Raw genomic sequence first — 144,179 nt, forward strand, 5'->3', positions numbered from 1 at the left:
AACCTCTGAACGGCTGCGATGTCTCATGGCAGCACTCAGAGCTCTGTCAGAGGCCATTTAACCAGATTTGAAGAATAATTCAGAGGAAGAGCAGCATATGGAGCCAAACAAAAGCTTATTGCAGTCACATATGCTCGATTTTGAAACTTGTATGTCTAAAGTGAATTTGGTGCAACTCTTTTTAAAGATGAATTCATTGTTTATTTTAGACTCTTACCTCATCCAGAGTGGTTTAATGGAACGCAGGGAGGCAATGATGCTTGAATTCCCTGATTTACCACATCACAGGCAGTTAAAAAGTAAGGAGTGCTGTGGTTACAGCCAGCAGATCCCAGACAGACAACCTCATACAGAGGAAGGCGTCACACAGCTTCAGCCAACACAATCGCACACTTTCACCATTTAAATATGATTGATGGTATAAAATCAAATCAGTTCAAGGAATTGTCTATTTTATAACAAAGACGCAATTGTCCTATGTTTATGATGCAACCATGGCGGCAGGTACAGGCGACTGCAGAGCTCATCTACATGTTAGTTGAATAATATCATTACAGATTTACATGATACTATTCACATGGGCTGTTATGGAACATGCAGTATACTAAAAAGGCACCAGGTGAAGAATTTCTTTTAACCAATCACTCAATTCATCACTTAAGGTCTGACAGATATATTGAATACTTTTCTTACCCCGATAAACCTCTGCAAAGTTATTAACAGTTGAGCTTTTGTAAATTTGTACCCGAGTTAACGTTTGCTCGAATATTTGCTCCCTGCATGGTGCGGCACATTTGCATCAGCGCCCTCTACTGTCATAAATGTGCATCCCGTCAGCTCGGAGCGTTTGGCATGCGAGTACGCCCTTGCGGTTGTGGGCGGAGAACTCTGCTCATCAAGGTATTGCTCAACAGCGTGAAACATTTCCTTTGAAATACAACAAAATAACAGCAAACCCAGCAAAAAAAACCAGTTTGTACCCGTTGTACCGCACAGACTTGATGTAAAAACACGGGCGCGCCACTTCGCTCTGCTCCGACGTTGATGTAATGATGTTTAAGAGCGGCTCTACCTTTTAAGAGATATATGACCTGTTGTTCCCACAGTTCATCATTCTTCCCCCGGCTGCTGAGTGTTTGGAGGGCAGGTGCTCCCTCAACATCGTTTAGACATGCTAATTACAGAGCACACCAGCAATTATGCAGGCTTTTTTTTTGTTTTTTTTTTCCCACACCTGGTAGAGCCGTCAAGAGCTCTCTGCATCAACGACGGCGCTCTGGCATGGCATATATTAATATATGTTTAAGTTGGCACCGCGCCCGGTGTTTTGCAAGACAGGCACTAAATAGGAGGAGAATGACAGTTTTCAAGGATCCAATCTGGGAACTGGACGGCTGAATGGTCTCGTTTTACCCGTTAAGCATTAAGCAACGACTGGGGGGAGGATACGGAGGAGCTTTTGCTGCTGAGGTTCTATTTCATGTTTCAGCTTTTATTGGGCTTTGTCAAAAAATAAGCGCGTGGAAAGTAAAGCGCGGCGCGGAGTGACAGGAGTGCTTCTTCAGTACGTCAAATGTTCTCTTCTTACTGTTCTATCCAGGAGTGCTGTGTTGGACTCAATTATGATGGACAGAGAGTTGGTTTTTAAGGCGGTGATCAACCGTTTTATTTGACCGTTTCTGTCCCTTGCTGATCTACGAAGACGTGTGCTACTAATGAGGAAGACAACATCATGCTCAGGGCTAGTGTTCACACTGACTCGCATTAACTCTATACTAACATAATTAACGTAATCTATAACAGATGTTGTGTGATGCTAATTATGTTGATATTCAAAAAGACGTGCAAATTAACGCATTCATTAACTTGATTAAGGGGATCGTTAGCACAACTGGTTACATGTAATACATCCTGATGCTCGCGGTGACATGTCGGGGCTGTGACTCGTGGATAGCGAGTTATAGTATTGTTTACCTTGAAAATGCATAGTTGCAGTATGGAAGGATATAAATAAGGATTTTATAAACGGGCCGTCCTGCAAGATGGACAGAGATTTAGTGAAGATTTGCATTCAGATCAGGTTCTGCGTGAGCCAACTCTCCTGATTGGCCAGACAACAAATCCGGCCCGGCCCTTCTCTAATCTTCGGCCATATTCAGTCATTTGTATTGAATCTGAAATGCTGCTGCCGTGTTGTTTCACTCTCTCTATCCCCTTGAAATGACAGCGCGCATATGGATTATTGCACAGTAAATCAAATGCAGCGGAGACGATATCTACGTTAAAAGACAAGGACATAAAATACCAGTATGCATATATGAAGGAGAAGAAGACTATAAGGGGCGAAAGGGTTATGAGAAGCTGTAAATGCTCCGCTATCACACACCAAACTGTCACCAGCTTCTCCCCCCGTCGGCACTGTCTGGGTGCTCTTGAGCAAGGCAGTTAACTCCCAAACTTCTTCTCAAAGCGGCCGTTACCCGAGGCTGTGGTCGTCACGGACAGCAGCTCCACTGTTTGTACACTTCTGGCACTCCAGGTTTACCTTTACGTTTATTACTAATTCCCCGTCGAGAGAAGCCGCAGAAGAATGCCAAAGAAGTCGTTAGTAATGACGGTGCAGAGAGGCGGTAAGAGGGGCCGTGTTTTTTTTTTTCCACTTCAGAAAAAGTGAGTCACATCCTGTAACCAAAACACAGCATTTCTTGTTGCTGCTTTGGCGTCTGGATTAGTGAGAGCTACTGTGGTTGAGGCGGTGTGTGTTTGTTTCTTTTCAGCGATGGGTTTGTTTGATTGTTGAACATGGGAGGGAGGGGGGGGAGCGTTTGAATCGTGCTCTTGAGGCGCTGTCATCGCTTTAATGCATGTGTCCAATATTAACGCTTCTCTCTTTCGCCTTTTATCTTCTTTATCATACATGTTCGCTTTGCTTTTATGCTGCTTTGTGTTCTGGTCCCTTTAGAGATTATGAACATACTTCCACACACAGCATACACACACACACAAATGGACAATATTTATAAATTCATTCAAACACGTCACGTCTTCTAATGAGGCAACGCGCCGCTTGTCTGTTCCAGTGGAAAAATAAAAGGCACCAGTGTGACGGTGTGAATCGCTGAGTCGTCAGTCTGTCAGCGGCGGTGTGGCACGGGTTCGCCACAGATGAAATAAGCATGATGAGGCTCCAGTCAGAACTGTTGGGGTTTGGGGTTTTTTTTGATAATGAAACATTTTCAATCAATCTCACGTCGGCTGCAGATTGCCAATTGATTAAAACGTTCATCTCATCTGAATTTAATTTTGGATTTCATTGCACGAAATGATTAACGCTGTACTACACTGCAAAACGTAAATGGATCGGCGTACATTTTCTGCTCTCCACTAAAATGACTCCAGGCATTTTTTTTTGTTGTTGTTAATCACGCTCACCCACAACTGTTTTCTTTTTGACATAATGGGTTTTTGTGTCGATCGAAAAGGGAAAAAGAAGTAGAAAAAGCCATGGTAAAAGCCAAAACAAAGGACGATAAAATCTTGTTATTCTCCGAGCTTAAGCAGGTTTTTTGTTCCCCCGATTCGCTCTCTAAGCCAGAGCCCCATGCATGTCAGACGGCTCCAAAGTTCCCTTAAAAACAAAGGACCCATTGACTCTCCGGGCAAGAGCAGCTGAGATGCTAAAAGTGTCAAAACTCCGAAATAGCTGTCAGTCACCAAAACATTATAAGGTCAATAAGACAGTGACAACATTATGCTGAAGTGAATGTTTCGCAGTCTCTCCTTGAGCGCTGAACCCTGATATCAAGATGAAAAGGGCACTTAGAGCCGTTCTGTTTTTACCTGGTGTTGCATTACTGGGGAATGGTGTTCCTGCTATCGTTTCAATCAGGGCCTATTATTGAAGTGTCAAACTCGTCGCGGCTCCATTTTCCCAGTTGCAAAGATGTTTTTACCCTCCCGGAATTCATCTCCACTTCGGAAAGTCACGGGAACTTGTCACATCCAGCTGCACCTGCCAGATCTCGTTGTGCTTTCCTTAAATCTGAAGATGAATCGTTTGGAGGGGGCGTTATGTCGCGCGAGAGCAAATGAGCGTGGGCTGATGAAGCAGGAAAAAGGATGAAAAACACAGGAAGAGAGAGATTTTGCTGTGATGCAACCCAGTGTCGAGACGGATCTATCACCTTGATGGAAGTAGCTCCGCCGCCGCTCTCATTGTTCTGCCTTACTTTGCCTTTGAGCCTGGCAGCCTCTGATACTCACTGATCAAGATAACGATTCACAACCGCAGTTATGATGTTCCACTATTGACATTCTGCCTCTGTCTCTATCAGAGGCAATAATAGAAAACAAGGGAGTATCTTAAATCGTAGCTCCAGTCGGTTTCATTACACGTCTCCTAATTCAAAGAATAGCGGCACATGAAGAAGAAACAAATCCAAAAGGGAATTTGATGGGTGAAATCAATGTGATCGCTGAAATTAACAATCAAACAAATCATAAGAGCTCTTTAAGCCATTTTGTCTGTTGTTCAGTTCTAAAAGCCTGAAACAAAAAGCTCATGCAACTTTTCTTGCCGATACAAATCAACACATGAAACGCACCAGATAAAGGCAGATCAATACATTAGAATGAGGAAAAAGTTACTCTAATTCTGGTAATTATTTCCAATTCTTGATTGTCGAAGTTAATTTTTCTAAAGTTTCTTCAAACTCGCTGTGTCAACAACAAATAATGCCATGAAAATCTCTACAGGCGCGTCAGACGTCCTGATTTAACTCCTAAAATGAGATAAATAAGTCAACAAATAACTCCTTTATACTAGTTCTAAGGTCAAACTGGGTTTTTCTGGCAGCTAAATTTCAAACAATCATATTTGGTCCCGTTTATTTACTCAAAATGGCAAATTTTTCTTTCTATCTCGGAACATTTTTCTTTGTTTTGTTGGTCCATCAAAGCTCTTTTTATCCATTTACACAATAGATCATGTCGCTGGGGGTGACGAGCAGTTCAGTGCTCCATCTTTGAACCGCTGTGCTCATGGCGGCTTCATCCTACAAAACAAATGGCTCCGGCTCATAGATACATTGTCTTAATCCTGCCATTGGAGTTGGGATGACTGCTTTAGGCGCGTCAGGCCTCCAGGCATCAGGATTTGGGTTTTCCCTCGACCTCCTCATAACAGGATTAGCTCGCACCCCTTTTTTCTCCCGCACGCTTGCCGCTGCATGTTGCCATTCCTTTGTACTTTTTTTTTTTTCACACCTGGTGAAATTTTGCTAAACTAACGGTAACAGCCATGAGTCGTCTCTCTCTCTCCACCCCTGCTTTGACCCTCCCTCTCTCTCTCATCCAACCTACTCCCCCCCCTAACCCACCCTTTCCTGCCTCTACGCTCTCTCTCTCTCTCTCCCTTTCCCCATCACTTCCTCCTCTCTTCTTTGGCCATGTGCTGATGAGTCTGACCATTTTTTTTTTTCCGAGGAAGGAAGAGGGATTATGCTAAGCTCCAACTCGGGGAGACCAGCCTTATCTTGCCTGTAGCAGCTCTGTGCACCAGAGAGAAACAGGCTGGAGGAGAGCACAGCTACAGTCTGAGGAAAGACAGTGAAGAGAGTGTGTGAAGAGAGAGGGGAAAAGACAGTGGAGAGAGTGTGTGAGTGAGGGGGTGAGGGGGGCTATTTACAGCTGTGTTTTCCAACGTGTGTGTAGTATAATTGCTCTTCCAAGCCATTATGTGAAATGACCTCCTTTGCATGAAAACACGAGCACTGTCTTGTATTTCTCATCTTCTTAAGGGTTCCAAGTTGGTCGACTTACTCAGCAGACGTTAGTGAGCTTGCAGTGGAACGACAGTGTTGCCCTGGTGATTAGGCAGCCCCACCCCTCACCAGCAGGACACTGCCTCGTCGTGCCAGACCCTACGATGGACCCCTGCTTTAAGTGAATCTTCAATTACAGCTGCATTATACTCAATTATGGTAACCCTAATTAAAGTCCCATCCCTGATCCATTTCCTGAATGAAATCATCCCCCCCTCTACTCCGGACCCCAGACAATGGCTCATGCTACAGCAGGGAACAAGGCCCCACTGTAGACAGGCTGCTGGCCTATTCACCTGGCCTAATTACCCTAACCCTATGGGGGCCGTGCTCCTGGGAAAGGTCCAGGCGACGTAAGAGGAGGGGAGGGGAGGGGGGGGTGAACTCAAATTTCCTTGCTGGTGCTGAGACGGGCATCTGCCAAGGGACCAATGGGAAAACAAAGGCAAAAATGACGTCAGGATTCAATTTCACAAGGCAAATATCATTTACACACGAGAGCTGCCATGACCCCCGTCTGTACACACACCCCGAGTGGCTCTGCGGGTCAGTAATTGCCAGGTTCTAACCCACCGAATGAAGAAGAAAGTTATGGAGGCTCCAACTTGTTAAAAAAGTAACAGATCACTCAGGGGAGGCCCACGCAGACATTAGCTGAGGATAGTGTTACCCATTTGTTAGTGTTTGTTGTCTGGCTCCATTTACTTCAATGTCATTGGGAAGCTTTGCCAAGAAAGCCACAGCGACAGATTAGCTGGGACTTGTGGGCCACCAGAGCTAACACAACATAAGCCTCCATAAACCCAAGGATGACATTAAGATATCAACCAAGGACTTGGACTTTCAAACACAACAGAGAATCCAGTAGGCGAGAATACCGCGATTCTTGAGACTTTAAGCCCGCGCAATGCGTCTCTAAGGCACAACCCTATGGACTCGCTAATTCCTTTGTGCAACAATATGACGGGTTCTCAGAACAAACACAGAAGTGGTAATGTTGTCTGTTTGGTGTTTTGTGCCATTTCCCATGTTGGAAAGAGAATTTTCTCAACTCTGCAAAACAACTATGGGGTCTTTGGAGTGAAGGAAAGTTAGAAGTTAGACGATGTAGTTTCCTGCTACTTAGGATTCATGTCCATTCTTGCCGTGCCTACTAAATAGCGTTTCATTACATATATAAAAACAATCTAAATATAACTTACACAGCACTTCTCCTGTTACACATCAAACACAGTGAAATGTTGAAAAATAAGCAACAAACATCAAAATTATTCATCTTGAAAGCTTCCTGTTTGAGTGTACACCCCTGCCACAGTCGGGATTTGCATACCTGTCAAGTCTCACGTTTTAGCAATGAATCTCACATTTCACTGCCTTTGATGTCATCGCGTGGCCGTGAAATGAAAATCTCACGGAATTTCACACTGTCAAAGAAAATAAAAAACGTGTGCATTGTAATCCAAGCTCGGAGATAAAATGTCAAATGTGCTGTGGAGCGCCCTGCTGCATTTAGATTCCTGCGCTTCTGACAGCACGTTAGCAAAGGCGCAGATCAGAGTGGAGTTTCAGAAGTAGTTGTAGTTGATGATGACTGAGTTTCAAGTTTATTAACTTTAAATAATGGCTCTTTGGAAACAGTAATACAGTATGTTGGACCGACTTCAAGGGGGTTGCTGTTGTGTTAGTTGCGTAGAATGACAAACAAATATGATTGGCAGCACGGCGCTTACGTCTTTATGAGGCATTACATAGCCATAACTGTATCATAGGATGACCTCAGTGGCCCAGGGGTTATTAGAAGGCCAGGGTGAGCTATCAGAAGGAGGTGGGGGTAAAAGGCCACAAAGCCTCTTTCTTCACTCTTCCTCCTGATCCTATCACTCCATTCCTTGGCCGTGGAGATGAAAGACTAGTCTGTAATTGGAGAGGAGGGAGCAAGTGGAAGTAATGAGAAAGTTGGAAGGAAAAAAAAGGAGAAAGGGGCAGAGAGTGCTTGAGCAGTAGGGAGAGTGAAGGAGAAAATACCTTTTGATTTCCTCAAATTAATTGAAGAAAAACAGCCGAGCCCTGCTCGTCTATCAGGGCGGAGTTTGATTGACAATGTAGCGACGTGAGGCTCTTGGCTGTAATAACTTTCCTTTGTGAGGTGAACTCCACGCTCTGTCTTCCTTGTTGGTGGGGGCCCGGCGAGTCCAGGGGATCAGCCTTGACTTATTATGACTGGCCTTTGTCCTTCAGGAGCTGTGGGAGACTTGACTTGGCCTTTTCGTCTCTCATTGTGAGAGGGATCCCACACCGAGACCATTCCTCAGACATGGGAACGGTGGAATGTCAGCCAAGGGCGGCGCTGAAGCACGTGCTCACCTCTGATTGTGGGATACACACTTTGATAATCTGTGTAATGATGCATTGACATGATTTTAATTGGAAGATTTGTCTTTATTTCCCATGTGATAGTACCATTTAGCTCATTCTTTAAAGGAGATGTATTGAATGCATTTATACAAGCAGCATAATATGCCCCTTTAAAGGAACACACTGTGTAGAAAATTGTTAAAATTGTTTCCCAATGGAGGAGGCAGTTTCTCATCTCACTTCACAATAACTGAGGTCCTCCAGTGTAGAGGACGGATGATAGTGTGTCTGGGCTTCTCTTCATTTGAGGAAATCAAAGATACTTTCCTTCCCCGCTCTCCTTTCTGCGCCGACAAAACGAAAAAAGAGCAAACAACAAGGCCCTCTCATACTGTACAGACGTGTGTGCTGGAGAGAGTCAAAGCCCCTCAGTGAGTCACCTGGTAGTTAGAGGACGCGAGCATAAATAATAAGGTTCTGTTTTCACTCTGACAATAAGTCAAATGTGTGACACCCGGTGACCTTACGACCCCTGCAGGCTCTCGAGCACCTCACCAGTACGTCTCCTCTGTAGGAAATGAAAACAGAAGAGATAACCGCTATCTGAGGAGCTCATATACATCACTGGTTAGAGATGTGAGTTATTGTTCTCACTGTTAACGCTGGATTATTATGCCGGGAAGATTTACGCCTCTCCTACTACTGCAGTTTTTCAGCTGCCTCCCCATAAAGGGGAATGTTTTCCATTATCCAGTTGGAATTTTTAAGGAGGGACCCCAGCGCATATCTCTGCCTCAAATCTACAACGCTGGAGTCTCTCGTTCCCTCACCCCGACTTCATAAACGAGTACCAATAAAAGAGCTTTTAACCCCAAATCCGCCCACCCACCCACGCTAAGTGCAACACCTGGCCGCGGCCGGGGACGAGGTCCGTCAGGAGGGCGACCGGAGGCCCGAGTGGGAACGCAGAGGAAGCAGGAGTTCCAAGAGGGAGCAGCGGCGGGAAGGTGACCGGGACAAGAAGGCGAGACGGGAAAGTGCGAGAGATATAAGGTGGAGGGAAAGGAAAAGGAGTAAGTGAAAGGAAGGTCAGGCAGGAAGCGAAGGAAGGCATTAATAAAAGAAGGGAAGTGTTGAGGACGTTTTGAGGTGTGGACTTGGTAGAGGAAGAGGAGATAATTAAAGAAAGGTCAAAGGGCAGCAGACACAGAGAAAGTAGTCAAAACAAAGCTGAAAAACACTGGTTGTCCTCTAATAACTGTGTCAGTGTCCTAAAAGCATCACAATCTAAAACTATCCCGATTCTTATAAATTCTTATATTCATCAAAGTTTTATCAGTTCCTCCCAACAAAACGGCTTCGACCTCTAGCTCCGACCCTCAACGGCATTTTCAAGATGTCCAAAATCAATTACAATTATTTATTTACTCTAGATAAGACAAATGGAAAGTGTTTCCTCCCCCAAAAACATGTGACCGAGAGAAGCCTTTGATTCATTGTTTAAAAACATGTTTTGATGAAGTCATGGGGTTACGCTGGCCTCTGGAATTAAATTTGGGATCGCTGTCAAGTCGCCTGTAGAGCCTGATTGACATTCAGCACATTTTCAACAAATACAACACACACACACAAATACACACACACACACACACACACACACACACACACACACACACACACACACACACACACACACACACACACACACACACACACACACACACACACACACACACACACACACTGGCCATTTAGTTACGGGTGTGCCCTCTTGACTTTGAGTGAAAATTTGCTCCCGAGCTGAAAAGAAATTGGCTGTTTTCCACCTGGCCACCCATTCTCATTTCCATTCAGCCATCTTCACATCCTATCAAGTAAAATGTTAAGATGTAATTACCTCTGAACTGAGCGAACTATCAAGTGTGTGCCTGCGTGCATGTGTGTGTGCGGGGGGGTGAATGGCGAACGCTAAAGTTCTGGGCACCCACAGCAGGAAAGGCGGCGCGGTGGCTTGGAGTCACGACAGCTGTTTTCTCCTGGGCTGAAAGTGAAATGAACATGGAAATGAATGTTTGAAATGCAGAGAGAGGGAGCGCGGAGGAGAAGCACGCATCAGGGCAACGGAGGTAATTATTTCGCGACTCCTTCACCTGTGACAAGAGGCTTAGGGGAGCGGGGAGGAGGTGGAGGTGTTTCGGGGGAGGGAAGGCGGGGGGTTCAGGCGTGGAGTGGGCGGGTTTGCTGCAACCAAGAAAGCAATTGGCCTGAGACTTCTTCTGCTGTCCCTGTCGGCTTCTACCACGGTTAAGCCCTTTAGCTCTCTCTCTCTCCCTCTCTCTCTCTCTCTCTCTCTCTCTCTCTCTCTCTAACCTGATCCGCCCCCTCAGTCCGAGCTAGCGGGTATCCTCAGCTCACTCGGGGATGGAAATTAAATGCCAATTGCGTCCGCGGTTATTACAAATTGTATAAAGTCTGCAGTCTCGTGGCTACTTCAGGTTCGGCTTCCATTTTTATTCGCCTCTCCTGCTCTTTCTTTTTATCACCGGCTCAGCAGCCTCGCTCCGAGCCGGCACGTGAGACGAATAAAACTCAACCCCCCCACGCCCCCTCCCAAAGAATCACAGTGGGAGAAGTTTCAGAAAGCACTTCGTCGTTCCACCAATCCACTTTTGCACGCAGAAATAGAAACCGAGAACACAGGCGCATGATGTCATATCCTCTTCCTCCTCATGGAATATATCTGGAGGGACGCGGGGGGTTGTGTAGGCGGAGCGCCGCGGCCGACAAAAAGGTGACAGTGGGCGAACTTGTGACCTATGACTCACACTCCCAGCCATCCCATTCAATTAGAGAGCAGATTCCTGTTACAGTCCAAGACGCAGAAGGGCGGCGGATCTTCTTGCACCGCACATGAACCAAAATTAAACATTTACGTGACCTAACTCTGTGTTAATCCTGGCGACAGGTCTTTGGTAGCGGGCGTACAATCTTTGGGGTTTCCAGTTTTAAAACTTCACAGGCGCATGCTCTGGAAAGGAACGAGACTCGCCATGATTAAGAGTTATGTTACGAGGAAACGTCCACAAATTGAATCAAGAGACATAATGAGAAAAATCCCATTATACAGATCCGATGTGAAAGTCTTTGTAGGGGGTGTTTTTCTTTCATTAATAGAAATGCTGAGGCGTACAATATGTCGAGGAGATTCATTTGACTGAAATTGTTCCCAGTTTTGGACTTAATTCTATTTAGCCTCTGTCCTTGCGCGGCTCTCTGTGGACAATGAACTCGATTCTCCCGTCCTGCCTGGAGGGGCTGCAGATGATGTCATGATGCCATTATCAGCCAATTACATTACAGGGCAATTGCCTGTGATGTATTTGCTATTCAAAACAATCACCGGCATCCACTGGGGCCATCAGGAGCAATGCCATAAGCCCTTTATGCTAAATAAATACAACGTTTTACAACCCGGCTTTGAGTGCTTCAATTACATTAGCTTTGACTTTTTAAAAAGCCCCGTTACTGTATTTCATGAAGCGCAGCAATAAAAATGGAGGGTAAAAACCCAGACTCTTTTACAGTAAATTTTTCCCACTGCCGCGAACGCAGACAGTAGGCTGGCCAGTTAATCAAGCGCTGCGAAAGCCGCCGCGGGTCTGAGGTCGTCGTGCGTTATCCGCATAAATTACAGTGTCACACCAGTGGGCAAAAACATCTCGCGTTACCACTGTCGCCACCGTATGGAATCTGGTAAAATAATATATTGCTAAAGCCCAGACAGATGGACGACCCCGAGAGACAGACGGGGGGGAAGAGACATGGATGTGATCCAATGTCCCCAGTGATCGCAGCAGAGAGAGAGAGTTTCTACCCCGAAGTGAAACTCAAAGCGAGACTAGAAGACAACCACCTAGTTAGTCAGAGGAGAGAATATGAGCAAACACTGCTGCTGCTGCTGCTGCTGCTGCTACCAGAGACAGATTCTCTCCCCGTCTCTGTCTATAGCTCGGCTTTTTTGGAGGAAAGTCTCAAATGAAAAGGACTCTGTGGGAAAACACGCATCTGTTCTATAAAACATAAAAAAAAGTTGACATGAAAGAGAAGAAGCTGGTTTGCTCATCTGAACAGTGTTAACATTATCATTGTTGTCTGTGCTTCTTCTTGTGAGTGTTCCTGTGTGTGTGTGTGTGTGTGTGCGCGCATGTTACCATGACTCAAGTGTCAGCCTGAGTGTGACAAAGTATCGCTTGCTCAGAATGGGAGCCTGTGAAACAAGTCTTCAAAGGGAAGCCAGCGCTTGTTTAACACGTGAGAGCGTTTGTCACCGGTTGTTCTGTACACATCTGGAGACGCTCATTCCGCCTGACAAGCCGTGTGGATAAAGCAGGTATGTGCTGCCATTGTGTAAATACATCAGCTTTGCGTCAGCGTCGGTGGATGCCTGACTATATTTGGATCTGGCTTTTTTCAGTCTTTTATCTGGTTTGTTGCTCGTGAAATGAAGACGACCTCCGCCTGTGATTTAGTGCGAGTTACAATACATGTCCATCTGCACATGGATGGGAGAATGTGTGTGTGTGTGGGTGGTGGGAAGCAGACATTAATCTTATCAGGGGCTTGTTGTATCGTATGGCCGGTCCGTTTTACCCTCTGTCATTATGATGGAAGTCAGAAAAGAGAGAACTACAGTGAAACCTGCCTCCTCTTCCTCCGTATAAAAGCCACACACACACACACACACACACACACACACGCGCGCGCGCGCGCGCGCGCGAATGCAGTCTACATTATCTGCATCCCATGTCAGGACTTCCAGCTTTGTGATTGGACGTTAGGCTATCATAGCAGCAGTATGGAGATGCTTTTGCATGAGTGTGTTGCTGTTGCTATGTAGATGCAGATTCACAGCAAAGCAACGACTGCAGATTATACAACAACATTTTTACCCAGGAGTGAGATCGCAACGTATCTGGATACAGGTCGCAAGTTAATCCAGGTTGTAAAATGCGGCCTTACAGTGTAACCAAAAAGTTCAGATGTGATGTTGCTCGACTCAAACATCCTCAATGAATGTGAGCCAACTTCGGTCGGTTGCTACATCAAAACCAAAGCTTCTGCTTGTAACATGGCAACCCGTGTCACATATCATATTAGATTGTTTAATGAAGTTTATTCACATTAAAGAGTCTTCCAAACCTGCCAACGTGATTCTTTTGTATGGGCATCACTGTTCATAGTCCTGTGGTGGTCTAGTCCCACTGCTACAACCGATCATAACAGCTCATAAAACCCAAACACATAGTTAATTCAGCTCTTTCTGTGAAGAGATGGACAGTTCTTTTGACATCAAAAAGTTTTCTTAATGGGCCTCCCAGACCCTGATGAAATCTCCCAACCACCTTATTCTTCACAAAGGGCTGCCTGCCATCCCCGCTGTGCCTGCACCTCCTCGCTGTGGTGCAGAGACCAGGGGGGGGAGAGAAGAAAGCAATAAGAGAGAGCAGCTACACTGTCGAGAAGTAGTGAGGGAGGAACGGCAGAGGACAGGGAGTGAAGGCAGAAGAAAGGGAGAGAGAGAGAGAGACAGAGAGAGAGAGAAATGAAGAAGAAGAAGAAGAAGAAGAAGCAGGGAGCTCTGGAAGGCGGGGAGATGACAGGAGGAGAGGGAGGAGGAGGAGGGTTTGCTCTCTGTTCTCTCTCCCTGTTGCAGTGTCTCCCAAGAGCAACAGAGGCTCCTGTCTAGCCAGAAATGCCCTTAATCTTTCTGCCTCGCTCGACTCTTCTGTGGCCAACTCCACTGATTCATGCTGGTGGCTGAGACTCGCACACAAACACACACACACACACACTACAAGCACACACTTTGCCACTTTCAACAAGAAAGCAGACCGACACGCCGGCACAGATGTTTTAATTAAGACCTACAGACATGCTCATGTGTACAAACAGACGAGCTCACAGTACTTCTGAAGCACCGTCCCATGAAGACCTGGTAACTCTAGACTGTCTATACACACACACACACACACAGAGATAAAGAAATGTATAAAGTAAATTAAATTGATGTATTCATGCACAAATGCATATTTACACACATAAACAGACACATCTGCTCACTTGTATGTGCAAACACACGCACGTCCACAAGAGAACAATGGACTGCATAGGTGGCCAATTATAGGCATGTAGACACACACACACACACACACGATTGCCACTCCCCTCCTCTAGCCTGTACAGAGGCACGTACACAAGCACAACACCCGCACGCCGAAAAACCAGGTGTGTGAATTAAAACCCATCCGATTCCATTAAGCTGATTGGTGGGACGGTGCTGATTACCTCTGACTGGGTATCACAACATTGGCAGTGGGAAAGAACAACTGCTTTCCTGGGACACGCGGCGCCGCCAACCATTCAATCGCAATTATATCCACCGTATTAGCAGATTAGCAGGCAGGATGACCCCAGCGTGGAGGAGAGCCAACGCAGAGCCCGGATGAGTTAGTAGGCAGGTGTTATAACCCACAAACACACACACACTCTGTCTTGATTGCCGACTTACAGCTGTGTGTGTGTTTGTGTCGAATAGATAACAGGTTTCATCTCAACACTGCAACATTTTAACGTCCCGCATTCCCTAGGGCCGAACTGCTTTAATCAAAGTTAGATGTCCAGGCCCGGAGACCCGTCCTCGTGACTCGGCGGGACTAGTGGATGCGTCTCATATCTCACCTCGACGCCATGTTCCATTCACTAACCCCTTGTCCTAATCTTTCAGCGCTCTCCCTCCTCACATGGCCGTCTCATCTTCTCCGCTCACCTTAGGGTGCACCCAGGAATGTGACGCGGTGCCAGAGACGCAGACACAGACTAAGTGGGTGTACGGGCCGCTATCACTGATCCTGACAGCTGATGGGTGGGAGGGGCTTTCCAGTGTACTTCCTTGTTTGTTTGGAAGTTAACTGGATTTGGATGTTGGAGTTTCTAGGCTTGTGGAGCTTTAACTTGCATATCCATGTGCTATATTGTGATATTTCAGTAATAAGTGTTGGGGTTCTTCATTCTTCCACTTAATGAAATCCGCACATTTAGATTTCAGCCCCGTTTCACAAAAACCCAGTAAATTCAAGTAATTAAGTGGTCTATGGTTAATAAAGCAGCAATCCATTGTTGGTCTTTTTTTGCTGCACCACAACAATGCATTGGAATTCCCAGAGTGAAACGCTTGATAGGAAAAAATACAGTAACTTAATGAATGGGTGCAATTTACTATTGAAGTTGTCATGGAAACACCGATTTAAATTGATTCTCCTCGCCATTAATATTCATTGCGTTTTCATAAAGGAGCCTTAATTAACAGACTTTTCACAGAATTAACGAACGCCCGCTTCAAACTATGGACAGCACAGCGACTCCACACACACACACACACACACACACACACACACACACACACACACACACACACACACACACACACACACACACACACACACACACACACACACACACACACACACACACACACACACACACACACACACACACACACAATGGTTAGACACTGTGCTGTAATGTGCTTACTGTATATCTAATTCAAGCGCACAAACACACTGTAGGCTATGTGCATATGAAGAACATCTCCAGAGAGCCAACTATCTCCACAGTTGGCTACTATTGCCTCACGCCTGGAGAATGATAAATGTGCTTGCAAAATGGACTTCATAGCAAAGATTAGCACATTGGGCTCTCAGTTAAGTGGCCATTACAGGCTTCAACCACCACAAGAGCTGATACAATAAGTTCAGACATTTCCTCGCCTCCATTCAATAAACCTTGCTTCCAGTCGGGCTCAACCTACTAAATGATCCGATTCTCCCCCCTTTTCCAGAGCCATAGGGACTCTGTATGAGATCCATGGGGTGCTATTAAAATACATTTCAAAAGAATATCACGGCCTCTGAGCGGCGTCTCATATCGCACGCCAAAATGTGATCTACTCACCAAAGAAAAGCAGAGGGATGTAACATGAAAGAGAGACGGAGGCTATATTTCACGTCCCGTGGCTATTAAGTATTAAATTTCTATTGTTACGAGCCGACAAGGGATTCAAGCCACATTTAATACAATGCCTGCGATTAATAGGATGTCTGCTGTGGAGAAAAAAAAGGGAAAACATTATACACGTCGTTGGGCTACGATTACAGTAAACCGACGTGTTCTGCTCGTGTCCTGCAAGCACTTTGTGGCTGAGTTTGACCTCCTTAATTTTCACTATACTACACCGCGTTCGGTTTTCAGCCGCAAAAAGAAGAAGTCCTTCTGTTCTGAATTCAAGACAACAATGCAGTGTGTACGGATGACTGCCAATATCATCACAGCTGTCAATTTGGCGACTGCTTTTCCGCATCGATGCCAGCTGTCCTAACATTCACTCAATATCAACTTCTTTTTTTTGCCAGGATTTCTTTAGATATACGCGAGCTTTGAAAGCTGCAGGTCCACTCCCTCCCTCCTCTCACCTTCTTCTTTCTCGCTCCTCATTCTTCCATCAGCACAGGCCCTTTCTTGTTTTTTTACTCCTCTCTCTCTCTCTCCCCCTTGTCTCTGCCCCGTCTTTTCACCAGTTTTGATGACACCTTGCGGGGTATCTATTACGCGTGCGAGCCTGGCAGAATCCAATTTTACTCATTTGATGAAACTGTAAGAAACCTTCCACTCAATTTTCTACATCTGACCTTTTTGCAGAGGAGTCCATCTGCGCCGGCTCCCTGTGACTCCTCTCTGTAGACCCGTCCCTGCCAGTTTCACGGATCACAGCGTCTTGACAGGCATAAAAAAAATACTATGAGATGGACTGCGCCGCCACTCGCCTTTCAATGGAATGAAGTGAACCAAAACGGCTGGCAAGAACTTGTCTTAATGAATAAATCACATATTTGGTTGTCAATATTTATAAACACTGGTTATTATCACGGGGAACTGCGATCTTCATCTGTTTGAGCAAGAAATGACGCCTTCATAATTCATCCATTTCTATGTTGACCACATCAGGACACACTTAAGTCCAAGCTATGTCGCAGAATAACATCACAGCCCATATGAAATAAAATAGATAACAAAAACTCAATGTCATTCAATTCAACTGGAGAAAACAGTAACATCACCGGCCCAACAGGCTTCTTTTGATTGATAAAGAAAATGGACGCAGTGAAGCATCTCAGGAGCAGGAAGCCTTCAGCCTGGCAGAAATCCCAGCCCGGGTCCTCCAAAGCCTGCTGTCCATGAAAGATGTCGGCTGCCTTTATGGATGCCCATGCTGAGCTGATGGGGCCTGACACGGGTTGGCTTCTGACCACGACCCGATCCTCGCCTCTTGTCACCCCGGCACCCTGTACCCTCTCAAAAGTTAGGGTAGGGGGCCCCTGTCTTCCAGCCAAGACGGGTGACGTGTGAATGGAGCCAGATGCCTTTGCAGAAAAAGGACCGTGGCATCGCTGAGCTGTGCCCGCTCCGATCGCATTCTGGGGAATCGGCAGGAGGGGAACGCTGGGGCAGCCAAAGATCCCAGGTGACGGGCGGCTGGGACAATATCCCAGTGGCGAGTTCATAAAAGAGGTCGGGTTGTTTTGTGGTCGCTGCCTACCCCAGGACATGAATGTAATTAGAGCACAGTTGAAAGGTCAGGCCTGTACTTTTAAGTGCCACCGATCGCTGTAAGGGCCTAATGTACCATTGAGGGAGAGATTGACTGGTGCCCCATCCTCCCTCTCACCCCCCTCCCGTCGGGGGAACCAGCAAGTGTGCGATGGCCTTTGTGAAGCTGTCGCAGCGCTGGTAGAGAAGAAAAATATTTGTGTTGAAAAGTCTAGCTGAAGATGTCTAAATGAACATGTATAATCTATTCCTTTAGGATGAACTTTTAAGCAGCAGTGATTCTTAACAGACAGCATCACGGATTCTATTCACCGGAACTTCTGTGCGATACTGTAACTTTTTTTCTCCAAATTTAACAACACCCACATAGAATTCTATTCGTCCTTGTAGTCTGGATATGTTTAGACATAATTCTCTGTCCACTGGGCCGTAATGATGACACTGCTATGACTGCAGGGTGGTGTGTGTGATGCAACTGAGCTGCAATAATGTCCAAGAAATGCTGCTGTGAGGTTCAATTGGTCAGTTGACCTTCCTACAGTTTGGGGCTGTAGAATGGAGAAAGGCACTATTTTATGAGGTAATTTCCTTTTTTGCAGAGAATAAGAAAGCAATTCCTCTCAAATCATCCGGAAATCAGTGTCGGCATATTCAAACCAGATAGAATACAGCATGTCATTTAGAATATAATGATGTACAAATGGTGCAATGTATTGGAACAAATGAAAGTAATTCAAAATTTAAGACACACGATGGAGGCTCCATTTTTGTGCCACAGCAAAAGTGCATGCTAACAATGATATGCAATTCCTTCATATGCAGCTTAATATGTAAACAACGCACATTTGATCCTGCGTATGTTCCCTATCCACACACACTTAATTAAACCCTGAAACTTTATTCTCCCTCATCCATAATCCACAAGATTTGTCCCATTTCAATCTTGTGTGCGGAGCAATTGAGCCGACCTGTATCGACTTCACTCTTGTTCTTTTGCGCCGATGAGTCCATTCACTCATCGCGCTCTTTATCACCGCAGTAACCCTAGAGTCTCCTGTGAAAATGATCAGTTATGTCCTTTGATGCAGGGCCTATTGTCACTGCAGGAGGACAAAAGTGTGGCACCGTTGGACAACTTTTCATTGACTGCAACAATCTGGATCCTGCTGTGTACAGCCTGACCCTTGATAACCAATTGTGCATACTCATAAGTCTTGGTCAATACACTTGCTCCTTGAAAAGGTGTGTACTACACACTACACACACTGTAATGTGTGCGTGCGTGTGTTTTCACTTTCCATCTTCTCCTGAGGCTATATTGAATTATGTCTCTGTCAGGTCCCTAAGCCCCCCATATTTCCTCTACAGTGCAGCGGCCCTGGATTCAGTATCAAATTCTCCTCATGCTGGCACTTTGTGCATCCCCTGCCCCCTCAGATCTTTATCCCAGCATCTCCTTTCCCTGGCCTGTGGACAATGCTGTATTTATGCCAGGGTCAGGTTTTAAAGGATTTTACCACAGTAAGAACATGCAGAGAGGCCCATGAACTCTGCACACACAATCAATCATACATTTAAAACTGCCAACGGGGTCAAATGGTCTTACTGCACTGTCCCAGCTTATAAAATATCCCTTATTACGGAGAAAGTAGAAAAACAACAGGATCTACGCAAGATTCTTCTACATTCTTCTGCTCACCCGGCCTATCCAACAAACTACTTACAGTATATGTGACTGTAGCACGTGGCTTTAATAATGGGGGCTGGCCAATTAGTTTAGTAAATGTGGATATTACCCATCATACACAAAGAAATTGGATTTTGAATCACACAGCCGATGTGATACACCATGAAGAGTGGAGAAGGGAGGCAAACAGAATGACAGTGGAGATCCCAGTCTTGCACTGCTCCATGGACCCCTGTCTGAATTGTCAATTGTTAAGTAGCTGTAAAATGGGCCCGATTGCTCCATTTTCTCAAATGAGGCAATTAGGGAGGACCGACTGAATGGAGATCAGGCACAGCTTTACTGTGCCACTATGGTATGAGAGAGAGACGGAGAGAAACAGGCTGAGCGCAGGGCTCTCTGCACCTCATCGATTCCTTTAGCCCAGAAGCATCAAGCTTTCCTGTGAAAATTGATCAGAGCAGGGAGCCACCTTTGATATTGATAAAGATAAACTGAGAGACTCTGCGACACCAGAACACGTCCAAGGGCTCAACATGGGAAAAAGGCTGGAATGGCTGTGAAGACAATTTGCCTGCCAATGAAGCCACATAGCCCGACGGGGGTACAAGCTGGCAAGAGGCGGGCGCGTCGGACCAGACTTTGTCCTTTAGGGAGTTTACTTTTACTGGTCCGGCCGTCTCTCAAGTGACTGATAAAAGCTGAACACTCAAAGCGTTACATCTGAGCCAGGGCTATATCTGAGAGAGACATGTCCCTGCAGCCCTCACAGACATGATGAGTGATCACAGGCGTAGGAGCTCATATTAATGCTGATAAGTAATAGAGAACATATATCAGACAGTCAGGGAAAGTGTTTCATGTCAAAATATATGCTGGTCTAATCTAGTATAAGCTCTGTGCTACACTGAGATATTCAACTCTACACTACAGTGACCTTCTTATTCTATTATTGATCATTATGGACAACTGATCAATGGTGCCATCGCAGCATCAGAAATTATGAGAAATAGATTGCTTCAAAATTATGTTTGACACATTTTAGTATTATTACAGCTATTTTGAGATCTGAGACGCAAATAGAGTCGCATCTGTTGTTGACGATAAGATTTACAGACTGAGGATTTACATACATAAAATAGAGAATGTATACAGCTTCACATTTTGGAACACAAGTCGTAAGTGCTGTAAGTGTGTGTGTGTGTGTGTGGTTGTGTGGTTGTGTGTGTGTGTGTGTGTGTGTGTGTGTGTGTGTGTGTGTGAGAGAGAGAGAGAGATACCTTGCCGCTTGTGTTTGTGGGATGCACTTGCTTCTTACAACTACAGTACTCTTACAAAATATACATCATCGCCAAGGTGATACTACACATGATCACTGCACCTCGCAAAAGAACTGTCTGAAAAAGTTGCTCTTTATTGGATTATAGAAGAAGAATTGTTATTATTAAACACTACACTTAATGTTATTGCAATGTGCAACAACTTCTCTTTTGTATTTAACCTGGTATTACTTCTAAAATCCCCTAGAAACTGTCAGGTCAAGGGTAAATAATTCACTTCAGCTTTGATGTAAAGGGTTAATTGTTCCCATTGCCACCTCTTTGCTGTTTTCAAATTAAACAGGCAGCAGAATGAAAAGGTCTGGAGGTTCCAACATTGACTGCGTCAACAGAGGATTTAAAATTATTGCTAAACTGCACTCTATTAGTCTAAGACCTGGGTCAGCGCTTTGCAAATCATTTCTTTTCAGCTTTCTTAGAGCAGCTACCTGCAAGTTCATCAAGACTGTTCAGACAGTGTCAGCTAAGCTGATGTCCAAAGTACTGAAACCGTACCTTCGAGTGTGCTGTTCTCCGTTGTTTACGAATGTGTGTTGGACCTAAGCTGCAAGACTCTGCACCACAGCTAAATTCCACCAGCTTGACTGTGCGGTTATTTAATTAAATATAAACTGACTCTGCATTTTATAATTTGAACAGTGTTATTTACATTCAAAATGGGTGTTAGCTTGAGTTTCTAGACATGCTGTACATACTGTGGCAGCGTCTGGAGGACCAAACGTGCGAATCTTTCAGTGGACTCACTCTCAAATTCATCACAGAGAGCTCATATTTGCACTCTGAGCCGTAGTCACATAAGCAGACTTATAGCAGCTTTATGTTCCTACAACATGGCCTTAAGCTGACTGTTTTCTCAGAAATACCGGCTTTAGGGATCCCGTATGTGATTCCGTCTTATAAAGGCGATCCAGGCAGAGAGGGTGTTCGGTTCACAAATGTGAAAAATAGAAAAAACGTTACGTGCCACACACAGGGGTCATTTCAAGACTTCAGAGGGCATCGGGACTGATACAGCTCAGCGAGGCAAGTTGCTCAAGCGAGTCCGGCCTGTCTTGACTGCAGATGGGCCAATTAGGAGATGATGAAAAGCTTGGGCGAAAGCGGGCTTAAACTGTGTCTTTGTATCATGCTGGGTCTTCTTCGAGATAAGAGAACACCTGCTAGCCAATTTTACATCAAATTAAATATATAGACTCTCCAAAGGCAGAGAAGATGTGGTGGCAAGCGAGCTTCTGCCAAACCTTGTGGAAAGTAAAAAATCCAGCACACACAGTAAAACCCACAATATCCAATCAGGTCTGGCAAGTCTATTGACGGTAGGGGACATTCCAATCTGTATTAAGTATATGTTAGTCTTTTCCGGTGCAATAAATTTGAGGTAAATTGGTGGAGCTCGAATAGCAAACGCTCTGAGGGCACTGACTACATGTCTGGCTCATAATGACCCATGAAAGCACTTTGACATTAGTAAAAGCTGGATTCCGTTGAGTGGGAAACTGCTTGGGAGTTTGAGGGGAAAGTGGTTTCCTCTTCGTCTCTCCTTTTTTCTTCTTCTGCAGGCATAACTTTAAAGGAATATTTTTGTTCCCTCATGGCAGACCATCCTTCTGCCTCCATTTTTTTCTATCTCTCACCTTCCAGAGCATCCTGCTGTTTTTCATTTCCCCGATCCAGCATGGTGGGGGTGCTTTTGGTGTGTTTGTGTGTATATGTGTGTATATGTGTGTGTGTGGAGGAATAGTATGGCCGGGGTGTTTCAGCAGTTCATAAATCCTTGCCTGTGTTGTCTCATTTGTTATCCTTTTAGGTTTATGGTGTTCATTCTCTCTCTACGTGGGAAGACTAAGACTCGATCTCTGGAGGCCTTCTGCAGTTGGAGGTACCTCCTGTAGTTCCCTAACAGTTACAGCATGTGTGGCACCGAGCCACGGGGAGCCTCCACGGCCATTTAACACAACCAGTCGGGTTCTGCGGAATACAAGGGATAACTTATATGGAGCCGGCTTGTCTTTTGACCTTTTAACGATCCATCCGATATATGTACCCACTATGCGATTCAATGCATCAAATGACTGGTGCCTCATTTGAACCGGGGTCACATCAATAACGGTCCCCTTTTCTCCTTTTTCGCAGTTTCGCCGGGCATTTCCTGGCACATCGAACAATTAACATGCTACACACCGTTTGACGCCGAGCCAAAGTCACCTTGACATAGTGGAAACAGGCGACACATATTGACAAACGGTATATCAATTCAGCTATTTCAGTCATCCTCTGCTAGATGCACACACACACGCACTTGAGGCTACAAACCCTCTTCAAAATGTCTCATTAGCCACCAAGTAATGACCTTATTGTATCACACACAAAGATTTACAGGGAGGTTACCAGACTGTAATTAAAGTTTAACTTGAGCAGATCGTTACATCATCAAACAATGGTATTGCCATGAATGACTAACATTATACACACAGGCCTGAAACTATTAGGAGCATGTGTTCCGCTTGAAAATCCCACTGCAACATTGACCAAAACTCCAGAAGCAGTACATTTTACACTTAAGTCAAGACAAGACATTTCCGCAGATGTGCCATAGCAGACACATAATACACCCTCGTGAGACCAGAGGCCTTTTGATCAACCCTAGACATCATGTCAGATAGATTAAGGTGCAAATTCGTCCCATTTCAATCTAAACTAAAGCTACAGTAGTATTCTTCCAGTATAAAGAGAATCTAATAGGATGATTATTTCTTATTGTATCATATTGAGGTGATGTGATGCAAGAGGACTGAAAGGGATTTTTTTTTTTCCCAGTTCAAAGGCATTATTGGAGCGTTGTCTACCAGCTGGGTAACTGCAGGGTTTTTGAAAGCACAGTGAGAGTGCTTCTGTCTTTACGTCAACGATTGTTATTTTCCCTGCATGGTGGTTTGAATACGGGCCAATTTATCCAGAAGTGATGGTGATCGTCAAAGGAGGAGGAACATGTGGGGTTTGTCTCCACACCTTCATTTCGAGCCTCTCCCTCTCCATCTGGGACACCACCAGTGAAGTGCCGGCCCTGGCAGTTTGTTAATCATCTCCTCGTTTGGGAAAATGATGTTCTCATTCGCTGAGATGATGTGTTTTGTGAAAACTTTATGCTGTCGGGTATGGGTGTTTAAAACATGACGGACAAATATAGCCAATGTTTCTCTCGCAAGTCCCTCAATGAAGACATTTGCTTTACTATGGGTGATACAACAAACGTCTCATCACGTGTAAGTGAGTAAGACAAGGGGCAAGATTTTCGCTTTTGAAGCAGCTCAGATGTTGACATATACTGTAGTTTGCAATGAACAATCAAAATGCATAGGGTTTGTCTGTCTGTCTGTCTGTCTGTTGCACTACACATATCGAAGACTGTAGACTATATTTGATTTGTTTCTAGGGATGCCACATTGACTTTCTCACACCCCAGGACCCTGGAGGGCTGTCCAGTCCTGGTGCTTGGCAGAGCCCGTCGTCTCCTCCCCCTCCATGAGTTTGTCTCTCTGTAGTCAGTCCAGGACCAGATCCTGTCAACACTAATGCAGACCCCACTGATCTTTCATTTGAGACATTGAATATTTATCCCAGATTAAATTCTGATACTGAATATCTGCACCGCTTCACCCGCAGAGAGCCATAAATCAAAACCTGAGAGAAAGCATGTAAAATTTGACATGGTGGGATGATACATTGCTTCTGTTATCACTAAACTACGAGGGAGTTTGGGGCAGTTACAGTTATGTGCGTTGTTTATGGCAAACCCCTAAGGTAATCGTGCCACAGAAATGGGAGTGCATGTGTGTTTGTGTGCGAAAGTAGCCATTTGTTATCATCATTACTTTTTTTTTTTACCATATATTTCATCACCATGTCATCAACCATGTGGAGAAATGTTGAGGTAACACCAGAAATGTTGGCACTTGGAACTTCATTTGCGAAAGTTGTTTAAATCCCATATGCCGCCAGTCCCTGTTTGAAATGTCATATTTCTCTTCAATTATAAAGGAAGGTTAGGTCTGTCTGAATGTCCCCGTGTGAGCTGCTGTGCGTTTCCTAACTCTGTGGAGGTTGGCACTGTCACAACACGTTGGGCATGAGAGCAACAGTCAGCCGGAAAGGAGTTAAGGAGGGAACCAACCAGGATAATGAGCAGACAAGAAAGTGAAAGCAAGGACAGAGGCTTGCAGCATTCGATGTTCGTGTCTCATTCATATTCACAGTCACCCGGCAGACGGCGGGGCGGACGGCTGGGGCAACAAATTTAATCAAGGCCCCGGAAAGTATGAGCACGCAGGCGCCAACGCCGGGCAGAGGCTACGCGATGGCATTAGCATCCCAGATGTGATCCCGGGCCTACTTTCTTTCAGCGTATGAATAATGGGTACAGGCATGGATTCTCTAAGCGCCCCGCTCATAGAAAACTTTTTTAAACTTGTTTTCCGTTTAATGAATAGTGACGGGAATAACCCAGTGGGTGCAAAACCTTCAACAACTTCTGAGATCACCAGAACTAGACATGATTACGATTTATGACATTAAAAAAATAACTGCTGTAATGACCACAGAAAAAAAGGAGCTGGGGGGAGGTGGAGATGAGGAAGAGGAGGAAGAAGTTAACAAGCTACAAAGAGTTCCTTGAGTTGCAGTGGAGGAGGGAGTACTCATCTTAAGTCTACAGTATTTATTCTATTTATTTGTTTGTTAACTTATATTCCGGGGGGCTATTATAGACGAATATGTGCTATATATATATATATTGTCATTAAGAGTATGTAGTTTAATGCACATTTGGAGGTTTTAGATGAGGGACAATATGGATGAATGGAGGACAAATGGAGGAATTGTGCAAAAATAAAACAATGTGTGGATTGGACTTGTGACTTTGTCTCGTCTCTGTTGAACGACGGGAACATGCACACCTGTTTGCAATGATTTGTTGTGAGTTTTTTCTAACATTTGATTCTTTTATTCAGAGTCCAAATAATAAATATCATGAACTTTTTAACCGCCCCAGTGGAAGGCCACGTGCGGGTCCCCACATTACATTTCACTGATTTATTCTTTTGGACCAGGCACACCTGCTGTGAGTAGCGGCAGCGAACAGAAGCATGTGCGAGTGTGTGCGAACCCTTCAGCATGCATATTGCATGAGGTGGTGCTCAGCAGTCTGAACTGGGGGGCACTGATAAAAATCGATAAACAAAACTGAATTAAAGATGTTTCTTTGCTTGATGAAGTGTTGCATGATTGTTTGCGGGAACTGGAATACTAAGAATATTCTAAATGATATATTATGTTATACGCTACAGGTACAGACTCAGAATAGTTGTGCTTACTGTTGTTTCATAGTCAGGTGTGGTTCTGTGATCACTCTGAAACGCATCATTAAGCTGCATCTATTTTGTTCAGCCACTACTGAGGTGTTTTGAGGGTTATTTTGTTAACGATCACAAAACTGATGAATGTGTCCCAAAGGGAAAGTCTACCCACTTACACAAACGTGTAAACGTGTGCATCTAGTATGCAGTATCAAGTACTAAACCACTTGTCACTAGCTAATCAGTAACACACATCTAATTGTAATTGGTATGTTCAAAGATGTAATCAGCAGCTCCTAAATGGGACTCTGTTGAGTAAGGAGAGAGTCCTTTAATGTTGCAGGAGCACCAGCGAGCCGCCTGATCTACGACCCTGATATCCCACATTCCAAACTTCTCCTGTGTCCCACGCAGAGCTGAGGCATTACTCACTGACTGCACATGCAGCCAGAGAACATTCACATTCTACCCAATAACGCAGCAAAACCTGTTTAGAAAAAACTGGGATTACAGAAAACGGCATGATTGCGTGAAACACTTTTTATGTTTCATTGTTGTACCGCATTGCGGGTACATTTAACCAGGAAGACGAATGAGTTTGCATATGGATGGCACCTCAGATGCTGATGTTAGCGTTCAGGAAATATATACAGGTTTGATTCAAAGCGTCCCTGATTTAGTGTGTGTTTTATGTTATTGTACATTCAGTGTGTGATGTTCAAGACGCAGGCAGCTAACAGGGACACAGATACGACACAATTTGACAGCAAGCAATAACAAGACTATATTTGAAGGCACTTAAATAACCTTCGTAAAACATTACTTACCAGTAGACTATATATCATTTGCTGTATATACTTTATCTCTTGTAATGGATTAGTAAACGTGTGATTAATGCACATTTGTCAAGAAGCTATCAAATGCTCAAATGCTGATTTACCGCATGTTATAGATGACAAAGGTGGCTGAAAGGTGCAATTAACCGACTTCGACTCACTATTGTGGAAGTGTTTTTAAGTGCGACTACTTCAGAGTTAAATTCATTGAAACCAAGTGTGCTTGGTGCCTCGGCTTTGCATCAGGTAGGCACTCCCATATGGCACTTCCTTACTGCATTTACCTGCCAAATACAGCTTTTTCCAGCTTTTGGCACTTGGCAGATGGTGAATTTTGGACCTGGATGGGAGGATATGAAAGCTGAATAAGTCTATAATGAGTTTATGGGCTATAGCCAGATTGCTTTGTGTATGTGAACATAACTGCTCAAATCGTAACGGAAACCAGCACAGTGGTCCCAGACTCTGGGTCAACACAGAGGAAATCAGGGGTGCTTCATTCATTCATCTTATCACTGGGGTTTGGTGCCGCCGTCACAGCAGGGACTGGGCGACATCTTCCTCCCCGTCTAAACCGCGCAGAGAGATACCGGCGTCGTCCTGTCAAACACAGTGCCCACATGGCATCGGGCCCTTATGTCAACACACTTAAAGCCCGGTCTATGGTTCTGGCTCAGCCTCATCGACAGGCAGGAGCTCCGAGTGACCATGCCAGTGACCGACCAGGATACTGGGACAGCAATAATAGAGAGAATCTACTTCCAACTTCCCTCCTGAGTCCTCTCCACCATCATCCATCAACAAAATGAATCCAAACAACAGGGTGCAAAGGCTGGATTTATGACCGTGTAGGGTGGCTCATTGTTGTTAAACTTACTTGAACAAAATGAAAGAAATTTGACCCCATTGCCTTCACACAGACAGTGAAGTGCCTATATATCATATGCACTAATAGATTCCACACAATGAAGCTTTGGTGTGCAGAGCAGCGGCTGGTAAAATGAAGTAGGGGGTAAAAATCGATACAATGAAATAAATGTGAAATGAAATCAACGGCTGAGACTTCTCCCAGTCGTAAGATGATGTTTGATGATAAAGGGGAATTACAGCGCGCCCTTTTAGCCGACGGCTTCTCTGCAACAAATTCATTTGCGTAATGAGATCTTTCCCCTTAATTACTGTTGTCAAATGTACATAGTGCAAACAAATATAGAACCAGAGTTGCTGATCAGATACTGGCAAGTAATTATATTAGGTGCCGTAACTCTTTAACCTAAGAAGGTAACAAGAAAAAATTTGAGTTTGATGACATTCATCTGTGCAAATCTGTAAATCTTTAAATAAAGGATTTTTTCTTTTTTTACAAAGGTAACAGCTGCATTTCTAAACTGGAGATTGACATTCGTGTGTGGATCAGCGTATAGACAGCGTGACGCTTTCCTTTACGTTGTACCCCAGATGGCACCACAGAGCCATAGGGGGCATAGGGAAGGCCAAAACTGCAGTCCAAGGGTCGCCAGTGTCAGCGTGCATCAGAAAGAGCAAAACTGTGTATGGTTGTGTGCGTGTGTGGGTGTCTGTGAGTGTGTGTGCGGGTGTCACAGGGGCAAGTGATGACAAACGATGGCAAATTGGAGTGAAGGCCTCCCGCTGCTCGCTCGCCATGCCAACACAGAATCACAGGAGAAGAAGCGACTGGGAAAAATGGTTGTCACACATACCCACTCACACACGCACACACACATACACACAAACACCCACTCACACACAGGCACAGAGGCCAAGTACAAAGGCAAGAAGGTTGCAAAGGGAGATGGGGAACCACAGCGCCGCAGTCTCTTACCTGATTGGTTTGGTTTCTGATCTAATAATTGAATGGTTTATTGATTTCATCCTAATCAAAGGTTGCTGTTGTAAATTATTGGCAACAATGGCCAAGTCAGTACAGTTGCAATTATGGGGAAGATTGAATTTCCCCAGAAAGCACAACTAAAAAGAGACAATAGGTTCCCTAACTGGTTAAATCCCTGAACGTGACCTAAATCCATTTTTGGCTTTCTAAAAGACGCTCCCATCAAAGATGAACTTACACATGCGTATGGATGTGCCGGAGCACAATGCGTTGGCTGCTCTTCCTCCTTTTGTCACGAGTAGTCTCTCTCTAACTGGATTACTCTGTGACGGCCTCCTCCCCCACATCACTGGGCTTTCATTCGCTCCATGTGGTTTCTAACTAACAAAGACACAAGACTGTATATTTCTCCATCAAGTGTAATGAATCCACAATTGAACCATTGTTTGTTTCTCAAAGATTGACAAACAGTATCACAGAGTGAATCAGTTTCACGTTTGATTCTGGTGATCGACAAGGCAAAGAGCCAGATGGAGGATGGAGCGTATTTCTGTGATGCTCTCTTGGTTCTAACGGGGGAATAAATTAAAAGGCTAAGACAAACAGTATAAATGTATGTTGGTGGTGGAATAAATTATTTTCCCGTCACGCTGTTAAAACTTGAGCAGCATGATCAAAGATACATCCACAGCCTCATTATTTTAAAATTGACAAGCCGTCATAGGCATTCCAGAAGAATCATTCCAGAAGCGTCAATTCCGTCAGGATTCTGGAGTGTTTCGAAAGTGTGCTGATCTATTCCATAACCCGGAGAAATGTTTTTATTCATAGAAGTAATTGAATCAATAGCAGATGCTGTATGTTGTGCCGCTGCTGTTCTTTCCTTTGAGACCCCGACGCTCAATACTCTGTTTTGGCTGCTTAGCTGCTCCGCTCTCACAGCTTAATGAGAGATGGCGTTTCAAAAGCATTAATTGAGATGGTCGACGATCCTTGAATGTGGCCGCCTCTTCTTGGCTGAGATGAAACTCATTATGCAATTTAACGCCCAGCATTTCACCTCTGTGAGGGGGAGGCAGCAACAAATCGAGTCTTGCTTTGGTGATTAAGTGGCTGCTTTGGTTTTGGAGCATTGATCACAAAAATCAGACACAACCTCCTGCACAAAACCATCGTTTAGTCTGATGTTTGACAGGTTACGTGGTTGCCTTCTCTACATGAAAGGGACAATTTAACATTTTCATTGCATTGACACCTTTAATGGGGGTTTTGGATTGAATGTTTAAATGTATCAAACTTTGGGTAGAGTTTGATTCCTCAAAGAACGGCGCCACGTTGTCTGTTGAACAAACTCCTGCGGCTCATCTTTAGTGAATGCCTTGAGATTTCAAGGTAGGTTCAAGGCTATTTAAGGAGAGTTGACCTCATCTGGATGTTCTTACTTACTTAAATGGCCACAAGGGAACAGTGAATCTATCTTCACTTAATGGATATAGGAATCTCACTTCCCGCCTTCGTGATGGATGACTATGAATGGATGGCTAAAGTATCACTCTCAGCAGGATCCACTCCTTCATTCATTCTGATAAGAATCATAAAGCCAGGAAGGCATGCTTTGCTTGGGTCAATATCCTGTTCGAGTGGCCATTAAGCCGTGTGCGACAATGGATGCTAATATCATCGGGGTGTACCACTACCCTTCTGTCATTGCATTCATCTCAAGGTGAATTATAAATGGCCCTCAAGCTCCCGAGTTCCGCACATGCCGGGCGTAGATAGTGATGAGGAACTGAATCGGGCCATCCATCAGTGGGGCTCAAAATGATACACGCATGACGGCGGTACAGCGAGAGAGCAGCATTAACAAGTATCCCTGTCAGACACAAGAACCAGTCCTTCCACATTCTCTAACCAGACTCTAACAACACTATCTCTACATGCACACAAATGAGTTGTCATTGTGATGAAATGCCACCTGCCACAGGACATCAACAGAATTGTGATACAGATTTTGACAAAATGCTCGGTTCCTGTCCTTTGCTGCTAAACTGTGCAGAACGAGCTATCTGATGCAGAGATCGGCCTCTCCTGACAAGCAGGTGAGTGTCTCTGAGTGTGTGTGTGCTGTGACATTTCAGTGATGCTTGACGTGAGGTGCTGGAGAGAGAAGGGTGATTGTCACTTGACGAAATGAACTGGTTGAACAATCTGTGAAAGCTGTCCCTCGTAGGCTAAAGGTCAAGAAGTGTCTGCTTGCAAGCCAAAGACAATTAGTTACGATAATTGTTTATGTGTTTTATGTTTGATAATAGTGTATTCAAGGGTTGCCATTTGTCTACTTTTGGTAGATTTCTTTGTCCTGAAGGACCCAATTTCCCTTTAATTTGTCACCCATCTATAAGGTAAGTGTGACCAAAATAGGTAAAAGGTTACAAACAGTAGAGTGTTGAATGTATGAACACTTAATGAAAGGAAATCTAATCTAAAAGTCTGCCGACTCTTTACACAACTTGTTCCTTTCTGAATTCTGCCCGTTGTGGTGAGTGATCTATGTGCCAGATGTTGTAGCGTGTAACCTGGATAGCTGCACAATGACAGATGTTTTGACATGTCATGGATTAACTATAATCTAGAGCAGATGAGAGCAGTGCACCTGGAGCGCTAGGCCAGTGCACCTGTGTGGGAGCGGAGCATTGAAACAAGCCGTGGTTTGTCCACTTAAAGCTATTTAACATGACGGTTACTCTTTGCTCTTTTTGATGGTTAATCTTGCATGAGACGACTTGGCTTCATATTAGCACTGAGCAGAATTATAATAAACCTTTACTCTTGCTATCTTTGGTGAATGGAACAGCAAGTATCAGAGCACAAAGACAAGATAAAGGTGCTGCGCAACCACAGATTCAGATAATGAAAGAATGTTCCCCGGCTCACGGTGAGATTCTATTTACTCCATTTAGCCAAAAAGTGATCGTGTCAACGTTACCTGAACTGAGTGAGCCGCTGCTTACACGCAACTACTGTATGCACGACTTCCACAAGGGGCAAACTGGGAGACAAAAGGTCAAAGTACCTAAATGCAGATATATCACTTTACAAATGCACAGGAGATACGACACAATGACCAAATTTAACAGAATTATATTGCGGCTCAAAGTGCCACATAAAAGAAATGGGTGGTGCAAAGACATCACAGTGCTGCATTACACCACCAAGGAAGGACACAGAATTATATAAATAATTTAAAGTTAGGTTGTTTCGGGAATATAAAATATATCGTCGAAAGCTGCGACAAAGGTCATACATCAACCTTAAACATTCCTCCTTAAAAATACAGGAGCATGAGAGTTATGTCACGTGTGGTTTACACAGGAACAAGGTCTTCCCTCCCCTCCCCCCCTTCAAAGTAAAATGAAACCTACGTCCCTGACCTTATCTGCCTATTCCATGCCCACCAGCCAATTCGGGAAAAAACGCAGAGCAAGCACAGAAGCCGGAATCCACCGACGTATTGCCCCACATCCAACCCCCCCCCCTCCCCCCGGTCTGATAAAACCCACATGGGAGCGCTGTCTGGAGAAGACAGTGGTGTCACCGGTGGGATTTTGCTCATACGATGTCGAGGATTAAACTCTGTGGGATCAGCTTTGAAGACAGACGCCCCGAAGGGTTTGCTTCATTTATGTTACTTCCTCCAGCCCCACTCTCCACACATCCACACATCCACACCCACTCCTTTCCCCCCCCCGCTCTGATTCACTGACACTTTAAATTCCACAGTATGAACTCCTTTGTCAAATTTATACACCCTTGGAGCCCTTTCAACCAGAAAAATGTCTTGCTCCAGCAGTACTATTGGAGCGAATACCTGGTTAGAGGTGGGCCTCAGGAAAAGAGAAGGCTGTCAAGAATGTGACTGTTTAGAAGAAATACTCCAGTCTGTCAGATCTGAGACAACTCCCCTCCCCTCTCCTCCCCTCCTCTCTCATCCCCTTCCTGGCATCGCCTCCCCCAGCCAGCCTCCAGTGCCCCCTCTTCTCCCCTTCTATAACGCTATTACACGGCACATTCCTCGGAAGCTGAAAAAGAAGCAAAGCCTCGGGACGGAACTGGGCTAAGGTGTGTAGGTGTGCGTGTGTGTGTGTGTGTGTGTGTATGCATTGGTGGTTTTCTGTATTTCATTTTGAATGAGCCTATTTCAGTCTTGGATTGTGTGTGTGTGGATGCAGGATTCACAATCTTCATGTGTGTGGGTTCTGATGAGTGTTTGTGTGTGTGTTCCATTAATGGAGGCAGGAGGACTTAATCCTCTACACACAAAGTAACATGTTTATTAAGCCCCGGGTTTAATCCTTGCAGTCCTGAAGAAGCCACGGTATCTCGCCTCCAGGGTGACTGGTATGTGCAGTTGCATGCGTGTGTCTGTGTGTTTAATGGTGCCTTCCAGCCCACACGCCTGTGCATATTAGAAACCCCAGGGTTTGCATTCACAGGCGAGACTCCTGCGTATGATATATGCCCACATCGGGACTTAGTCTGTTCTTTTGGGGTTAACATTACAACAATAAAAAAGCTTTCAAGATGAAGCGAGCAGTAAATCTCCACGCACGTCCCCATGAATCTGGCTAATAAAGGCAGCACAAGCGTGAGTGGAAGTCGTTCCCTGAGTGCCGGGGTCTCGTGGGGCCACAGGATAGAGTCCTTCTGATCAAATCCCAGACCAAATAAAACATATATGGCCCGGTGATGGTGATCACTCTGAGCAGGTATATGGGTTTTTGAAGCTGACCCATTTCTAACACACGTTGCACTGGAATTAATTGTGTTTATATTAACACAGCAAATCATGTTGAAACACAATCTCGGAGATGTCAGTCTCAATCGAGTGGGCCTTCACCCTTTTTTCCTCAATTTCCTGAGTCTTTCTTGCTATATTCTTTCTTTACTCCTTTTAAAAAATATTCTCACAGGCTTTAATCACCATTCAATGACTGATTACTGGGGGAAATGTGTGGGAGGCCTTTAACAAATTCACCGCTACAAAGACTGCCCCTAATGTACAATTTGGCGATTACATGTGCACATACACACATGCATGTTTCCTGGACAATGGGCATGGTGTTCTGCTCCAGCAGTATGGAGTCACTCATCTCTATGATTTTACTGTTTTCTTTTGCCACATATTCCCTCCAACCAGAGAGTCCTTACAGTACAACACATAGGTTCTGTGGCATGAACAAGCTGGCTGCTACAGTCGGAATGTGACCCACCATGCAGGCTGCTGGTGTTGATGGACCCTGGGCCCAGGTGGACGCAGCCAGATTCCTTAACTCTATAAAAACTATGATTAAGTATTGCACACTTGCTAGGGACATAATTGCCCCAGAATACAAAGTACAGACAATGAGAAGCAGGGATTGGGTTATTGATAAGTTCCAAAGATCCCATGAAGAAGGTACTGAGATACAGCTTTTGAAACTCTTTTCTTTCAATACACAATACCTCTGTTTACTCAATACAGGGCTGCAATCCTGCAACTGGAGACAACGGGTCATTACTATGAAGCTTCGCAAAGCAAAAAGCATAAAAGTAAACTACTTTTGGAAGCACTGCTCAGGATATTGTTGGCCTGCAATCACTGCGACCTTAAAAATGCACCCATAGGACACAAGCTGATGCCTGTATTACTAGTTAAACAAGAACACATATACTGTATTTTAATCATCTAGCATGTTATCAAAGTTGCACAGATACTACTAAACATTATTATGGCCCACTCTGTTTACTTGGTGGATTAATTGTTTTGCCCTGCCAGCCATGAGATAACTTCTCGACGAGGTAGAAAAGCTGCTAAAGTGAGGTATTACTCCAAGGTCAATCGTATTTTCTGTAAAAATGGAAACAATTCTAAGTGAAGATGATTTATTTTTGCAGTATCATATTATAGCCCCCCACCCCCTCCTACCAGAGAGCCTTTACAGTACAACACACAGGTTCTCTGGCATGGATAAGCTGCGCCCCCCCTCCCTCCTAGCATAAGAGAATGGAAGAACAGTTGAAGTTCTGTCAGTGTTTGCAGATTCTACTGCTCACCAAAAGAGGCCAGTCGAGGTCATAGATGACCTATTGCCCCTGTCAGATTGTAGCAGCTTCCCAAGTGGAGCTACTGTAGAATTTGTTCTGTAATAGTGCTCGCTGGGAAACAGGGGAATTTCCAGCACATGAGAGCTCCGTTCTGTTAGACACTGGAATGAGGGAATTAGGAGATTTATGATGGTCCAAGGTCACGGAGGGAACCATCTGAGAGCAGACCCACGCCTCCCCTGACTCCTCACAGTGCTTTGGAGTTTGACAGCCTGTGTCATCTCTACAGCCCCCCCCCCCCCCCCCCCCCCCCACACACACACACACACACACTCAGATGTTCGACTCTCGCACACACGCACAGAAAGAATCACATGCTCGCCAACATGAAGCACTACACAATTCACATCGATTTGATGTGAAACCCACGTTTCACATCAAATCCACATTGAATGTTGAGTAAATTCCTCATATTACACGGAAATACTGTAAGTTTGTTTGTATACAGCAAAAGACAGCTCTCGCTCTCTCTCTCTTACTCACTCTCCCCACCGCTGCCCTGGCCAGCAGACAGCCACACTGAAGGAGCCTTTTGTCTTGGAAGTACAGCGGAGTTCATAGGAAATAGTGGGAGGGCAGACAGACAGTGGCTGTCCTATGCCATTAGACACACAGAGACACACACACACACACACACACACACACACACACACACACACACACACACACACACACACACACACACACTCAGGCTTACTCAGTCCGGTATTGTATGTCACAACACTTTAACTTAAAACACACATACTTCATTTTCTGACAGCCTTAAACAAGTAGCCCCGCCCCCTTGACTGATTCAGTATTTTGCCATGAACTTTCAACTCATTTTGAAGGTGAAATGTCATCAAGTTCCAAATATCATCAGCGGTTACATTCCAGTGAACTAAATAATGTTCATAACACACTTCACATTTCATTATCTGATATTTCCCAAAGTATCATCTGTGTGTTCATTAAATGATTAAAAGGGTGGGTGAGTAAAGCACATTTAGTTTGTTCCCCCCAGGTCAATGCTATCAAAGCTCTAATTTCTTTCCATACAGTAGCACCTAAAGAATGTTAATCTGTCCTGCTGCCTGGGAATGCAGCCACTTCACCTCTTCACAGACAGCCAGCAGTGGACGTGTCCAAGGATGGGGTGACTGATGGTCATCTTTGTTTCATTCTCAACTCCACCATGGTGATTTTATCCCTTGGTTGTCAGCTCTCCCTTTCACATTCCTGTACATTGTGTGTTTATCGCAGCGTCACTGCCTTTCAGACATAAATATGCAAGAATGCACCATATTCATATATTTATTCTAAGGCACACTTGCAGTTTCTCTGAATTAGTAAAGCACTCAACCCAATCCTCTGAAGTAAATGCTTTGTGGCATAAACCAATTTGTTCAGGTAGTTAGACACAATTTACAAATCTCTTCCACTCTTTTTGCAAAACTCTAAATACGTTCATAAAACACATTTTTCACTGTGATGCACTCTGGATGCACAATGATAAACACAGGTAGCAAAACTTCAACAGTTGTCATCGTCTACACACAATTATGTTTAATTGTTCACACGTGTGATCATGTGATCAAACCAACTGCACAGAAAATAAGCCAGGTGAGGTCACACAGGTGATACAGGTGCATTGAATAGAGCCCCATAGAAATATGACAGCAAAAGTTCTTCTATGGGGGTCTTTGGGGCATAAGGAAGGACGTACAGACTCCAAATCAACTAACATGTGCTTCTGGGGACCTAAAATGGCACTAGGTCAAGTTTCAGACTTCTACCCTGTTAAGGCAGCACCGCCACAAGGTGGGCCAGTACAGTCTCAAACCACACAATCAGATCAATATCGCAATTGAACCACTGTCACATGGAAACAATGCTTTCAAAAGGAGCAGAACAATGCTAGTTTCAAGCTTATACCTACCGTGGTTCTGTTGTGAAGAAAACCACCTCACACATATAACCACACAAAAACACACACACAGACACACACTTCCAAACAAACAGCCATAAAAGTGTTTGAACATAATACTTCACAACAGCAACCGAGGTACCAACCTAGCCAAACAGGCTAAGTAGCATTTAGCATCAAACAATACAGACAAACAATCTCCAGACACCGGACAACAGCAGCCAACACAGCAGAACATTAACAGTCGTATCATTCTCTCAGCCATAACACCGCCATAATATGAAAGAAATTTGCTCACTCACATTTTGAAGCTTGTAATGTCTTGAAGGTATATCCAGGTGCAGAGTAACACTTGAGCCATGTGGAGCCATGTAGAGCCATGGCCGAGGCCTGGTCCCGCACTAAACTGTCAAACAGCTCACTGACAGGAAACTGACCAATTTCTTTGCGTGAATATTACTCCCGCCCTCCTACTTCCTCCTATGATTTGATTGACGTCGGTTTCATCCAATAGTTGAGCGTCTAAGCTTCTGATTGACATCTGTTTGCTCCAATCAGGGCCTTGTTTCCTGGAAATGTGATGTCGGCCATGTTGGGTGAAATTTTAAAAGGCGTGTGGGTTTTTACCTGTATTTTCAGTTATAATGATATTTTTTGTGATTCAACACTTGGAATTTCATGGTGAAGGTGTCAATAACAATTGTGAGCTTTGTTGTGTTTCTGTGATGTGTGTATAAAGAGTAAAATAACATAAAAGAGTGTGGAAAACAGGCCAAAAATACAGACCAGCAAATTACTGCTTTAATATGAATTATTAAAGTATAGAATTATTATTTTTATTATCTAAGCTTTTTTGATGTAGTGTCTAAGGGATTCTCTGCGGTGTCTAAATATTTTCTGGCTGTGTGTACAAACTGAAAGCATTGTTTGTTTTTGAGCACAGATTAAATGGTTTTGTATGATTGTTTGACTTTTCCAGAAGAGTCAGAGGTTTCTCCAGGAAAAAATCTTAATATGTATAACTGCATTCTCATTTTGATACTATCTGCAATAAAAAAAAACAATAAAAAAAAAACAAGAGAAGAGTTAGGGGTTTTGTGAACGCAGTATGAAGGTTTAACTTTGTGTTTTGACAAAATGGGTGAAGGTTTCGAGAAATGTGTGAAAAACTCTAACAGACCTTGACAATATTACCCACCAGCTCCCACTCTGGATGGATTATATGCTTCATTTGGAGCGAAGGATGACTTATCTTCAAATCACTTTCCTCTGTGCTTTTCAATAGCCTAGCTAGACCATGCTGCGAGCCAATGGGGAAATTTAAATCTGCACATTGGAGTGATGTGTTGCTGTAAGGGCACATGGAAAAATCTGCATTTGGATTTTGTTACAGGAAAGCGATTGGCTTTGTTGCAGCTGCCATAACAAATTCCAATCTGTATACAGCTTCAAGCCATTTTGGTGTCTATAACTGTGTAAGGCTAGATTTGGTACAGACAAAGAAGAGAGGGTAGAAAGTGAATGCTGGGATGGAACATTTCACTTCACATCTAAAAACCTGCTGCTTATCCTAAAGGTGCTATGCTAAGAAAAAACAGGAACAACAGCATATGTGGAAAGGCACCAGATGTGTGGCCATCACTTCTAATGCTTTATAACATTACATTTAAAATGGATAAAATAATTACAATGATCATATTACTGACCTTCTTTAGTATTTACCAGTTTGGTAGCATTGAGAGTAAAGCAAATGTTAAAACTAATAGCAGTACAGACACTGTACGAAGAAGTCAATGCTTTATTACGAAGCATAAAAAGCAAAAAAAGAGATGCAAAATTCAAATGACACATGACTCAGTTTACTTTGATTTTTGTCAAAATTATTTAAATTTACTGCAAGTTGGAAGTATCCAGAATTTTTCCAGGTTACGCCTCAGTTTGGCTCATTAAAGACTAAAACTCCTGCTTCTTTCTGTGCCAATTACATATTCATGTAGCACATAATCAAAGCTGGATTCAAAACAGCATTCATATGACAGTATGAATTTTTTTCAGGACTGCTGCCTTTGGCAGCTGTGTATGGAAACCCGGGCAGGTTGTGCGGGAGAGGTCACATGTTTGAGCTCCACTCGGGAAGACAATAGCTGCATTCGTACTGCACTGTCAATGCACATGTAAACACAGAGGACTAAACTGCTGCACTTACACGATTGCCCCCCAGCTGACCTTTTTTACACGGAGTCATGCACTCAACTCCTGCAGTACATCTACTCTGAATTTATTCAATACCAAATGTGCAGTCACCCGTATGTGCACACACATACACAGAGCTGCACAGGGACAAACATGGGCATAGATTTCAGAGGCACATTCGTTTGGTCTGTCGCACATACTGTACATTGACAGCTTACATGTGCATGACATGTCCGCGTCACTGTACACCATCTGCAAGGTTACTAAGTGAGAAGGAATTATTGTCTCAAAGGGAGGTGGAGGTGCTGTGTTTAGAGGAAAATACCATCTGCTACTCGTATTCAGAAAGATCAATCTAACAGTGTTTGAAGTGCATATGTTTCTCCTCACCCTAACAGGCCACAGAAGCAGCTGGGTCTGAACTTCAGATTTGAGGTGATGATTCGTGATGATTCATGGTGGTACACAAAGGTGCTGCAACGTGTGCAACTACTTGCAACACATTTAAACTAAACTGTCCTTTTCAGTGAAATAAAAACATATTTTTCGCTTTCTGAGAGCCTGATCGGTATAAAGTGTATAATGTTGACATGCAGTTTGGGTCTCTACAGAGGAAACCATGGATAAGACCTTATGCCCTCAGCCTCAGGGAGGTGGGTGGCTTTGAATGCATAATATCAGACCTCTGCTGTTCAATCCATCTTTGGAGTTGTACCTGGGGCACGTTCAGCCTCCAGGGGCAAACGGGAACACAATGCTGGCGACTGTTCTGTACGGAGAATTTAACGAGGGTTCTAAAAGTTTCTGTGCTGAGGAGAAGTTACTTACTTTACCATACAACTGATTCAGCCATTAGTTCTTTATTTACGTAATGTACTGAATGAACCGTGTGTGGGAAGACTCCACAAGGTCTAACCTGCAGATATGCTGAAGAGACTTCTCTGTTCCTCTTATCTGAAACGAGAGGCTGGAAATAGCCAAGCGCTGCCTCTCCAGTGTGCGTCCTCTCAGCTCCATGACACATCAACACTCTTCCAACACCAAGGCCACGCCACTAAACAAGTCTCTCAGCCGACGACACACAAATGGAGGGGCGGGAAGCTTTGGAAATGGCTGCTGCAGTCGATGTACACTTAGACCATCACTGTTAAAACATGGCTTTTACGCAGGGTTTGGATGCTGCCTCTTTTCCTGACATTTCTCAACAAATTACTGCCGAACACGCAGTCCAAGAATGTACTCTCTCGATTAGAACCAATAAAGACAAGCGGTACAAACGTCAAGGACTAATTCAAATACACCCATTTTTAGGAGTTAATCGACAAATCATTATAAACGTAAAAAAGTCAGCCTGATTTACTAATAACGTTGTTTCTCACTTGACTGCCAAATAAATGCTATTAGTCAAGGTGTCTGAGTCATCACTTTAAACAGACTACGTGAATTCACATTTTTCTTTCCTGCCTCCTTCACATAATGTAATGGCCTATTCCAGCTTTTCAATTAAGACCTAGCCTTGAAATCCACAGCGTGAGGAGTCGGGGCGAGGGTTGTTTATTTCTGCACTGGCACAGCATCAACCATCAGCACAAGCATTTCCTCTAATCTGCCTCTCTGACCCTCACTTTGGAGACTTTATAATAATAATAATAATAAAAAAACTGAAATTGAATGAAAAGAACGGTGGGCAGCAAAAAATATTGTCTTGCATGTTTTTGCAGCATTGTGGTGTCTTCTCCCTCTTTTTTGTAGGGCTTGACATTGGAAGCGTTTCAGATGCCTGCCACGTGCACGCTTTTCAATCAGACTCTGTGTTTTGCATTCAAGTTTTGCATCGTCTGGTTTTGTTTCGAGAGGCATATGCTCGCATTGAACATGTGACGCTTCATTCTTTTAATCTATTCTAACGCTGCCAATATTTCCGCTGTCATTTGTCAGCATCTGTTGCTTTCACAAGCTGAAAGCATTTTCATAGGATTGTTATTAGAGCAGTGGTAATGTCACCATATCATCCATTAGGGTTGATGTTGGCTATGTAAATACATAGCAACACCTTTTGGATAAGATCAAGAGCAACAATCAGACCTACATTATGGACTGAGGGAAACAATGTTAAGTGTGTGCTTGTTGTGTGTGCTTTTAATGTCCCTCATCTCTAAAATGGTAAAGAATAAATTACAATGGTGTCTAATATCTGACCTGATCGGTCTCACCAATGCTTTATGATCGTCACGCTGCATTAATGTTCTGTTATACTGTATCATAAATTAACATCAGAGGGGCTGCAGAAATCTGTCATCATATTGTCAACCTATACACTAATGCTTTGAAGGGGTCACATCCTATTTATGCTATTTCCCTTATCTATATTTATATATATAGACTTCCTGCTCCAGATTAGACCTAGCAGACCCTAGCAGATTTGAATGTACCCACCTACACACTTTTTTAGACCCACCCGCAAAGTAGGAGAAGTCAGTATGGATTGCCAGCATCTGCTTCAGTGTGCACGATGGTGCTGCAGAAATGGATCGAAAGAAATGGAGCAATATTTCTACATAAGCAGACATCAATCTGGAATCACCTTCTGTTCACAGGGACTGTAATGTTTGTCGAACTTGTTACTGAATCCTCATTAAGTTATATCAGCCAACACACATTTTCTATTAAAAGCTAATGTTAATTGTTATTACACTCAAATATTTAAATTAGTTGCTTGTCTCAATTACAACTGCTTGCTTTCAATTACCCAACAATGCCAAAAACGATCCATTATTTATGAAGCTTTAGTGAGCCAAGCTACAACAACACAGTGCAAGGGGGCACAAAATTAATCAGCCAGCAATCTGCCGTCTTCAGCCTTTGCATTAAACTCCATTGGTATGAGGAACCGTTACTCCCGCTGGCAAGTAAGCATGTTTGTGCTTTTAACACTTGCTCTTTGAGATGCTTTAACACTTTCACTTTGAGATGGAGATTTGGAGGCACTTACCCCGTCCCTTCTGACCCCCTACAGTGGCATCCTGCTTAGACATGCTCTCAGGGGCTTGACATGAATATAAATACGAAATTAATATCGAGCTGCAGGGGGTGACACACTTCAGATTTATGTAGATTCATTGGATGTTGCTTATTCAGTATGTATAGTTGCAGGTAGACCTCAAGCTGTTTGTTTGCTCAATTCTCCCCCTCATATGCATCGACAGACTAAGATTCTTCGATGTGATTATATAGATGCTAATGTTTGTCTGTATCTCCGGTTAAATCTTTCATTTGAATATAACTTCTGGGTCTGTGACGTTACTATGAGTATGAGCGCTTTGCATCGTACTGGACCTGTTTAAGCCTTTTTAACCACGCCTGTCACGGTAATTGCAAACTTTTACAAGTGTTGCCTAATGCAAACGGTGAGAAATGGCTTAGAACAAAACTTAAGGAATCAAGCGAATTCCTTAAATTCAAATTTAATACAGACCGTGAAGCATCCTAATGACTGCTTTGTGTTGGTTCACTGGTGCTGCTCCCTAATCACGATAACCTTGAATTCGGCGTGAGCTGGGTACTTTACTTATCTCTGTTCTCCTCCTCAGACTTACAAACTCAGGTTTTCCTGATGGTATGAGAAGAATCTTTGCATAAAGCTCATGAATATTTTATGTAGAAAGCCACTAATGCCAGTGCCTATCAACCACGACATCAAACATCAGAATTACAGCAACATAGTGTAGGAAGGTTAAGGGTCATTAGGTAATTTCAGCGCTACATCTGACCTTTCATACATCAACTGCTGCAAGTGTGGGGAAAGCAAAAGAAAGAGTGAGAGCAAACTAAAACAACTTTATGTGTAAATGCAGCTTCAGACTCCAGAACAGCGGCTCCAACATTTAGTATAGCTGTATTGTATATGTATCTCCTTCAGAAAAGTGGTATATTAGGCCCAGAGTTGGCAGACCAAAGCTGAATATTGCTCATTTGCCAAGAGCAGAAAAAGAAAACTTGCAATGGTATGTTCATGTTGCTATTTTTCTATTGTGTGTGTGTAAGTTGGCAAGGCTTTGCACACAAAAATACTCGAGAAGAACACAAGTGCTCTGCTGCTGCATTCCCTCTGCTTCACTGCGGTAAAACATGATTTAATTCAGCTTTAAATGCTTTAAATGGAGATTATTGAACAAACATAATGATTGTAAAAAAACTTCAAATACGCCATAAGCAGATTGATTATCATTTTAATAATGTGAAAATCGTTTTTGGCCTCTTGTCTGAATCTCGGAGAATTTAATTTCCAATCTGTTTGTGTTTCAACTCGGACAGGTTTTTTGTTCACGACATCCCTGCCAAAGAGAAATATTATCAGACCGAGAAACTCAAAGCTGTAAATTTAATGTCTCTAACTTGAAATATGAATCTCTAATCTCTAAAACGAGGTGCCAAAGTGTCAGACTGGATATTCTGGAGTGTCTCACTGACTTGTTGAGCAGCTGACAGTAAGGCAATCTGGGCACCCAGGTGTGGAATATGGAGCTAAGTAACTAAATTGTGATAAATGGCTCACAGCTTTTCTTTGTAATGATGCCTTTTTATGGTGGAATGGTATCCTGCATGCTCTCTGTTCTTACTCCACTTTGCTACTGTGCAAATCCCCTTATTCGCTCCAATATCTCCCCCAAATCCAGGGTCTTCAACAGGTCGTCTTAACATGACTCACACATATCAACTTACTTCCACGCGCAAAACAGATTTGTACAAAGATGTTTGGAGCCTATGTTTTATTTCTGGGTGGCTGTAAATGTTGAAGGATACTGATACTACAACAACTGCAACATAAATATCAATTTGTCTATAGGTCACATTGTGATTTGGACTCCAGATGCAGGTTTTGCAAAAGCTGAGCAAAGTTTCTCAGCCAAAAAGAAACTCTGCTCATTTTTCCAATTCCCCAGCTCTCTGAGAATAGATATGAGCAGCAAAGATTTAACAAATATATTCCTGGAAAAATTGATATGCATCATGTAAAAGCACCGCAACATAACAGATGGAACTTACTGAACGCTCCCTCGTGATATTTAGCAGGACAAAAAAATGAGTTTATGAGCGTGTATCTTTTCTTGAACGATAAAAACTAAAAATGCAACCCAAGGAAACAGATCCTGAGGAAACGAACCAATATTGGCTGAACTTCACCCAGACTCTACAGGCGCCTCTATCTGGGAGTTTACAGGAACTGGATTTGGTGGTTTGTTTGGGTGACAGTAAAAGTATTGATTTGAGGAAGTTTAAAGTCTAAATTCAATCACAGTTTGTTTCCATTCGTCGCCTGATGTCCAGCAAATATAGCAGAGAATCACACAGCAGGTCTAGATTATGATCATCTCATTTATATCAACAATTATAATATAGAGCTTCTATAATGGAAAAATGTCTGCTGCGGCTCCAAACTCTTGGCTGCTGCCGAAATTTTGCCGCTCATCCAGATTACCCACTGCTGTGGACACACCGTTTATTCCTCTTATTCCCTCAGTTTTGATAGACAGCAGTGTGTCTACAGATTAAACATTCCTTTTCAAGCTAAAGTTACCTAAAGCCCAGTCAATCTGAGGTCACAGTCTTTCAATAGAGAACTAATGAATTGTTAGTACACTATAGCAAGATAAAGATTTGGTTAAAGACTGTTAATGATCACAAATTAACATGCCATTTCCAAATAATAGCCCATTATTCTGAAGCTTACAGTGAGACATTCTTTCTTTGATGCCACTAAAGCAGAAAGTACATGCCCGGGGCCATTTCAATCAAAGTAAAATCAACTAAACCTTTGTGAGATTGGGGACGGGAGCTGGGACAATCAGATTGTTGAGGCGCTCACTTGAACAGGTCCTTCCTCTCTAAGGAGCCGGTCCTGCACAGGCGGAGGACAAAGGCGGATTAGCCGGCATACCATCCCACCCGTCTGGCCTCCACATCAGGACCAGACCCCAAGGTCCACAGATCCCCGCCAATTACCTTGTCACTCACTCTGCTATTTTTTTTTCCTCACTGAGACTTCATGGCTCCATTGGAGAAATGGCTTAAACCTGCACCACCCCGACCCCCACCCAAACAACCCCACCCTAAATGGGAGAAGTACTCTGGTATGACATTACCTTTAGCCGGAATTCCCATCAGGAGAGTCTTTTGTGTAAGGAACAGACTACAAGTGTGCCAATTGTACGTAGCGGCTCCAGCAGTGAACATGGTTGAATCCTAGTAAGGTCTTGAGCGTCTTTAATAGCTTTATTCATATTCAAGGATAGCAGTTGGAGAAAATGTAATTGGTTTTAACCAAGTACATTCAAATGTTTCTAGTGCATTATAACCTCTGCAGAAACTTTAATTAATTCACAATTAATTCACAATGTAATTAATTTTCTTAGTCTTTGTTGGCCTTTCACTGTTATTAGATTTCCTATTTCTGATAAGCAGGTATGAATCATCTCCCACAGGGCAACACATTTCCTGCCACTTATTTGGGTTCCTCACAAGTCAACTCAAGCAACACCTCCCACAGCTAGGACATCACCTTTGATGAATCTCATTTCATTCTTGGTGCTCATTTGCATAAACCTGTCTAGTGTTCGCCAGTGGAAGGAGGCAGAACCTCCACTAATGTGTCAGTGTAGTGATGACCCAATGACTGACTTACACATTTCTCATTGCGCACATGTCTGACTGTTTTTGTCAGTGCGCTCACTTATGTAGATGCCTTGAATGTGCTGTTTTGTCATTTCTAAAAACAAAACATATGGCAAATCTGTTTGTACAAATACAGTTTTTCCACCTCCAAATGCCAACATAAAAAAGCATAATGCACTTTACATGCAGGCAGCAGGCTGCGGGCTGCATTCCCTCAGGATCCCACTGTGCTTTGGAAGCCGCCTCAGCTCGCGCTGATTTTATTTTGTTATTTCTCCACAAATCTCTGATCAAGCCAGCACTGCTATATTATTCATTCGGTTCAATATCAAGGCCTTTTTCTTTGAGGAGTGTAGTGCAACAAAAACTATGCTTTGGAATATAGAACATAGAATGTACAAAGTAGGATATCAATAAATTATACAGCAGTGTTTGATGACACAGTGCAGGACCAATACAAGACTCTGAACACACAGAACATTTATATGAGAATGTGCTTCACTGTGAGGCAGGATACACACACACACTCCTATAGGGAGGTTGCTTTAAAAGAAACAGTATGTCACAATTTAGTTTATTTTTTGTAATGCACACAAAAGAGCTGAGGAATGTGTTCTTGCATGAATCATAAAGGTTTAAATTGTCCAGCTGTAAGAGCAAAGTCTTGATTAGTAATGTCCTTAGCATTTCTGGTCTCTTCTTGTTGATGTGTATTTTTCATTTTCTTTCAATAAAAATTCCCATTTTAGTACTGGACTGAACACATTATGTTTGTTTATTATTATCACTGGATGTTGGGTATCAAGTCTTGAAATGTAATTGCTGGCCTTGATCATATTACATGTTTTCTCATCATATGTTAATTGAACTTCTTCTTCTTCTCTACTCAGGTGACGCCCAGAGAGAAACAATGAACAGCCGCAAAAGACTCACAAAAGCTGCGTTTGTTTGGTTGCTCTGTGAATCAACTTCAACCTCATTCTCTCCTTGTCAGTCTCATCCTGACAGACAAAGCTGTGGACTAATCCTCCATTCCCTTCTGCCTTCAATCCTGTTCTGTTCCCACAAGAAACTCCAGCGGGACAAAGCCCTTCCCTCGTTTTCTAACCGGGGTGTCGGCGGTGGTGCGTGGTAGCCGGGCCTATACGCCAGCCAGTCGAAGCTCTAATATAATTTCATATTGATTTCTTGTTGACCTCCCATGAAGCAGTCATCATTCTGTAATGTGCTCCACACGTCTTCTTAATGAAATCAATAGCCCCCCGCTGCACAGTGGGCCAATAGGACTCTGTGGGAACTCAGTGCTATTATTCAGTACCGAGAACGTTTTGTAGGTTAGATGGGATTTTTTTGCTGGTTCAACACCAAATCTGACCAAAGATATACAAAATCACAACACACACATAAGCATGTGCTGGATTCAAATGTCCATGCGCTGTAACGTCGACTGGTCACGGGCTATTTTGACGAACTCGTGTGTCAAGTCGATTGTGTTTGTAGTTTGTGTCAAATATGTTGTTGATTGTGGTTGAACTGTTTTTGAAGATGTGGTCAAACTTGATTTTTTTTGTGGGTAAATCCATTAATCTTTCAAAAAGGTTTCAGTTTCAGAATCCAGAAATGTTGTAAACGCGTGCAGCACTTTGGCATGATAGAGACAACAAATGTGGTGTTCCCCAGTGTTAGACTTTGACAGCTCATATACACACATTATGATTTATGCAAGAAAATTGCTTGCAAGGAATAGTAAACAGTCAAATTTCACATGGCGGACTCGCGGAACATTCATCACAGATGCTGTCACAGTTTGTTATGTATGTTTAGCTCTGCTTACCATGACAGGGAACTTTTACGAGGAAGGATATAAAGTGCGTATTACAATGTGAAATCACATTCGCAGAGTCACTAAATCTGTCAAATCAACTAGTTCACTGAATGTAGAGCAGCAGGTAAATCACCAATCCTATATTTCACTGGGAAAGACGGAAAATCAGGTCGGGGTGGGTAGGAAAGAGATCATCATAGCAAATATTATCTCAAACAAACCAACCAACACATGCATACACACACACACACACACACACACACACACACACACACACAAACACACACACGCGCAGTCACCCAGCCAAAGTAAAATGGTGATGATGGCCCATAACTGCTACGATTACAGGTGAAATTAGTTTTGTTTGTCCTCTCTGGAACATTTGGAGCGTCCCCTGTGAACTGTGTGTGTGCGCGTGTGTGTGCGCCATCCTTTCACACACCTCACACCCGCCCGCCATTTGGATGACATCGCTGTCGAGCAATGACAGCGCCGTTGTGGAAACTGTCAAGGTGACTTTTGCACATCCGACCCAATTTGCCAGTGGCGCTGGCTAAGCCAATGTTGACTGTGGGGCTTTTCCACAGTTTAATTTTGAGCCGCTTTGGACCTTCACCAACACAGTAAAACACAGCACGTCGTCCTCAAACAGGAAGCCGATATAATATTTAAGCTTCAACGGTTGATTAGATTGCGGTGTTCGTTAATGATAACATCTATGTTCACAAGGATTTGATTCAGCAGCTATGAAAGTCACTTCTGAAATGTTGATTTAAAAGATGGACAAGTTTTACTTTCATCAAATTAATTAAAGCATTCATGAAGTTATTTGAGTGGAAGTTGATTTGAATCGTTGGAACACAGACAACGAAGCATAAAACTTATAATGAATGATGACTATCCACAGAGCAAAGAGGAAGGACAGTGTGACGTCCGATCTGATCACGATGTAGGCAGCATCCAGGTAACCAGGGCGCATGTTAATGTGAGGCTGATGATTGAACCTCAGGATCCACGAGCAATGGATGTTCATGCAAGATGTCCAAAACTTGAAGCTGGACTGAGTTACATTAGAACGTTTGTTATGCTGTCGTTCCCTCTCTTCTCTCCTTTCTACAGTTACCATTATAGACTGGTTTGCTGGTGCCGCTTTGAATGACGTGCAGAATGTTGTCACATCTCGTTGCTAATTAGATGCTGCTAATTTGTGGTGGAATGATGAGGCATGAAACATTTGCCATTAAATAATGAGACATTGTCTCTAGGGCAGGACAGAAGTGAGCACAAGAGATTCCTTTAGTCGGAGTGTACAGCTGGAAAGATGAGGACAGACTGCTTCTCCCCATCAGGTTAGGAAACAGAGTCTAGACTGTCACAAACAATCCTTTGCTTTATCAGAAGACTCTCACTACACATGCTGTATATACTGTAAAAGCATATATGCATATACTCTGTATTGATTCACTGCTGCTACATTCGAGAGAGAAAATCCCTCAACCGAAACTTCACATGATCAATCCCTACAACAACCGTGAAAGTCTTAAGTTCCCCACTGAGGAACGCTGACAACCCCCATGCTGCTCGCTCAGTGTTAGTCACTCTGGATGAGCACAGGAGATAAATACTGCGAATGTAAATGTAAAAAGTGTTTAATATTCATATGCAGTAGTGTAACACCTGCATAAAGAGAGTCACAGCAGAGGAGAGACTCACTGTAGGTCTCCACCACATATTGGCCTGACACGTTAAAGAGCTTTCAGAATGAACAACAGCAGAGAGCTGGCATGTCTGACAGAGCCTGATAACATTATATACACGTCGGTCACAGTCATGGATGCTTGAAACATAAACGTATGTGTTACTTGGCGTCAGAAATATCAGGCTTTGCAGCAGAAGGCTCCAGATTTGCACTGGGCTAAGACGAGAGGGTGGAAAGGGGAGAGAGGGTGGGTGGGGGGTGGGTGGGTGTGAGAACAGCGAGAGGCAAGGCCGGGGTTGATAGAGGGGGGAAGGGGCGGAGGTGATGCAGAGGGAGCGGAGTGAAAGAGCAGGCGTGAAAAATGAAAAGCACAAATGGTGTTGACAGAGTGAGCAGTAAAGCGGACGGGGCAAACGTCTGCACACCTAATGAGTTGCCTCCAAAGACAAAAAAGATACAGGCTGCTGATTCTCCCACACATCGGTACAGACGCTTCCCATCCAGGTGCAGAAACTTCTCGAAATTCGACGAAACACACTCCCCGAAAAGTGTTAAACATACACGATGTATTTAAATACAACAGTGTTTGCCCAACGTCTACAACACGACTACAAACGTTCAAGCATTTGCAGCGATAAACACTATTCGGTTTCTGTGAGGAAAAAGCAATTACGAGACATCGGCTTCGTACTAGGCGTTGGCCAAATATGTCCTACACAACAGAGAGGGAGAGAGAGAGAGAGAGAGAGAGGAAGAGAGAGAGAGAGAGAGAGAGAGAGGGAGAGGGAGAGCTGAGCGTTTCTGCCCAAATGTTTTGCTCTAAATGAGGAACTATTTTTTGCGAGAACTACCCAGAGTAGCACGACATCATTACTTCAGCAAATTCCTTGCTCGCACTGACCGTACCATGAAGCATGAGGGGAGTACAGATGGTAGCCATGTTTCCATTGCCGGATTTAAGCCAAACATGGGGACATTTAATGTTCAACCGTGGAATGGCATTAAAGTCCATTGTATGATGTCATGAGATTAATAAGGCACAAGGCACAAAATCCACCTCAAGTGAATGTGAAAATATTTCTGGAGAAACCCCGCGAGTGACAGATTTGTCATTTCCACAACGCAAGACACAACATAACCTGCTAGTGACATTTCTTCATCCTGAGAGACTCTGATATAATAAAGTCTTTCCCGCTTTGCTGGGTCTCTCATATCAGGAGGTGCAGAATATTTCAGACAAAACGAAGGAAAGTTTCTGAGTTCCTTAGAAAGTTCTTGTGAAAGGAGGTCAAGAGAAGTCAATGGAGAAGAAGACAGACAAAGAACAGACGGTTGGACAGAAAGATGGACAAAGACAAATTCATAATTAATTCTAAGCAATTTGATACATAGATTTACCAAACTCTCACTATAGATTGTTTGAAAATGGCGAGACTGACACTTTTTCTGGAAACGAAACAATACACTCATCCAATCAACGGTTCACTCTTCCCGCATAGACCAGCTTCCCACAGTCTTCTACCATATGTTACAGAGAGGAATTTAATTGGAATTCAGCTGCTTAGGGGGCCTGTAGACATGTTAGTGTAGAACACAACAACCAGGGACAGTGTCACTGTCAGAACCAATGCAAAATATGTTTGTGCGCAGAGAAAATAAGACAAAACATGTCTGCGTTTATGGCGTATCTGAAGGAGATATGAGGTCCAGGTGAAACTCTTGCTTTGTGATTATCGCCACGAAACAATTCCTCTCCGCTTCACACCGGCACCAGATGCAAATGCAGCCAACGAGAGAGAGAGAGAGAGAGAGAGAGAGAGAGAGAGAGAGAGAGAGAGAGAGAGAGAGTGTGTTGGGGGTTTAGAGAGAGGAACCAAATGAGAGATTATACCCGATACTGCTTACAGGGAACGTGTAGAAACCCATTTAAAATAGGCTAGCATTTAAAATGGGCCAGATTGTAGATAAAGCAGCGTCTCTGCCAGAGTAATGAGCTGCAGCCCACTCACTCTATTAGCACAGATAGAGAGATACACAACCAGCTGTGGCAATTAGATGCTGGCAAGGCTGGGATTATTATTTTTACACAACAGGTTAGGCCAGATATCTGCCTTGGTCATATGAGTACAAACTGATGTGTGATGCTAAGATATGTGATTAACACACACACAAGCAAGATCACATTTCTAAAGCAATAACTTATTCATAAGGAAATTATGTGCAGCATGTCACACAACATTTATCAGGCTTATGTTACCTTCCTATCATTTTACACATGAAACCGAATGATGAAATGAGTGTTTGTTGAGTTGTGCTTGTTTCTTCTCTCTTCACTAGGCCCTGTTGTTATCTATGCAAAGCAGAATTCATTGCTACACTCAGAGAGTCATATTAAAGTCAAGTTAAATGTTAAACTAAATACCAGACGGATCAAACTTTGGCAAATATACTTTTTTTAAAGGAAATAACACATATATCCTCTCTTCTATTCCCCCCTGTATTATTCTGTGTTATTTTACGAGGGGTTACTGCATCACACAATTTGCTAATGATCACACTGGTGAAGTTACAGTGCCTGAAGGGAGAGGAAGTGTGAAGGGAAAGAGAAAGGAACTGTTTATCATGTCATTTCATTTTGTGGCGGGCATGTGAGAGCCTAATGTCTATACACGCCGTGCGCCTTTGTATTAAATAGACTACGATGGTTGTACTGCAAGTGAGACAAGGTTTTTGAGGGACCAGCTCTGCACATCTGACCCCAGCGCCGTCACGTGAATTAACTGAAGCTTTGCATCAAAGACATGTAGATGTATGAGTTCTACAAGGTCTGCAAACAGGAATAATCCTGCCAAAGGTCTGCGACACAGAGGCCACTAAGTACATAATGTAATCTGTAGGTTAAACCAGGATTCTTTATTTCTCGATCCACCATTGGACGCTTTTGTGATGGAGCCAGGCTCATATCTGGGAAACACAGACCCACTGCAGATCCGCTCCTTAACATGGTTTATTTAGCGCGCATGCTTGACCGAGATTTATTTGCCCTGCGGCTCCAAAAGGGTTAAAGGAACATTCTATGGAGCACAGAATACTGTGTGCTCTTCCTCCTCTTTCCTCAGCACCATTATCCGGTCGCTATCTTGTCTTGTCATTACAACTAGAAAGTCTGGAGCTCTGACACATTGAACGCCTCCAAAACAGACTGATGTGTGACTTCAAAATGGGAACAGCGGTTGATTATGGAAAGAGAAACGTGTATGTGTCTGACCAGCTTTAGTTTTTGGTCATTTACGCAGCTGAATCTGATTTGTTGCAGAATCCTATTTTGCATGGTAGAACAAACCCCTGTCTTTGTCTTTGTCAGGCACAATCAGTTACAGAGCTTTGAATTCCACTCCACCGTGTGCACGCTCCACATATTACCTCTTCTTGCACCATGCCCAACAACAGAGTAACGTCACATCCTTCAGTTTCAGTCGAGATTGACTAACGGCGGTATCTCTTACTCAGCCACTACGGCCCATTGTGCAGGCAAAAGCACATAAATCACATATCATTACCTGCTACACACTGCTGCCTGTCTGGCCTCCCATGTCACCGTGCAACACGCATCACGCTCGATCAAAGTATGTTCTGTTTCTGATGTATTCACAGGGCTGCGGCCAGAGATAAAGCTGAAGTTGTTTGTGACTACAACATGGTAGACAATGAGCAAACGGCAGTGGATGAGTTTGTGCAGAGGAAGAAAGAGAATAAGAGGAATATGAGGTCATGGCTCCCCCTATAGGGCAATAGGTGCAAATCAAAGTGTGAACCGGAGAGCATCTTTTCTCTCACTCAGCTGCCCTGTCTGTGAAGCCTTCTCCGCACTGCTAAACCCAGACACCCACTGGTGGTTTATGTAAGATTTAAAAAGGAGGAAATTTGCAAAAGTAACCAAAGACCTTGATTTCCCAACCTTTCGAGCTTAGAGAGGAAGGATGCACACGATAGCCGCACTCAATGAGGAGAGACCACTGTGGGAAAGCAAGGCTCATTTGCTCCAGCGTCACTGTGGGTCTGGTTGCAGAGGGAAAGTTCCAAAGGTTTAGTGCATGTGGGGAGGAGATCAGTCTGGACCCTGCTCCAGACCTCAGATGTCAGAGACCGGGAGAAATGAACCCTCCCACCCCCCAACACCCCCACCTGGCTCAACAGCCATAGATTTGTAACTGTCTACATCCCATTTATAAATGCTGGATACAGTTACCAAGAATTTAAGGATAAAGCCAGGAATAATAGTCGAAAATGTGATCTTCTTCTTCAGGATAGTAATGTGTCTGCGGCAACTACTGTTATATCTGTGCTTCTAGCTTTCCTCAAAATGCGTGCAGAAAGAAATTGTACTACTCTAAATGTGACAGGAGCCTGTGCAAAGCCCTTGTAAAGATGGGAGGAATTTGAACCACATGTCGGATATCCAAGCTTTGTGCTTTTATTATTCTTGAATGGAGCCTTAGTCAGGTACCCCCGGTTCCTCCCATGCAACAAAGCAGGGTCAGGAGGTTAGGCAGGTTGCCATTAAGCCCGCCTTTATCCCTTCACCCAGCCCCTCCATCCGCTATGCAGGAATAAGGGATCCGGGCTTTGTGCTTGCTTCATCACCTCTATGCCTTCAAGACTCTGGAGAGTTTATCATGTCTCGAGTAACAGCCCATGGGAGAAGCATTTTTTAGCCCCAGTCAGGTGTGCACTACCTACAGAATCATAAAGGAACTCCACAGGGTTTTATATTTGCCTCTTGTGCCAAATTTAAGCATACCAGCATCAGGAAATGCTCAGGTGTAGTAATGATGAGTCAGCATTGAAACTAATGATCAAATTGTGTGTTCAAAATAAGGAAGCAACTCCAGGATTATTTTTAGGGTGAAGATATTTATAGGCGTGGCAAGGTTTTCTCATTTTGATGTCTTTTTAATGTTGGCATTGAACAAAAAAAAACACAAATTACTGAGGGAAGAGACTGAAGAATCTGAATGCGAGAATGCAAATCCCTGCCAGTTAAGTCCTGATGAGCGTTTCATATTCATGCCAGTGAAATTTTTGCTTCTCAGGAGGCTAAACGGTTTCTTGCTGAGCAGCTGTGAGATCTGCACTGACACTGAGGGATGTAAATGAGACTGGGGTGTATTCGTAATTGTAAAGCAAATGTATGAAACGCACTATAACTAGCAGGAAAGGCAGAATAACAAGTCCTTCTCAGCCGATTGGAATCAGTCTCCCGCTAGTTATTCCACTGGAACTGGAAAGGAAAGATTTCATGGGTGTTACATCAATACATGAGAGATAGAGAGTAGAGTTTTCTATGAGAAGAGCAGAATTTACTGCTCAGTGTGCTCCAGTAGTGACTGTAAATCTGCAGATTGATCAAACTGCAGAGCCAAGGCGATCCAAAGCCTCATCTTCACGTGAGAGCTCAGCAAAGCCCAAGACTCGCTGCTGGTATGAGGGATGGCAGCAGCTATCAGGCTTCCACCTGGACAATTCAGCTTACAAAGACAAATACATGCACCATGCATATATGTTCTCTGCCTTCCAAACATGCCCATGTACACATTTACCAGAGGAAAAATCTGGACAGTGAGACAGGAAAACGGTTCTTCTCGCGGTAAAACATGACCCCATTCCACTCAAATCCATACATTTCTGTCAACCCACCAACTCCACCTTTAGCCTCAAACATTGTTGAAGATAGAATTGCCTTTATTGGATGTCTGTTGAGGCCGGAAGGCTGAAGAGACAAGCAACACGGTGTGCCTGCAAGCTGGAGGAGGGCATCTCACTTATTAATAGCAGCCTTTGCCTTCAGTAACACACTAGGTAGTGAACCCACACTGCTGCTGCTGCTGCTGTGCGAGGTATGAGGGGCACAGGTGCTGAGGAGGGAAAGCTGCAGCCTGCCAACCCCAGGGCTAGACTGGTGATTCTCCTTTTCGCTCTGAAGGTGCTGCATCCCAAGTGTTAGTCTGTTTAGCTGACGAACCCCCAGAAATAACTGAAAGATGGCTGCTGCTAGAAGTCAGAAACTGTTGATTTCTATTTTGAGAGGTGTGTGTGTGTGTGTGTGTGTGTGTGTGTGTGTGTGTGTGTGTGTGTGTGTGTGTGTGTGTGTGCGTGCGTGCGTGTGTGTGTGTTACACTTTTGAATATGCAAACAAAGGAAGGTGGCCAGCAACTCATTTACATATTTTCCCTTCAAGCTGTGCTCAGTTTTTCATAATATGACAACTTTGAATTAAGATAGTGACTTCAATATACGTGGTAATTGACTCAATATTGCCTCAGCCCATCATTAAATAAACTTGAAAAAAGTCACTCTTGATATTATTTCCTTCCACACAGGAGTGATATGCAGCCTTGATCAACTTTTTCAATTTAAGATAGACTAATCCAGTAATCGTTTGGCTGGATCTTAATTATTTTGTCATTTTTCTTTCCTTTTATCATGCAGGGAGGATCTCATGGCTCTGCCCCCTGAGGGAACGGCTTCTGTGAATTCTTCTGTTTCACTGCTTTCTAGTGGTGAGCAGGGAAATTCAACACCAAAATCCTTTTATTGATCAATGTTCTGAAACTAATAAGAGGTTTAGAATAAGGATACTGATACTGTTTCATATCCTAAAAAGTAGCAAGTTATATACAGTTTGTGTACTTAGTATGTCCAACACTCCTTATCCAGAATACACAATGAAAGCAAAGTGACTCATCCCACTTCTTCAGGAAAACATTATTGCTAGTGGGTAAATAATTCATGTAACCAAGTAAGCCAAGTGGGATGAAATGTGCAGAACAAATAAAGAAAAGAACACAACCTATTAATCATACTATACAGCCAAACGGTCACATTGACTGTATTTTAAAAGTATCCCGCCCAAGTTCTGAGAAAATGCTTTCCTACTCCATATTTGTCAGTATTTTGTAGTGTATCGCTGAACAGCATTTCATGGACACCCACTGTGACTCTCATTTGCAAGGTCTGCATGGTCACGAGGAGCAGACCTTTGCCTTTCTTGTGGCTGACTGCTGCCCATAACTCTTTCCAGATGTTTCTCTGTAAAGGAGAAGCGCTGGTATAGGGCAAGAGAAAGTAGGCAAGGAGCAAAGAGGAAAGCAGAGGATGAGCTCACTTTTCATTTGTGTTGGCTATAAATAAAGAACACATGCAGTCTATCCATTTGATTCCCTTTCTATGTCCTCAAAGCCATAAATCAGACCAGGCCTAGGTTTTGCACAGATACATGTACATCCTTAGCAGATGCGGAAATGGAAGGAGAGAGGGTGAAGGGAACTCAAGAGGACAAAGCCCAGGCCTGGGATTTCTGACGGATAAGATATTGCACCATCCATGCTGTTCCTCCATCTCTCTAAAAGGGGACCTGCTGGGAGCCTGTAGACTCCCACACTTCATATTTCTTGCCAGATATGCTGTGCTTGCTCTAAAGCACATTTCCTGGACAGCACCAGAGAAGAGATGTTACATTTGGACAACTGGGCGGTTGAAATGTTTGGCTTTTGAAATTCATTTAGATAAATGAGTGTATCATCCGCATAAAGAGGGATGTTGTTTTTTTTTCTACAAATATTATAACTTTCCCAAGACCCTACATCCTCACCCTTTACCCCACAGATACGATGCAAGAAGAGCCATTTGTCGGAGTTCTCACACAATCTCACACTTTGGAAAGAAGTCTGGCCCATCTGTTGGAAAGGGACACAAGTCATGTCATGAAGAAGCGTGACAAAGTCCAGAAAACACAGACAGAGGGGAAATATGGCCTCCAGCCTGGATTCAATGGCGGGCTGCAGAGGGATTTCACTTGTGTTTGTTTGGGTTGACATGTTCCCTATGATCTCTGGTGGGCGAGTGCAATGCGTGATGAACTGAACGTACATCACTGTTATTTTCCATCTTTGTGCGTCTCCGGATCCGTCATGATATTACTAGTTTCAGCTAAATATGTCTGTGAGCCATTTGTCAAATCAGACACCATGTTAGCAGAATGTGTTTGTTGGCAGGACATGTGAGGGTTAAAGAAGGGAAGAAGACAGCAAAATAAACAGAAGACAAGTAAAGGGTAAATATTATGACTGATGACTTTCTGGGGTGTGTGCCTGCATGAACTCACCCCCCACATTATGGTTGGGGATCTCAAGCATCCTACCACCTATTATTTTGGACCACCACACTGCTAACTCCTCCCATTTTAGCTCTCCGCTGTACACGTGTCTGAGGATTTGTGTGTGTGAGTTTGACTTTTTTTTCTAATTTCACAGTTCTTCAACAAAACAGAATAGGCACCTGGCTGTTCTTATTTCTGCGAGGGAGGGCGAAAGAGAAGGAGAAAAGCATGAGAAAGAGAGAAATAGAGACATTAAAGGAGAAAACTGATCTTTCAGGCTGCTACAAGCTGCTCAAGAGTTATTGTCCAAAACAAAAACTGTACTCTGCAAGGACAATGGAGGTGTAGACCGTACAGGCTATCGTTCATTCAAAGATTAGAATTACAGAGAAGCGAGAGCTAAGGCTTGCAAGCACGCTATGTTGTTGGCTTTGTGCTGCAGTGGGAAAGGCTTCATTTCTTTACTTCTCACGCGCTATTTGTATTTTGCTGACAGGCCCTATAAGCAGAAGTGCTGTAAATGTCACCGAATAAAATTGCACGCTTATCAGTGTTTTGTTGTGGATGACAAAATGTATTAAGTCATGACGTGTTACATGATGTTTCCAGTATGGTGCGGCTCATACTCAACAAAAGAAAAGAGGTTTTGAATATCATTTCCTGGGTGTACTGCTGAACTGGCTTAAACAATTGCCCACAAAGACATGTTTCATCACAAGCCAACAAAGGTTACATTCTGAGATGATAAGCTACTGAATAATGGAGGATGGTTGTATAATGCAGTTTTTTTCTGGTTGTCAACACTTGGATTGCATATTGGACCCTAAATAAAGGCCTGGACTACAACATGTACCTACTATACATCTAAATACAGGTGGGGTTACATGTTGCATTGGTTATGTTCAGGCTGTGTACTCATGATGATCAGCTGTAAATGCGTGTTGTGGACAGACATACAAGGACATTGTAGCATTAATAGGTAAACCACTTGTTTTGTTTTTAACTGTCACAGAACAAGACAAAATAGTTGCCTGACACTAATCCTGCACATCCATAATACAAGTTCACAATTGCAATGCCTATTTTCACACTTCACCGCCATTTTCAATAAATATTGGATTATCCCTCTCTGAAATTATATCTGTCATAAACGGGCATACTCATGTCCCCGTTAAGAGTTGTCTAAATTAAATGAAAGTCAGTGTGAGGCTCATTGGAATATGTCAGATTAGATGTGGAAGGTGAATGGCAGGCTTGTTGTTGTCGCAGCTGGAGCTGCCACAGAGCAGCCTGAGGTAATGTTGGTGTCAATGCACAGGCCAAAGCAATGATTCATTGTAGCCCCCAGCTGATGCTTTTTCTCACTCAGCCACTGCAAAGCACAACAGCCACTGCGATATTTACTCGTCTGTTTAACCCTGACACTTCTCTGTAACCTTTGAGAGACAAAAAAATAAGACTCTGCAGGCTTTCACACATCATGTGCTATTTAACGTACACAAATGAGAAGCTTGGCAGAGACGGGGATGAGTTTCAGCAGCAGCTTTAGTGCAGACAGAAGACAAAAATAAATGACATTTGTTTAATATCAGGCTAATCCAGAACACATTCCATTTGTTTATGTCTGAGTTGAATGAGTTGAATGCATTCTGCTGATTTGGTGAGTCAAATATGTCTCCTCTATCCAGATGCTTCTGTGGCGTCCTCCCTCGCCTCTCGCTATCCCCCTCACTCCAGCAACTCCCATCATCCTCCCCTCCTCCTTCTCTGCTCCTTTTCAAACGTCACTTTGTTTGATACAGAGGGCTGAGGACCGGGGAGGAGCGCCGACAGAGATTTGGCTATGTGAGACATTTTCCTTTATCATAGATTTGTTTAATCCAAAACGTCTCGTCTGATGAAAATGTGCCAGACTCCCCCGGATCACTTCTTTCTAAAGGCGCGTTGCCAGGTCATTCCAATAAGTAGTTCATCGGGGCCTGCACCCAGTGGTGTGTGGGAACATTAGCCCTGCACGTATTTTATAGCTAGCAAGCGTAAACTATGAAGCAGAGTGTGAATATGGCAACTACTCTAGATGTTACCATAAAAAGTGAATTACTGTGTGTTTGACCGAGGTCTGATTCATTTCAGTCCTGACCGGTGGCAGAGACGAGGTGAATAGTGGTTTGCGGTTCTGTGTTGTTGGTAATTGAATCCTTCCACATCTCTCTGGGAAGCCATTAATCATTCACCTAATTGAGTCACGGACCAGTAATTAGCAGTGATTGGGTGTACGATGGTTGGACTGATTCCCTTTGACTCGGCACCCTGCGAGTGTGGCGCGGTGGCAGATGGGAGTACGGTTACAGCGCCCTCTGTTGAGTCTGACACCGCGGCTTCCAAGGGATATTAATTCTCTAGAGTGATCAAAGAGAGGAACCTGCGCCTTTGACACGTCTGAGCTCATTTGTTCTTCAGAGGCGAAATAAAAATTTAAAAAAAGCTCCCACACTCTCCCTTTGTGTTCCACATATGACCAAATAAAGGTCAGTGGATAGAAATGTGGCTGACATCCTTTTGAAAAATGCTAAACAATAAATCGCACAATGCACCGAGTATGTACCCGAATGAAATTGTATTAGCATGCACGTATGAAGGAAAGGCCCTCATCAAGCCAGAGAAAAGACCTGCATATATTTTAATTAATAGGATTTCAGTTAATAAGCTTTGGCTCCTTCCTCACCAAGCTCAATGGCCGCACAATTAACTGATTTTTTTTTCTCCTTACATAGTTAATTACTGTGTGCAGAGAGAAAACCTCAGGATGGTTAAATATGATGGCGGAATTAAATTTGCTTGACGTTCTTTTGGAATTACCTGTTTTTATATTTGCTAGGCTGAAAGATCCAAGAACGCTATTAACATGCTAATGTGGAACGTTTGGTTGGTCCTTTAGTAAAACGCCTGTTTTCATTGAACCAAAGCTTTAAAAAAACAAACAGTAATCTTCCTCCTCCACCGTCTGCTTTCATTACTCAAGCCTGAGAAAAGCACATTTGATTGTTATGTTTTGTTTACGATAATGTGGAAATTTAATGACAGTGGTGACAAAATTAGGTCATATTTGCAAATGTAGTAAACATTTACAGGTTATAAGCAATTAAAAATTATACAATGGGAAGTGAACAATATCATACTAATACATGATACCTGAAATTACATTCATGCATATTAAGACAATGGTTCTCAAACTGTGTATACGACTGGTTGAAACGCCTCCTGGTGAAGAACTACATTACTTGAAATTTAGTGAAATGTGTAATCTTTTGCAAAAAAATTAGATCCTGCATGATCCACGCTGTTGTTTCAGTATATGTATACTTTATCATTGCATCATCAGTTCCTCAATATGGGATCACACAGGCATTATCTTGCCATATTCAGCATGCAGCTGTCTGATTTGCTCTACTTCTGGGCTGCCAGATTGGCGTGTGCATGTTGATGCGTGTTCGGCGCGTGTTTCCGCCAGATTTCCTCCTGCTGTACAGTCATACGTGTCAGGGTGAATTGAAAACATGTAGGTTGCTGATTTACGGTAATGTTTCGGTGTGAATGCGGCAGTGAAACTGTGACCACACGACATGTTAGAAACCTGATGGCAAACAAACCTTCATCATACGATCAGTGAGTACCCTCACACACATTCAGACACGCACACTGAAAAGCACACAAACACACACACAGCGGACACACAAGAGTAATCTCAGAGTTGACCTGTCGTGCACTACTCGGCTAGATAAAGGAGATTATCCACACTGTTGTGAGCTGGGGCCTGGGTGTGTGTGTATAAGGGCATGTGTGTGTGCGGTTGTTTATCTATGTGAGTGCACACATGCTCTTACTGTGTATTACTTGCTTTTGTGTGCATCTCCATAGGTGTTTGTGCACATGTTTGTATACAGAGTTGTGCGGCAAGAGAGATGAGGGATTATCTGGATTTTCCAAGTGGGATTTCCAGCAGGGTATCGGAGAAATACTACTAAGTCGCCTTCACCTTTTGACCTCCAAGGCCAGAGGGAGCCTACAAGGTTCTTGATTCCTGGCTTAGTGGTTGCTCCTGCTGTTTTAATGGACAGACTGCCCCCTATCGAAGCGTTCATGACCATGGGGGTAAAAGTCAAGGGGCTGAAAGAATTAACGTGTTGTGCGAACTGATAACGCCCCATAACAAATTACAACTCACTGAATGGATATGTTAATTTGTCTTTTTGCCAAGGACTCGCCAAGGACTAAAGATGAATCATTCGTATAGACGGAGGAAGCGAGAGAAACATGAACAAAGTAATCAATGATGAACAGAATTACCTGTTTAGGCTTCACACAGCTTTGCCACTGAACAGAAGGTTGCAAACTCAGGTATAAGCTGATTCGACAAACTTTCGGAATTTAATTGAAACCCAGGTATGTTCAACAAAGAAACTTTTCCAAGCTGTCAGCAGGAAGTGGAGCCTCTTGATGTCTCCGGAATCACCAGCATGCAGAAGGACGAGACAACAGAAGTCTGTAGGCTGAGGTAGATTACATGGAGGGTATAGAAGGAACTGGGATGAGTCTAGGACTTTATTAAGAAGACACTCAGATTGATTTCCTGTCAGCGGGCATCCTTGCTGATGAGATCAATGCAGGCAGAATGGGAGGAGGAGGAGGAGGAGGAGGAAGGAAGCAGAGGAACGGGGTGAGAGATCTTTCCATCCTGAGTCGCCTCTCCTCGCCTACGGGCTCAGACAGGCTGATCGGGAAACTGAGCGAAGCTGTCTTCTTAAGTAATTAAGACATTACTGGGAGGTCTCTCTATCCATATTTGATGAAGACCCAAGCCACAATTAAGATGAGCCCTTCTGCGGGGGCTGTGAATACTGATTGATAGTTCCCACACAGCCTGCCTAATGGCGGGGGGGTCAGTGAGCTGGCTTTTTCCGCTCTGGTGTAGCCTTTAACCCCTGCCTAGGTTGCTAAGTCCCCATCGGGAGACAAATATGGATTGTCCACATCTGCTTGTTAATGAATTAAAAGAGCAATTTAGGTCTCCTTGGCTCCCAGAGGAGTTGATTTCATCTCCTTAACGATCAGCCCCCGTGAACTCGGCTCAGTACTGCTGCATTTTATCATAAGTTAAACCGTCAGGGAAGCTTATTAACATTGGCGTGAACTGAAAGGTGTTAGTAGGTGCAGAGAGGAAAATGCCTCGGGTTAGAATTAGCCTAATTGTTCGTATAAAAACTCCCAACTAATGGTGTGAAAGTAAATTGGTACATTGTTATTGGCCTCTGCCCCTTCAATAGCTGGGTGTGTTTTTCTCTCCTTTTTAAGCAGCACTTGAGACTAAAGACACAGTTAAAAGCATAATTTAGAGGTGTAGGTGCATAATGTACAGTGTGTGTGTGTCTGTGCAGTGAATGTGTGTGTCCATTCGTCGCATACAATACAACACGCAATGTGTTAGAACAGAGTTTTTATTCCACTGGTTTCAAATGTGGAACTCGCTGGTGCGCAGTATTTAGCTGATTGAGTTCTGATTGACCCACAGCGCTTTAGTTATAAAATAAAAATGAGGGCGGGGGGTGGGGGGGGTCTCCGAATGACATCCAGGGACTTCAATATTCATGATGAAAACACAAGGCTTTGGAGCGGGTAATTGGATGAAACTGTGGCGCACATTCAGAACTTCTTAGGCCTCACTTCATTTATGATAATGATAATTGAAAGATGGGGAAGGAAAGACTAAATTACAGGGCTGGATTAACAAAATGCCCACGCCTGCTGCTAAATTCACTCTTGTTACACTTGTGTAATAGCAGTTTGCAGCACCAGGCCTCTGGTTATAGAACGCTGACTTGATTTTGCCCTCTTAATCAAATTCCTCCTCCTCCTCAATTGGATTTGCACCAGTTTAAAATGTGTTTCTCTTCTCACACTATTAAAACCGGGATACAGTTCTGCTCGACAACACAGTACTTTGATTGTTAGAGGCCAGAGGAAATTTCTAATTCTTCTCATGCGCTCATAGTTGCTGAAATTTAGTTGTGCGTGTGTAACTTTTACTGTGAAATAAAGGCTTTTACAAATACTGTTGTATCCAAGAGCATATGTTAATAATTGTTGCTCTTGAAGAAAGATTTAAGAAGCTGTTTTGTAAATCCTCTTACAATATAATGAAACAAATGATCATTGATAATAACTTACACGAGCCAGGAACACGTCATAAAGCTATAAACATTCCTCTGCAGTTGTGTATTTTACATAGATAAGCAGTTCTGTGTGTATATTTCGACTCTATATCTCTGTGTACATGTATGCGTGCGCTTGTTTGAGTGTTTCTGCAGTGTGTCTTTACGTGTCTCGAGCTAAATCAAAGTTCATGTCTTTCCCCCAGTAATTCTGGCGTCAGCAAATGTCTTCACTGCTTCACTGAACAAAGCTATGAAAGGAGTCTTGACCCAATCACTCTGGCAGATTGACAAGCGGCGACGTTCTCCAAAGCAGCATGACAAATCCCCGATACACGTGTGATGTAACTCGCCCGTGGCTGTGAGATCCATAGGATATTTGGCATGATGAAACAAGTCAAACAAGGCAAAGTATCAATACGTCTTTGTATATCTCCAATTCTGCAAAGCTATCATTCAGAAATTGCATTGCTTTAAACTGTTTTTCAGGTGGAACATTATGGTTATGGAATTATCTTGTGCTGTATTTTTGAAAAACAGCATTGTGAAAAACAAGTAATATGGGATTTCAGGCCTGTAACCGTTCAGACGATGGTACACAGAGTGCCAAAGGTATGAGGCTAGGGGTATAATGGGCATCTCCCAGGTGTAAAAAAGTGCAACTGTAGGGCTAAAATTCATGCTGTTGCTGAATAAAAACACAAAATATGCTTAGTGCTGCACAGTGTTGGTCCACTGCACCTTATACCTTCTATTTCTGCTCTATATAGCCTCACCTGATTGAACTCACTGGGTAATAATGATGCCTTTGATTGGGTAATTCAACCCAGCTCTTGACTGGCTGGAGACAGCTGTCTGTACATCCAGTCAATGTTCTGCCCTGGCTCGTATGTGATGAAATTGAGTGAACCTGCAGGGAGCTTCTCTTGCCAAGTTGTTACTCTTTGTTCTGGCGCGTGTGTGTGTGTGTGCTCGCTAACCTCAATCAAATGATCGTACAATGAAGAACACAAACTCTGAATCCACTCCATGTCAGACGCTCATGGGGCTTCTGTAATCATGAAAAATGCAGACATGATCCTGTCGTGTGGCCCTCATTACACCACTCACTTTGAAATATAGCACAATGAAATAGGAGATTAAAAAAAGTGAAGCAGCCGTCTTATAGGGTTTGAGATGTTAAATAAAACACTAAAGGCAACATTACAGCTAAGAAATCAGTTTAATGTGATGTGAATATGCAACAGAGTTTAGCAGCTGAGCAGACTGCGACTTAATCAGTGTGACAGGTACATTTCTTTTAGTAGCCTATTCTTATATTCAGGATTAAACTGTAAAACTGAAATATTTTTATATTCTGCATTAATATTTTGTCAAGGTACTTGCAGTTGACTAGCTGTGGTAATGAGCAATATACCAGTTTAACAGGAAAAGTAAAGATCTGTAAGATCGTGTAGAATTGCAGAGAAATTTAGAGAAACTTTATCAAAAAGGTACATACTGTTGCTTTATCAGGTCGAGTATGTCGGCCCCATGTCTGTAGGGGCCGAGGACAGTCGCTATCACCTGGGAAACCGGCAGAGAGGAGTTGCAAGAGTCTATCGTGTATTTGGGGATTTAAAGGAAGACCAAGAAAGAGATGGTCTGGCCAATGGCCCCTCAACAACCTGCAAAGTGATATTTGGTTCAATTACAGCCAGAGGAAGGCTTCAGAAAAAGGTCAAAGATAAAAATTTTCCTTGGGGGTGCTCCACAAAGAACACGGAAAGAGTCTGACTCACTGTGTGCCAAGCCTTGCAAAGTTGTGTTTTCTCCCCGAATGTCTACTTTATGCAAAGTATACGAGGTCCTGACGAGCACAATTTGTTATTGCCCACCTGTGGCATCTTCTCTTCACGAGTACCATGCTGGAACTTTATCTAAATCACTGCAATTTGTTTTGAAAGCCGAGCTGTCACATTGTTTCTTGGCTGCCTCGTGTTACAACACAACTCACCTTAATCTTGGCTACAGGTGCTCTACAGACTGAATTATATACAGCGCCTGTCCTGATATTTGGAGATATATGGAGGCCTGTGTATTCTTTTTGTCAGCATTGTTCTTTTCATTTGGACACATTTACAGACTCTCTCTCTCTCTCTCCCACACAGTTTTTGCAGAAGACCTCTGCAAAATGAATAACAACAGTCTTGGTCTAGACAGTGAAGTGCGTAAAATGTGCTTTCTTTCTCTGTGTGTGTGTGTGTGTTGGTGCTAAGAGAGAAAAGGTCTTTATTTATCATCAGTTAGGAAAGAAGTCTGCTGAGAGCAAACTGATCAAACCCCTTCAGTCTGACAAGGTCTCACAGATGACTGTAAGGGACGGAGGGAAAGAGGGGGGCAGACGGGAAGGGCCGGGCAGCTAGAAGAGCCTGATGATTTAGAGCTCTAATATCAGCCGTTATTGCTACTCCTATTCTTGAGTTTCCTAATTTCACCCTAATGGAATCCTCACCCATCACTGAGCATACTGATCGCCTGTTAAACAGATTCTCCCTCGACCAATCATTATGAGACACATCGCTGTCAACCGCCTATTGGAATATGAGGAACAGGGGGATTTTCAGAGCAGATAGCGGTGTTGGGGAGAGGAGTTCTGAAGTGGAATAATGTAGAATAAAGAATTAAGAATTAAGAATCGGGGCGGAAAGTGAGCAAGTGGAGTTCAGTCATCTCTAGATCTTTTTCTGGAACTTTTTTCTTGGCTTTTTGAGTTTGCCAATGTAGAAATATAGTCACAGATGAAAGTTGTACTGCTCCATCTGACACATTGTGGTAGAACTATAATCACAAATGCTCACCCTATATGATTTTTGGTGCTGTTCATTTACTGTTTAACAACATCAAAATGTAGCAGACAAGATGGACCCTGTGTGCAGATACTGACATGTTATATTAGGTATTCATTCATTAAGCTGGAGCTTTGTAACTCTCAGGACTTAAAATGAACGATTGGCTAACTCGCTTGTTTGCACAAAAGCTCCACCTCCTCCTTCGCCATGTTGGATCATCCTGACAAGTACTTAGCTCGATTATGAATTCATACTTAATGAGAACATAAAACACTGCAGGGATTATGAACATGTAGCTTGGGCTCCTATTGTTGGCTGAAGAGGAACCCAGAGAGACTTGTTTCTCAGTGGGTTGAGAGTTTCAGGCTTCGGCCACCTCGTATTCTGCCAGTTTCCCTTTCCTTCTTAGTTCTGAGGCAGCAGGCCAGGACTCCTGCGGTGTAATGTAATGTTAAATGAATCTGCTGCGCTCTAAACCTGTTATGAAGTTATGAAAGGACCATACGGCGGCAGAGAGAGAGAGAGAGAGAGAGAGAGAGAGGAAGAGGCAAGGCATCAAAGGGGAAGCAGCTGCCTGTGATGCCATTTTTTCTCCTTCCTATTTGTTCATCCAGGTAAGGTTTAAACGGGGTCATTAATGCGTGGGTCATCACTCTGAACTTCACCTGGCAAGGCGCAATAACATTTCATCGCTTTTGGATGGGGAGAAGAAGCAGAGCGTGGAGAAAAGGATTGCGGGTAACAGCAGGGGAAAACACAGCCAGATGGACCCAATAAGTTGTTAGTCCACCTTGACCAAATGTCTCCCTTTGTGATCTGGTCACAGTCATCTTTCACAGGCTTGGCTCAGGTGTTTAGTTTCAGGTGAGGATGAGGAAAAACACTGGTTGTCATAGTTACTAAGTACAGAGGTGTACAGAAAAGGGTCAGTTTCACTTAAAAAAACAACGCCATCTGTTGTAGGTCAAACAGCGGATAAAGCACTCAAGTACAGTGGGTGTGTTCATTTGTCTTTGGTGACAATAGACCAAACAGAGAAAGCTGTTAGTGAAGGGCTGTAATTATTCCTTTACAAATGGCCTGCAAGTGTTGCAACTCGTTCTGTTTATATTACTTCCTGCAACTATTTGGACCCCCGCTGCAACTTTATCCTCACTTCTTAATTGAGCAGTTGTTTGCCAGGGACTAATCTCCAAGGCTCGTATACACAACAGTCCTGAAAGATGCTGCAAATTAAAGACTTATCTTAATCCTCTTCTTCCCAAAACATTTGCCTTTCAGATCTGGACCATTCAAACTGAATGCTTTTGTGTCTTTAGCGGAGATTGACTTAAATTGGCCTTGAATCAAACTTGAATTAGCTGGTGTTAGAATACACACTTGAAACAGAACCGAACCGTGTGATTATAGGGACACAGGTTAGTACAAGCGTCACAGTGCTTTCCTCTAAGTGCATCCGTTGTCGCTTTTACAGAGGAACACAATAGTGCTTATGTAGCAATTTTATGCTACGCTGAGACACCCATCAATACCTGTGTCTCAGGTGAAACTTAGTCCCCTGACAAGCCACGAACACCTGTCCCTCTAATCCCGCCAATTAACCTGGAGACTAGCTACTAGCTTGGGTTACATCCACCATGCTTGCCCATCCTTTATGGTGGCGTGTCAGCCTGTGCAATCTTCTAATCAGAGTAACTCAATACCCTACTTCTATCCCCGCCTAAGCTGAAAACGGGACAGCCCCGACAAGGGAACGAGACAGATCCTGCCTTTATGTCTGCCTTCCAAACCCGCTGCTCCTCCACCACCCAACCCCCGCCCAACACCGTCCCTCTTTTTCAGTTTCAGATGCGGGGCACGCTCTCTGGTTTATCCCTGGCCCAAGCCTGTATTCCAGTCACAGATGTAGTGGAGGAATTATGGGGCAGGTATTAAACTGTGATTTATTTATCCGAGATTGAAACCAGACTGTGTTTGGAGCCTGTCATGTGATTCCACTGGCCGTAGTTCACCGCAGCAATGTAGTTATTCCAAATGGGGCCACGTCCCCAATGACCAAATTCATTCATATCGATCTCAACAATATCATCTTTAAAGGATTCCCTCGGGTTCATATCAAGCACGGAATAGCGCCCCAGAGACAAGAGCAGAACAATAGTAGAACAATATAAGTATGTATAAGGCCAGTGGCCAGATGCCAGATAAGCCTTAGTGATTTCTTTCTCTGTGCCTTCAGGCAGCAATGGTAGACCACAAAATCTCACTGTTGTTTCTAGCATTCCACAGATGCTATAGTAACACCAATGAGTTATACTGTAAGACAATGGAGAACAGATGAAGAAGGTAGCAGGTGAAGGGGACTTGGGGGAATGGTTATTATAGAATGTGGCAGCTTTGCCACAGGGCCCCTCCTGGAAACAATTTATTGATCCGTCTTTGTATTCTCTTATTTCCTTCAATTTAGATCGTAGAGTGTGAGGGAAATCACAAGCGGAAGCAATATTCTTCCTCATTGTGTTATACGATAAGACCAAACCACAGTAATGTACAGATTCATCCTTCCGCAGAATGTTAACACTCTTTTCCTGTGGCTTCTGCTCGTCTCTGGGAGGAGCTTTTGCGTCCGTGACGGTACGGTCAATCAGTGTAAAAGCTTATAAAAGACCGTCTGGACGAGGCTTGTCACATAGCAGGATGCTGGTAAAAAGCGCTTACTTCCTTGGTTATGTTGGCTGCCAAAAAATGGCTTGTAAAAATCAAATCATTATCAAGATTGCGACCGTGCCCATGATGGTGAACGCAGCTACTCTACCTCCACAGAAGCTAAAGCGGTTGTTCTCTGTTGAAATGGTTGTGCTCTTAACTGTGGAGAATCCAGGACGGGAAGTTTTCACTTTTATGTGTGTAATACACCATTTTTAAAGCTGCGGCAGTCCCAGCCTATACATTTTGAAAATGCATGCATGATACGTCATTGCAAGAAGAGGAAAAATAAGAGCGTTGTCTCGAGGTTTACAGTTCCCATGTGCACTGTGAAGGTCTAGAGACAGAGGAAGCTGATTTGGAGGGGGGTAAAGAATTCAGAAAGTGGTGTAAGATGAGCTGGACAGTCAGAGGGTTCATATCAAGCAGCTGAGATCATTTGATATGTAAGGGGTTAAGTGTCCCATATAAATGTTTAATCACTGTCTGGGCTCCTGGTTGTTAACCTCCTTGATCGCGGACTAAAGATTGGCTGTCCAGTGGAGCACCAATGATACGTCTGTCTAAACATCAGTCAATTACCTTATCACATCTTAAATCCTCATTCTAGAGGCTGAACCCCCCCTCCAACAGGTTTCATGGGCATTGCACACAGCCCCCTCTGACACATAAAGCAGCTGTCAGGGTTAATGACACACTTAAATAGCTGTCTCTTATCAGTCAACATAGATTCATTTCCAGCTTCATAAAGTATATGTGTCTGTGCGTGTGTGAGTACAATGTATGTGTGTGTTACGATCACCTTAAAGAGTTTACTTGCAAAAATGTTCTCAATTTAGTTTGAATTAAACAACACAACTCTGACCTATGACCTTTAACCTTGCCAGCCAAGCAAATGCAACAAAAGTGACCATTTGTGTCTGCTAGATCAGACAGATAGCACAGACGCCAGTGGCATTAAGAGATGCCTGATAAGCTTGGATCAAGTTTAATCAAATCAAAGCGGCAGCCTTGTGAGAAAATAGTTTGGGAATAGATTATGTCTGCCTTGTCTGACTGTGGGGCTAATATCAGGTGCAAAGAAAGAAAGTGGTGTGTTATAGTTCATATAGGCTGTGTACGTTTGCCAGTTTAGAATTCCTCCAGAGACATCCATCCATCCATTCACGACACACCTGGAGCCTATCCCTGCATTCATTAGGCAAGAGGCAGGGGTACACGCCGGACAGGATGCCAGTCTATCACAGCCCCTAACACGCGGAGCCGGACAAACTCATTCACGCTTCCGTTCACACATATGTGTTTCCAGTTCACCCGAGATGCATGTCTTCAGAGGTGTGGGACCAGGAGGAAACAAGGGGGAACATGCAAACCCCACAGATTTCAGTCAGCAGACAACCTGGCAGGCTGACAAAGTTCACAGGCTCCATCTGTGCACATAGAAATTGTGTTACCATGTGTGACCTTAGTCTGTCGCACAAAGGCACTGCCCTCTGACAGACAGTGTAAGGTAGGGAAGCTGGATACCTTTCCTCCCTTGCTGCAGCGTCCTGTAAGGGGGGTGGGAGGCCGAGCCCTCACTCACCCGGCTTGATTGACATTACTACCGCAAGCAGGCCCAGACAAATCCAACACTTTTGACAATCTCAACAGGGACGAGGAAAGAAGCCCAGCATCCACCCGCCTCAGTACCCCGCAGAATACAGACAAGATAGAATCGCACAACCGGTTGCCAGATACGGATACCTGACCTGTGGGAAGCCAGAAACATGACTGTCTAGGTGGAATTCTATCTCAGGATAGCCATAATTCAACAACAACACCAATCATACTGACTGCTAGATAGATGGAGAGTAACTACAAGCTTCTAAAAGTTTCCATTAGGCAATAATGAATGGAGGAAAGAGCTGAATTCTTGTCAAGGCATATTTGAGAACACATCCACACCCCGGGAATAAAGAGAATCATTGGGAGCAGTGAGCGTTCTGGCATTGTACGGTGTTTTTCAACATAAAAATGCACACACATTTGGATTCTTGGTTTATGTCCACAGCTATGACTAACTTAAATAAGCATACACAAGTGAAAGACACACACGCTCTACATGGCCCACTTCTTCTTTCATTGCTCTAGTATGATCCTAAACCCACCAAAGAGTCCCAACACTCAAATAGAAAACATTGGTACACAGCAGACATCCAAACAGTGACAGCCTGGCCGCTCTACTATAATGCATTAGCACGTCATACTGTGTGTGTCCATGTAGATCCTCAAACAGTTGGCTCCAGTTCACACAAAGGGGATTGGTTTAATGCGTGCGACTCTGCATGTGTCTGTGTGTGGGTGCAGGTCTCTCATGACAGCTCTGTGAACTTTTGAGCCTTTTACTCTCTCACAACATGTATCCGGCATTAGGATTGCTTCTAAACACTCAGTGGCTTTGGCATGACATGGAAGAGCATGCATGGGGGACTTGTTCACACTCAACACACCCAGATGATCTGCATGTGCGAGCATCAATGCCAGATTAGCCTCTTTGTGTTCGACGCGCATGATGAAAACCCTATATGTTTTTGCCTGCATAGCGTGCATACAATTTCCACTTTTGTTAGCATTAGATGTAATCACAGCACATCAGCCCGCAGGAGCTGGTTTGACGTGAAAGTTTATTTCTTGGACAGTGTGAGAGTTTTCAAAAATCCCCCACCTCTCCCAGGGGTGATGTTTTCCAAAGTGGACTCGCTAAAGCGTAGCAAACATGAGTGAATGCCCGAGCTGGACAGTGAGGAAAGGCAGATCAATGAGACAGCTCACCAGTTCAAGCGTAGCAGCTTTGTGGAGATAGTCCTCTGTGGGCAGTTCTGCTTTGGAGACCTGAAATCATTTTTTTGCTGAGGTCGGGGGGGTTCTTATCAGCAGTGAACGCCCTCAGTGCATGAACCGTGTCATGTCACAGAGGGAGACGGCAGCGCTCTGAGGTTTGCATCTGCCATGTGTGCATAAGCGACAGAGTTGAGGAAATAGAAGGAATAAACGCAAACCTTTGCAGTCAAATAGGAAGGCTGGGTGTGTGTGTGTGTGTGGGGGGGTGGGGGGGGGGGGGGGGAGGGGACCAAACTCCAAACATGTCACAGAATTTGCATTTTTCCTAATGAAACGGATACGTTACCTACTTTGAGTGTGTTTCCGCCTGTTGTCCATCACTTTCCCAATCACGTCTCAGGACCAAACAATTTCACGTTTATTAAGAGCACATGTTTCATGGAACATTACTTAGATAAATATGAATATCAGAGGATCCAGATTTGGCCAAGGATTAGCAAATTGCGAGCAGATGGGGACACAGGTATTGCCAAAGAAATACAAGATCCTTGGGAACATTTAAATAGAGCTCATTTTAATCTGTGGATATATAACAGGAAGAAAGTTCATTACAGTTATAAATAGATGTGCAAAAAATATCAAGTACAGTGTCAGAGGTGACAAGGAGCTCTTCAGAGACAAAGCAGTGTTGTTATTGCGTGTTCAAATCTAAGGAACGCGGAGGTTTGATGCAAAAATTGTCTTCTTAAATAGGTAAATGTTCCAATTTCACTGTGGGTATTAAATTCAAAAGATGCCGAAAGACGAATTCTCAATAAGCTAAAAAGCGCAAGTCAATGACAAAAGATAACAATTACGAGTCCATTTACATTTAGACTAACATTTTGCAGCAATTTCCACGCACGTCGACAGGTACCAGACGGCTCGATCAAGTCTCACAGTTAGCGATAATGGTAATACACCATGAGTAGAGGCTGGGAGAATTCAAAAAATGAAGTGAAAAGAAGTTCCGCCAATGCCACCTAATCAGCCAGCTGCAACTGTGAGCAGGCCGAACACAAAGTACTCCAGAGAGTTCAAAAAGTCGCACTCATGCTCCGCTGTGTCTTGTTGGCTTTTTCTTCCTCCATCTTCCTTCAACTTTCATTTGCTTCTAGTCATTAGCGTGTGGCTACTCACGCTACAATTGACAAATAATTGACTTCATCACAATCTTGATTGTCAAAGTTTGGAAGGGGAATGAAGGAGAACGCGAGATTTCACAATCTCCCATGCTGGAAAATGATCATAGATTTTTTTTTTTTAAGATGTTAACAAAAGGAAATCAGACCATTCATCACAATCATGAACGTTGCCTTGATGGAGATATTACTCACATGTGGATTTTGCAGCTGTACTTTGTGGCAGATGGACTCTTTGATAAATGAGGCTGGGAGTGTATTTTGGTGTTATAGCACCTGCATGTCTTCTCACATATCCCTCCTCCCTGCATAGCCACGTCTGTGTGTATTCTTCAGGGCCCTAGATGGGGAAAATTGACCCTCCTGATCAAACAAAAGCCTGGTGTTATTGTTTACAGTACCTTCCCTGTAGAGGAAATAAGATCCAGAGATGCACATTTATTTATTTGACATTGTGTATCATGGCCTGCTCTCCTGTTATGAAATGTTTTATGTCCACAAGTGAGATAGGCAGCAATAGATTCCATACAAACACACACACACGCATACACACACATGCAATCTCTCCCTCAGTCTTTATCTCTCTAGCTCCCTGTAATGAAACAAGCCGCCCTGCGACACGCTTACATGGCTGCGTTTCACTGAATCGTGTTTAACTTCTATGCAGAGTGATGTTGTGACAAGGGACCTTCTTACAAATGTAACAGTCAGCGGTTTGAATGCTACAGTATATGCAGCAAGCAGTGATCTATACAAGACAGGAGAAAACCCACATTTTTCTCTTCATGTCTCAAACAAGACGCATACATAGATATATAAACATATTTACATACATACATCATGAAGAAATGTTACCGTTGTAGGATTTTTCTACCTGATGTGCCTGAGTGGTCCCCCTGCCATTCACTGGCTTACAGATGGAGGGATGACCTCTTCGCTACCATCCTCATCCTCCCACGACACAAGCCATTGTCTGCCAGCGCTCCCAGTATCTGGAATCCCATTGTAGCACAAATGAACCCCTCTTTCTCTCTCTCTCATCCTCCTCCTTGTACGGACCGAGGTGGGATTAAATGATAATTCGCCCTTTATTCTTTCCTTTGTGACACTTAAGGGCCCTTTTCCACTCTTGCATGTCTGATCCTCTTATATCAGGACACTCACTGACATCAGAATTCCTTCCTTTATTTCCTGCGCCGCTGCTGCCAAAGCCAACATTGCTTTCAGTCTTTAAAATGTCTTTGAAGGTTTGTGTGCGGGTTTCCAGCAAGTTGTAAACATGGTACTGAAGCCGGTGGTAGTAATATTAAGAGAAAGGGAACAAGGGAAAAAAGGGATTCTGCATCGATATCTGATGTTATAGTGTTGTATTAAATAGAAAATGAAAGTACATCTGTGGCCTTTATCGTTCCTCTGTCTCTCATCCTGTCATGTATAGCAATGATCGTGCTAAATGTCACAAACATCAAAGCTTCATCGCCTACGGTGAAGGTATCACTGTTTGTTCAATATCTATAATATTTCAATTCTATTTATTTGAGCCTTTTAATTTAATAATTCTTAAAAACAAGCACATACACAAGAGTAAACCAGCAACTAGGGGCGGCAGTGGCTCAGTAGGGGCGGCAGTGGCTCAGTCCATAGGGGATTCAGCTTGGGAACCGGAGGGTTGCCGGTTGAAGTCCCGTATGGACCAAGAAAGTGGACTGACAGCTGGAGAGTTGCCAGTTTGCCTCCAGGGCACTGCCGAGGTGCCCTTGAGCAAGGCACCGAACCCCTAACACTGCTCCACTGGTGCCGTATAATGGCTGCCCTGCACCCCTATGTGATGCATGTGTTTGTGTGTTTCCGTGATATGAGGGGGTGCAAGATAAATTTCAATTGCATGCAATTTGCTGTGAATTGCATGCAAAATGACGATTATTAAAGTATCTTAAATCTTGAAAAAAACTGCAACTGGTCCAAAATGCTACCACCAGTCTTTTAGGCAGCACAAGCCTGAGAGCACAAAACTTCTCCACTGTATTGGCATCAACCCACATGCTTCCAGTAAAGCGGAGGATAGATTTCAAGATTGTGTTGTTTACTGACTAGGCTCTCCATAATTAGGCTCCCGTCTGTATCCATGAACTTTTGACCCCATATTCAGCCAACAGGCCACCCTCAATCCTCTGATCAGGGTCTTCTCGCCATCCCACGGTCTAAGTTTAAGACCAGAGGTTAGCTATAATTGGCTAGCGGACCAGCCTCTTCAAAGGAAGTAAGTTTGCCTGCAGCGTGGACTCTTTAATAGATATATTTGTACAGACAGACCTTTTATTGATGTCTGTTTTTCTTTTAAATGATCGATTTGATTCCCAGTATCAGCAATGAATATACAGAGTTAAGATCTTATAAATACGTATATCCTTTGTACTACAGACTGACTTTGACTTGATTGAAGGGCAGATGTTTTGGACTGTATTGATCATGTGCATCAATCTCTGAATATCTGAAAATGAAAGAGATTCTGGATTTACTGGTTCTTGCTTTCTTAAAATGGTTTGCTGCTTGTAATAGGCAATTATATCTATTCTTTATTATGATAAGATTAAGATTTAACAGATGTATTGGTTTAGAGTCAGGAAAACTCTGTGATGTCTGGTTCTGGCACTCGCCGGACAATTACTAAGCAAAGCGACCTAGCAGCAACATTCTGCTGTTGTCCAGTACAATCACCTTGGGATGAGGACAATAGCAGCGAGTGTTTATCTCTTACAGGTTTTATTTAGACTATCACTTCCTTCCACTTCTACAGCACTGCAGCCACAGAGGAAGAAGAGACTTGATTGATTCGTGTCCCATCAAAATTCCCTTTGTCTTTATGTTGCCTGGCCATTGGTTGCTAATGTTGGAGGAAAAGACAGTTTGTGGTGTTGGTGGGGGTTTGGGGGTGGTATTACAAATCATGTGAGCACATTGGACTAGCGATCAATAGGGAGCGCTGCGGTCAATCTTGTTTATTACGCCTTTTACAATTTCAGAATTCAGATATGGTGGCAGGGATGGGAGATGAACGAGTGGGTGCAGTAGAACAAACGCCACCGATTACCCACACATAGAAGCGATGGAAAGAGCAGAGTGAGAGGAGGAGGAGGAGGCAGTCACCATGGAGATGATGGTAATCCTGGACATGCTCAGATGGTGTTTTGTCCTCCCCATACAGACACTCAGACACATACACAAACACTAAACATGACAATGTGCGGTTAATCTTCTCCATATGCTTGGCTGCCTACACACAAATGCGTATACAGGGAGGGCTTACAAATCAAACAGGGGAAACTCGTTTTAAACACAAACATGCATATCATCGCAAAACTAGTGCAAAACACAAAATCACAAAAAGTAGTGCACATTAATTAAACCTTATTCTAAACAATGTCACAAAAAACTCAATGTATTTCTACTTCCTAAAACATAACGTGCTGCGCAGGGTAATAAACATAGATGACCACTCTTCATCAGTCCATTGCTAAAATAATTGGTAGATACTTGAGTGTTTGTCTGTGCTCCCAAACTCACAGTGCCACTTTAATTTCATAAAGTTATTCCCAGATGCATAAAACTTCCAGTAAGGATGGACTAGATGTGGACCAGCTGCAGATACGAGCACAATTTTTTCCCTTACTTGCCGACCCGACCAGGTGGCAGCGCTCAGGTTTGAGTGAATTCAATTAACTTTATTAGAATCGAATCCTGGGAGACATACCGAGAGAGACAGAGAGAGAGACTGTGCATCTCTTTTTTTCAGCTCATTACACCACTTATTTTTTTTCAAAACCACCTCTGGTGCCCTGGAATTTAGTTAAACATGCATTCCAAACATGGGTGGCTTGTCTCCAAAATTGTCACTGAGACTTAACAGCTTTCGTTGTCGCTGTTACTTTTAGTTTGCCGAGTTCACCCCCTCAGGTTTCCCTGCATTAAGAAATTACTGACCGTGACAGTTACAGTTTAAGTCGCTGAATGACGCGCTTTGACTACGCAGGGACGCCGCTTAACAAGCGCGTATGACTAATGTGCATCAACAAGTGCCTTCTCAGCTATACCTATCCAGCAGACACAGAGCGGCATTTGTATCCATCATTCATCTGCTTCTCATTCAAGTCGGGTTATGAGCTTTTTAGCCGGAAATGGCGACCTACAGTTCCATATAGGAGCATTGTTGACAGCCATTGGGAGCCATTAGGCCATACTAACTGCTGAACCAGATCAATGAGCTGAAAGGTCCTCGATGCTGGGGCAGGGTCTCAGCGGGATCAACAGTGCTAGCAAACACTCCATATTACCGGGAGTCATTTACAGTGAAATTGCTTTACAAAATATCACATAATAGAGCTTGAAGGTCAGAGGGAACCCATTTACTTCATTTGTTGAAACTGGACCTCGACATAAATGGCTTTGTTCAAACGTATAGCTGCTATTTATTATATTCTGCTGCATTATATCACAAAAATGTCTGCCCAGAGACGAGCATTTCTTTAAACCATATTGCTTTGTTCTTAAATATTTCCTGATGCTGATGTATAATTGAATTCCACATAGATGTCCTTTGGCTAAACGTTTTAATAGTCAACTAAGGAAGAGAAATCAGTCATTGTTTCATTAGCTCTATCTGGATTCAGTGGTTTCTTCAGAGCCTTAGCTGCTTCTTCGATCGGCACCACTGTTGTCAAGCTTTGGGCTTTTAGTACAATGCACTGTCAAGATCCAGACATCTAATCTAATCTACAATCTGACTAGCAGCGGGTACAACTAGAAAGTAATGGAAACGTACTGAAAAAGCATTATTACTTTTGTAATCTTTTGCAAAACTACCGTGTCCCTGCTAAATGCTTGTGTGGATTCCTGTGTGCACACAGAAATAGAGTACATGTTGCCATGCACTGGGAGATTGTATGTTTTGCTGCATGTGCCCCGCATTCATAAATATTTTGCCCCCCTCTGTTTTCCATCAGTGTCTGCTTCGGGCCGAGCAGAGTGAGAAACATGGACGGCGAGAGGCAGAGACCCTGCTGAATCCCAATCAGTCTGACTCACTGAGGCGGAACTGCGCCTAAAACGCCGGGACTGAGGTGGTCTACGCTCTGGCTTTCCATTTCCAATTTAAAGTCACCTCAGCACCCCCTGCAATTCAAATAATGGTAACGAATGGGGTAAAAAATAGAGGGGTGCGCATAGCGATGTAAGCGTTTTCAGTGCTCGGCATGGCTCCGGCACATTATAGTATTACAGTAAAGGGGTTGAGTGCAGGTTAAGCCGAGCCAGGAGAACGCTACAGCTATCTTATCGGCCTAATCGAGGCGCTGGGCTGCAAACTGAGAGCGTCTAATCTTCCTTCATTGATATGCTGTGGATTCACCCTGCCACTCATCTGACAAAAAATGGAATAAATAAGGAGATACATCGATAAATATACAAAGAACATTCCATATAAATGTAAAATCCTGTACTGTATTAAATGAAGGTCCTGACCCTGACCCTGCTTTAAGAATGTAGGTGGTGAATGTCTCTCATTTACATGTTCTGGCTCAGAAAGGATTATCTATTGGTGATTCATAATACAATAAATAATAACATCCATAAGTAAAGAAAGAAAGAAAGTACACATAAATAACCATGAATTCAAATACAGATAAATGTAGGCTTTGAGAGGATTGATTTTGGACGCCCTGAACCTGACTCACCCATGTACCAGCTCTGTTCTTTGCCCCATGGGCCACAGGGGAACTACTCTGGGAACTGACAAAATGCAGGTTGTGAGGTTAATGAGGTTAAAATCAGACCACAATGTTCAAAAATATGAATATCATCTTCCATGCTAGCTCCTGTGGAATTTAAAAGGTTTTCTTAGTTAAATTGTGTTAATGTTAAAAATCAGGCATGAAAGTTAAAAACCAGGGATGAAAGAACAACATCCTAAAAGACGCAGTTGGATTCATCAGGGGATTAATCAGTATCAACGACTCAACAGATGTTAAAACCTAATACCGTCAAAATCTCAACTAGACTGTAGAGAGCAAAGACTCTTGTGCCTCTTGTGCCTTTGGTGGACATAAAGCGTCACAGATGGACAGGCTGGTAAATATTAGTGTGTTGCATGCGGTTTATTGACACTGTTACAGGATTTCTGGGTGTTAAAGCTTGCAATTTTCACAGCATTTTCTTTTTCACCACCATTTGGGGTCTGCTTTATGAGGTTGGACAGGGCTGTGATCAGGACTCAAGCAATAGAAGTCACATACTCTACAAAGTAACCACAAAATGTCTGGATTGGGACCAGCTGGTGACCTTTTATGAAACCATTCAAAATATTAACAACAGACGATTGATGTCCACAAGTACATATTCTCCCAAGACTGTCGAGTGTGCTGTGAAATATCTACAAAGTGTTATTTCTTGATATTATCATTGAATCAAATTGGTGTAGAAGGGTTGCAAGTACTGCCAACCCCACTGAGAATCAACACCCGACTGTGCAGTCCTGAACTGGTGAATAAAATTGAGCATCTAGTAAGCCCAGATAATTTGAAGAGTTTGTGGTCTAAATCGAAGCTTAAATTCAAGGGAACATTGGGACTCATTTGTACATTCCCATAGTGAGAAATACAATTTAGTGCTTTACTGATGGCAATCTTTTTGTGATGTGTACCACCTGAACTTAGTAAGCTAATAAAAAGGCTAAATATATTTGGACTTTATGCAGCTTTAAATGGACTGTGTGTCTGGTGTAATTGTGTTTCTACTTACACACTTTGGCGTTATAGAGGGAAGTAGCAGCTAATAAGACGGGCTGCAGTGATCAGTTCTCACTCAGGTTGTTTGGAGTGGTGATGGTCTGAATGTTTGGAGCAGATGCCAGTGCTTTCTAATGAATACAGTTCATTTAGCGCCAATGGTGGCAATTATCTCAGCGAAAATGTTTAATCATCTGAAATTGCATTGTGCACAGCGTTGCATATTTCTCTTCTGCTCACCTCTCTTGTGTCTTGCGCACACACACACACACACACACACACACAAAGAGAAATGCCCAACATAATTCAAGCTGTTGGCAAATTGAAAACAAATTTCTGTCCAATTTGCACACAATAAAATGCTGGCTCTGCTAATCTGGCCAAACAACAGCACACAATCTACTCTCTAATCCTATTGTGTTTCTGTGTGCCTGCCTACAGTGGCTAATGCCTATATCCCCGTTTCCACAACATTCCCCCTCTGTTATTAAGCACCTGTTAGAACAAATGTGTTTACCTGAAAGGAAAACGCTCTAAGCTATCAAGCCTTTTCCTATAGGATACAGTCAGGTCCACTAATGGCTTTACAGAAAACAAAAAGCTTTGGGCTTTGCCACTCCTCTCCTCTGTTGTAGGTATTTTCAGATGCTTTCGTCGTTATGCTGATTTCACTCTCAGTCTAAAAATAGGTTCTTTAAATGAGAATCTGAGCTCAGAGTACATTCCGCTCATACTGTATCCTTCCGTTTTGTGTTTTTTCATGTGTAACTACCTATAGAGAGCAGACGGTGTAGCTGAAACACAAAGATGAACATATTCTATACAGAAATTAGTTTTCAACGAGTTAAATAATTTCCTTGTACATTTGATACGGGTCTCCTGGGTTTGACCGCAACAGAAATGTACCTATATTTAGCAGGTGAACAGAAACAATCAGGATGTACTCCGTCTCGCTTTCTCCCAGATTGCTTCTCCGATTGTTTTATTAACATTTGTCACATACATCTTAGTCATTTCAGTTCACTAGAGTACTTCACTTATCTCATCATTTTCCCTATCTCAATACAACACATGCATTCACTCTAGTTGGATATTAATCCTTGTGTTAAACACGTTTCCATTGACTTTTATCTTCAACAGACATCTATAGTAATTTAAGTGCAAATTTCCACTGCATTCAAATGGTTGACACCCTATTGCCCCTAGTGTCATTCAAAGCAGTTCTTCATATCACTACCAAACCTGATATGAAGCATCTGCAATCATTACAGGCCACTGGAATGTTTAAAGAGAAAGTGCTGTAAAACCATGTTATACATAGCCAGACTTAAATTATTTAATCAAACATCACATAACAATATTTTCAGTGTACAGCCTTGTGAAACACAGTATCTGTCCTCGTTCTGACAAACAAAATGGACGACACCCCGCGAAAACCCGACACAAACACAAACCCGCTTTACTTGGGTTCTCCCCCACACATGCCGACCACTTTTACAACATTCAAAAAATTAAACCGACCATTAAGGGTGACTTTACCGGGTTGTGTGTAATACTTATCTGACACTTTACCGACCTGTATTTGGCAGGTAAACGGGAACACACGGGACGCAGTTCGCCCCGCCTTCTCCACAAACCGCAGACCTGAACGCTCCTCCATTGATTCCCCAACGCAACCGGGACGAACTCAAACGTTCCGCCCCCACTGATTTGTGCAAATAAACACATTCTATACCAACGATACCTTGTCAATTAACATGAACATCAAGACTGTCATAAAATGAATGGGTTAAGTTTCTTTCTTGAATAAAAACATTTATACAGTAATCCAAAATTATCAGAATGATTATTTTCAGGGCTTAATACTTTTACTTGTTGGTGATACAAACTCTTAACGTTTAGAAGTTTCCATATGTTGCAATGCTTATCAATCAAAAAGCATTATTATAACCTAGATTAAAGTATCAGTAACACCACATTAAAGAATCCTGTCACTGCAACTCTGAAAGATAATTGATAAAAATAATTTTCTCAGCTTCTCTAGTCTAAGCCCTAATAAATTGATTGATAAACTGAAATGATTAGAGCGTAATACAGTTTTATCCAATATCAAATATGTGGAATTTGTGGTGTAAAGGCATCAGAAGGTAAATGTTAACCTCATCCAGGCAAAGCGGGTAAATTAAATCAAGGCATGTCTAGTGTTGCTGCAACTCATCATTGATCCGTCTGGCAGGCTTTTTGCCAATGACACGCACAGTGCTCTCACAGAACTCATAAACAAACACATATTCTCTCCTCTACATGGCTGAACTGTAGGTTATAGCCCTGCAAACTCTCACTAACTCCCCACTGTCTCTTCTCTGAGCCAGTAGTATCAAAACCCATTTCTCAGTGTGTAACTCTGTCCTCTGAAGTGGTGGTGGAGTTTCACCAGGTGATGCAGCCACCTGGCAGTGTGAGACAGAGGCCGGCACAGCTGGAAACACCGGGTATAGCGCCCATCCAATGTGTCGGCACTGATAATGTGTCATAGACGCTGCCAGTGCTGGCTGACTGGCTTCGGCTTGTTGTTGTGTCCTCTTTTCCCCACGTTTATTCCTGCTGGGGAAAGAAGCTTCATATTCTCTCAGTATTGTTGGAAGCCATCCTCAGTTCAATCCTGGAATCCCCTCCATCCCAGGCACTTTTAGTTATTTTGTGATAACAATTAAACAAGAAACACAAAGGATGGATACAAATTACAAGAAATCTAAAATAACAGCTTTACAGGATATATTTTCTTAGTATTAAAGTCTCATTTGATCCTGTGTCTTTATGTGAGGGTAGTTCCCTTCAAACTGGATCCCCCACTGAGTACAAAGACTCCGGTCAGTCCTTCAGGAGGTTCAGGAGGATCAGCGGAGGCAGAGTTCAAGAAAACAGGAAGCCAAGGTGAGGGAAACATTGTTCGACTTCAAAACATTCGAAACACCTACAGCCCCAACAGGATGAAGAGGATTCGTGTCCAGGAATGAACATAAACACCCGGCCATCACCTTTGACCTCCTCACTCATCCCCCTCATGACTCAAACATGCCCAGCAGCAGAGCACTGGGGGATGAGGGTTAAGGACAATGTGTGTTACAGTGTGTAGGCTGCTGTATGGCGACACAGAGACACACACGGAATATCCTGCCTATTTTGTCCACTACTACCACAAGGAAGACACATGAAAGAATGTATTGCTGGCTGATAAATTGCGTGTATGTGTGTCCTTGTGTTGTTAAGTGTGACTACAGGTATAAGTGTGTTTGTGTGTGTGTAGACATGAACACAACCAAGCTTGGGGAGTTATGGAACACATGTAACGGCATGATGTAATCAGGATAGAAAAAAACACATTTGTATTCTGTTACAGTTGCAGAAAAAAAAGACGTAATGTGATTTGAGTAAAAATGGGGTTCGCTAACCGGATTTTCTGCTAAGCACACGCGCTCAAAACATCTCTCACAGCACCTCTCACAACACTGCTCGCTCTCCTCTCAAGTGAAGTATAATACAGCTTGACAAAGATCCTCCAGCACAAATCTAGACGTGCTTAACGGCCGAGAAGTGGTACGCTTCCTTCGCCGTCGAGATACAAGTCGAACAACAAAAACTGCAATAGACCTCTCTCGCGCTCTCTCTATTATGTTTTTGTGTAACCTTTCAAAAGTCGTGTATGGAAGATACATTAAGGAAAATCTACGCCTTGGATCTAACTCTTGTGTGCTTTAGGATGAACAAATTACTTAATAACTCCCATGCAATCACTTAAACCCAGAATAGGAGCGATTATAAGGATCATCAGTGATGCATAAAAAGCGAATCTGAAGCAGTTATGAGAGCCAAACATGAACAACAACTTCTATTAACAAAAATAATTGAAATTTTGGTGTTTTCCTCAGGTTCTGATCTGTCGAGGCATTTAAGTGCATTTAAAAGTCACATACAATTATGCAAAGTTTGAAACGAAACAAAAACAGACAGGATATGCTTAAAGTGCTCTCTGTTTTTAGAAAGACAATTTTAGATATCATTTTATAGGAAGGAGGCTTCATTAGATTAACACGGGCCTCACCAGGCTTAGCAGAAGTAATTAGAGTGGGCTATTAAGAGGCTAAAGTTACCACGGTTTGTGATTACAGGAGGTGAAGCTTTGGCCTCTGATGTGGGAAGATATGGAATACTAAATTAGGAAAATTAATTTGGCTAAAACACCTCTAATGACTATTCGGGTTCATGCCGAGAGATGTTTATAATCTAACAACTGTAACTATTTTACAATTAACAATAACTAGATTGTGTAAATTGTCAATTATGCAACAGGTACAAATGTGAGAGCCCGTGTTTGTTACTTCAGACATGCTGTGTCCCAGTTCCATTCTGGAGTATATCATGTTGACGTGTCTGACCCCAGCTGTGGCCTTCTGTTCCAATAACACGCATCTTTCGTGATGGTGTGTGTGATCCGCCATACACACCTAATGAAGGATATGTTGGGAACGAATGGGTCCCGGCGCTGCAACGTGCCGGTGTTTAAAAGACAGAGTGTTGCTTGGTCGGATGAAAAGCACTCTGGGAGCCTATCCCCTAGTCCATCTTTTTCACCATGATTGAATCGATAGATGCCAGCTGATCTGAGCTGTGACACTGCCAAGCACCGGCTAGCATCATTTACTTCCAGCACTTTGTCTAATGGAGTCACAGCAATGTCAGGGAGAAGGGAGTCCGTTGTGGCGGCTTGCCTGGACAAACTGTCAGATATTAGCCGGACCAAATGATCATGACTAGGACCTATAACTCAACCCTGATTCCTCTTTAACACCCCTGGGAGAGTGTAAATGAGTGTCACGAGGCCAAGAGAGAGATTTGTTGTAAGGATTTGGAAGAACTTGTTACGTAAGAAGCTTTTTTTTTTCCTGCACTGGCTTTAATTGAATTTCACTTGGTCTTGAAGAATCTGTAGTGGCGTCTTTAATGTGAAGTCATTTAGAGGTGCTGAACTGGAGCCAACGCTGAGAGAAATGGAGGAGGGAGAATGAAGATATCTGGAGGTGCATGTCAGATCATTACAGGATGGATCTTAGATGAGGCCTACAGCAATCATTGACCTTGGCGTGAGTGGGAGGGAGAATCCAGATTTATCTATCTTTGATTATTGCCAACTTTTCCCTGATTCGATGTTAATCACATTTCAATTCAGCTCAGGGATATTCTCATTAGGACAGTCTCCTCTCAGGTCAATTCAATTGCTGGAGGCGGCGAATGGGCCATTTTTCATATGGCGATTCCAGGGCAACTCAATTTTTTGGATTAATCCGGGGGTGTTAAAGGCCACTGAATGGGTAATAATTGTTATAGCCTCGTACCATATGAAAACCCTTGAGACGTGGCCTGGCAGACAAGGAGGAAACTGAGGGATGTGACATTGGTCTGCAGGTCAGTCACGCAACTCGCCATGCGTCCACTCGCATATACTATACACAAAATGCTGGTTTCATATGTCACGTAATGAAATCTTACATTTGTATAAGAAAAACAAAAGTGGTGAAGTGAGCGGTGATTAAACATCACATATTTTTACAGGTTTCCGTTTTGTTTTTTGAGTTATGGAAATAGATAGATTTGATTGACGATTCCGTCTCACACCCACACACAACACACCTCATCTGAAACAGAAAGCAGCCACGGGGTCACCGATGTTGACACCAAACTTCCTCATCATCATCATATTTGTGATATAAGCAACCAGGTCAAACAAGTTCAATCCTAACCCGCTCTCTGACTGGATGAGACAAGATGATGTCACGATGCTCCGGGTCCTGCAGACTAGAATTAGAAAGTTGGGAATGTGTAGTTTATAGCCTGTGTTAGCGGGGTGACATTGGCCTGCTTTATTGCCTGGTCCTAAAGGGTGAGATTGAGCAGCACTGTAAAAATGTCAGTAAAAAAAAAAAGGCAGATGGGTGACATAGAATGACACAGATGGATGAGTGGATGGATGGGGGGATGGTTGGCTTGGGTCCCATCAGAACTTTTGTGCTCTGTGAAAACATTTCACTCTGGGTCACCGCCCCAGTATTGTTTGACGAGTCACAAATATTACTCCAGAACTCGTGTACATTTGCAGATGTTTGGGAATAAACATCTTCAGTATATCAAATCTCATTGCGTGAACTCATCGACTCACTGAGGTTATGATTCACGCAACACAGCTCAGTTTAAAAAGCATGTCACCCAAGCGCAGCGCTCGGTATAAATCAGAAGTTTTGGATTGAGATATACCCAGCTGATTATTAGCACTGAGGCTGGGAGGGGTGATGAATGCTGCCATAATCTGCTGATGCAGGAAGAGGGAAGTACATCATCGCCTCCTCCATATCAGGCCACAGAGGTCCCTCTCCATTTTAGTGACTGCTGTGGCTGGGAGTCGAGCTTTATCATGTAAAGGTCACTGTGGGCCATGATCCTAACCGTTCTATATGTTTTACACGTCAGTAAAGATGGGCTGATATGTGGTTTGTACCTTTATGATCAAAGAGTGTGTGAAAGTGAAAGTCCCACTCAGGGCCACAGAGGATTCAACGATAAACCACTTACAGTTATGCTATTGCTAACATTCAAAGACGGATTCAATGTTGCAGATGGCTTCATTGGTGTCACTTTGCGTAAGCCTTCTATTTACATCAATTTAAATCCAAAATAAATTTCCTACATTTGAGAATCACCAGAGGACAGGCTGGACACTTTTGTTTTCAACCACAGAAAGGTTTGGTCAAATCAGTACAATGACATAAGGGATTACGTAATTAATTAATTAATTAATTAAAGTCCTTACTGTTTTCTCTGTTGCTGTGTTCAGCTTTATGACTCAGCTCGACCTTTTTACGCCCTGCAGTAAATGCAATCTCTTAATCCTGATAGCTCATCTGGATAATGACATCTGATGAAAGGGCTTTGTTTGTGTTTATGCACTTGGCTTGGTTTATGCATAAAAACAAAGCATTCTACAGTATATCAAGGACATCTTTGATTGTTTTCTTTGTTTCTATGTTCCTGTCGCTATTGATGGTACTTGAAGTCAATTATTCTACTGGCACTGTTAGGAAATTCTATTTGGTCTTTTTCCCTCATTTACAGTTTGTCATGTTAGAATGTGAGCTCTTTCTACTGAGATACAAATCTTAATTACTTCAACTAAAATGACAGGAGCAGCAGCCAACAGCACACTAAAGTAGAAGCCTGAAAACACTTAACAAGTGGGCCGCCAAGACTTGGAACTGAGCTCCCTTTGCTGATGCTTTCTCCCATCTGTGAAACAGAAGAGAAAGAGAGATTGAGTGCTTGGCTCACAGGGAGGAGGACAGGAAAAGGGGGGGGGGGGGGAGAGCGGGGGTCAATTACCTGAACACAATTACTGCGTCTAACAACCGCCATCCATCACCCGCATCCTCCCTCAGCACCACAGCAACCATCCCATCCCAGCATTTGGGTTGGCTTTCCCGCTGGATCGGCCAGACACTCTGTCATCCCAAAGAGACCCCTCCTCACACCAACTGAAAACCTGAGCGGCATTCTTAAATAACCGCCGCTCCGTTCCTCCCCCTCCTCCTCGTCTTTCTCCTGCATGTCTTTTACTTCTGCCACCTCTGGCTGGAGGTACGTTGCCCTTGACAGTCAAGCCACAGGAGAAGTGAAAAGGCCAGAGCTGCCATGCGGAGTGCTATCTAAATAATGGGAGGCCTTAGACCAACTCACTGCAAGGAAATCAGGGTTGGAATGAAGCCAATGTGTATATAAGCCAATGGGATGATAGAACCAGGGCCTTACAATGATAAAATAACCAGTTATTGCAGTTTGGATGGTTTCCCACTGTAATAAGTAACAGTCAGATAGGTAGCGATTACAATTTGGGCTCTAACAGCTGTTGAGCTTCTGCCTCTCTGTACCTTCCCTCTCCTTCCTCTTCTTGATGAAGATGGTGCAGATAAACATTTTAGAAAATCCTCATTTGTGTTTAATCATTTTATTACCACATATTAATGATCAATTAGCATTCACCCTTCCCTCCAATTTCCAACAGCAGCAGGGCCTTTGTGTCGTGTTTGAATGAATGGAATAACCTGCGAATAAAACACTCAAGGACAGAACATTACAAGAGCCAGAGAAAAAGGAGGCCCAGATTGTCTGATCTGTAATAAAACAATGAGAGTTCCCTTTGGGCCATATGGGCACTGGAGCTATGGAACATTATGTAGGCAGGCAGCCACCCCAGCAATATTAGATGGAGATTAGATTGGAGGCAAAAATCCTTTTTAACCAAGCCCAGAGGAAAGCTGTAAACATTTTCCCCTCCTATCTCATTCATACACATTCTACCCAGCACATGGTCGAGCAGGCTGTGCAGAGGCTTGGGAGGGAAAGACGCATGAGCAGAATAACGATGAACAGCCAGACAGACAGAGCAGGTGCTGCTGGAGGACAGGTGAGCGGGATGAGAGGAAGGATGGCTGAGGTACACGGCTGTGTGGCTGCATGCCTAATGTGGGGCTCTGTAGCAGTAGCCTTGGGGTCACAAGGTTAGACCTTGGGTGTTCTGATTAATCATTACATCCCTGCCAGTGTATCTGTGGAGTTCCGGAATTAATTTTTCCAGTGGAGTTTCATCCTCCTTGCCCTTGAGAATAGGCCAGGCTGAAATATTGATGTCACACACTGAGGATGATATACCAACTGTACGTTCTCTGGACACATTGCGACATTCTCTCTTTTGAGCGACTGTTGCGTGAAACTCCAGCAATCTCCCTGTCTTTCCATCTCGCGAACTAAACTATAAATTGGCTCACACACACGGAGTCAAACTGCGATTCGATGCGAAACAGCGTCAAGGCGGACTGCAGAGTTTGTTCTCCGTCTGCATTTTGCTGTTTCTCTGTCTTTCAGGTACACACACACAGTAACGATTCCCTTTGTCTTTTGGCATCTTCTGACAACCCACACCTTTTCTCTTTCTCCTTTCTCTCCTTTCTTTACCTCTGTGCGTTGCCCTGGAGCCCAATTACCCAGCGAGAACACAGAGATCCTATCACAAAGCCAGGTCACGCTTCAGTGTTCACGGTGCCCACTATACAAGGCTGCAGCATTCCCAACATACCTGCTGCCGCCTCGGGCATGGAGTTGACGAAGCAGTGGTCGACACACCTTTTATCTGCAGTCAAGTCCAAAATTCACTCGTTGTTTGGATATCAGAGCTGCTCGCATGAAGGACATTTTGCTAATCGCGTCTCATATCTCCTCTACTGAAGCCTGGCAACTTTTGGCTTGTTAGCGAAATCTCGCTCAGCAGTGAAACATTTCGGAGTGTGTTATCTGTTGGCACTGCAGTATAGCACTTTGTAAACATTTACTCAGTCATCAGTTTCAAGTGTTTTTTTTTTATTGTTTTGGCCTAAGGGGCACTGGTTCTCCTATTCAATGACCTGAATCCGTAAGTGGTGCCAGGTAAGGTTAATGATCACCCATGTGCCCTCAGCACTTGACCTCAAATGACTGAATCGTCTGTGAGCAGCTGCCCCCTTGTTCTTTCCAGGGACATAAATATGCCAAGTTCATTAGAATTCTTTCTGAGGCCAGATATCTTCATCGGGCTGATTTGGCTGTAAAGGTCAGAGCTGAAGACCTCTAATGACCACATGGCCCGGGATGTCTGCCAAACAACGTCACAATCACCACAGTGGGGAGTTCACTGTACACTCAGGCAGGCCCCACTAAAATATAACCAGGCTTGACAGTTCACTGCATGCCAAAAAGGTCAAGCCCCAAGGCTCTTCAGCAATCGGCCCCGAAGACTGTGAGCCAATTCTGAGAGTTGAGCCGAGGTTCAGCGCCCAAAGTGTGAAGTGCCCTGAGAGCACCAGGAGCAGGCTGGGAGAGATAGAGGAGCTCAAAAGGCCAGAAAGCACCAGATTGCTCCTGCAGATGGAAGCTGCTCGCTCACTGCATATAGGTCAACTGCATCTGTTCCGGGTCAGTGGACTACAGTAGGGTTTAGCAGAGCAAAAAGTCATAGAGGAGCAGTAGCAGGGGGTGGTGCAGCACACAGCCTCCTTAGTTGACTGGATGTTTAGGAGAAAGAATAGACCGATATTAAAGGGCTGGAGGAGAGAAAAGGAGAGAGGCAATAATTGATAAATGGTGAACAAACCAGTGTCTCGATAAAGGAACAATACCAGGGAGACGGAGCATGAAGAAGAGTGGAAGTGAAAGAGCAAGAGGGAGGGAAGAGAGATAGCAGAAATGCCAGATAGACTCGGTGCGACTGGATGTCTGCCTTTGGACAGACACGGACGGAGAGGATCCCTTCTGAATCGCAGATTTGGGAGACGGGTTATCAGGGTTCAAGATTAGATACGTACGTGTAGGAAACCACAAGTATACAGAGCAGGGAGACGGAGCTTTGCCTTCACGTCACCGATACAGCAGTGACTCATTATAGTTCTGATATTCCTTCTACATGTATTGCTGCCCTGTTGAGGCTCAAAACATGACAACAGAGTGATTAAATGTGTCGCAGTATGGCAGCATGATCAGCTGATTTGTCATGTCTGTGCGTGCGTGTGTGTCAGTGGCAGCTCTACACACAGGCAATATGTAGGCAGATCAAGGAGGGAAGGGACACACACACACACAGATGCCTCCTTGTCTGTGAGTAAAGCGCTACCAAACTCACAATGGCTCTTTAATTTCACAGCTATTACTCCCTGATGGTTAAAATCTTGTATCGAGGGCTGTTTGTGTGCTGGCTGTGTGTAGAGACACAAATGCCTTTTTAACAGCCGATTTTGAGTTAGAATCGAATCTAGGGGAAAGAAACAGACAGACAAACGAGACGAGACAGCAACAAAGATGAAGAGAGAAAGACGAGAAGTGGGGAGATGCCGGGCAGGCAATCTCTCTCTCTTGCTGTCTCTCTCTCTCATTCACTGTCTCTCTCTCGCTCTCCATCTCTTTCTCTCTATCTCTCTCGCTGTCTCTCTCTCGACCACAGCTGCTCAGGACACACGAAAAAGGAGGATGAACGCATTTTTTCATTTCAAGGCTGCATACTGGTGTGCTTCTTATGTGAAGCCCTGCATGTACAAAAATAACTTGATGACCATGGATAGTATAGAAAAAGGAATCAAAAAAAACAAACACCTGGATTTGTTTTGTGTGTGTTGCCATGACACATTAGAAAAGAATGTTGTTATTCATTATTTATTTACTCAGTTAAAAAGTGAACGAAGGGCAAAACTCACATGCCCTGATGTTCTGTAAGACTTTGCTTCCACCTTTGCTGTCTGTCTTCCTTCTCCAACTGTTTTATTGATGAACACACACACACACACACACACACACTGTGTGACTCTGAAAGATCCACTCTTTTGTTTTTCAAGACATAAAACACTCGCTCCTGTGATGCTGCATTGTAGAGGGAGAGGCATGAATTTACAGTGCAGGCTGTGTGAAATACTCAAATTGGACTGCAGGTCGGAAATGGAACACAGCTGTGCAACTCATACAGATCTGAGATCAGATTAGAAGTTGACTGGAGAACTTTTTTTCAACCACGTCCCCAAGGATAAAGAATTCCTGGGCTTTAATAAAACGCTTAAATGAATTGTGATGTTGTCGGGAAGGAATAATTGTACCGCCAAATACATTATCCAGAAGCTATTAAAATGGCAGAGGTGTAATTAAGTGTTGTGCTGTTGGGGCGGGGATGGGAGGGAGTGTGACTGGTACCACCCAAACACTCGCCATGATGACTTTCCCAGACTTTAAATGGGAATTCAAGGACAGCCCTCTCGATGGTATCTACGTGTAATTTAATGTATGTACATGTGTGTATGTTTCTAAAAACAAAACCCGCACGTACTCTAGATTCAGCCTGATGCTTACAAGTTTCTAATAGTGGTCTAGTACCTCATGATAACCTGTGGCAGCATTTCTCCAGGTGCACGCGTCCCTTTGATTTATAACTTCATGCCACACTCATAATCTTGTCTTCCCCCGCTCTGGTCTAAACCCAGTTTCACTAGCACAGCCACTTGCGCTCATATTTTTGGGCCATCTCCCATCTTGCGCTGGGCACGCTGGAGGAGATTCATCATTATTACTGCAGCGACAGGTCTATTACCTCCAGAGACTAAGAAAACAACAGGAGAGGCTTTGCAAAGGAGCTGAGAAAACCCATTTAAGGACGGTGCCAAACATTTATTTTTTGTTTTGGTGTAATCAGCTGATGCCTTGCTCAACAAACTGCCCATTTCAAAGCCTCCTTCTTCCGCTTTCTTTACAACTTGTGCAGTCTGTTAAAAAGTGCGACTGCAATGTGCTTGTGAACAAAACCACATGGCTGTTTTAAACATTTAACTGCTTTTAACAGTTTTCGAGACCACCTTCTCAATTCCATATGTGTAGTGCAACAAACGATGACGGCAAACTCGAATGCTAGGGGTGCCAGTTTGAAACCGCAGAACAGCCTGGAAATTGTGGCCCGGGAAATGAGTCACGCTTTCTCTTTCCCATATGAAACAAAGGCACTTCCACCCTCAATTGCCAGTAGAGGTTTGTGCTTTCCTGTGAAGATCAGATGACGATCAGGAACAACATAATGAAAATAAGGGAACGATAGTAACAGTAATAAAAAGGGATATACTGTATATATATATATATATATATCAAACCAGCTGAGAATGAGGCATGAATTACTTATATTTGATGTCCGATGATACAACCTTACCTATGACACGACGAGGAAGCCACAAGGCGATATCTCAAGGAAAAACAACCACAATATTATCATCTTCTCGAGCACCCATCCAACCCCACCCCCCTATTTTTCAATTTCCTTTCCTCTATCCTTTGTGACCAACTGAGAGTGTCATCACTTCCTTATCTTCCTGAATGAGTGTAGGGGAAGCGAGCGCTCGCACCATCTACCGCCCTGATGTGTTCCATCCCATCCTCACTGGGTCACTATCAGATAATGCAGAAGATCACATTCAATTGCATTGTTTTCTCATTATTTTTGCCTTAAATGTAGCTCTTGTTGTTTCTTGGGGTTTGTGTGAGTATCATTGGGGGACGTTCACGATAACTGAGTGTCTTTATATTTTCTTATAAAGAGACTTGTTTACCATCTTCTATTACTTCAATGCAAAGGTTCTTCATACGGAGTCTAATTTAAAGTGTCTCAATTTGTGTGTGATGTATTGTTTTTAGATAGAATTCTAGAGTTTTTGTTATTGAAGGGTAATGTTATTAAATTCCTTGGTTGAATGGAGTTTCACGTCCCCTTAGGATAAGTTTTCTACCTACATTTAAAAGAGGCGCTGGAGCAAAGTGGTTTAGATTCTCTGACTTGGAAGCAGTATCGATTTCGAATTCGGCTGCCATAGCACCTGCTGAACTGCTTGGAATGTCACCAAGTCGCCGTGTCGCCATATCAGGGAGTCCCAACAGAGAGGAGAACACACCGGCCGGATCGGATCAACCGGCTTGGCCCGGGACGTGGATGAAACACCTCGACATGGCTGCCTTCAGGATTCATCCATGTGTGAGATCTGGAGAACCCTTGCCATGTAATGTCCTATCTTTGACAGGGCGAAGGATGCATGACGCAGACAGCAGTGAGGGAGATAAGCGCCCAAAATGGGAGAGTGGTGTGGCTGTAGATAAGCACAGGCAAAGGGTGCTGCAGGGGGAGAGGAGCAGGGAAGTGTGGTTGGGGATAAACAGATAGTGTAGACTCAGATAGGACCCATATTTTGTGGTGTATATGATCATCCATCATGTCACCCAGCCTCCGATTTGAAGATGTTAAATTGGTCACCTGTGGTTAAGAGATTCCTGTTTCAGAGCTGAATGTGGCTTTTTAATGGCGTTTTATATTTTTTTGTATTGGTTCTTTGGCATTTCTATATCCTCGTTGATACATTCAATTTATTAAATCACCCCAAATGATATAATTCTTCAACAGAACATCAATAAGATTGAGTAAAAGGGCTGCAGCATTGCAAAGTATCGATGAAGTCATTCTCCTCATTGAAGACTTTATCGCTTTCCAGATTGGAACAGTTTGGAGTTCTTGGATCCAGATCTAGAGTTCCTTAAGGCCTTGATTTGAGAGCCATCTGTGCTTACTCCACTCATGAGGCAGTTGTGTGTTTCATAATCTTTCCACAACCTAATAGCTTAATTTATGTGTCCCAGTGCAGGCAGAGAGGAAGGCCAGGAGACACCAGCTGAACATATTTGCAGTCCAAAGTTAGAAAAAAAGGAATCTTGGTGAAATAGATCTCAGCTAAATTTATTTTGGATCGTACGAGACTCTAACCATAAGTTTCGCTTCAGAGGTTTTGATGAGGTTTAAGGCCTGATATGAATATCTACTATTAATATCTTCAGTCCAGTTGATGAAATATAGATTAAGACAGTCATTTTGTAAATGAATGCCTGCCATCTGATATGAGTAAATTTACAGTAGCTATTAGGCTTTGATGAGATGGCTGATAAGTGTGCTCAAGAGAGGCCCACTCAGATAAATAGATTTTGACATGCACCAATTTGATAAATGTACTCTTTGTGGTCCTTTTCAAAGCCTTGTCAAATTTACATCCGGAATGGCAAATGGGCAATGACTAGTCAGTGAGAATAAAAGCAGAGGTTGAGAATGACGCTGCTTTCAACGCTTGTTTATGTAAAACATTTATATCACATTTAGGGTTTAATTCTGACATCACCGTACTTACTTTTCACAACCTGCAGAGAATAAACATAGGCCAGTCAGTGTTAGGTGCATGGATATATTTTTTAGCAAGAGCTACATATATATCTACCTACACATGAGTATGTACCTGTCAGTGAGCCAGTTGTGGCTATTCCCATTGAACAAACAGGTGTTGTTGCTGCTTTTGAACCTCCACTACACAAACACATCCGCAATTACAGTATCTTGATCTGATAGGTCCACATTGACACTCCGTGAAATGTCAACAGTGAGGGTTAAGTGTCGGGGAGTATTTTTATCTCCTCATCCTCGTCCTGCATGTGGGAGGTGACAGCCATGCTGGTGGCCTGTCACAGGCTTTCACCTTAGCGTAGCTTTAATCAGTGCTGAGTGCCGCTCTGAGTCGTAGGAAAGTAAGGGCGGATATCAAAACCAGAGCTAATGTGTCGAACAGAAAACACCCTCATGTGTGGGTGGGATCACAGATCAGCAGAGCAGGACCACACAAGAGACGAAAAACCGGTGTGCTCACAGTGAAGGACGGCGGGGATTTGTTCAATTCAAGAGGTGGATTTGACTGAAAACTAAATTAGTAAGAACAAGTGATAACATTCTGATTACAAGCATTAAAATTAGAGTAGAGTATTATCACACACATCTGCATTCTGCATCACACAAACCAAAATCACTGCAGAGAAACGCACAAGCTATATTTTTGGACTTTTCTGAATAAGTGTTGTGGTTCTTTATATCATAAAATCAAAGGTTTGGGGCACTCACTCAGAATAGAAAGAGAGAGCATTTTGAGATGTCCAGTGTGCGTGCGTGCCTGCCTGCCTGCCTGCCTGCCTGCGTGCGTGCGTGCGTGCGTGCGTGCGTGCGTGCGTGCGTGCGTGCGTGCGTGCGTGCGTGCGTGCGTGATACAGGAGGGGACAGAGTGTTGGAGGTGATAAATTAGGGTGCCACAGTGTATCTGTTCCTTGTTTCTCCAACAACTGCCGGCAGTCATGAGAGATACAAATTACTCGCTGCAGCAAATTAGTTCTGTTTGGGCGTCACAGCCCAGAGTTATGTCCATGTCTTGTACTGATGTGGGGGGTTTTTTATCGTCTTGTTTCATTCAATTCGTCTTTGTCACCTGTTGCGGCCAATTATTGATATTGGCCGGGTTGTTGTCTGTATCCCTGCCAGGGTCTTGACATGTTGTTGCCTTGTAAAGCGAGAAGTCATTTATTAGTGACAACTTTACACGAGCAAAGGGCTGGGAAAACAGGGGAATTTCGGATTGGCATGTGAAGATTGGCTCCCTTTGTGCTGAATCACCCTGATTCCGTCACACATCTGTAAGGGGAAAGTTTGCCTCACATTCAGTTCCTCTTGTTAAATTGTGGTAGTTGCATATTCATAGGTTTCACAGCCATAAAAGCGCTATAAAACAATCCATTTATCTACTTGGTTACAGGCGTCAACTTGTTTAGCACCGGTTTATTGTTTCTCATTTGTTCTTGTCTCCTCATGTTTCTTTCCTCATTCTTCAGGTTTGTTGTGTGTTGGTATTTTTGGGCTCAGTTGTTCTGTTTCAAAAGGTAACAATGAAGATGAAGATGAGGCCGGTACTTGTAACTACTGCTGATCTTTCCAATGCTTGAATGAAGTGTAGAGTAGAATCAGAAAGGTGAACCTTGAATGCCGAAAATCATACATACCAGGAGATGAACGTTCAAGGATTCGTAGATAAAATGGAATCAGTGTCAGAAGAGGTAATGAAGTGACACCAATGGAACTGAATGAGGGCACACTGGGTGCAAGAACACAGGGATGACAAGAAGAAGGAAGAAAAGTGCAGAACCGGCAAAAAGTGGATATGCAGGGAAATGATAAAGAGAACACAGGATGACATGTAAAGAGCAAGAGACGGATGAAGGAGCGGCATGTGGCAGGACGGTGTGATGAAAGAGAACCCTGAATAAAGAGACAAAGGAAGCAGGGCAAGATACGGAGGATGAGCGAGGGATGAGGTATCGTTAAGTGGCAAAGGACAGGAAAGATGACAGAAAAAAACGACAAGATAAGTAACAACAGAGAGATGGAGGGGGAGAAAGATGGAGGGGGTTTGTTCTGTTTGTCCTGACTCTGAGCCGCCTGCTAAGCAGATGATGATAAATGAGGCGGTGGGGAGGCGGCTCCCCGCTCTGTCCGCCGGATGGAGAGCTGCATGCAAGTCTTTTCTCTCTAATTACCTCTCACTTACCATTAGCACTGCCACAGACACTCAGCTACGCCATCCGTTCCCAGCCCCGCCCCGTCTCGCAGTCTCCCATTGGTCCCTGATAAGCGAGTGTCTTCACCCGACACCGCCGATTGGTTGCCTCAATTGTGTTCATGCACGTGCACCCTCACACCTAAACGCATGTGTGAAGTTGCAAACCCTCAAGGACATGCAGTCATACGGCTTGAACTTGTTTTTGTCATTTCTAACTGGATTTGTGTGTAAAAACAGACACAATGCCGAATGACGAAATTTGTAGATTGGATTCAAAGAACCATCTCTGTTGTTAGCTGTATATTCTCCATATATTACACAGATAATGAAGAAGTAGTCTACTGTGTGGACGATAAACACATAAAAATGGCAGAACCTTGTGAATCCAGAGGGTTGCAGGTCGTTCCTCCTCCTATCTGTTCCTGTTTATGGTTGAGATTAATTGGCAGCGAATGAGAGTTGTGCAGTCAATTTTAAGAACCTCTCAAATCTCTCATGGCTGAATGAATACTTGATCATAAATGGAAACTTTACAGTTCACCGTGCAACCCTGCTGATGAGAGCCAGACAAAGCATTCATCTCTAACTCGTTTTGTTTAATCATTATTTAATCCTCCTCACCAACACTCTTATAAATCCAATCATCTTATATTTTGAAGCTACATCGTTATTTGTTAGCAATAAAGCCACAACAGGCTGCAGTAGCATATCACATTTTAAGGTAGAATGCATGATCTGAACATTGTCATGACTTGAAAGCACAGTGACCTTTGACACTGTGTGACGTGGATGATACAGTATGTTAGTGACACTGCACAAATCATCCCTGATGACAAATTAGAGACCATTTTTCTTACTCTTGCTATCCTTGTTCATCGACTTGAAGAACCATCTTTCCTCTTCCGAATCAAGTGCGCAGTGAACTTTTTTTCCAAAGCTTCTCTCCTACTCTGCGCGGCCGTTATTGATTGCGCTCGAGGAGTCTGGACAGTCAGTAATTAAACGGAACGACTGTAGGGTGTAAAATTAGCCTTTATGTCATTAGGCTGGAACGACAGAGCGGGTAGAAGAACAAGTACGACCGAGATGACAGATGAATGAAGGCCAATTAAAGACAGCGTAAAGACGGGATGAGAAGATGGCAGAAGATGGGGCCGAGCAGAATATGGATTTGTCTTGGATAATGGACTCTTCAACCGCCATCGATCTACTTGGAAAGAGACGGTGGATCAAGGATCTAAGATCTAAGAGCTCAGGGGAATCAGTTTGCTTTAGAACCCAAGATGAATCCGTAAACACTGAATTGGTCGCCTATTAAGGTTGGGATTGTTCTTTTCAAGATAATCTGAGCTCCTCTGTTTATCACACGAGACCTTTCTTGATGTCTCTGATGCTTAAATGAACAATCTCTGAGTTCTTGAGAGGATTCATCTCCAGTCTTTGATAGAAGGTGTGACCTTCAAATCAACATACACTTACATACTTTAAAGCATCTTCACCATAAGTATTACAGCAGGGTCTCTATTAGAATGACTGTAGCTTGCTCACTTTTCTCACATTTTACAAGGGCAACATTTCATGGTTCGGAGCCTTTTGATGGACAACTAAAGAAGATGTGAAGGAAAATTATAGTATTTGACATCGTAGGTCACGCTGTCCCATGGAATACACATCAGGCGGTCCGTTGGAGACAGTTTTACAACAAAGTCCAAGAAACACAAGCCAGCACAGACACAAGAAGCCTCAAAGTGGCTCCTTTAACAACAACATAACCTTCTCCTGCTACATTTTGGACACAGTGTCTCATTCTGAATGGCTTTTCAGTTGTGTTATTCAGATCGTGTTCCACCAAAAAGGTAAGCGTTCGTGCCAACCTACAGATTAAAGTTGGGCAATGTGACAGTGCTGCTCTGGATTCTTGGGGTAGTAATGTTTAATGTTTAACTTAATTTAGACCTCTATGTAACTGCTTTTGATAGGCAGGCTAAGGTCAGACTGTTAGAAAAGCCACATGAGCCTTGTGTTTCTTTGCTTTACTGGAATCAGCCGTAAAGTGCGTTCCAGTGAACCGCTCTTGTCCATAACCTACATAATGATGTTGCCCAGCAACTTCTGCTTAATAAAATGCTGCAATTTCCCTTTAATGTAACAGCCACATTTCTCCAAGGTAAAGTTAAAACTGTAATGACCTTTGATGGGAAGAACAATATTGAAAAAACGTGGCTTTAGCTTTGATACGGTAAAGGCTATTAAAGACCTTGTGCCAGTGATAAAGTGTAATTTCATAAAACCATATGCAGGCTCCCACTTTGGTCAGGGTAAATATGAGGTACAACCTCTGCAATAATACGGATGATATCCCCTAGCAGTATTTATTTCCTGATTCCACCTTAAAAATAAGAAAAAGAGAAAGGCACAAAAGGTATTTCAGAGACAGGGAAATAAAGTACTAATAAAATGCAATAACAAGGCTCAGGGTGGCATAAAACCAAACAGGATAAAGGGAGTAAATACGAGCATATCTTGACCCAAAGACATAAACCCATGGATAAGAGATCTGTGTGAAAGATAAAACTCCAAATTACAACCGTATAAGCTCAGTAGATAAAAGCTATATTAAAGAGAATGCCAAAATAGTCACATAAAGTTCAGCGACACCATTATACAGACAACAAAATAGGATGAGACGGACCCAACAGGCTGGATACTAAATGTAAGAAGTGCAAGATAATACAACTCTCTATACCTCTAATAGTTTCATACAGCCTCTTTGCATATGTGACACTTACAGTAGGTAACAAATTAAGAATGGATATCATATAACAAAGGAACAAATCTCTTTTCGCTTTTTATCCCTTTAATTAAGTAAAACAGGAACACATGAGGAGCATTTGTAAACTAGCCAAGCTCAAGAGTTTGTAACATTTCACTGGAGTCATTTGTAAGCTCCCTGTCCAACAAAATGGGCTCGCAATGAAAAGGCCATGACATCAGTCGCTTTCGCAGGCTAATCTCTGGAACCAATACTTCTCCTGGCACAGCTGCTAACCTTGGATACTTTGAATCCAATCAAGATTTAAGGGAAGTGGAAAGTAGAATATAATCCAACTCTGAATTTTAAAAAAAGTACTGAAATTCCTTTTGGTACAACATGCTGGAAGTGATAGTTTGTTCCATTTATTGGAGCTGACACCCCATTCTGAGATTTGCCAGCAGTAATTCCTTTGAAAAGTGGAGAAAATGCTGGTGTGTAGTTTTTTATGCATGTTACATAGCAGATTTTTAAATCTGTTAACAAAGCTTGACAATGCTGCAGAGGGATTCTGGGACTTCTTATGACCGTATGTCCTTGGAATTAATAATGCTGACCCTTTGCAGCTGAATCACCACATTTGGCCAGTACGAGTTTGAATGTGGCTTGGGTGGACTGCCTGATTGGATTTGTTCAACATCTGAACCTTTGCTCCATCAAAGCTAATGGAATGGATCAAAAACTGGCTCAAGATTTTTATTTTTATTTATTTCTTTCTGCTCATCTTAATGGATTCAAACTGACTGAATTGTTGAATGAGAGAGGAAAGTTGATCATCAAAGCCAGCACGTCCAATGTTTCTGATGATAGAATACAGACATCAATTCATTACGATTTTATCAAGCTGTGAAATATTTATAAATTTCCTGTTTGTCGAATGTTAAACAGGCAGGGGAACTTAAAAAGGGGGAGAAAGTTATAAAATCATAGGCATGCCGAATTCACAAGGAATATCATAAAAGAGGCCATTAGAGACAGATTGTGTGGAACTACACGAAACCAGCAAATCATGAAATATAGGCAAAGACATCAGGTTCAAGAAGCAACATTCACATCCAGATTTATGAATATCTGGAGTATATTCATCTATATTTTCAATACTTCATTAGTGGCAGGAAATGTGTGTGTGCTCTTATCCGTGTATCTCTCTCACTGATGAACCATTCCAATAGAGATACCTGTGCACACTTTCACTTTAGGAGAGGGGAAATGTTCTTAACTCTTAACTCCACATAATTATAAATACACACCGTAAGCGTGTTCACTTTCATCCCCCATCCTAAATCTGACAGTTTGACAGGCACTTCTGTTAAGTCATGCTGAGGCTTTTATTCTTTACTGTATTCATTTTTAAAAAATACATGTATTTAACAACGCTTGTGGCACTTTCTTTGAGCAAACCTACCAGGCTGGTGATGCAAACTACATCCAAACATGGCAGATAGCACCTGTTATGCGGTCCTTTGCAGAAACGTACATTAAATTAAGTATCAATCTTTGTGTCTCGTCGAGTCTCTTGTGGCCCGGTTGCCTGTGCCGGCTGTTGTTTTTGCTTATGTTGAACTTCTGGTGAAGTACAAAGTTGTCAAAGCTGACAATATTAAATTTCATATACATTATTTACGGCTACATTTGTTTTTTTTCTTAATCTGTGACATCCTGAGTTCACGTATTTCCAGAATACCAACAGGAACTCACAGCAAAACGCATTTCACAGCAGAACGTGACTCGCATTCATCTGCCACACAGCTGCTTAACACTTCAACACCGCTGCTCATTTGCATAAAATGGAGCTCAACTTTGGCCCGTCACCAAGCTGCTGAGATCACTCCACGCTCCGCTGCTCCTTGTCTCGCAGCGATTGTTTGAAATGATTGAGTGCTGGCCATTTTCACCTCTTCTTGTTACTGTTGAGCAACTACAGGATACAACAAGATCAGCACTGGAGGACAGCAGGGTGGCTTAGTAATTAGACTAAAACGACAACCTGAGTCTGTAAACGGCTGCTTGAAATGTACTCAAGTATGGTATTTAGTATCGTATTTAGGGCTGTAGTTCTGCACAGAATCCTGACCTCTGACCCCTCTGAGAAGCACCAGGGGAGAAATAGTATTGCACAATCTAAAGTTCATGCATGTTTAGATCTGTCTTTGTTTCCTATATTCTATACTTTCTCCTCCAAACCAAAGCCCAAAATCACAATAAGACATTCTTTCCTAAAATACCAGTATGGTCTCTCGCGCGCACATAAGTGAAGTCATTCCTACACTGCACATGGAAGTGAAAGGAAAAGTATTAACTACTTGTAGCCGACGTAAAAACGCACAACACACCACCCTGTTAAAAATTAATCATGCAGCTGGGCTATGAAAATTAATCAGCCAAAAAAAGTTACCTTCTCTCTGCCAACCAGTCGATTTATTCCGAAGTAGCAATGCACCTCGGCCCAAATCTTCCATCAGGGTCATATTGGGCTCAGCTCAGACCTCTGCACTTTTTTCTACACCAATTGTTAAAGCCAGCAAGTTTTTCCGTCTTTCTGCCTTTTTGTCTGCAATGTTTCCCAGGAGCTCACTCCAGATAAGTTGCTCTGTGAGGCAGATAACATTTAGTCACAGGGTTGCTTGAGTTCAATGCATCACTTGCATCGATTTAATGCAGTTTACCAGGATCAAAACTGTCTGTGCGCTCTCACAGGCTTTTTTTATCTAATAGGTTTTATCAGCAACGCGCCACATGTACCTCGGAAATTACAAGTTGGGCCGCAAGGAAATGTTTCTGATCTTTTCAAGTCACAAGTTGACTGACATTGTTGAAAAGAACCAGTAGTCTTGTGTGCTGCTCCCACTTTGCCATCACTCAAACTCAAAATCCTCTCAGAGAGCAGCAGCACCCGGCATTTGGGTGGAAATGTGTACATTGTGTCTCTACATATTGTGAATTGCTCTTTGTTCGATTTAGAGCTATTGATAGTAAGTGCTTAGAATGTTTCCATGGAAACAAGAAAGTTTTTGTTGTTTTTTTTCCCTCCAATGAATCTAAATATATGTATGCGTGTGTGTGTGTGTGTGTGTGTGTGTGTGTGTGTGTGTGTGTGTGTGTGTGTGTGTGTGTATGTATATGTTTTTTTATTTGTATTTCACAGCTCACTGGTCTGAAATATTTCTACATCCATGTCATTGTCATTTCTTGTGCTTACCCAATCTATCTACACTATCTTTCTCACAGTGAGTGATTCCTTGCCTACATCTTAACAAACAAATGCAAATGAAAATGTATGCAGCGATATGCACGCACACACACGCACACACACACACACTCTCTCTCTCTCTCTCTCTCTCTCTCTCACACACACACACACTCTGCTCCTGTCACCTCCATTGTCCTCTTAATCTGAATCCTTAAATAAACCCGTCGCTCGAGGCTCAGGGGCTTATTAATATTGCAGGTCCGTTGCTATTTATTATGAATGAGAACAAGTGTGAAGACTCGCAAAGGCTGCAAAACAGAACAAGGCTGTGGCTGTAACAATGCAGGTCACACAGATAATCAGTGCGCCCTGCCAACCTCAGTTTAACTGACAGCCTCACATTTGGCATTGCACCCAGAAACCTTAATAGGCACCTCCATTCTGTTTAATTTAGAATATGGCCTAAAATATATCTCGCTATCAAAGATAAAATCAGCCGCAGCAATGTTTTTGTCATCCTATTCATTCTGTGGAATTTGAAAAAGCCGGTGACATTTGCATGAGATTTTATAATGGTATGGACAGCCCAAAGTAGATGACTTTTTTCCTGCTTTGCTATTAAATGAGAAACATTATTCACTCAATTAGGAGCTTGCCAAATGAGATTAAATGTCAAGGTGTCTGTTTCTGTTTCTGTCCACTCTCAATAGTTCTGTCCTGTCAGAAAAGGCTTTCACATTTTTCAAAAAGAACGGTGAGACCTCTCAAAGCCACCGGAATGTCGCTTTATAAATGATTTACCCTTTTCCATTAAAATGTCCTGTGACATCTGTGACGCCTGACCTGGCATTGGAGTAGGTGGCAGCGGAGAGCCACAAGGTGCTTAACCGGGACCTCTCACACTTGTCCTAAAATGATGTCAGCCGCGAGTATGACAACTGTGGTAAAGTGCTTCCAGATATAGAGCTGCCAGAAAAAGGAATAGAGAGAAAAGCAAAGACGAGACAATGTAAAAACAGAAGTTGCTGACAGGAGCTTTGATGTTTGAGGATGGTCAACTCTGGCAATGATTGACAATCTCATAGAAGCCTGTCAATGTACAGAATCTGTTGCCGCTTACAGTTAAAGTAGTGGAGCACCTACCAAGTGAGAGGACCAATAAGAGACTCATCTTTGATTTCCTCTACAGCAGAGACAAAGTTTTAGCAAAGCGACTTATATATCAAAATATTGTTTCTATTGTTTCCTTTTATTATGAAGCTATTTCTGAGCTTGTCTTATAATTGAATGACACACACACACACTCACAAAAATGTTCTCCACTGTTTTCACTTCTCTCTTATTTTCATCTGCCAGCCTTAACAACTCTCTCTCGCTCTCTGTAGCACACGCACACACACACACACACACACACACACACACACACACAGACCATTCTTTCCCTCATCACGCACTTGCTCACCTTCATTCTCTGGTGGAGGAATGACTGTATCTGCGTTGCCAGGTGCGCTCTCAGCAGTAACCATGACCCCCGACAGAGATCCGCTTCCTGCCACACGACAGAGAAAACAAATGACAAAGCTGCTCCAACAATCGATTTCCTTCTCTGTGGTGCAACTGTTATCACCTTTGTCGACATTTACAAACACAAACATTGTGCAGCATTTTTGACTGTCACGTTTTTTTCATTCTAACCCTTTAAGTCCGATCAATTTAAGTCAGAACTGTAAAGGACAAACATGTCTTTTGGTAGCTGTAATTGGGCCGGGGATGGTCCTTACAAACATTACAGCACTTGCGAAAAACTGCACTTAATGCTGGATGTTCAAGTGTTCAATACTTTATTAACTTGTGTTGTTATTTGCTGAAATTGCATGGCATGTCTGTGCAGATGACATATTGATTGGAATAGTTAAAGAAGAAGAAGAAGAAGAAGAAGAATCCCTGGAGCCACAGTGGTGGAAGTTTCTTCGTTTTGCAGAGACCCTGGTGGCTTTATTAACAAATCAGGTAACCTTTTGCAGCAATTCGAAAAAAATAATTAATGTTTTGACTGTTAGAGGCAGCTAATGCAGAGTTGAACAACTTCTTGTCCCACGCACAGGTTAGAGCTGCAGGAAATGTGATGCTGTACACTAGGAAATCATTTGCATGTCATGTACACAAACTGATTCCAATATATGAAATCAGGAGAAGAGATAAAACTTCCAAACTGACAAATCTACAGAAACAAAAATCGAAATGAATGTGAAAAACACATAAAGTTGTGTTACAGTATTTTAGATTTTGTTTCCATATAATAACAACCATATTTGACGTTTGTTCTGTTTCATTCAATAACGTTTGAATCATCAAAACTTTATTGCCTTCAAGCACAGAAAGTGACAGTTACAACCACAGTTTACACTCAAGGACCTGAAGCATAACAAAGAGCCGTGCAGCTCTAGCAGGTCTTTCTTTATGCAACAGGTGTCTTTTACTACAGATTTTGGTACTGAATTATTCAGGAGGCTCTTCCACCTTTTAAAAAAAAAAAAAAAAAGCCCCGTCTAATGCATTATTTAGTCGCCTTTTCACTGTGGAGGGAGGCACCTTCAATTATTCAACAACAATATAAAGCCAGGCAAGGGGTTAATAGGGCTTTTGCTGGCAGTGAGCGGTAAAATGGGCAGCGGAGGTGGAGATGTGGGGTGGGGAAGATTTATGATACAGGTCCAGCGGCGAGGTGAGAGTGTGTGGCACAAGGGGAATAGAGCTGTTAGCGAGAGAGAGCAAGGTGGAAAACGGTTGTGATGATGGGGAAGCATCAGGAGAACCCCCTGCTGCCATTACCAACTTAAGACACTGAGGCGGGATGGTGTGTGTGTATGTGCGTGCCTGTGTGTTTATACTGGAAGGAAATGTGTCAGCAAGTCGTTCTTGATTTTATGGCTGGACTAGCAGGGATCGCTCTAATGACCCATGGCCCATTCTGTGCTCTCTTACTGTTTTCTTTACAAGGCCTCTAGCTGTATAGTTTACAGTGTATAGTGCTTTAAAACTGTAAAACATACTGTATTTGTACACAGAATGGGCGCGCGCACACACACACACACACACACACACACACACACACACACACACACACACACACACACACACACACACACACACACACACACACACACACACACACACACACACACACACACGATTTATTAATTTTTTCAGTTTTATCCTACGCTTCATTTCAATGATCACTGTGATAGTATAAAGGATAAGAAGTGTGTGTGTCTGACATCCTCATATTGTGACTCTGTGATTGGTTAGGAAGGAATAAGTGCCTGATGAACAGCGATTACTCTACACTTTCTAAACAGATGGAGCTTAAGAACAGCTAGTGTGGTCAAATAAACTTTAATTACACTGAACTGTAACACTGAAAAAACACACTTAGACAGCTTGCACACATACACACACATACACACAGACAAATAACCAACAAAGTCACATTTGGCTCTCACACCTGCAGGTTTCCGCTCTGCAGCATTGTGTTTACACCGCGTGACACAAACGATACACCTCGCAGCACGTCCTAAGGTACAAACACACATACGTGCATAGAACACTGGCAGGGTTCATTCATCGCCTCGTGACAAACACACTCCCCGGGTAAAGAGCTCTGCATTTCGGAGCAACTGACTTCCTCCAAAGCCCCACGCGACGCACTTTGAGAATTACTGTAATTACCCCCGCGTGCCTCAGGTGCATGGCTGCTCCTGCCATGACGGCATGTGGGAACGGGCCTATATATCCAGTATGTTTCATATTTAATTAAATCACAGCTTTTTGGGATTTGGTTATTGTACCAGGCCAAAATGCAATCTTTATTTAAATGTGATTAATTGTGCCACATTAGTGTGAAACTTCAGAGGCGCAGCAGGTCAAAGCGCGCGCTGGCTATGTTGCGGAGTGTTTGGGAATGTGTTGAAAATATTACACTTCAAATGTATGAACCCTCTGAAGCCTCAAAAATAGTTTGACTGTAGTGTTAATTTGTATCACTTTGAGGAAATTGCTAATTAAACAGTTATTTTCATTCCCTCTGTTTCCTCTACAATTGTATCTTTACTTTCTATTAGGTAACTATAAGTTTTAAGTTGACGTTGAACTTTCAAGATTCTGCTTTAGTTTGACGTGTTGGTTGTGTACACTCATGCTTCTACTCTAGCTCTAGTTATGCTCTTAGCTGTTGGTTTAGGAAGGAAATGCGCTTACGATTTCTTGTGACCTGAAGTTCTTTTATCTACCTTTGTTGAACACACTTATTGTAAGTCGCTTTGGATAAAAGCGTCTGCTAAATGACCGTAATGTAATGTAATGTAATGTCATGCGTCGCTTTCACAACATGCAGTACCTACTTACAAAGTTTGGGGGCAGCAATGAGACGTTTTACCAGAGCAGGGGCAAATAAAGAGAGTGACAGGAGGACAAGATGATTGGAATTTGCTTTTCGATTGTTTCTTTCACCTTTGTAACATCGTATAACTACAACATGCCCATCTCCTAAAATCCAATTGGTTTTTTAAGGTTTTCCATGTAAAGATCGGTGACGTACGGCCAAAGTACCGCCCACACTGTTTGACCAACATCGCAGTCAGACGTGACAGTAATGACCACTTAGCATTTAGGGGCGAAGTCTATTTAAATAATACTATGCAATCAAATTCCTCTTACACTATTATTAAAGCTAATTAAACTGTGTGATGAGCACTAGACTGAAAACTGAAAATGACCTCATAGAACCGAACTGTACTGCACCTGAGGAATTCTAACTGTTAACAAGATGCTCAACCAGATGAATTAATTTATTTAAAACATTGCAAAAGATAAAAGACTCTCAATCTGCACATTTCTGGTGAATTATTTGTAAATAAAGTTCTCCTGTGGCTTGAAACAATCACTACATTCCAGAAATGTCTCTCAGATTCTCTGGTTTAAAATAACTTGGCCTCTGAAAGCTACATGTTGTAATTTCAAATAAATTCCTGCCATGTGCCCTTGAGCTTCCTGGCACTCCTCACCCACTGTACCTCTTTCTTACACAGCCAACAAGTCACTTGCCCTGGGCTCAGGGCACTACTGTTACTGACAATATTGACTGCCTACAGATAAACAAGGGATGATTGATAACTTCTGAGCCAGAAGGATAAGAATTTCAGCCAGGGTTTACATTATTTTCTGGAAGTGCTGTAACACAATTCCGTGGGTGTTTTGCACATTGACTGCATCCATGCATGATAAGGGAGACGTAACCAGTTGTTGCCACCATTATGGTTGTTGGGGGTAAATTCTGATGGTAGATTGGCTTCCAAATGCTGATGACTGAAGCATTTCTATACACCTTTTAAGCAAACTTTGAAAAGGAAATTACCCAAGGTACCTACACATACAGTAAATTATTTATTAAGATAGCTGCTAGCTATGACTGCAGCTTTGAAGTACCCCCCCCCCCCCCCCCTTCTCTTCACCTGATTTGCCCCCCTTCAGAGACGTTCACCTCTTCCCAAACATAAAAAAAGCTTTAGCTGGAACCTGTTTTGCCTCAGATGATGATGCCACATGAGGCGTGGAAGATTTTTTGGCAGCCATGAAAATTACTTCCAGGAAACTGGGATAAATCCCTGCAGCATTGTTGGCAGAAGTGTGTTTAGTTGGAAGGAGATTATGTTGGGCAAATAAACAACTCTGAGAACTTTCTACGCATGGCTCAGAACTTATCAGTCAACTCTAGGGCGTGTTTCATTTCATTTAGATTTTGCCAGCAAAGATGAGTGATGTCAAGTGTTTGAAGGCGGAGCGCAGATCAGACGGCTGCCTGCAACTTACAACGTGTTTACATGGAGCAGACGAGCTCGCATGGTCCCTCTGAAGAGAGAACAGAGAGACTCAGTGTTTCGCTCAGGCAGAGATGTTAACAAGTCACATGACTGATGATAAACAAGCTCAGGAACTGACTCAAACTAACTCCAGAACTGAACTTGTGATCTTGATATGAAAAGGTTGACACCCTTAACAACCAGGTAGACCTAAACATGTGCAACAACACTCACATTTTGTCATTTCTTTCCCTCTCTGTCAGAAGTGAAGAAGTGCGGAAAACAGCCATCGCGTCCATCCAACTGCACCGCTCATTAATTCATGAGAGTAATCCGTCGATTCCACTCGATAGTTCATTTAAAGACCATCATTTTGCAATGTTATCTTTATCATTACTAATTGATTTGATGATCCATGCATTCCATTAATAATATAAAAGATGGGACATTAAGAATTTAACTGTCCATAGCTATTAATGTGGTCAAGAGGCAATGAATGAATGAGCTACATCTCATTTAATTTAATCAAACTCAATTTTATGCTGTCCGGTTTCAAACCATATATCCCGACAGCCTACAGAGATGAAATACTTGAAGTTAAATAATAGGAGCTAACTTTTTAAATCTCTTTTTTATGTACGTATATATCAACCCCTGCATACAGAGTTAGACTGGATTAGGATGAGCTTTAGCACCACATGAAAACACTGCGGTTGACAAATATGCTTATTGTAATGATATGAAGAAGGCGTTTGTAAAAGTGATCATACATCACCTTTTATTTCTCAGGCTCATTCACAGTAAAAGCATCAATTCAGTTAGAAGTATAGTCCCATGCAGCTGTGGAGACGTGCTGAAGGGCCCGACCTTATCTCCGTGTCATTTTCTCCCCCGAGCTCGCTCTTGCTACGCAATTAGAAATGCTGCAGCTCCCCCTATTGGCTTGGATCGGGCAAGGAGCACCATTGTAGATCTCAGTTTCTCATCTGTGCCCAGCACGGCTCTGTAATGGATACAGCAGACAGGAAACCAGTCCTGACGAACATTTGACACGTATGAAGTGGTATCGTTATCCATGATCTCTGCACTGCGGTTTGGCTAAGTGATACAATCAACAGAACAGGCCCAACCATGTCATTAAGGCATTCATGAGTGTAATTAAGCATGCTTAATCTCAAATGTCATCAATAACTGCCTCATTCTACAGCACTTCTGAGCTTCTACTTTTTTTTCTACAGGGAAATTATATCAATTTACAACGATCAAACACCAGCGGAAATCCTTCAGTCTGTAGCGTAATCGCTGCTGTATTGCATCTCCAGACAAAAGCGCCCTTTCTGCCTGAAGAGTTGAATCTCAAGTGTTCCACTCCGGAGCTCTGTGTGTCCTCCAGTGCCTGAAACCCGCATTTAAAGATGTTCTGCCTGTTTCTGCCCTGTGAAAACTGAAAGGTTGATGTTGTTTAGTTGACAGTTGGAGCGCATAAGAGAGAGTGTGAGTGGCTGTCAGCTGTTTTGGACCTTCCTTCTGAATTTGGGAAAGCCAAGAGGAGCAGCAGCCACTTGTCACCTCCAGCTACATTCACAGCCTTGTTCCAACTGTTCCAATTTTTCCCTCTCGCATGTGACTAAGAGCTGATGCTTTTTAATCCGTGCAAACAGTGTAAAAGTGCGGAGTCACATCTTTTCAATTCCATTGTGATCCACATGGATTAGCGATAAAGCGCTGAGTCATGCTATTTGTGTTTGAGGAGAAAATGGAACTGGTGCTCCTTCAATTAGGATTGTCAGATATTTGAGCACAGCTGACGCACAGCTGAGCAGTGTGAGAGGACAATGAGTTGGAGAGAGTGAAGCAGTGGACTTGATCGGTATTTTGGGGAGGTGATTCAGCTCGGTTGTAATTTCAAGTGACGTGCTATCGTGTAAAACAGATGTGATATGTCATATTGCTCGTCGGCACATGTGTATGTTTAACAACGTCTCCATGACTGATTTAGGTTTTTAGATAAGAGCTACCAAACAGTAATTATAAAGCAAAACAAGCATCGATTTGGAATTAAGCACGAATGCCTGCGGTGTGCTGTGTTTAAGTGTGTTAAGACTTGTTTCCCCCCACATTCCCCTTCTGTTTCCCTCCCGCCCCCCCAACTCTCCTATGCAATGAAAAAGCAGATTGAAAGCGTTGATACCGCCATACATCTGTCGGTCTGAATGCACATCTGTCAGCGAGGAAAAGACGGAGAAATGGATATACGTCTGTGGAGAGAAGTGGGGTGAGTGTGTGTCTGTGTGTGTGTGTGTGTACGTCTGCGTGTGCTGCGTATGAGGCGGACTGGGGGAGTGCCAGAGAGCAAAAGTTTGCCCCCAGGTGACAGTCTGCATAAACTCCCATGAAGCTCTTTGCCGGGAGAATTGCATGCTGGGCTGTGCAGAAACAATGGACTAATTAAGACGAGGCTCTCCGCACAGGGTTCACTGCAAGTCCTTGGATCTCGGCTGGACGGAGGAATGAGCTAGCGAGCGAGGAAGGAGGAAGGGTGGTTGTTTTTTCCCCCTGATTAAATTCAGATCAAGCCAGCTGACACAATCTGGCTTCGGTTCGGACTTAATGAATGGCTCCAATTATTCTAGCTATGGGTTCTATCTGGTTCGACTGTGGTATGTAGTCAGCGCTACATCAGGAGTCACAGCCACAGCCACGTATTGTCCGGGTAAAGGCATGTGTTTCTGCTCGGCTGTGTACCTACAGTCGGCGCAGTAAGTCAGTACCCGTATGTGCTTGTTAAATGTCACATTGCAAATTGCTAAATTGAGCAAATAAAGCCCAAGATTCAATCTAAGCCGCGCATATCAAGGGGAGAGATGGATTTGGAAAGTAAACAGGGGCATATGGTAAGACTTTAGACGGATTACACTTTCTTGTGTGGATAGGTGTAGTCAGACACAGAGGCGGAGTGAAGGAAAATCATCTTAACCAGGCCCTGAACTCCAACAAGGGGGGAAAAAAAGCATTAATGGGCAGTTCCAGCCATGAATATTCCACTGTTATTTGTGAGCTTATTTTAATATCAAATTCGTACTGACGGTTACAAAAATTAATGTAGCATAAATTTGTGTGTTATTCTAGAAATTGAGCGAAACACGAGGCTCACATAAGTGAAACAGGCAGCGCGGTGTTGGACACACCCACCCTCCCCCCACCTCCTACCGCCAATTACGTGATTACACTGTGTGTCCGTTACTTTGAAAGGTGAAACTTAAAGAAGCATTACCTGGAGTGATTTCTTTATATGGCTGGCACACAAATCCTGCTGGATAGTTGAGACGACACCTCCGGCACTAGAAAAGCTCAGTCGGCACATTTACATGCATGTCAAAACTTCAATTTGAATCTCATTAAAGTAATAAGTCAAATGCTATGCAAACACCATAATCAGACCATCATCTGCATAAAGTGATATCGGTGCACGCCGACTAACAGAACTAGATTACTCGCATCTGTAATCTTTACGTGAAATCAACATAATTATCGCACACGAATGATCCATTGTCTAACAATCAGCATGCGATGTAACCTAAGCAAGTTATTATGAATATTAAATGGCTGAATCCTGCTAATTACATCTGTGTGTACCGCTGACTCTAAGAAGCAGTCCAAACAGAAAAGTGTGACTATAAACATAAAAGGTATGGAGGTGGGATACTGTATATTGACTCAATGTGACGTTAAACAACAATAAGGAGTATAAATATTTATTAATTTACTTTTTTCATTTAATTATTTCATTTTAAGCGTAAGATTTTCAAATTTTACAACCGATTCCCCCGTTAGCTGTATCCTTTATGCAACCCTACACAAGGGTGCATAACGTTTAATAACAGTTTTAATTAACAATAATTGCGTTAATGTTAGTTAATGTAATGTTAGCGATTGTGTAAAATCCGAGGACGTCTCAGAAAGGAGAGTTCCAATGAGAAAACCAGGGAGGAAAACAGGGAGTTCACTCGTTCCTCCTGGTGCTAAGAGCAGGGATGGTGAAACAGCTCTAGTGTTTCTCTCTCTGTGGGTTTGAAACTGGAAGTCAATGCCAGGTATGTCTGCGATTTACACACTTTTTGTCCTGGCAACTTCACAGTTGAGCTGTCTTGTGCCTGGCCAAACATTCCGCTGAGGACACAGAAGTAAAAGTAACTTAAAGAAGTCTCTTTTACAGGATTGCACAGGGTCTTCTGTTTCTTTTTGGATTTCTTTCAGCACTGTGACCTTTTTTAAATTAGAGCAGTGTGAATCATACATTCTCAGCTCCACACTGTGAAACAGGTTGAGCCTGCTTTCAGTGAAATGGAAGAATGTGTAACCGTTAGATTTGAGGTCAGCTGACTTTAAAGGTTTTATTTCACAAAGCAATATGTTCATTTGGATGGAGTGAAGAGGAAATACTGCGCAGGATACATCTTTCAATATCGCCATCATTCCTTCCAGAGGATTAGTTAACCTTGAACTTCAGTTATCGTGCATTTAACTGTGTCCTAGTTTGGAGTCGAGTCTTGCGATTCAATCCAAATCTTTTATTCCGTCTTTTTCTTGCATGTCTATGGTGCAACATACAGTGAGTAATACACACAAAGTAGTATTCCAATAATGAATAAATGCTCAGCTTTGTCCAAGTGCCCAAACTAACAGCAGGCAATCAGCATGTTGACATCAACACGTCACCCAGAAGTTAGCAATCATTGAAAATTACACTGGAAATATATCAGAAGGAAAAACACACTCACGCTATTACAAAGTCAGTCCTGTCAAATTAATTTACGGATAAAGACCTTTTCACAACTCCCGCACATATTGCAACGCTCCATTTCCCCTGCTACAGTTTTGAATGTGAAGCCAGGAAATTCACTCTATTTGCCTACTAGGAGCTTCGGTACTGGAGTCGGTTAAAGATCAATCTTGTATGTAGCAGACGTGTGAATGCGGCTCAACGGGATTTTATCAGATCCTTTGACTCTCCTCCTCCTGTAATAAGCTTCAGTGATATGATTCATTTTGATTCCGTGTAAGACCAACAGTGTCCAATACGGTTTAATATTGCTTTAGCGCTTTGATTAGCGCGTGATTAATGGAGCGGCTGCAACATCCCTTATCTTAGTCAAGGATTGAAGAAATCCGAGGGAGTGAGGAACAGATTGTTCAACAGATACGGTACGTTACCTTCTCTCATAAATATCACACGTGGAATGAACTGTAACCCCTGTTGAGATTGTGCAAATGTAATCTTGACTCAGATGAATATGTTGAGGAAATTGATTAGAGTATAATATGGCTGCTGAAGTGCACCTCCGCCTCAGGTTAATGCTGCTGTTTAATATGAAACTATCATTATGATTAACTGGGTTTTATTTGTCCGTCTTTCACTTCTTCATCATGCTTATTAAATTCCTTCACCAGCCCGGCGGCAGACACACGATCCAGCCAGTAAACACTCACAACACATCCACCACTGTTGTATACCGACAGTTCAGTTTGGTCTAAAAATCCTTTGTTCCAACTTGGCAGTGACAGCTATGCAGCCTGTCAAAGACTGGGAAAACAAACACATGCTGTCATGTGTCCGCCTGTCTGTCTGCCTGCCTGCCTGCCTGCCTGCCTGCCTGTCTGCCTGCCTGTCTGTCTGTTGATTAGACAATGAGGTTCCTCGCAGTTGACAGGTTTCCACTCAGCAATCTGCCTCATCTGCTAATTTGGAATTCCAATTGGGATGTTCTGCCTGAGCGTCGGTGTGTGTGTGCGCCACATCTATAAGCGCCCGCGTGTGCGTATGCCTACATGGCTGCGTGTATGTGTCAGCTGATGTGTGGAAGTGTGTGTGCGTACCTGCGTGAACACCTGTGTGTCCAGCAGATTGAGTTTTAGCTGAGCATTATTCAGACGTTGGGCTCTAGCTGTCAGCAGGAATAACAACGTAGTCCAAGCCAGGAAAAACATCACAAAAAAAGCAGACTTTAGTTGATGGTGGCACAGTGGCTCTGGTGACAGCTAAGACAAAGTAAAATAAAGCAGTAAATGCATGGAAAAACATTGTTCCGTGTGTATGTGTGTGTGTTTATGTGTGTGTGGCACTCCTCTTAAGCCGGCCTGACACGGTGCGAGTCGCGACTTGGCAGCCACTGACCAGAATCAGTCGTCGTTCGACTTTGGCACGGGGCTGCGACGCACAGTTAACTGACGGAACGATCTACGAGCCATCAGATGGATGTCTGACATGTCGAGCCAGTTTCCTGTGTGTGTGCACGTGTGTGAGAGACGTATCGTATGTCACGGCCTTCTGCTGTGTTTTCCTAAATGTGCATGTCAAAGTGAGCGTGGCGAACTCAATAGTCTTGATTATTGACACGATTATTAAGATCACAAATCTTGCTGCAAATCAGACATTTGAGAGTCAAAATGCTTTTTCTTTTATGCTGTGACTTGTGTAGCCAAAACAGATGAAAACAGTGTGTTTAGCTTCTTTAAATTGAGACAAACAGGCAACCTTGCTCACAAAAAAGTGTTGTGCTTCTTTTGTATAGTTTCTGTGATCCATTTCAAAGTGTCGTCTGTCTGCTGTGTGTGTCTTTTCTTTCACTGAGGAGCACAGCTGTTGCCAGTTGAATAGTTTGTCACAGTTGATAGAAGATGCAAACTAGATGAACATAGAAAGGATAAATATGATAAATGAGCTAAATTACTCAGTTCTAAACCTTTTCCTTTGCTCCGTGCTACAAGTTTGCCTGAATTCTTGGCTTGTTATCTGTTCTTATAAATAAAAAAAATATAAACCTATCACAGAAATGCAGCAAAGCTCACAATTGTTCTAGACACCTTCAACATGCGATGAAAAAATGTTTCATTATAAATGAAAATACAGATAAAACCCCATGTCCCCCATTTGGCAGCACCCCCTAGTGGGACATGGATGTCCCACATCAATATTAATTAATAACAGTCGATAATTACTGCAACCAAATGAGAACCACTGCTTTCTAGATGAGCAGATTAGTGCCACAAACACGCACAACCATCAAAGCCAGAAGATACATCATTCAGCCCTAATTCAGCAGACACAAAGTAAAACTGACCAATCACTTCTCGTGTAATACCACTATGTCCGACCTTCTCCAATCGAGGGCGGTTTTTATCTAATAGTAAAGCATCTAAGCTTCAGAAGGAAATCTTGCTCGTGCCATTAGTCCAATCCTTGACAGAGAAATAAGCCAGGAGCGTGAGGAATGGTTCTCACATGAAAATGATCTTATAAGGTTTTGAGCTTTGTTCGGTAAATGACTTATAAAACTCATTTGAGCCTTTCTGAATAGTTTACACCACCAATTCACAGATCACAAAATGACCACAATTTAGTAGAACTCCAGTTAAATATGATCCACTGGGTCTGGATGGCTGCAATTCCGTACAGATTTAGACGGGAACAATGGGAGCACAAATGTATTGTTTTCATGTTTGTTTATAAGCATAAATAACTTATAGAGCTAAAACATTGCTGCTTCACGGGGCTTTAAGATAAATGCAGTAATATCTAAATAAAAATACTCCATTTAAAGTAAAGTATGTAGTAAAGTATCGTAATTTAGCAAACTAACTATAGACATTACAAACAATAATCTGTGTTAAAATGCTAATAAATGCATCAGTAATTTAAAAGATTTCTAAAAATGTATATCTCAAAATTTGGATGTTTCAGAATTGCTCGACCTGTGTGTGTGTGTGTGTGTGTGTGTGTGTGTGTGTGTGTGTACACTACTTAATGCCTAACTTGTTTTCCTTCTTCCCCAGACAAAACAATTAAAGTGACGTTTTCATCACCACATATTCCTTTAGCGTCGCTGCGACGGTGATATACGCCTCAAACTACCGAGAACCAGGAGGTGCTGCATGGGCGCCGTCATCTAAAACTAAATGAAACATTCCGCCGCGGGGGACATGGGAAAGCACCCAGTGTCTGAACGATGCTGAAGGAACACAGGAGCGGGAATCATTCCAACATTTTATATAGTAAGTGGTGCCATCTTCTGTGGCCAAACAACTCAATCAGCAATCTGTCGGGACATTTGGAAAATGGGATTCTCTCTCTCTCCCTCCCTCAGCGATGACTGCAGGCTCTCTCCTCCTCGGTGACGGAATGACATCAGCCTGTCTTCTGCTTGTATTTACCATCAGCACTCGGATCTCCAATTTAATATCAGGTGCATGTATGTCTACGTCTGCCCTGGATGGTCTTGATCAGAGGTCAGAATGTTTCCGAACTACTGAATGATGTCATTAGAAGCCTATCTTGGAAAAAAAGCATGAAATAAAGACATCTGGGCTGTGCTGTTGTGCTGTTGCAGTCTGTGCTATAGAGGAGCCTATAGAATGTAAATGGGCTGCAGTGTGCTGTGGAAGCCCCCTGCCACACAGATAGATTACGCTTGTCACTGCTGATCTACGCGCAATGGCCCGGCTATTACCAGAATGATCTCAGGCCGCATACAAATACACATTATATAAGCGGAGCACAGGTGGACAATCGGCGTTAGATAGATATTTGATGGAGGGTGCGATGTGTATTGTTGGCTACGGCCAGAGACAAATGACGTGCTGGACTGCAGTAAAATGCTTGCAAATGCACTTAGGCACGCACGCTCACATGTACCAACAAACACAACAAAGAGAGACACACGTTGCACGACACACCCGTGCGCATTTCCTCACACACACACACAGAATCCCCCAGTAGATAAAGCCGTCATTGGAATTAATATCTGTGGGCTGTAGCGCCTTGGGCCAAAGCCCTGTAGCCATAAACACATCAGTCACATCGTAGCCAACCGGCTGAGGGACCAACTCAAGGGTGGAGAAGAAGTGTGTGTGTGTGTGTGTGTGTGTGTGTGTGTGTGTGTGTGTGTGTGTGTGTGTGTGTGTGTGTGTGTGTGTGTGTGTGTGTGTGTGTGTGTGTGTGTGTGTAGCAGCAGCTCTGAAGAACACCGCATGGTCGGGGCGGAAACGTCAACGTGGAAATTTACATGCATGGTTTGGCAAAAAGCGCAGGGCTGGAAACAAAGCGTGCAGGGTTGTAAACATAAGGAGCTGGAGCAAATCCACCAGTGATATCGATACATTTGCTGTGTTTTTCTTGCACGGTGCCGCTTCAAGAAAAAACGATACAGAGCAGAACAGGAGAGGAGAGGAGAGTCTCAATGTTTCTGGGTGGAAGTTACATCAGGTTGAACTCTGTACGAAGCAAACAAGCCAGGATCCATTCATGTTATCAACCGTTTCCATTGAAACGAATGTGAGCTGGAACTCAGTGTACTTCACTAAGCCTGAGAAACAACAAAAGATGACAGATCTGTGTTTTATGTTTCTAATCAGTGAAACGGATTCGTGTTTTATCTGCAATGGAAAAACTGACGGTTGAGAAAAACAAGTTACCTTTAAGACGCCAATGAAACCTCCATCTAAGGAAGTAATTTCATCTTTACTGAGTTCCAAAACCATTTTGCGTCTGAAACGAAGACGCCAGTTAGTTGAGCAACTGCAATGCAATTTATGCATCTCAGAGGAGGAGTTCATTACTTTCGTTAAATGGGAGATCATGTGCTTGAGCTCAGCGCATCACAGCCGGCAACTATCCAATCAAAGAGTATACGAAGAGTGGGAGAAGAATGTTATCACAGTTCGGGAGATGTGAGCAGACGTTGTTATGAATGTGAGAATGTTTGCTGCTCGTCCCATAACTGCAACTTCGAAGATCATTTTCAAATTCTAGGGGTAGATCTGTTATTGAGTCGCTGGCATTGATCGATCATATCAGTCTGCTGCAGAAACGCCACGGTTAGATGCTAAAGGGCGGCCGCGCGCTGTAGGCCAGGAGAGATGGATTGTGGGAAGCGATGGATGATGGATGTGGGGAGGAGGCGAAGAGGACGACCGCGGGGAAGGAGGGAGAGGACAGGGTCGGGGGGGGGATGGATGCGGGGAAGGGCGGTGGGCCAGTTTGGAAGTTGGGGCCGGTCTGTGAGAGCGCTTGAGTGGGAGGTGGTGACGGAACAGAACGGGCTCTCGTTATCAAGGAACAGGCCACAGAGGGGACACGCACAGAGGGGCGGGCGATGAGTGAACCTTGGCTGGAATGAAATAAATAACTAAAGTGGGCGAGATTTTAAGGGGAATAAAGAGGACGACAGAAAGGCGGAGGAGAGGGGGGGAAGAGGCGCTCAGCTGTTAGGGTCCGACATCAAACGGGACCCCGGGCTGTGGGGACCTATTGTGTGTGGGACAGTAAGAGGAGCGGCAATGAAAGAGAGGCTGTGAGCGTCTGAGAGATTGCGGCTTTGGAGCCGGGAGACGAGGAGAGATGGAGGATATCAGGAGCGTTTTAGGGGAGACGAGACGGGTGTGAAGGATAATGGGACAGAACAGGGACGCTCTTTGTTGTCTCATTCCTCGCCATCACTTTGCCCGGCTGATTACTTCGTCTAGGCAACCGAATGGAATCAGTCTACCAAGTACACTCAGGTCTACCATATGTCGAAACGTAATGTAGAAAGATTGGATCAAGGCTCAATATAAGTGATCAAGAAGACACGTTTTAAAGCAAATACAGGGATCAATTTTAAGCTGTAGAGAGAAAGAGAAGATCAATGAAGGGATCTGAGGTTAAACTCAAGCTCGGGGAAATAAAGATGCAGAGAAAATCAAATCAAGAACGACTTCATTGAAGCTACAGTTTGGGACAGAGTGAGACGTCTCACCTGCTGCTCCTCTGGCAGCCTTGGACAGCTGCATGGAGCTGACATGTCGACTTGCTGTAAATGCTAATAACACCTCGCCTGTATTCGTGAGGACTTATAAGCAGCAGACTGGAACCATTGACAGCCACACGCTCGTGATGTCAGGATGCCGGGTTATTCATGGGGTGAGACATCTCCCACTTAGGAGCTAAAAAAGGAGGAAGGCTGCTGATAGCTGATGTTTCCTCCTCCAGTCAACAAATCACATCAGCAGACTCTGACATAATACTCACCAACCCCCGCCTGGATGAGGATGCTCCTGAAACAACCAACCAGGACACACACACACACACACACTAGGCCCTCACCTCTGTGGGGCGCTCCCAACGAATATCACATGCTCAGAAAGTTTCATCGTAGTAGCATCATAACAAAATAGGGCAACAAAACTGGTTCACGTTCAAGCAGCCGCAAACTGCGACATACGCTCGGAACTACTTTCAGCTGCGCAGTAACACACACCTGGCGCAGAGGAGAGAAGCTGAAGGCCAAGCTGGAGTTTGTTTTCCAAGCTTGGACAAAGATAAAATGTGTCATCCAGTAAAGGAAAACAAATCAATGTAACTAGTCGATTCATCTAAAGTATAAATCTTTTATCTTCTGCCTTTTGAAATGCGATGGAGAAATTCAACCCAACTATTCCACTTCCACAATGTTTGTGGCTGTCGTCAGCAGTTTGCAGTGTTACTTCTCAGAAGAAAACGAAAGCCCAACCTTGACTAAATTAAAGCATCTGTACTGGCACCAACATATGGGAAGGTGTCAACATGAGGGCTGATGCCTGCCTCAGAAACACCCAGCATTCCCTGAGAAAACAGAGAAGTGGGGAAAGAGAGAGAGAGAGAGAGAGTTGATTACACTCAGGAACAGTTGGAAGAAAAGACGTTGTGTGTCTTAATTTCTCCGGATAGAGAGTTCCCTTTGAAATGGCCTCAGTCAAACCTGATCACAGCACAGCAGCTAAAAGAAGAAGTAAAGATCCTCAGCTTGTCTCGCCGTGACAGCTGTGTGATGTTGCCCACCCACTACTTCCTCCTTCCTCCCTCCCCCTTCCTCCAACGAATCACAGGGAGAACAGCGATACGCACATGCTCGCAACCTCCCGAAAAAAGTGGCATTGTGCAACACACGTCCAGAATTGCACAGAAAGTCACACGCATGTTAATGTTTCATATCTAATCTGGCAGACGTTCTGCAGTGACGGCTTTGTTGCTTAAATTTTCCTGGCGGCATTTGGGGGCGAAAACTGAGGTTAGCGGGCCTGTTCAGTGTTCCAGAAGCCGTCTCCCGAGACTCACACACACACACACACACACACACACACACACACACACACACACACACACACACACACACACACACACACACACACACACACACACACACACACACACACACACACACACACGTATTGAAACATGAAGTATTTCACAGGAGAAACATACACTTGAGCTATACAAACACTAAGAACTGTTGAGCGTAACACAGATTCTCTCTCTCTCTCTCTCTCTCTCTCTCCCTTCTTTCTATGACTTCAGGATGCTCGACCGACCCTCTTTAACTCTTCCATACAGAGATGTCCCGTCTCTTTCTCCCTTTCATCTGTGTTTTCCCGGCGCAGTGCGGTGGGAGTTGACAGCCCAATAAAGGAGCAGCCTCTTTCTGCTCCTCTGACCCATTCTGCATGGAGAGGTTTGTTTTTCCTCCTCCCGCTATGCTTTGCTTCCAGGTTTTTGGCCTCTTTAACGCGGCCTTAATAGGGGCGAGAGAATCATTTAATAGAATTCATTACCCCACGGTGCTGGCTGCAGCAGCTTTGCCAGCCAAAACGCCTTCTGAACACACAAGCGGTGGGATAGTCGGTAAAAGTCTATAAAAGACTAAACAGTGATATAGTGTTGTGGGGTTTTTAATGGCTTTAGTCAACATGTTCGTTCAATTAAAATGATTCATTTTCCACCAGCGCACCGTCGATGGCCTTGATTTGAAGCGTCGGGCCTCCTCCCAGCTCTGATCAGAGATAACAGCGGCCCGGTAAAATGCACACACTCCCACGACGGCTTCATCGGAACAAACAGGGAGAATATGAGCGCAAATAAGGGAGCGTAAACAACCCGCACGTGTTTTTCCCCACTCAGAAAAGGCTGATTACATCAAAGAGAGTAAGAAGCAAAACTCTTCCCCACGCCGTCTCCAGCCTTTATGTCCACACCTCCACATTGCAGAGATATAAAATACAATTTGCAGATTTCTTTATCTCAAATGCATGTTTTTTTGATGCTTCTAATCAAAACATTGCCATGTACACTATAGGATGCTTCCAAATCGGAATGGAAGCACATTCAAAGCTCCCCTGCGCTAAGTATTGAATACTGTAGACGTTTGCTATTCCATCAGCGCGGCGTATTATTGCTAAAGCTTTCAATGCAGAACGTATAAATATTTATTTTCTCTGCATTGAGTTCATGAATAATTCAGGCAGAATAGAAGACGTTCTCATGGGTTGTTGTTGTTGTTGTTGTCCTCGCTCCCTTCTTTAGCGTTATGGAGCTCCTCTTGGTCCGGAGCTTCGTCGTCTCGTCTTAGTCAAACACATCAGACCCTTTGGTGATTTCTTGTGACGGGACTATGCTTGTTTTTTCGTGTCTTTAGAGTGTGTGTGTGTGTGTGTGTGTGTGTGTGTGTGTGTGTGTGTGTGTGTGTGTGTGTGTGTGTGTGTGTGTGTGTGTGTGTGTGTGTGTGTGTGTGTGTGTGTGTGTGTGTGTGTGTGTGTGTGTGTTTAGATTAGAAAAGCAGCAGCTAGTTGCATCAAAAAGTCTCTATTCCGCGTCAGGGCCGGCTCGAGCCTCCTTCATTTTCCGCCGAGATGAAGCGAGCTGGGAACCTGATTCGGCTGTGAAATGTAGCCACCCTCTGATTGGCTCAAACGTTGCATCAGAACAATAATCATCTCACGCAAGAACTATACAAGATCAGAGCCCCAGAAGTGGATTGCAGAGGAACCCATTTCCATTTTGTTGGAAGACCAAATACTACGAGATGTGTGAGACTCTGGGAGATGAATTTCTCCAATGTTTTCTAAACTAAATTGAACCGGTCTTACTTTCAACATGTAATCCATCATGCAGTTCATACTTCAAGAAAGTTTCACGTGTTATTGCTGTCTCTGCTGAAACACACCACAGAGAGCATGAATGAAAAGAAGTGAGCCGTCGTAACAGCACGTAAGAGTACCTAGTACACAAATGAGCGTGAAGTCTGTTGTGGTTGTTTTACCACTTTGGGGACGAAGATGCCAATACAAGGCACCGATAAATGAAACATCCTGATTTAGACAAGCCTGTAGTTTGGAATAAATACAGTTTCTGCATCTACAGTTTCTGCCTCTTCATCTCAAATATATCCAATATAAGCTGCGATGTCAGTGTGTGTATCAGACTGCATGTGGTGGCACACAGCATGTCAAACACTCCAATATGCTGAGTAGGAGTTTAAATAGCTGCATTTGAATAATACTGATTTGAAAAACATAATTGTGGAGTTTCTATGTTTTGCATGTTTCCCGTCTTTGCCTTCCAAACATTTCGGTAAATAATTCTACTTTTAATCTAAGGTCTCGCCAGTGTTTCCTATATCTAAACCTAAATCAATGGTTTAGAATCAGGCACTGCAGCATCAGTATAGACTCATTCATCCCAAAGGGGAAAAGCACCAAATAAGCCATTTTAAATTCATTACACTCTGCTGATCGCAGGCTTCTATTTGCAATTCAGACAAGCTTATGAGTTTGACCCACCAGCCTTCCATCACACCATGAAGCCTTTATTGAAAACTAACAAATAGTTAGATAAGCACTGCAACAAATAACACAATAGCTGGGAAAAAAAAGCTGTCTAAGTAAAACGTCCATCAGATTAAGGTTAAGATTTCAGAGTTTTCCTTGCCTGCCGTCCTTCGCTTCTCCTAGTCCCGAATGCGGGAGATGAAGAGAGAGAGAGAGAGACGGAGAGAGAGAGAGGAGGGGGGGGACTGCTGGGTCAGCACTCAGCAGTAAACAAACACAGGAGGAAGAGGAGTCAGAGTGCTGATGGACTGAGGAGAGGAAGAAAAGGCCAGAGAAGACAGATTTTGAGAAATTAAGAGTGAGCGGTGAAAAGGAGGAGGAGGAGGAGGAGGAGGGTGAAAAACTGTTGGGAGAGAAGAGGAGAAAGGAGAATCTGCGGGGCAAACGATGAGTCAACAGCAACTAATTAAAGGGCTGTGGTGGAGGAGTGAGGATGTCAGTAAAAAACAGCAAAAGAAAACAACTTTTCTGAGTCAATTTAGTGTTTAAAAAAACCCAAACACCTCCAACATCCTCCTGCTTCATGTTCACCTGTCAACCAACGACCTCCGCCTGCTCCCACCATCAACCAGTCAGCCAGTCCAGGCCACTTAGCTTCATTCTCCTCCCTTCACCGCCCGATCAAAGATGAAGAATCTAACCTCAACGTACAAAATGGATTCTCTCAGGCCGGCTGCAGGAGAGACGGTTGCATTGCCTCATAAAGCTGACAGAAGGTGAGCGGCCGGGCCGGATAAATCACAGCCGAGAACACAAGAGGCAGAGAGCGGCGGCTACGTTTATGCTGCACTTTCACTCATCCTGAGGTGGAATTCAGTGTCAATTCATTTTCTCTTCACGAAGACCAACACTGTAAAAGTATGAGGGATAAATCCTACCAACACAACTGAAAAGTACATTTACTCAAGCTCCGTCCTTCCTCATTTCCCTCTCCCTCCCTCTCTATTTATTCGTTCTTATCCTTATTTGGCTGAAATGAGAGAACGAAAACTCCAAAAATGGACAAAGACGGTTCTTACCTGACAGCCAGACTAAACCGCTCTCCTCTTCCCGATCCGCGTTTCTAATTTGGATCCTTCTGTACATTTTTACGGCAAATAATAAATAACATTCTTTTCCCGTAAGCGCACTTATGCTGCTACTTTGATTCCTCTGACAGTGAATATGATTGATGCTCTTTCTGCGGAGGCTTCGCTTCTTTATCGTCTGTGAAGCCTGCGAGGGCCCCGGACCACCTAGGATCGAACCGGACCGCCGCGCCGAACAACTTTAATCTTTTTACAACTGCAGACACATAAAGATAAAGAATCTATCTCGGAGTCCGAAATAGAGTGTTCAAGATGGAAGATTGAGGGCGTTTCAGAACTCCCTGTTGTGTCTCAGAGTCCAGAGCCTGTTTCCTTGATCTCCCTCAAACAGTTTATAGACCTCTTTTTATTGCTTCCTCCACTTGTTTCCCGCAGGTTATCCGGTCAGAGATGCTCGTGTATTAAACCGTCCTAATCTTCATCTTTATTCAGCGGCTGTCCGGCTATTTTGGATGCATTACGAAGGCAGTAAATGTCTCTTAAAATAAGTCTTCTTTAATGTAAGAGGGGGATGCTGCTAGATGAGGAAATAACACAGGGGCGAGTTAGAGCGTAAAGGAACGAGCTTTTACGCCGGAAAATTAGCTGAATCGGTGTGAGAGAAGACGGTGGTTTGCCATGAATGCAGATCTTTCTTGCATTAATGAAGGAAAATGAACGCACAGCAACCTTCCGTCACCTTGGGGCAAATAATTTGTTTTTCGGAGAGAGCAGAGAGTAAAGATATTGACCCAGCAGAGTATGGTTCAAATACAAAACACACACACACACACACACAATGCCAGTATCACCTCCACCCATTTAAGCTCCCTTATCCTATCTTGCACTTGGGGGGTCACCAGTCCTGCCCTGTCCATGACCTGGGGTCAAAGGTCAAAGGTCGGAGACACTTCCAGTTGTCCCATAAAAAGCTGTGGCCACTTCCTGAGTGGAAAGCTTTTGAGTGCTGAGCAGAGACACACACACACACACACACACACACACACACACACACACACACACACACACACACACACACACACACACACACACACACACACACACTCCACATAGATCTCATTCAGCCATCACACTACTGTCTCCTGGCTGTATTTACGCTGGTGTAATTACTAAAGCCAGATGACAAGTCGCTGACAGATGGCAGATAGATGGGCTGTGCCCTTGAGTTTGGCCTGCGCCTGTGTGGCATGTTCATCAAACACACAATAATAGGTGGATGGTGCAGGCAGACACACACACACACACACACACACACACACACACACACACACACACACACACACACACACACACACACACACACACACACACACACACACACACACACACACACACACACACACACACACACACACACACACACACACAGAGAGAGAGAGAGACACATACACACACACTCCAAGGGCAAACAGGGTTGGAAGTCTGGTCAAGAACTGGATGACTCTCAGGCATGCAGCATGGAGGAGACGCGGCCCATTTGCATGCACGCTGTATTCCGCCTGTGTGTCTGTACTGCAAGTACAGCAAAAATGTAAATGTGAGTAGAAGACGCATACCTGGATTGAATTTATAGTGTGAAGAGGATTTTAAATGTATGTGTGACATTTGAAATAGCAATAATCCCAGTATAATCCACTTTGACTTGTAAACACACTGACTTGACAGGTTGTTTAGTTATTTAATAACTGCTGCACCTCACAGTTTTGAGTAGATTGAACTGTCTATCACATTACCCATAATGCTGAGTTTGCAGCGATGAACACAAGCCTTCATTGCGTTGGTTGACGCATAAAGAAAATATGAGCTATATGAAGAAACACACACACATATTGGAGCTTGTGTGATAGTTAGTGGACACACTTTGCAGTCTCATCTCCGACAGTAACCCGGCCCATTTCAATGGAGGAAATAGGTCATAAACCCCTCATAAGTCTGTCATCAGAGTATTATTACAGCTGCTATGGCTGCTGTAGCAGAGCCAGGAAGACAGTTGATGTTGGCGTTGAGGAACAACAACACAAAAAAAGTGCATCAAAAATTACGCAGCCCAGAGCCAAAAAACTTCAACATCTCATCACCATCTGTTTTGCCTGTGCATATCTTTCATTCCCAAGCTTGAACACTCTGGATCTCGCTCCAGGTTGCCTAGTTACTGTGGCTTTGTGATGCGACTGGCAGAAATAAAGTATCTTCTGAAATAGGCCAGTAGCTCCTCTGCTGCTAGCTACAGCTGCCAACACTTTGTCAACGCACAACAGAGAAATACGGCGCAAAGAGCATCATTTCAAAAGCTCGCCGATCACCCGACGACTTCCCCCGCGCCAAACCGGCCTGTAGCTTTGAAAAGAGCCTTCACCTCGTGTCGGTGCGCTGCGCGGGGAAACTACGAACGCACAAATGACTTTATTCATTTTCAAGACGTTAACGAGGGAATAGAAGGGAGTTTGTCAAGCAAGGCACCACACAATGAGGCACTTATGTGTGATTTGTTATATGGCACTGATAAAGACTAAATCAGCTATTTTGTTGTATTATAGCCACGGGCTCGGGTAATGAAATGTTTATGAGTACACGCATTATTTTGTCTCTCATTATTTGCAGGCAATCATGGCAAAATATTTACTGGGGGAGCTTTTAATTTTCGCTAACAGCCAAGTGAAAGCTTAATGTTTTACTGTGGCGGCTCATGGAATTAATCATTCTGCAGACATGGGGGGAAAGAAACACACGTACCTAAACACACCTGATGTTCTGTGTTATGAGGAGAGAAATGACGTTTGAGCAAAGAAATACACTTCGGGTTCATAACGAGCATCATGGAGATATAGTTAACGGAGGACATGATGTCATTCACTATGAACATGTATGTGTGAGCCTGTGTGTGTGTGTGTGTGTGTGTGTGTGTGTGTGTGTGTGTGTGTGTGTGTGTACCCACAGGCCTCTGTACCCGTCATTCTGTCTCCACAAGGATTTAATCTAGTCCCTCAGGCCTTGTGCTCAAAGACAGTAACTGACAACTGGCAGCGGGTGTGAGAGATATGCATGACTCGCTTTACTGTACGTACACGTGTGTGTGTGTGTGTGTGTGTGTGTGTGTGTGTGTGTGTGTGTGTGTGTCCAGCACTAGTGTACTTTCTCCATTCTCACCTCACTCTATTTGGCATTTGTGTGTGCATGCCATGCGTGTTTTACAAACGCAAATCCTGTGATTGTGGTGATGTGCGTGTGCATATGTGTGTGTTTATGTCTGTGTGAGTGATTGAGTGAGTGAGTGAGTGAGTGAGTGAGAGATGTGTGTATTTAAAAAAGGTATAAGGTCATTCAAGTTACCTGAAATGACTTGAATAACTTTGATGTCAGTTATCTGAAAGGATCTGGATCTTATCTTCAAACGTTTGGATTTCCATATTCAGTTCAACTTCTCTGTCTTCTTCGCCCCCGTCGCAGTTTACCTGAGCTTCGTGTGCTTTCCCTTTTAAAAGCCTAAACACAGACTGACATTTCATGCAAAGGCCACATTTTAATTATAACAGTGCACAGCTGCAGGTTAGTGTTGGCTAAAAGTGAGTTATCGAGCCCCGAGGCTGTGAATGGCGGCACTGTATGAACAGCGGTCTCGTATGTCAATCTACAGGGGGGCTACTGTTGTACCGCTAAGCCTCGTCATTGTTACAGTTGCTACTGTTGGATGGGGAGGAGGAGGAGGGAGTGGGGGAGGGAGGGGGGGTCACACTTACACTCCTGGGAGCTGGTATGTGTCCGTGTGTGTGTTTGTGCATGTGCTTACAATGGCGTGCTCTCAGTCATCTGTGTGGCAGAGTGTGTCCATGTATTTTGGCTGTGGATCAGACCCTTTGCACTGACAACAACAAGACCCCCAGTCTCAGTGCCAAGTCACACAGTGCCCCCTAATTCCCCATAATCCAGCCTGTCTCCATGCAGGTGATCCGTGTTTGTGTGCGAGTAGCTGTAGCTGTGTGAGTGTGTGTGTGTATGTCTCTGTGCCAAGCCCTGCTGTAGTGACATCAGCAAAGTGTGGCTGTGCTCTTAAAGTGCTTTGGAAACTCATTTTCCCCCCTATCAGCCTGTCACTCCTCGCTGTAACCAATAGGCTCAGTCCATTGCCGCCTCTGCTTAATCCTTATCATGTGCTTTGTCTCTCACTGAGGGAGGGACGGGAGCTATTAAATATCAAAACAAAACCACCGTGGTACTGCCATCTGTCAATGTGTCAAGGTACAAGTGTATTACCAGTGTTGCATTTCCAGTACATAGCGGCTTTGCAATTCCGTACAAATCTCCTAGGAACCATAACTGCCTCCGCCTATAAATCCACAAAATAACGAACTTGTGCAGCGACAGAAAAAACACTGCGAGTACAAATTTAATCTGCGTTTTACAAATTTAGCCAATCTATTCTATCGTAAAAATTAAAAGTCACCAGGATCCTCGAAAATAATAAGTTAGAGCTCGTTTAGCGTAAAGGTCGTTTGGCATTTCGGGGAAGAAAAGGCCAGATGTAGATTACCCATAATGCATATTGGTGATGGTCTAATCTTAAAAGCAGGGCTGCAGATATGAAGTTCATGCTCCTTTCCACTCAATTTTGGATGTAATAAGCTATTTTGGAAGATCTGCTGGTCTGCAGGTTATCAGCTCACGATGCCAAACTCTAGACTATGAGACCGCAGCTCCAGTTTTTCCACTTCCAGACTTTTCTGTTCTATGTCAGGAACGCCGGGTCAGAGCCTCAACCGCCGCACGTCCGGTGCGATTCTGAGACACATCCTGGCCCCGGGGCTGCAGATGCCCCGAGATGTTTCAAAATGATCTCCTCTCATCTGCGTTTTCAATTCCTTCACAATGTTTCCAGGCATGAAGTCTCAGTTTGGCTCATTTCACTTCAACTTAGACTGAAATTTGAGCAGTTTTAATCAATTTAATACCAATAAAAGCACAGGAAAAAGTCCATTCTGAAGTCTTACAGCCTCATCCAAAATCACCTCAACAGCCCAACAGTCAATATCTCAGTTAATATGACCTGATAGACCCTCAGGAGGGCTGCCAGATGTGTTCAGTCACCTTAAATCCTTTATTAGCACAATATAGTAATGCCAGCAAAGTATAAGACAAGCTGCACCATAAGGCTCACGTCCATGGATAACATAAGACATGTGTCTGTGCTGAGACGGGTCCACACACACACACACACACACACACACACACACACACACACACACACACACACACACACACACACACACACACACACACACACACACACACACACACACACACACACACACACACACACACACACACACACACACACACGATTCTTATGAACCTGTATTTGTATTGTTCATCCAGTAGGTCATACCAGGTGTCAATCATCTTTAACGCTGTCCGGGCCGTCACAGCGTGTCGTCTCCCTGCCCCCCCGCCTCCTGAACCCCAGCGTGAACTCCTCACCCTAACCATAATGCACTTGGCCGCCCTCCAGTCTTCCTTCAGCCTCCCAGCTTTCACCTTTCTGTCTCTCTCTCTCTCTCCCGCTCTCTCTCTCTCTCTCTCTCTCTCTCTCTATTCACAACACCAGCATTTACCGTCTCAAACAGATCCATCACTCAGAGCGCTCAATACCCTGTCTCCCCCCCCCCCCACCCCTGTGCCCCCCCAAGCCGTGTTTAGGCTCTTATTCAACTATTTCTGGTATTTAGCCTGAGTGACAGTGTTTAATAATGTGCTCAAGAATAAAAGGGCGTTATTAAAAGGGCGAGCGGGGGGGAGGGGTCGGAGCGTTAAAAGGCCGGCTTTTAGGGGCGGCCAGGTGAAAAAGAGTGTTTGTCTGATGGGGTGGGGAGGCGGAGGTTGGAGGGTCACGCCGGGTGTAACGTATACCGACTTTAATGCGTAATTAAAAAGAAAGCAGGCAGGAAAGTGTTATAGCTCCGTCAATAATTAGACAATAATTATCTTGGAATGACCGCAGGATGTTCTGTTTGACGAACGCCTAATGTAAAGCGTTCTAAGCAGACGTTTGACTGTAATTTGGCATGTAATCTTACGTGGAGTTCGCATTATAGGAACAATACTAAAGGCATTACCGTCGCGTCTAGGAATGTGTGCAGTATGGCTGATCCTGGCCAATGATAAGACACCATCTGTTACCCATGAGTCGATCTGGTCGGCTGTCCGCGCTCGCAGATGCGCACACACACACACACACACGCGCACGTACAGGCCTCCCTCCATAGCCTAGATTACGGAGGGTTTTGGTGTGTCGGACTGGCTGGTTTCCTTTCTGTTATTGTAACGTCTTGGGGTGGCAGATGTTAACCTTTCTTCCTCTCTTTGGTTTCTCGCCGGGATTAGTAGAAGTGAAGGGAGTGAAGGGGGCCGGCTATCACACTCCTGTCTCCTGTCTGCTCTCCCTCTCGCTTTTCATGACTGTCGGGGAACACCGGGGGCCCATGCAATGCGACGTTCCCTTTGCCCTCTTTTGCAGTTTGGATTTAACCGGGTGTGCCAGCAGGAGAGGAAAACTGACAAACAGGGGGAAGCACAGAGACAGAGATCACACTTATCCCCTTCTTCTTCTTCTTCTTGCTGTGTGCAGTCACGTCGCTGTTGTGTTTGGCAGCGTTTCAGAGAATAAGATGACTGCCATGGGGGCACAGAGAGATGGATAGGGTGACTACAGTGTAGAAAATGGTCAAAAGGATTGTATTTCCACAAAAAGCTTTTTAAAATGTCCCATCACAACCTTGCCAACCTCGCTATGTTTTAATTAAAGACTATGCAAGTTTGCCTGTCATCCAGAACATATGGAAATGTTGATGTGTTTTGAAAGTCAGTTCCCCCCCCCCCCCCCCCCCTCCCCCTGACTCTCCTGCCTCGTTAGTCTCACGCAAAAAAAAAAGGCAGCGAGGAAAGTTTCCCCTCCCATCAAAGTCCCTGATTCATATTGTTCTGTTATCTGATGGTGGGTCAAAATGAAAGGCCGTCTGCAAATAACCGGCCAATACCGGTCTGCTGCGAGTAACCTGGTGCTATTTAGGCTGCGTGCTTGCCAAATGTGAGGAAGCAAATGAAATATGAAAACAAATTGGGTTGCGTTTCTCCCGCACGAGCAGCCGTGTCTAAGGAAAGGAGCGACGGGGCAAAGCACGAGCCTCCAACGTGCTGCAGACACGTGAGACGGGGGAAGACATGTGTACAAACTGGACCCACGGAGAGAGATTGTGGAGTTGCTCTCCTTCCGCATCAAGTAGTAGAAGGCGAAGAGACGTTTCTAGTGCAGCTAGAACGATTGATTTAGTCTTTAACTGTAAGAGAAATGCATGAAGCAACAGGGGAATAAACAGTTGAGTCCTGCAGGATCTCAGTTAAACACGGGGCGAACACAAGTGATCCCGTCGGTACCGTAGCGGACCTTTGCTGCACCGGCGTGTGTGCGTGTGTGCATGTGTGTGTGTGTGTGTGTGTGTGTGTGTGTGTGTGTGTGTGTGTGTGTGTGTGCGTGTGTGTGTGTGTGAGAATGAGGGAAAGCCATCACTTTAACGGATCAATGATGCCAGCTGAAGAACCAGAACTCCAGTCTGAAAGGGGCTTTACAGTGAGAGAGAAGCAGAGAAGCAGTGAGACGGCAGAAGCCAGCTGGAGAGAGCCAGCAGGGGGCTAAAGAGGGAGATCCCAGCTGAGGCCTCAGAACAGAGACCCGGTACAGAATTCATTACGCAAGCTGGAGTTGCTTGAAAGTCGTGCAAGATTTGCAGGATTTTCTCAAACATGTTTAGTTTTGTTTTGTGATGCAGCCCAGATAGACAATGGAAACTGAGACAAGCAAACAGGAAGTCAAGTGGAAGACACACATACACAGAGGTACAGGAACTTCCCGCATCCGTTATTGCTTCCAGTCAGGAAGCAATAGAACGAGCGAGAGGTAAACAAAAGGAGTCTGAAGAAGTTGACTCAAAAGTTACCAGACGAGCCTCATCTTCCTCCTCCTCCTCCTCCCTCGACGTCACATCGCTTTAAGTTTTTCGGAATTTTGAAACGTTGCAACACAAAAGTTGCTCTGGACTGTTTATGCGCTCTGGAAAATCTGCTTCCTCTTAATGAGCTTTGTCTTAACGTTGTGGGATGAGACGGTGGGACGCAGAGGCACATCGTGTCTGAACACCTGTGAGGAAGCAACTTTAATGACGATCACCAGAGACCGGTTGTGGTGTTTCTCAACAAACTCATTCGTCAAAATTCTCCTTATGAACAGCCTCCTACTGTGTTCCCAGGCTTTAATGAAGTGGGATACTAATTAGGAAGTTGTCAGTTGAAACCACCAAACCAATTTAAAAGCTTCCCACAGTAAACAGATAATAGAATTCAAACCATATGAACTATCATTACTTGCTAGTATATACTTTAACAACGGATCACCAATAGGTCTCCGATACAGGCCACCTCTTCCTCATTCTGTCTGGCTTCTAATCAAAGCAACACAGTCACAATTTCACAACACACAGACACATAATCCCTAATAACACGTTACTCTTTAGCTCGAGAGACTTTATGATCACTGACATTTCCAACGCGCCAGTCCTTCTCTGTGAAAGGGCCGGGGGAATGTCTTTAACTGCTGCTTTTGTAGAGTGCTTGAGCAACTCCTTGGTGCCAAACAAAGGGCACAAACATTTGACGGTACTGTGATCCGCATAGGTATGTGGGAAGGTGTGCAGCCATCCCTCCCCTGACAACCGTCCCCCCCGAGGCCTTTGTTGTAAACAACAACAACAACAAACAATGTGTTCTTAGTGAACTTGTCAGGTTAAATAAAGGGCCAAACAAAGCGAAGGCAACGCTGGGAAATGCCAAGTGTCTGACATTGGAACACTGGCCTACTATTGGCAGAAAACCCCCCCCAGCGGCTGCAGGCTCATATTCAATGGCAGCAGCCCAAATGTTTTGCTGCTGGCGAAGTCTGTTTACTGTGGTGGGCATGATATTGCTCCACTACCTTAATGGCCACAAACCATCCTTTAGCCACTGACAGGCTGCTTTTCTGGGTCAAGGATGCCTCGTGGGGAGAGAGAGGAGGTTTTGTGAGCGTGCAGGTGTCCCAGAGTATCTTGCTCTGTTATTGTTTGCTTTCTTCATTTTTTTTTTCTCCCCCTCCCCGGTTACTATGACCGTCTCCACAGCCGACTCCTGCCCTCCACGCCCGCTTATGAAGTCTGAGATAAAGTCTAAACCGGAGTTCATTGCCAAAACAAATTCAGAGGCCGAGTCAATCAGAAAATTCCCCCTTCACTTAAAAAAAACCCACTAAACCACGCTGCTCGCTGACAGTGAATTAGCTGTGACAAGTACAAGTGTGTGTATGTGTGTGTGCATTTTCTGTATATACTCTATGTTTAATGTGATTTTGTGATCTATGTTTTTTTGAGTCTGGGGGAAAAAAAACCATGGCGGAACATTTTGCAAGCAGACCCGAGTCTCTAATCTCCATGTCCACCCTGCGTCCCTTCGCCTCAGCTTTCTCTCCACGCTGGTGGGTTTGTTCAGTCACACTGCAAAAACTCTCAGCTGTCCTGCTCCCTCACTGTCAAGGTGCTAACAAACCATGAAAGGTGTCAATATACAGGCCCCTCTGATCAGAGTTTGGCTCACACATGAAAGCTGTGGTAGTGAGTGTGTTCGTGGCGCTGGTCTTGGCCCTGCAGCTCCGTGTGTGATGGCAGGACTACGACACCGATAGCGGGGCCAACCAGACCGACGGCATCACATTCTCACCGACCCACTCAGTGTGCAGATGTGAGCAACGCTTTGGCTGCAACTGGCGTTGTGCCGATCCAAAACCTGTGAATCTGATAGCAATTAGCGGCAACCCAATCATGTGCCTCCTGGTCATGGCTTTTGTTAGGAAACAAAACGATATCAAAGAAAGGTAGAGTGAGCAAAAGAGAGGGTGGAGGAAGCCTGGAATGTGGAACAAGCAAATACGTGCCAGGAGATTGTTTAGAGAAGTGATCTGGCAGTAAAAAGGCTTAAATCGTCTTAATTTAATCTGCAAAGAAAATGATCACTGGACTTCACTTGTAGTGGTGGAGTGGAGTGTGGACAGAGAACAAACATGGCCGACGGTTAGTCTGGGAATGGGACGCGCGCAATATTGTGTTTGCACCTCTGCTGGCCACATGTGAGCGAGAATAACCACAGGCACCACATTAGTAATTCAGACACACTCCCAAAGAATGTTCATGTAAGCACCAGCAAACAAATGCAAATCAGGACACATGGACAAACACTGAGAGCGGCTCACCTGCATACAGATGCATCAGTGTCAGAGTTCTCCTCCTGCAGGTGGAGAGTTGGCATTTAAACACTCAGCAACGCCCTGCTGAGCTCCAGGCAGATTTTTAAGTTCATCAGAGGGTCATATCTCTCTCACTGTCGTCTTTTATTCATTCATTACTCCGTCCGTAACCGCAGCTTCAACCTAAACTAGGTGACAGACTGCCACCCAGTGGAGAATATCTGTAATAACAAGACAACGTCTCACTCTCTAGAGCTCCAGGTCAAGTCTGCTAATTTGAACCCATAACCTCTCTGTGAACCCGGTGTCATTCAGAGTTCAGGGTGTCTCTGTGAACAGTTAAGCTTCCCTTTATTCTGTTTTCAAAAAGCTTAGACACTCTGTCTGATACAGTGTACGAGACGAGAGCTTTTGTGTGACAGATTCTATTATCAGACTGAAGCCTCCCATCCACCGATGATGATGATGTGGTTAGAGGCCATAACAGGACAACACAAGGGAGTAGATGATGAAGAAATACTGAAATGTTCTCTCTGTGTAGTATGTATATAACATACACACACATATATATATAAGAGATCATTACAAATTGTAGTAGAGTAGTTGAGTATCATTATTTTTCAGCAGCAGTTGTTTCCATCTTCCCAGTCTTCCCAGTTCTTCCAAGTATCTTATTTTAACTCCATTATCATTCATTGTGACAGGAGGAAATAAAGTAACGACAGCAATTATGAATGTTTTTTTACGATCTGATTTATTCATTGAAATTAATCTTCTGATCATCAAATTAAACTTCTTTGTTTGAAATTCAAATCAAAAGAAATAATTTTAAGAAACCTAATGTTACATTGAATGACAGCACATCCACTGTGAAATAGAAATTGCTGCAGGTATTATCATCAGTATTATTATTCTTATTATCAAAAGACTTTTTTTATAAAATAGTGACAGACTGAGGAGAAAGTATGGTGCCGTATATTGGCTCTCTTGGAATAGGACACTGTATTAGCCGAACAGTCTGATGGTAACATGAGCACCACTCTGTTCACATATGGATATGATGTGCAGTACATTTTCCAGCATTGACTGGAAATTGCATTTTCCATTTCCATTTCCATCTCTCCTTTTTATATAGAGTTATTTCCTTTACCTCTGAATGTGAAAGTCCCCCTGCTGTGCAAATGATCTCTTAAAGAATGAGCCAAGGATTTTGTAAAAGATCTGAAAGCATTTTTGCAACACGTGTAAAAGACATTGAAAACAAAGAAATCAAGAAAAATTCTAAATACACAAATCTTCATTTCTAACTGAACACCAAAAATACACCAACCCTTTAAAATAGCACATTATTGTACATGTAAAAGTTCAGAAGCAGTTCAGTCATTAATCAATAATTCATTCATTTCAAAAGAATGAAGAAAACCTTGGATATCAGATTATCAAAAGAAATACTTACTGTGTAATTCTTTTTTTCGTATGTCTCAAACTAAATGCTGTTACTTGTTCTCTTTTGTTTCTATTTAGAATAACAATTTAATGAAATGCATCTACAGGAATATATTTGATGTGTGCTCACTTTAAACTGTCAGCTCAAAAAATGCCATATGCAGTCTCAGTTTATAGAAGGAATATCAATTGACAACAAATAAGAAGATAATTCAAATGAAACTAAAACAATAAAGGTGTATTTTGTAGTGTTGTTGTGAATGATGGTTTGATTGCTGAATTGTGAGGAGCACTCAGATGTTGTTTCATCTTTCAGAGCTTCCGTGTGTCACTGATGCTCCGTGGCACTGAAGGACAGCGAGGCCTGTTTGTTAGTGTTTGTCATAATTTTCCCTCTCAGCACATCCACACATGACCAGCAGCTACACGGCTGTGATGCAAAGGCATGGAGACACTGATGAGCATGCTGGAAACAAGCTAAGACATATGATGCTCTGAGAAGACACACCGCTTTTAGGGGGCTGGAGGCGGGGGGATGGGTCACAGCCTCTCGACGGCCTCCCCGCCGGCCAACTAGTCTGGTCTGGAGAACACTCTTATCTTAATAAGGTCCAATCCTTTGTTTAGCCCACAGTGGATCCATAGATAGGATTGTTTTTAAATAGGTCTCCCCCTCTGCACCACCGCGGGCTTGGGTCAGTGCCTGAGCAGAGCTGTGCAAGCATAGACGGGCAGCGTTCATGTTTGAACTACTGACAAATGACACATCAGTGTCAAAGTTGGCATCTGTGCTGGGACTGAGAGTCCGTTAGAGAAAAACATCGCTTTATAATTCTTCTGAGAAAGAAAGAAAGAAGAAAGAAATTTGGCGTAACCGTCCCCCATCTACCTCAAGATTGTCTCTCCCAAACATCACTTTTCTGGAACGCACTTTGTTTTTCAACCCATAAAGTCACATAAGGTCCCATGTATCCTTCAGTAATTCAGAAAAAAAGCAAACAAACACAAGAAAAAAACTTCAAGACGCATGGTCTCGTTTTTGGATAAAGTTGGTTTAATTAAGAAATAGTTTAATTAGAAAAAGTTCATTCATTATTCTCTTTTAATTAAGATTTTAATTAAGATTTCAGCCGAGCACACGTGCATGCATGAGGCTTTCTGTGATTTATTCTTTAAAGTTAGTGCTGTTTAGATGATTCAGACTGCCTTGGTGGTACATCAACAAGTTTAAGGAGGATAGTAGATAACATTCAAGAACAGAAGACAACATTTTATCTGTTTCCCTGAATATGTTATGGTGTGTTTGACTTGAGACTATTCTGGGCCAGCTGCTTGTTTGGCTTGAGTTTGGTGAATGTTATATGGCAAGAGGGTTTGTAATAGAAGTAAGAAGCCGAGCATGAGATTATGAAAGCCTGTTTCAATTTTGAATTGTGACTCCAAGGTCTCAGCCTGAGGGTGTTCAGAGAGCAAATCCCTGTGTACATTAACTAGGTCACCAAGTCACTGATTAGACACAGAATTATCTTAAGAGTCACCGCTACCACCTTGACCTTGCTACCCACTAGTCCCCTGCCACCCTAGACGCCCTTTGTGCTCGCCGTGCTCGCTGGCGGCCATTTCCAGAAGACGTCCTCGCCGCTGTCGTCAGAAGTGCGGGGTGAAGAGTTCAATGGCTGTGTGGCATTTGAGGCCTTTTCTAACTGTGTTTATGCTAACACTCGGTGATGGCAGGAAGCATAGATGCATGCGGTCAAACCCCTCCTCCTCCACCTCCGCTGTGTGAATGTTTAACTCGGAGGCATGCCGTCTGCTGGAGCGGCCTTTCATATAGTATCATGCATGAATACACAGAGTGGTCAGTGTAACTTTGTCTGAAATCCATTAACTTACAAGTTGAAATGTGTGAAACGCCACTCAGACACTTTTCATCCACCCCAGTATGAGTATAATGGAGCCAGACGCTGGTGTTCAGGGCTGCTGGGCTCAGGGTGGAAACACTTGACTCTCCTAGTATACGATGCATTTCAGAACAGTTTCACTTAAATTGTCAAACGTTACATAAGGTGCCAGACATAGAATCCACCAACTGCCTACATGGTGGCGAGAAGAGTTTCTTTGCAAACAAAATAAACCAATGTGAGAGTGATAAATGTGGTAAGAGAGCAAAACAAATGAGGGTTACAAAGACGCTGTGGGAGTATGAACAGCTGGTTTAGGGAAACGGCAGAAAACATAGAGGTATACAGTACATTGGAATGGGAAGAGATATGCATGTGGCAAATCAACACACACATGCTATACAAACACATTTGGTTTTCTGTGGTGCAAAACACAACAATTTATTTATTTGTTTGCCAAATAAAGTTTTAAAGACTTGTTTATTTTTACATACCAGGTAATATCAATCAAACTTTATAACTTGCCTTTTTGTTTTACTTTATTTTGATTTATTTTGCTGGATTTCAATTTCATATTATTTGATTTGGTACATGTTTTTTTAATGTACATATATTTGTATATATATTTCAATCACATCAAACAATAGTGTTGCCATTATATATTATTTTATATTATTGTACTATAAAACAGGTAATTTATTTACAGAATAAGTTACAACATTATACATGGTATTAATTTGAAATATATTATTATTATTATTCTTGTTGTTGTGCTGAGATTAAGAAAATATTTTCATCTGAGACCGGCCCCAATTAATTTTTTCAACAATATAAATGGATGCACTATAGTAAACACGGGAATGTGGCCAAGGTAAGAAATGTAAGATTAAACATATTTTATACATAAACGCAGTCAACATCACATGAAAGAGACCTCAAACCAAAATGCAGGAGAATATAATATCAATATAAAAGCAACAGGCTTGCAAACATACAGGTTTAAATCTTTAATCAGAGATTCATTGCCTAAATTACAAAGACAGTTTGCCCAGTGGCGTTTACCCAAACATGGTTTACATTCAGTTTAAATCTAGAGAGCTTAAATAGAGACAAAAGAACCTAAAAGCACTGCTGGCAGCAGTAATTCCGTCTGACCTGAGGGACAGATAACCAAAACAGTTCTTACTGCAATAAAAAGTAATTTCCACCAAGATTTTTAGTGATACTAGAGCTCCAATAATCAGTCACAGAATGAAGAATCCAATAAATGAGTCTAACACAGACAAGATGATACTTGAGAACACCATGTAAAATGACGAACAAATGTTTTACAGTCAGTAATAAACATTGGTGCTCTGAGATACACGTGTTTAAACAGAGACATTACCAAAGGGAACATTATGTAAGATCAGAGAGCAGATAATGCAGAGTCTGACATGGGACAATTACAGTGAATAAAGACAAAATGACAGCCAACAAATTTGTGAAATGAGAACCATGCAGATTCAAGTATCACTTACATACATAAGTAAGTGTACCATGTCTGATTCTAAAGTGCAAGCTCTGCATTTTTTGTTCACAATTTGTCCCTTTGAGTCAATTCTGTGAGAAAAATATTGTGTAAAGTTGACAATAAAATGTCTCTTCAAGTGAGGAAAAACCTTATCAATGAATAGAATGAACTTAATGGAGTAAAATAATATATATTTCATGGAAAACAGTATTTGTTGCTTATTAATATTGATAATGAACATATTTGTGTTATAATAACTGCGTGTTTGCTCAACAGATACATTATTTATAAATCTTTCATAATGAAACGCCACAATAGTCTAACAAAATATGACACCAAACTCATTTAATATGAATGAACCTGGAAATTGCCTGACAGTTAATCAGTCCTCACAGCCTCACTTATGTCTTTTATCCTGCTTCCAACGCACTTAATCTGACAAGGTTCATGATTAAATATTTACAGGAGTTCTCAAGAGGAGAAAGTGTTGCAGAGAGTGATTTTCCCAGAGAGGTTTTAGATACACTAACTAAAATGGCTTGTCAGTGAATACAGACTACTGAGGAGTTCCTCAAGGCTCCACTCTAGGCCCGTTGAAGTTGTATGTCATTAGTAAGGGAATGAGAAGATAACATCCATGGAAAACAGAAACTAGATAATGCTATTTTTATTGTATAGTACATTGATATAATCTGTATTAATTCATCTTATGTTGTAAAGTCATTTCCCTTTTACTTTTGCGAGTGTGTAAAACATCACTCAAACTCCAAAATATAAGTTTATCAAACTGTTATAATATTAATTTTTACAGGTCCACTTGTATCACATATGAGGCTCCAGCAGCGTAAATGGTTAAAAAAAAGTGTATTAGAGCAGCAATAATGTGAATTTTTTGAAAAGTAAATATGAACAAGATCAATAAAGTTTTAATGACACTCCAAAAGAAGAAAGAGTAAATTGTTTCTCATAATCTGTCTTGTCATGTCTGTCTTATTTATTTTTGCCTCAAAGCACTCTGCACAAAAAAGATTAGGTGGAGAAGAAAGTGAAATGATGGATTATTTAATGGAGGTTATTTAGGGCATTTGTGTGTTTATTTTATAAGATTGGAAAGAGGTTATATAGCGGCCACAGCACTGAGGCGTTACACTGTATAATTACATGGCATTTGTCTCTGCCGCATGTGGGAGCAACACTCAAGCTGTATTTAATTCTGTTATTTGGTGAAATATTAATTAGTTTGACAATGTTTTTGCGTGTGAGGTCAGTCGGAGTGGTTGCTCTTTGTCAGTGTCACAGGATGTCCCGCACCTTCACACCTTACTCTAAGTTCAGAAAGGCAGTCGCATGGGAAAGCGGAGCGAGAAAAGAACAAGGAGCGAAGAAGTGGGGAGCTGTCCCACAGTGAGGTCAGCAGGTCGTGGTGGAAGAAATGGATTTTGTCACCTGCTCGCTCGGAACGCCATGTGGCTCAGGAGAAGGAGTGGAGCTTCTGCCTCCCTCCAACTCCACCTAATTGGATTTAATGAGCGATTTAACAAAACAGCACTGCCCGATCAAATCAAACTGCTACTGTCCACAGCACTTAATCCCGGGTCACTGCTTTGTAATGCTAGCGAGACCCAGGAGCCTCCTCAGCCTCCTTTACCGGCCCCCTTTCTCACACATACCCACCCTCCTCCTTTAACATATCCTCCCCCTGTCTCCTGCCCATGCAGCAAAGCTGGCCAGGCTATCACAGGACTGGTTGTGTTTGCAGAAGAATACTGTTTACACCTAAAAGTCAGAACAAATCTCATTTCGGCCCGTGCATCTCAAGCAGTGCGGTAATAAGGGCACAGGAAGGAATACATATGGTGCCGTTAGAACACAGTCAAGCTCATTATGCAGTGTTGGCTCAGCGGTCAGTGCAGCAGGTTTATTACTGCAGGATTGTTCCAATTCCTGCACCAGCAGATACAATCTGCCCAACACATTTTGAACTCACGCCGAGTGTGAAAATGTTATAACACAGTGGAATTTCCGTGGATCAAATGAGGTTAAAACGTGTGAATATTTGTGAATTCACAGTTTATTTAAAATGCTCTAGCAGTAGAATAGTAATATATTTGAAGTAGAGCTAAGCACCTTTCTTATACAATTGTATGTGGGAAAAGAAACCAAAGATGCCCAATTCCAAGATATCTTAAATGTTAACTTATAATACATTTCAGTTTTTCAGGGTACGATGTCAGATGTAAATAAAAAATTTGAACAGTGATCACAAAAGATACTCATCAAAGCAGTGTACCATTTTATGAAATAGACATTTGGTATATAAACTTGACTGAGTATTTTCCATAAATCTCTACTATACAGAATACAAATGTTTTAATCGTCCATATAATCTTCTACTCCAATTTCAATTAATGGCATGACGAATGTGTCCAAAGAGACCATTTCCACATGCTCGGTGCTCAGCTCATCTATCTGTATTTACTCCCAGACGTAGCGTTATGCTCTCAGAGGGATGATAAAAGCTTGTGGGGACAAATTAAGGAGGGAAGCCCCCTTGCCTCCAGAAAACGGTGGATCAAATGAGAGAGATTTGTCACTACAGGTTGGCAAAGCTGCTTCTCAACTTGTAAAGCTCAAAGCAGCTTAATTGTTAGGTCAAAGGAGAAAGGGCCGGGGAGGCGCCTGTGGAGGTTGTCACAGGGTTCGCTGTGTTATTATCTCTTCATTTGTTTGGGGGTTTTGCTGCCAATACAGAAAGAATGTTTGTGTTTTTTAAAAGCTTACTAATCCGTAAGAACAGATGAAAAGCCACGTTCTTAAGTCTAACATCCAACAAGGTATTAATGAAAGTCTACACTAATGATGTTGTCAGCATCGTGATCTTAAGCTTGTATTGTATTTAGAAATAAAAACATTTCCTTTAAACTGAGTGATATAATTAACAATTTCCTGAATTTCTGTCTCAGTATTTTCACGCTAAAATTGAATTTTTAACACGGCAACAAGCCTGCTGGTTTGTCTTGTCAATTTGATTGAATAATACGTCCAAACATAAACATCACAGCTGTTATGGCTTTTGACGTGATGATCTAACTTGACCTTTGAAGCGGTGCCATTGCCAGAGGTGCAGCTCATGACACATTTCAAAATAAGCAATGATGTCAAGCTTCTACGTCAACAATTGGCTGCAATAGGGATGTTATATGCTATGATGATTATAAATTCAAAGACGTCATCTATCAAATCACTTCGGGGCTTCACATACATGCTGTGTGGCGGACTAATGGAGAGTAAACCCGGAATTCCTCTTTGTAAGTACAGATTTAGTTTATATAAGCATGTCTTACCACATTAAAATAAAAAGCGAAGTAGATCTACTGCACCTTGGGGACAAAACATGGATAAAACCTTAATTCATGAAGTAAACAGAGCAGATATTGTTTTCCATTTCCTCATGTTCCCGTCTTGAAACTCCGCTCCGCTTCGTACTGTGCAGCCGTCAACTGCTGTCTTCTCTGTGTAACGGCGTGCTTACCCCCGCCGTAATTACTGCACGTTGATGCACACAGCGGCTCTCCGGTGCTCCACCACAGGGGCTTTGAAAGTCAAAGCAATTTATGTTTTAGTACAGAAATCTATATCATCAAGAGGAGATGTTTGACCTGTTTTACTGTAACAAAACGGGAGGCATTTATGTGTGTATATAACTGTTCTCCTGTGCACCAAACGGCCTTGATGTTTATCTCTCTGCCATCACTGCGTCGTTCCTTTACAAACCACATCTCCGCTTTCATTCCTCTCTCTGTTTTTTCCTCTCATCCCTCCTCCTCCTCCCCAAGTTCACCCAATTCCCCCTCGGTTCAGTGGCAGGGCACTGGGTCACGCCACTGGCTTGATTTTCACACTGTTCTCTCTACTGAACAACACATCAAGTTAATCAGGGTTAACAATTGTGGCGTAGCCTTTGCTGAGCAGGGCTCCCATCAGCTTAGCGTGGCCTGGCTCTGGTCATACAGATGGGCTGGGTAATCCTTGTGGGGCTTGGATGAAGGTAGGGGATAGTGGCTTGGGTGTGGGAGGGGGCGTGGGTGGTGGACGAGGAGGGGGGAGACACACAGTTGTTGCTGATGAATTAGAAGGTGGAGGAGTTTGAGATATACAAATATTTATCTAACATGCTGGCTCCTCTCCAGATCTCTCCACATTTCAATTCTACATTTTGTCAGACGAGTATAGATTTTATGCTCCCCGGCCCGGTGTTGAACCAATGTTGCAGCCATTCCTGTCCAATTTA

Source organism: Genypterus blacodes, unplaced genomic scaffold, assembly GCF_046128005.1.
Source record: "Genypterus blacodes isolate CSIRO-AG114 ecotype Tasmania unplaced genomic scaffold, CSIRO-AGI_Gbla_v1 ptg000054l_1, whole genome shotgun sequence".
Lineage (NCBI taxonomy): Eukaryota > Metazoa > Chordata > Actinopteri > Ophidiiformes > Ophidiidae > Genypterus > Genypterus blacodes.